This window comes from Zychaea mexicana (genome assembly GCF_025766255.1).
Source record: "Zychaea mexicana strain RSA 1403 chromosome Unknown BDB00scaffold_19, whole genome shotgun sequence".
Classification (NCBI taxonomy): domain Eukaryota; kingdom Fungi; phylum Mucoromycota; class Mucoromycetes; order Mucorales; family Lichtheimiaceae; genus Zychaea; species Zychaea mexicana.
Window position 1 is genome coordinate 135 of NW_026516682.1, and position 134,296 is coordinate 134,430.

General features: G+C 42.2%; 41 protein-coding genes and 2 non-coding genes across 43 annotated transcripts in view; 24 read left to right on the forward strand and 19 right to left on the reverse strand.

The window, feature by feature from the left end:
* The first annotated feature begins 656 nt into the window (after positions 1-656).
* Positions 657-4,656, forward strand: BDB00DRAFT_812531 (uncharacterized protein). The gene is made up of 5 exons (XM_053122695.1): positions 657-939; positions 1,117-1,240; positions 1,333-1,591; positions 1,726-2,486; positions 2,594-4,656. The coding sequence occupies exons 1-5, from the start codon at positions 769-771 to the stop codon at positions 4,516-4,518; spliced, it is 3,240 nt and encodes a 1,079-aa protein (XP_052981845.1). The 5' UTR covers positions 657-768; the 3' UTR covers positions 4,519-4,656.
* Positions 4,657-5,286: 630 nt separating this feature from the next.
* BDB00DRAFT_937426 (regulator of G protein signaling domain-containing protein) lies at positions 5,287-7,970 on the forward strand (the record flags this gene model as incomplete). Its single annotated transcript, XM_053129252.1, has 3 exons — positions 5,287-5,330; positions 5,769-5,832; positions 5,942-7,970. 3 exons carry the CDS (start codon positions 5,287-5,289, stop codon positions 7,805-7,807), a joined length of 1,974 nt encoding a protein of 657 aa, XP_052981846.1. The 3' UTR covers positions 7,808-7,970.
* On the reverse strand, positions 7,971-10,703 carry BDB00DRAFT_812537 (carboxyl transferase). The gene is made up of 6 exons (XM_053122696.1): positions 10,473-10,703; positions 10,244-10,357; positions 9,487-10,149; positions 8,980-9,368; positions 8,555-8,725; positions 7,971-8,398 (listed from the first exon to the last, which is right to left on the reverse strand). Exons 1-6 carry the CDS (start codon positions 10,665-10,667, stop codon positions 8,305-8,307), a joined length of 1,626 nt encoding a protein of 541 aa, XP_052981847.1. The 5' UTR covers positions 10,668-10,703; the 3' UTR covers positions 7,971-8,304.
* Positions 10,704-13,711: 3,008 nt separating this feature from the next.
* BDB00DRAFT_t33 lies at positions 13,712-13,784 on the reverse strand. Its single transcript has one exon. It is a non-coding gene; the product is annotated as a tRNA-Pro (tRNA).
* Positions 13,785-14,440: 656 nt separating this feature from the next.
* Positions 14,441-14,650, reverse strand: BDB00DRAFT_759924 (uncharacterized protein; the record flags this gene model as incomplete). Its single annotated transcript, XM_053119173.1, has 1 exon — positions 14,441-14,650. One exon carries the CDS (start codon positions 14,648-14,650, stop codon positions 14,441-14,443), a length of 210 nt encoding a protein of 69 aa, XP_052981848.1.
* A 4,186-nt stretch (positions 14,651-18,836) lies between these two features.
* Positions 18,837-21,610, forward strand: BDB00DRAFT_897254 (uncharacterized protein; the record flags this gene model as incomplete). Its single annotated transcript, XM_053128520.1, has 5 exons — positions 18,837-19,409; positions 19,476-20,093; positions 20,175-20,364; positions 20,457-20,631; positions 20,719-21,610. The coding sequence occupies 5 exons, from the start codon at positions 18,837-18,839 to the stop codon at positions 21,608-21,610; spliced, it is 2,448 nt and encodes an 815-aa protein (XP_052981849.1).
* Positions 21,611-25,587: 3,977 nt separating this feature from the next.
* Positions 25,588-26,409, reverse strand: BDB00DRAFT_812542 (uncharacterized protein). The gene has a single exon (XM_053122697.1). The coding sequence runs from the start codon at positions 26,342-26,344 to the stop codon at positions 25,967-25,969; it is 378 nt and encodes a 125-aa protein (XP_052981850.1). The 5' UTR covers positions 26,345-26,409; the 3' UTR covers positions 25,588-25,966.
* A 1,593-nt stretch (positions 26,410-28,002) lies between these two features.
* On the reverse strand, positions 28,003-28,806 carry BDB00DRAFT_206145 (uncharacterized protein). Its single transcript, XM_053116456.1, has 3 exons — positions 28,798-28,806; positions 28,488-28,736; positions 28,003-28,368 (listed from the first exon to the last, which is right to left on the reverse strand). Exons 2-3 carry the CDS (start codon positions 28,577-28,579, stop codon positions 28,146-28,148), a joined length of 315 nt encoding a protein of 104 aa, XP_052981851.1. The 5' UTR covers positions 28,580-28,736; positions 28,798-28,806; the 3' UTR covers positions 28,003-28,145.
* Positions 28,807-31,213: 2,407 nt separating this feature from the next.
* BDB00DRAFT_870136 (uncharacterized protein) lies at positions 31,214-31,842 on the forward strand (the record flags this gene model as incomplete). Its single annotated transcript, XM_053126670.1, has 2 exons — positions 31,214-31,454; positions 31,622-31,842. 2 exons carry the CDS (start codon positions 31,214-31,216, stop codon positions 31,840-31,842), a joined length of 462 nt encoding a protein of 153 aa, XP_052981852.1.
* Positions 31,843-32,541: 699 nt separating this feature from the next.
* Positions 32,542-33,234, forward strand: BDB00DRAFT_870137 (uncharacterized protein; the record flags this gene model as incomplete). The annotated part of the gene is made up of 3 exons (XM_053126671.1): positions 32,542-32,696; positions 32,762-32,891; positions 33,034-33,234. The coding sequence occupies 3 exons, from the start codon at positions 32,542-32,544 to the stop codon at positions 33,232-33,234; spliced, it is 486 nt and encodes a 161-aa protein (XP_052981853.1).
* Positions 33,235-36,320: 3,086 nt separating this feature from the next.
* BDB00DRAFT_786122 (uncharacterized protein) lies at positions 36,321-38,764 on the forward strand (the record flags this gene model as incomplete). The annotated part of the gene is made up of 5 exons (XM_053120583.1): positions 36,321-36,516; positions 36,610-37,577; positions 37,994-38,018; positions 38,269-38,456; positions 38,510-38,764. 5 exons carry the CDS (start codon positions 36,321-36,323, stop codon positions 38,762-38,764), a joined length of 1,632 nt encoding a protein of 543 aa, XP_052981854.1.
* Positions 38,765-41,782: 3,018 nt separating this feature from the next.
* Positions 41,783-42,702, forward strand: BDB00DRAFT_812559 (uncharacterized protein). The gene has a single exon (XM_053122698.1). It carries the CDS (start codon positions 41,807-41,809, stop codon positions 42,641-42,643), a length of 837 nt encoding a protein of 278 aa, XP_052981855.1. The 5' UTR covers positions 41,783-41,806; the 3' UTR covers positions 42,644-42,702.
* Positions 42,703-46,180: 3,478 nt separating this feature from the next.
* BDB00DRAFT_812563 (uncharacterized protein) lies at positions 46,181-47,529 on the forward strand. Its single transcript, XM_053122699.1, has 3 exons — positions 46,181-46,312; positions 46,416-46,428; positions 46,583-47,529. Exon 3 carries the CDS (start codon positions 46,627-46,629, stop codon positions 47,389-47,391), a length of 765 nt encoding a protein of 254 aa, XP_052981856.1. The 5' UTR covers positions 46,181-46,312; positions 46,416-46,428; positions 46,583-46,626; the 3' UTR covers positions 47,392-47,529.
* A 1,140-nt stretch (positions 47,530-48,669) lies between these two features.
* BDB00DRAFT_870143 (Aspartate/glutamate/uridylate kinase) lies at positions 48,670-51,404 on the forward strand (the record flags this gene model as incomplete). The annotated part of the gene is made up of 3 exons (XM_053126672.1): positions 48,670-48,834; positions 48,943-50,704; positions 50,794-51,404. 3 exons carry the CDS (start codon positions 48,670-48,672, stop codon positions 51,402-51,404), a joined length of 2,538 nt encoding a protein of 845 aa, XP_052981857.1.
* Positions 51,405-51,733: 329 nt separating this feature from the next.
* Positions 51,734-52,706, reverse strand: BDB00DRAFT_759808 (DTW domain-containing protein; the record flags this gene model as incomplete). Its single annotated transcript, XM_053119162.1, has 2 exons — positions 51,734-52,271; positions 52,366-52,706. 2 exons carry the CDS (start codon positions 52,704-52,706, stop codon positions 51,734-51,736), a joined length of 879 nt encoding a protein of 292 aa, XP_052981858.1.
* A 185-nt stretch (positions 52,707-52,891) lies between these two features.
* BDB00DRAFT_870145 (CybS-domain-containing protein) lies at positions 52,892-53,680 on the forward strand (the record flags this gene model as incomplete). The annotated part of the gene is made up of 3 exons (XM_053126673.1): positions 52,892-52,961; positions 53,060-53,179; positions 53,271-53,680. The coding sequence occupies 3 exons, from the start codon at positions 52,892-52,894 to the stop codon at positions 53,678-53,680; spliced, it is 600 nt and encodes a 199-aa protein (XP_052981859.1).
* A 369-nt stretch (positions 53,681-54,049) lies between these two features.
* Positions 54,050-55,659, reverse strand: BDB00DRAFT_759711 (uncharacterized protein; the record flags this gene model as incomplete). The annotated part of the gene is made up of 7 exons (XM_053119150.1): positions 54,050-54,305; positions 54,399-54,426; positions 54,504-54,759; positions 54,839-54,892; positions 54,983-55,077; positions 55,351-55,405; positions 55,504-55,659. The coding sequence occupies 7 exons, from the start codon at positions 55,657-55,659 to the stop codon at positions 54,050-54,052; spliced, it is 900 nt and encodes a 299-aa protein (XP_052981860.1).
* A 46-nt stretch (positions 55,660-55,705) lies between these two features.
* On the reverse strand, positions 55,706-59,217 carry BDB00DRAFT_812577 (uncharacterized protein). Its single transcript, XM_053122700.1, has 5 exons — positions 58,875-59,217; positions 58,640-58,766; positions 57,934-58,515; positions 57,657-57,833; positions 55,706-57,588 (listed from the first exon to the last, which is right to left on the reverse strand). The coding sequence occupies exons 1-5, from the start codon at positions 58,920-58,922 to the stop codon at positions 56,171-56,173; spliced, it is 2,352 nt and encodes a 783-aa protein (XP_052981861.1). The 5' UTR covers positions 58,923-59,217; the 3' UTR covers positions 55,706-56,170.
* Positions 59,218-63,266: 4,049 nt separating this feature from the next.
* On the forward strand, positions 63,267-65,215 carry BDB00DRAFT_812585 (S-adenosyl-L-methionine-dependent methyltransferase). Its single transcript, XM_053122701.1, has 9 exons — positions 63,267-63,500; positions 63,585-63,696; positions 63,822-63,860; positions 63,960-64,155; positions 64,266-64,333; positions 64,464-64,611; positions 64,722-64,774; positions 64,858-64,913; positions 64,968-65,215. Exons 1-9 carry the CDS (start codon positions 63,288-63,290, stop codon positions 65,052-65,054), a joined length of 972 nt encoding a protein of 323 aa, XP_052981862.1. The 5' UTR covers positions 63,267-63,287; the 3' UTR covers positions 65,055-65,215.
* A 951-nt stretch (positions 65,216-66,166) lies between these two features.
* Positions 66,167-68,428, forward strand: BDB00DRAFT_882323 (Six-hairpin glycosidase-like protein; the record flags this gene model as incomplete). Its single annotated transcript, XM_053128142.1, has 5 exons — positions 66,167-66,346; positions 66,421-66,779; positions 66,934-67,040; positions 67,132-68,181; positions 68,265-68,428. The coding sequence occupies 5 exons, from the start codon at positions 66,167-66,169 to the stop codon at positions 68,426-68,428; spliced, it is 1,860 nt and encodes a 619-aa protein (XP_052981863.1).
* Positions 68,429-68,631: 203 nt separating this feature from the next.
* Positions 68,632-68,997, reverse strand: BDB00DRAFT_759896 (uncharacterized protein; the record flags this gene model as incomplete). The annotated part of the gene is made up of 2 exons (XM_053119168.1): positions 68,632-68,831; positions 68,919-68,997. 2 exons carry the CDS (start codon positions 68,995-68,997, stop codon positions 68,632-68,634), a joined length of 279 nt encoding a protein of 92 aa, XP_052981864.1.
* A 6,632-nt stretch (positions 68,998-75,629) lies between these two features.
* Positions 75,630-75,882, forward strand: BDB00DRAFT_812610 (uncharacterized protein). Its single transcript, XM_053122702.1, has one exon. It carries the CDS (start codon positions 75,635-75,637, stop codon positions 75,854-75,856), a length of 222 nt encoding a protein of 73 aa, XP_052981865.1. The 5' UTR covers positions 75,630-75,634; the 3' UTR covers positions 75,857-75,882.
* A 764-nt stretch (positions 75,883-76,646) lies between these two features.
* On the forward strand, positions 76,647-79,087 carry BDB00DRAFT_897273 (uncharacterized protein; the record flags this gene model as incomplete). The annotated part of the gene is made up of 5 exons (XM_053128521.1): positions 76,647-77,084; positions 77,179-77,793; positions 77,900-78,089; positions 78,159-78,330; positions 78,382-79,087. The coding sequence occupies 5 exons, from the start codon at positions 76,647-76,649 to the stop codon at positions 79,085-79,087; spliced, it is 2,121 nt and encodes a 706-aa protein (XP_052981866.1).
* Positions 79,088-79,679: 592 nt separating this feature from the next.
* Positions 79,680-80,933, forward strand: BDB00DRAFT_812614 (uncharacterized protein). Its single transcript, XM_053122703.1, has 2 exons — positions 79,680-79,947; positions 80,044-80,933. The coding sequence occupies exons 1-2, from the start codon at positions 79,792-79,794 to the stop codon at positions 80,602-80,604; spliced, it is 717 nt and encodes a 238-aa protein (XP_052981867.1). The 5' UTR covers positions 79,680-79,791; the 3' UTR covers positions 80,605-80,933.
* Positions 80,934-83,322: 2,389 nt separating this feature from the next.
* On the forward strand, positions 83,323-83,966 carry BDB00DRAFT_206629 (uncharacterized protein). Its single transcript, XM_053116457.1, has one exon. It carries the CDS (start codon positions 83,568-83,570, stop codon positions 83,898-83,900), a length of 333 nt encoding a protein of 110 aa, XP_052981868.1. The 5' UTR covers positions 83,323-83,567; the 3' UTR covers positions 83,901-83,966.
* Positions 83,967-84,031: 65 nt separating this feature from the next.
* On the reverse strand, positions 84,032-85,264 carry BDB00DRAFT_786137 (S-adenosyl-L-methionine-dependent methyltransferase; the record flags this gene model as incomplete). Its single annotated transcript, XM_053120584.1, has 5 exons — positions 84,032-84,152; positions 84,251-84,654; positions 84,734-84,956; positions 85,050-85,108; positions 85,214-85,264. The coding sequence occupies 5 exons, from the start codon at positions 85,262-85,264 to the stop codon at positions 84,032-84,034; spliced, it is 858 nt and encodes a 285-aa protein (XP_052981869.1).
* A 1,120-nt stretch (positions 85,265-86,384) lies between these two features.
* On the forward strand, positions 86,385-87,832 carry BDB00DRAFT_206647 (FRG1-like family-domain-containing protein). The gene is made up of 5 exons (XM_053116458.1): positions 86,385-86,682; positions 86,774-86,838; positions 86,940-87,314; positions 87,396-87,540; positions 87,618-87,832. The coding sequence occupies exons 1-5, from the start codon at positions 86,621-86,623 to the stop codon at positions 87,763-87,765; spliced, it is 795 nt and encodes a 264-aa protein (XP_052981870.1). The 5' UTR covers positions 86,385-86,620; the 3' UTR covers positions 87,766-87,832.
* Position 87,833: 1 nt separating this feature from the next.
* BDB00DRAFT_206697 (FMN-dependent dehydrogenase) lies at positions 87,834-89,597 on the forward strand. The gene is made up of 5 exons (XM_053116459.1): positions 87,834-88,064; positions 88,178-88,329; positions 88,438-89,036; positions 89,106-89,267; positions 89,327-89,597. The coding sequence occupies exons 1-5, from the start codon at positions 87,931-87,933 to the stop codon at positions 89,462-89,464; spliced, it is 1,185 nt and encodes a 394-aa protein (XP_052981871.1). The 5' UTR covers positions 87,834-87,930; the 3' UTR covers positions 89,465-89,597.
* Positions 89,598-89,729: 132 nt separating this feature from the next.
* On the reverse strand, positions 89,730-91,294 carry BDB00DRAFT_927243 (uncharacterized protein; the record flags this gene model as incomplete). The annotated part of the gene is made up of 3 exons (XM_053128873.1): positions 91,012-91,294; positions 90,782-90,908; positions 89,730-90,684 (listed from the first exon to the last, which is right to left on the reverse strand). Exons 1-3 carry the CDS (start codon positions 91,250-91,252, stop codon positions 89,730-89,732), a joined length of 1,323 nt encoding a protein of 440 aa, XP_052981872.1. The 5' UTR covers positions 91,253-91,294.
* A 1,147-nt stretch (positions 91,295-92,441) lies between these two features.
* Positions 92,442-95,262, reverse strand: BDB00DRAFT_897280 (class III chitinase; the record flags this gene model as incomplete). Its single annotated transcript, XM_053128522.1, has 12 exons — positions 92,442-92,952; positions 93,037-93,094; positions 93,174-93,186; positions 93,272-93,274; positions 93,382-93,547; positions 93,639-93,869; positions 94,009-94,161; positions 94,249-94,283; positions 94,416-94,663; positions 94,799-94,962; positions 95,088-95,115; positions 95,182-95,262. 12 exons carry the CDS (start codon positions 95,260-95,262, stop codon positions 92,522-92,524), a joined length of 1,611 nt encoding a protein of 536 aa, XP_052981873.1. The 3' UTR covers positions 92,442-92,521.
* A 906-nt stretch (positions 95,263-96,168) lies between these two features.
* Positions 96,169-97,617, forward strand: BDB00DRAFT_870160 (Metallo-dependent phosphatase-like protein; the record flags this gene model as incomplete). The annotated part of the gene is made up of 3 exons (XM_053126674.1): positions 96,169-96,234; positions 96,345-96,553; positions 96,648-97,617. The coding sequence occupies 3 exons, from the start codon at positions 96,169-96,171 to the stop codon at positions 97,615-97,617; spliced, it is 1,245 nt and encodes a 414-aa protein (XP_052981874.1).
* Positions 97,618-98,532: 915 nt separating this feature from the next.
* BDB00DRAFT_206744 (uncharacterized protein) lies at positions 98,533-100,483 on the reverse strand. The gene is made up of 4 exons (XM_053116460.1): positions 100,303-100,483; positions 99,206-100,229; positions 98,855-99,090; positions 98,533-98,723 (listed from the first exon to the last, which is right to left on the reverse strand). The coding sequence occupies exons 1-4, from the start codon at positions 100,382-100,384 to the stop codon at positions 98,719-98,721; spliced, it is 1,347 nt and encodes a 448-aa protein (XP_052981875.1). The 5' UTR covers positions 100,385-100,483; the 3' UTR covers positions 98,533-98,718.
* Positions 100,484-102,688: 2,205 nt separating this feature from the next.
* On the reverse strand, positions 102,689-104,291 carry BDB00DRAFT_882327 (pectin lyase fold/virulence factor; the record flags this gene model as incomplete). Its single annotated transcript, XM_053128143.1, is given in 6 exon segments — positions 102,689-102,957; positions 103,077-103,174; positions 103,282-103,378; positions 103,391-103,544; positions 103,602-103,763; positions 103,881-104,291. The coding sequence occupies 6 exon segments, from the start codon at positions 104,289-104,291 to the stop codon at positions 102,689-102,691; spliced, it is 1,191 nt and encodes a 396-aa protein (XP_052981876.1).
* Positions 104,292-109,061: 4,770 nt separating this feature from the next.
* Positions 109,062-109,135, forward strand: BDB00DRAFT_t32. The gene has a single exon. It is a non-coding gene; the product is annotated as a tRNA-Val (tRNA).
* Positions 109,136-110,198: 1,063 nt separating this feature from the next.
* Positions 110,199-110,598, reverse strand: BDB00DRAFT_870163 (uncharacterized protein; the record flags this gene model as incomplete). The annotated part of the gene is made up of 2 exons (XM_053126675.1): positions 110,199-110,261; positions 110,353-110,598. The coding sequence occupies 2 exons, from the start codon at positions 110,596-110,598 to the stop codon at positions 110,199-110,201; spliced, it is 309 nt and encodes a 102-aa protein (XP_052981877.1).
* A 2,461-nt stretch (positions 110,599-113,059) lies between these two features.
* BDB00DRAFT_759764 (signal peptide peptidase-domain-containing protein) lies at positions 113,060-114,736 on the forward strand (the record flags this gene model as incomplete). The annotated part of the gene is made up of 3 exons (XM_053119158.1): positions 113,060-113,462; positions 113,598-113,963; positions 114,141-114,736. The coding sequence occupies 3 exons, from the start codon at positions 113,060-113,062 to the stop codon at positions 114,734-114,736; spliced, it is 1,365 nt and encodes a 454-aa protein (XP_052981878.1).
* Positions 114,737-115,264: 528 nt separating this feature from the next.
* On the reverse strand, positions 115,265-115,867 carry BDB00DRAFT_870165 (uncharacterized protein; the record flags this gene model as incomplete). The annotated part of the gene is made up of 1 exon (XM_053126676.1): positions 115,265-115,867. The coding sequence occupies one exon, from the start codon at positions 115,865-115,867 to the stop codon at positions 115,265-115,267; it is 603 nt and encodes a 200-aa protein (XP_052981879.1).
* Positions 115,868-119,102: 3,235 nt separating this feature from the next.
* Positions 119,103-121,726, forward strand: BDB00DRAFT_812645 (activator of Hsp90 ATPase). The gene is made up of 8 exons (XM_053122704.1): positions 119,103-119,295; positions 119,414-119,419; positions 119,520-119,710; positions 119,914-119,996; positions 120,214-120,334; positions 120,484-120,854; positions 121,095-121,146; positions 121,328-121,726. The coding sequence occupies exons 1-8, from the start codon at positions 119,267-119,269 to the stop codon at positions 121,495-121,497; spliced, it is 1,023 nt and encodes a 340-aa protein (XP_052981880.1). The 5' UTR covers positions 119,103-119,266; the 3' UTR covers positions 121,498-121,726.
* A 2,838-nt stretch (positions 121,727-124,564) lies between these two features.
* Positions 124,565-125,675, forward strand: BDB00DRAFT_759739 (uncharacterized protein; the record flags this gene model as incomplete). The annotated part of the gene is made up of 4 exons (XM_053119155.1): positions 124,565-124,655; positions 124,733-124,781; positions 124,857-124,902; positions 124,995-125,675. 4 exons carry the CDS (start codon positions 124,565-124,567, stop codon positions 125,673-125,675), a joined length of 867 nt encoding a protein of 288 aa, XP_052981881.1.
* A 2,172-nt stretch (positions 125,676-127,847) lies between these two features.
* BDB00DRAFT_207042 (uncharacterized protein) lies at positions 127,848-129,767 on the forward strand. Its single transcript, XM_053116461.1, has 2 exons — positions 127,848-128,943; positions 129,011-129,767. The coding sequence occupies exons 1-2, from the start codon at positions 128,185-128,187 to the stop codon at positions 129,443-129,445; spliced, it is 1,194 nt and encodes a 397-aa protein (XP_052981882.1). The 5' UTR covers positions 127,848-128,184; the 3' UTR covers positions 129,446-129,767.
* Positions 129,554-130,785, reverse strand: BDB00DRAFT_812660 (Dihydroorotase homodimeric type). The gene is made up of 4 exons (XM_053122705.1): positions 130,700-130,785; positions 130,126-130,581; positions 129,867-130,041; positions 129,554-129,757 (listed from the first exon to the last, which is right to left on the reverse strand). The coding sequence occupies exons 1-4, from the start codon at positions 130,704-130,706 to the stop codon at positions 129,685-129,687; spliced, it is 711 nt and encodes a 236-aa protein (XP_052981883.1). The 5' UTR covers positions 130,707-130,785; the 3' UTR covers positions 129,554-129,684.
* A 400-nt stretch (positions 130,786-131,185) lies between these two features.
* On the reverse strand, positions 131,186-133,544 carry BDB00DRAFT_207124 (uncharacterized protein). The gene is made up of 7 exons (XM_053116462.1): positions 132,755-133,544; positions 132,652-132,665; positions 132,412-132,569; positions 132,240-132,309; positions 131,847-132,154; positions 131,653-131,721; positions 131,186-131,551 (listed from the first exon to the last, which is right to left on the reverse strand). Exons 1-7 carry the CDS (start codon positions 133,063-133,065, stop codon positions 131,480-131,482), a joined length of 1,002 nt encoding a protein of 333 aa, XP_052981884.1. The 5' UTR covers positions 133,066-133,544; the 3' UTR covers positions 131,186-131,479.
* A 396-nt stretch (positions 133,545-133,940) lies between these two features.
* The window catches only part of BDB00DRAFT_759883 (uncharacterized protein), a gene marked incomplete at both ends in the record, with an annotated part of 3,241 nt that continues 2,885 nt past the window's right edge, over positions 133,941-134,296 (reverse strand). Inside the window, one exon of the mRNA XM_053119166.1 lies at positions 133,941-134,296. This exon is cut by the window's right edge and continues 996 nt beyond it. Coding sequence (XP_052981885.1) covers positions 133,941-134,296 — 356 coding nt within the window.

The window sequence follows — 134,296 nt, forward strand, 5'->3', positions numbered from 1 at the left end:
CCGTTGCTCTGGTTATAACAGTCTAAATTCCCCGTCAACGGCATCATTATCAACAGCTGGTACTACAACTAGCAACAATAACAACAACATCATGAATGCACAGCAAGAGCAACAAGAACAGCAACAAACAACGACAAGCAGTAATGAATTTACTCCCACCATTCGACCTATTCGTCAACCGCGTGGACCTGAACCGGATAAAAATTTCGCGGCACGCAAAGATCTTCCCCATCAAGGCAGACTTACTATCTGCGTTTGTCAGACTTTGGGCATCAAGATTTAAGTTATCCACTTTATAAATGTTATATCCAATGATGATGATGATGATAACCTCAACACATTTTGTACATACAAATTGTATACTACTATCGCTCCTTCTTTTCTCAAAAAAGTATGTACGATGTATAAAAATTTGTATAAACAACAACAACAACACCATCACCACCTCACTGAAATAAAATTGGAAAGTCATATATCGAGAGTTATCAATCAAGTGTATGTACATGTTTCCTCCTCAATGATGAATGATGATGTATTGATACAGCCTGGATTGGCTTTTAGCGCGCCATGTAAATGTGCACTGTGTATGCTGAACTTCCGCATGTGGCACATTGCCAAATTTGCAAACTTGGCAGGCGTTTAATTCAAGCGTGTCTCTTTTCTCTATTTTTACCCTTTCTAACCACACACACGCTCTCTCTCTCTCTCTTTTTTTTTCTTCTTACCCACAATCTTACTCTCCTTGACAGAAAACAACAACTCTCGATAATGTCGTCATCATCATCATCATCCTGGGAGTCTTATTTGACACCACAGGAAATAAATGCTTATGCACAATACTTTCGCGCAGCTAACCGTAGCCAGTCTGGCATCGTCACTGGTCCCGAGGCAGTACAGTTCTTTGCTACTTCTGGCGTACCTAATCAAATCTTGTCTGATGTAAGAAGAAAGTATAAAAAGGAAAAGACGACGACAGAATGGGGATGGTACGGGTCATTCCCTCCTCTCTCTCTCTCTCTCTCTCTCGTCTCTGAATGACTTGACTTTTTATTATATGTTTGTTTGCAAAAACTGATTTTCTATTACACTATAAAAACTTATTGAATATCGGGTTAGATTTGGGAGACGGCTGACCGTGACAATATAGGACACTTGACAGCCGAGACGTTTGCTGTGGCCTTGAAATTGATTGCCTGTGCTCAACATGGCAAAGAAGTGACCGAGCCCGTACTTGCTACGTGTAAGTAATAGATGATGATAAGAGAGGGAAGGAGGGGTAAGCGACAAAAGGACGGACGTGTGCTCACTCAAAATCTATTGGATTTTTTTTAGCGGTACCTTTGCCTCAATTTGAAGGATTTAAACTGGATAATAATAATGTTAATAATGCAACGACGGGTGGTGGTAGCAGTAGTGATTCTCCTGCTGGTCCAGCAGACGGACCGGGCATGAGATTAACACCCGCTGAACGCGAAAAATACATTTCTATCTTCCGTGTCCATCAGCCTACGGATGGTGTTCTGGACGCCACCAACGCCAAGAACATCTTTATGAAGTCAAAGCTACCCAATGAGACATTGGGGCAAATATGGTAGGTACACTGGTACACACGGTAATGATGATGTTTTGTGATGGTGCACAAGCAACTACGTTTTGTTATGTGTATGTGGGCTATTATAAGAAATAGACACAGACTAAAATTGTGTATGTATAAAAAATGTGTAGGTGCTTGGCAGACGTACGCCAAGCCGGTAATTTGAACCAAGCCGAGTTTGCTATTGCCATGCACTATATTGCCAAACTTATGGACGGTACACTGGCAACCTTACCGACACAACTGCCACCTTCTGTTTATGCAACTGCCAATGGTGACTCTAATGCTGGTGTTGTGCAACCTTCGCCCCGACCGCCCGTTCTCCACCATTCTCCTCAACCTCCTCCTGCTCAGGCAACAACACAACAACAACAACGATCACAAACAATTGATTCACTAGGCACCATGGCATTTTCGGCTGCGGGTGGAACAACGACAGCAGCAGCAATAGCACCAGAAACGACACGATGGAATGTGACACCGCAAGAAAAGGCACAATTCGATATCTTTTTCGACAAAATTGATGGTCAAGAGAGTGGGTACGTGCAAGGCGCAGAGGCCGTAGAGTTTTTCAAAAACTCGCGTTTGCCTGAAGGTGAATTGGCCCATATTTGGGATTTGGCCGATTCAAAGCAACAAGGACGATTGACACGTGATCAGTTTGCGGTGGCTATGCATTTGATTCATAAACGTTTACGAGGTGAAATGTTACCAACGTCGTTGCCACAGTCGTTGATGCCACCACCGACGAGCCCACATCCTCCTCCCCAACAACAACAACAACAACAACAACAACATGCTGGTATCAGTATGGCAGCTACTAGTAGTCCAGCTATGATGCATAACACTCCTTTGCAACAGCATCAACAAGTCCAATCACCAGCTATGACAGGTAAGGAGCTCTTGATATGCATATGACTTTGTTCAAAGGCAAGAGAAAGGTCGAAAAGAGAGAAACTCACAAATACCTCTTATAAAAAATGATATATATACAAGCAGGTGGCTCTAATATCTTTGATGATCAAGACCTATTGGGCGACTTTGGTAACAACGATGACCAATTCACGCAAGATACGAACCAGGTGAACCAACTACAAAACCAAATGGCCGCACTCAAGACGAGCACGGGCCAAATACATAAGCAACATCTCGACACCAAGCAAACATTAGAACAACTGGCCGAACAAAAGCGAACGTTGCAAGCCCTGTTTACACAAGTGCAAATGCAACACGAGGCAGAACTTAAAGAATTGAACGAACTTCAACAACAGCTAGAAAGTGAAAAGCCTGGGTTTGCGCAAGCACAACAAGAACATGATGCAGCACAGCAACAATTGACGGCCACACAAGCAGAAATTGCGCAGTTGCAACATACGTTAGAGACAAATCGTGCCGAGAGCGAACGACTTCGACAGAATGTGCACACGACTCAGGAGGAAACGCAACGACTGGTGAATGAGTTGAATGCATTACGGAATCAAGTCAAACAACAGAATATGATGTTGGATATCAATCGTCGACAGGTTACTGCGTCGGAACAAGATCGTGACCAAGCTAAGCGGGATTTGGCTGATTTTAAGGAAGAGCGTGGATTGCCCGAGGATTATCAAATTCCTGTGGAGCAAGACGAGGAACAAAACAAGGCGACAGAAGCAGTATCGAGTCCAGCAGCATCGTCCTTGGCTAGCAGCGGCAATAACAACACCAATTTCTTTGATGTATTCTCACCTAAATCGGAAGACGCTGCCGCAACAACAGCAGCAGCAGCTGTCAATTCTCCAGCAGCAGCAACACCGAATGATTTTGATGCCATTTTCGGTAACTTTGGTCAGTCATCATCGCCAGCAGCATCGGAAAAGAAACCTCAACAAGACAGTCCATTGAGTGTGTTCGATCCTGTTGGTTGGGCTACTCCACCGGAAAAGGCAACAGAATCATCCAACAATAACACGGCTAACACCAAATCCTCACGCCCTGCTCCACCCCCGCCACCTCCCCAAAGCAGACACCATCGCCAGACATCCGATATCAGCCATGCATCCACGACCTCAACAACAAAGAAACCGCGAGCTCCTCCACCGCCACCACCATCATCTGCTGCTGCTGCCGTACTAGCAAACAAGCCATCATCACCCGCGTCGAACCATGCACAGCAACAACCTAGCACCACAACGGTTCCTACAGACGACGACGCATTTGACGGTGCCTTTTCTAGTACTACCGCTACTGGTGGAAACCCTATGAATGAATCTCAAGTCGTGCAGAAAAAAGATGAATTCGACGATGCATTTGGCATTTTCGGCGATAACACCAGTAACAAGGAACAAGGAGCAGCAGCAGCGACAACAACAACAGGGGAACAAGAACAGAAAAACAATGTTTCTGGGAACGATTTGAATTGGGCATCCAGTTTTGGAGGTTTTGAATTCGGTGCGGAGACAACTACGACGACTGGTAGCAAGGGGAACAAAGCAGAAGAAGATGATTGGGACTCTATCTTTGGCGGCGGTTCAGCTGGCAAAGGAGCAGTAGCTAGTACACCTTTTGAAGCATCAGGAGCATCACCACTAGCCAATAACACTCGGACTATTGCTGCTGCGGATCAGGATGCATTTGTGGGGTTCGAGGATGCATTCAGTAGCAGTTTTGATACAACAGCAACCACGGCGCAAAAAAAGACAACACCATCTAAAGATGAAGGATCAGCAGGCAATAGCAGCAACGACAACAACAATAAAAGGGAGGAGGAACAGCAACAACCGGCAGCATCATTATCTCCACCAGGAGGTACTACTGGAAATAGTAATTTGGATGAGTTGATTAAGATGGGATTCGGACAAAAGGAAGCCAAGGAAGCATTAGAGCGATATGATCAAGATTTGGTTAAAGCAAGTAACTTCTTACTGGATCAATCGTCCAAATAATAACAGCAATAAAGCTTCGATATACACAATCTCTCCTCTCTCTTTCTTTTTCTGTCCACAAAACATATACTTGTAATAAGAACAATAATAATTAAAGGATATGTAGAAGCATGCATTCACGTTTTGCTTAATCCCCACCGCTTTTTGGTTAAATGAATCAGTATGTATTTGATAGCTTATATGCTATACCTACTGATAACTGATCACATAGAGCTACTCATATCACTACTTAAGCACCAAGTACGCATTGCACACATAGCCCCCGCTCCAAGAAAGTTTCTCCCCTTTTATTGGATTCGGTGCTTCGTCCCCCCTTCATGTACACATAGTCTCTTTTTCTTCTCTGTAGACTCTTCCTCCTCTCTCCCTCCTTGCTTTTCGCAGCGTAGCTACTAAATGATAATGGATAGTGTGTGTCGTATTTCCCACAAAAGAAAATAAGAGGACATTTGCGTCTTGGGATAAGGGGGGGGGGTGTTTTTCTAAAAAGTATGTGTATGCATGTATGGAAACAATTAAGGGCTTTTTTGATCGACCTTTTATTGTTTTGTGCTTCGTTTACGTATGTACAATAAATCATGATAATATTCTGAGAATGTGTATGGTTTATTACAACATGCAACCTTAAAGCTATTGTGTGTAGTGACTAGCAATCTTTTTTTTTCTATTAGGAAGAAAAAATATATCATCGCCATACTACTATGAATACTGCTACTGCTTACTATCCCTCCCCTCTCAGCAGGTATATCTCGCTTTGGGTTGTTTAGCATGACTATCTATCAGTTTGCTAGTGAAATTTTGCATGAATGTAGGTAAGATTGGTAAAATGTGTGTACGGTTCCTTTTGTCAAAGGCCCTGAAAATGTCTATTTTCTTTCTTTGTGTAGTAAGCGTGTGTATGTACACCTACAAGTCCTACATTGTACGAATAACACTTGAGCAACTCCAACCCCCTCCTAAACTTAATTTTTTGTGCGAATAGCCTCACGTCCTGTTGCTCCCTTTTCCCCATCTAGTATGGCTAAACCTTTTTTCTGTTGTTGTTGTTGTTGCTGCTATGATTTAAAAAGAGCAAAAAATACAAAAACTTTTTCTTTCTTTTCTTTTTTTCTTTTAAAAGAACAAAAATCAACTTAATACTACTACTACTATCGCTATCTACTACATAATAGTACATCCATTATACATATATACTCGCCCTCTCTTACACTACGTTCATACAAATAATCGATTACGATGATGGATTCAAGCATGTCGCAGCAGGCATATACGTCCATGATGAAGTTTACTATGGATGGTCGTCCTTATGTCAAGGTTAGTACTTTCTTAGCTAAAAATTAAGCTTGCATCAATGTTTGTCGAGTGTAAGGCCGAACAAACAAACTCACACAGGACATACAAAATGGGTTGGGGGCGGCATTAGGATATCCACGACTTATTTGGTGCCTTGATGGTCCAAATCCGGTTCGAAACTCATCGCTACTTGTTTCGAAACTACCAAAACGCCTTTTCATCCGAAGATGCCATCCAAGTACTGGGCAATTTGAAATTCTCACAAACTGTTCGCGTGCCTGACCCAAACAATCCTTCGCGGTTGTTGCGCACAACCACGACAACGACATTCAATATGGCGCGTGACATGGCCCGAGCCTTATGCCAACAATTTGCGTGGGCTCGACTGATGGAAAATGCTGTAGATCAACAAGTCCGTTCTTTTAAAGAACGTGGTCTCTGGCGATTGACTCATAAAGGTGTTGCGGCATTACAAGACTTTTGTGTCCGGACCGAAGCGGATATGCCTCTGGGTGCCATTCCGCCCACAGTAAATACCGACGCGTTCGATTTGATCGAGATTGGTCGGTCCAAGGATTACGATCAGATGCTGTTGACCCGACAGACGGTTTCCAGTGTGTTTCGAATCATGGTCCGCTCTTTGCCCTTGGAAGGAGTGGATCATCATCAGCAGCAGCATCATCATCAGCAAGAGGAGAACGCTTCAACCAAGGCTTCCAGCAAACAGAAGCAGCAACAGGAAGGTGATGTGTTATCGTCTTCTTCTTCTTCTTTTATTGAAGGAGGTGGATTGAAACGACGTGAATCAGTTGCATCCTCTACATCGTCCGTATCTTCCGCATCCACAAATCCATCCCATGGTGCTGGTGCACCATTTGCGATGTCGTCAAGAGCCTCTTCAGTGACCACAGGAACGACCATGAGCGAAAAGTCAAGACTACAGCTTTTGGATAATCGATTATTGAACACGGTAGCAAATATGAAGCGTCAACATCAAAGTCAGCAGCGCCGATCCTCTGCAAAGAGCAACAACAATGTGGTCGTCGGCTATCGAGCTATTTTCCCTACTCTGTTATGCTGTGATTGGATCACTGAGAACTGCACAGTAGCTAACCGCGACGAATCCGAAGAATTGGTGACGGAATTCTATCGTTTAGGATGGATCGAGCATCAAGACCACAAGCGCCAAAGCCATCATACCATCCAAGCCCACAAAAATGTGCTTGTTGTGGTGACGGCCAAAGGACGAGCGATAGCAGAAACGGAAGCAGCTGATCAAGACACGAGCAATGTTTATGCACGACGGCCCAAGAACAATCATCACAGCAGTCCTCGACCCAACAGCTCCGTTAATGTCGACCAACAAGAGGGACTGAACGGCCGTTTGAAACAAATATTAGACGACCCACAATTACGCTCGTTATTCAAGGACTTTTTGCGCAGCAACTTTTGTGAAGAAAACCTGGATTTCTGGATCGATTATGCGACGTTGCGCAGGAAATGCCGCAATCAAAGTCCAGCCATGCCGTCACAGAACCAAAAGGATTTGTTAGAAGACGCCTACAGTGTTTGGTCGACGTATCTGGCGCCCCATGCCTTGAGTGAGTTGAATGTGGATCATTTGTTGCGGCAAGAAATGGCTCGTTTGGTTAATGCCACGGTCACTATCGCGCAAGACCCTCAAAGCCAGCGCGTCATCATCTCGACCCACTCGACCTCCCAAAGTTTGCGCATGATGCTCAAGTGGTTCGATAAGGTCGAGGAACATATTCTTCGTCTGATGGCATCGGACTCGGTGCCAAAGTTTATACGGACTTCGGAATATCGTCAAATCATGGATGCCCGGGAGCCAGAACACACGTGTGGTGAAGAGCGGCGTGATTCGGCCATGTCGTCGTCGTCTTCAGTATCAGTAGCCAACAACAAGGCCCCATCAGAAAAGGAAGAAGTGTCACTTTTACCAGAGATACCGCACAGCAGTAGTATGCTTGTTTAGATGAACGCTCTTTTTTTTCTCTCTCTTGATCATCACTTGTTGTTACTGCTATTTCATTACATACTACTGCTATCACTACACTACTACAGCTAGACTGCTTCTAAACATTTTCTATCTCTCTCTCCCTAATTTTTATGAAAAAATCAAAAAAAAAAGTAGCTTCCCTCAATGTTACACATTGTTCCTTCTTTTCAAGGAAAAAGTAATAAACTGTTTTTACTACAAGAACAAAAAAAAAATCTCTTTCTGGTTCTCTTCTCCAAGAAACAAGGAAAGTGACTAATTCACACCCTAACTTTCTTTCCACAAAACTCCCTAATAGTGATTCTTGAATTATCTCTTTTTCTTTTTTCCCTCTCTCTCTAATCTGCACCCCACCCCCCTCTTCTCGCTCCTTCAATTCATATGATGAATGTATCCCAATAAACTTGATATCCAGTCGACCTCAGAACTGCCCGCTGCAAATCTCTCTTTTTTTCCACCGGAAATTTATTCCTTCATAAGGGGCCTGTGCCGTGTTTTTTCCAAGGGTTCTGCATTGACTTGGTTTTGAGTAGTTCCAGCTGCTCAATAAGTCTTGCACGTGTCGTTCTAATCACGATTATGCCATGTTTAGATTGTTAGTATGTGTGAGCTTTTCTCTCTCTCTCTCTTTTTCATTGATGAGATACATATTCTCATGCTTAGAAAAACTTGTTTTCCTTTGGGAGATATAATTCCACTAATTAGTAAAGAAACCTGGCTAACCTTGGTTCAATGATATCATCCAAATATCCTTGTCGAGCAGCCGCCAAAGGTGTTGTAAACTTTGCCTTGTATTCTGCTTCTAATGCATCCTTGCCGGGCTTGTTTCTAAATATGATCTCCACAGCACCTGTTGCTCCCATGACTGCAATTTCCGCCGTTGGCCAGGCAACACTGCAAATTGTGGAGAGTGGAAAGTGTTAAGTCTGTCTTTATGTTTGTTGCTTGTTTTCCCCTGCGATCGCGTCCCATCGTAGAAACTTAACTTTACATTACCACCCCACCCCTTCCCCACTAGCAACCCCCTTTTTACATGTATTACAAACATGTTTGAAAGAGGAAGGGAAGGAGAGATAGAGGAGGTGACGATAAAGAATGGTGCATATAGTGTACAATTCCCCTCTCCACGATCCACAGCTACAACTTACTTGTAATCACCACGCATGTTTTTGGAGCTCATGACAATGTAAGCACCACCATAGGCTTTTCGAGTAATGACGGTCAACTTTGGTACAGTAGCTTCACAATAAGCGTATACCAGTTTGGCGCCATGGCGAATAATGCCGCCGTGTTCCTGTGCCGTGCCGGGTAGGAATCCAGGCACATCGACAAATGAGACGAGGGGTATATTGAATGCATCACAGAACCGAATGAAGCGTGCTGCTTTGACAGATGCGTCCATATCGAGTGCGCCCGATGATATCAGTGGTTGGTTGGCGACCACGCCGACGGTTTGTCCTGCCATTCGACTAAATCCTACAAGGATATTGGGTGCATATTCAGGCCCAATCTCATAGAACGAATGTTGATCCATAACCTACAAACACCCCCCGAGAAAAAGATACATTCGTAAGTAGCTGCATAATCCTCTCTAATTCTCGCGCGCGCACATAAAAGACCCCTCCTTCTCTAAAGAGAAAGAAAGAAACACTTACGCGCTGTATTACTTCACGCATATCATAGGCCATGTTCGAATTTGCCGGGACAATCGTATCCAATGCTTCGTCTTGTCGATCCACCGGGTCTCCAAACAGACGAACAGGCGCTTGTTCACGGTTGGAAAGGGGTAAATAATCCACCAAATCGCGTACTCGTTGCAACGCTTCCATATCATTTGCATACGCATTATGAGCCACCCCACTTTTTGCTGTATGCGTTCTCGCACCACCCAAAGCTTCCTGAGTGACTTGTTCATTGGTCACGGCTTTCACCACATCAGGGCCAGTGACAAACATGTGGGATGTGTCTTTTACCATAAACACAAAGTCCGTCAGCGCAGGTGAATAAACGGCACCACCCGCACAAGGTCCCATGATGACGGATAACTGTGGAACCACGCCCGAAGCCAATACGTTCTTTTGAAAAATGTCAGCATAACCCGCCAACGAGTTGACACCTTCTTGGATCCGTGCACCGCCCGAGTCTTGTAGTCCAATCACAGGTGCACCCACAAGCATGGCTTGATCCATCACTTTGAGAATCTTGTTGGCGTTCGTTCGAGATAAACTGCCGCCGAACACGGTAAAGTCTTGGCTGTATACAAAAACGCGTCGGCCATGGATTGTGCCGTGTCCTGTCACTATACCGTCGCCAGCTATCTTTAAGAAGAAGAAAAAATAGGCCCAGAGACTGGTTAGGTTGTCCGTTCCTCGGTTGACTCAGTATTGTTGTTGTGTTTGTAATTAAAAGTACCTTTTTTGAATCCATGCCAAAGTCTGTGCATTCATGTTCGACAAATGCGTCATATTCTCGAAAGGAACCCGAGTCCAATAGTAAATCGAGTCTTTCGCGTGCTGATAATTTGCCCTATGAAAGGTATATAGCCAATCGCGCACAAGAAGAAGAGTAAGAAAAACAATAACAGGTCGGTTAGTTCTCAATGCATAAGAGGGCTCATGGTATGTGTAATGTATACACTTACCTTGTCATGTTGAGTTTTATGTTTTGATTCGCCACCACCGTTATACGCCTCTTGTCGTTTAGAAGCAATGGACGAATAGTAATAAAACTGAGCCTGGCGAAGAAAAAAGTCGCGGTGGTGTTGTCGCCGGTGACAAAAAGAGGAAGAAGAAGAGAGAAAGGCTCGCTGCCAGAGACGTGTTTTCGTTGATAACATGAAACACAAGTGTGTATTAAAAATGTGGGGTAGAAGGCGAATGTAATTACTCAAAAAGTCAGGTGGTGCAGTTCCTTAATAATGCTAACTCTCTGCAGACTCCGAGGAACACCTTATTCAATCGCGTCGATTTAGCTCGATCAAGACGAACCATTATTATGGACCGACCAGTATTCTAGCTTAGCCTACAATAAGCCGACCATCATTAGCCCAAAGTAGTCGCATTCACAGTTCCGTCTGATAGTAGTTTGTCATATGCTTCTTGAAAAAGTTATTGCACTTTTCTTAAACACAATTAGGGTTCTTTATGCATGCGTAATATAAATTTTAGAGAACCTCATTAATGACGAATACTCTTCTGTATATCTTAGAATGCTGCTAGCCGCTGTGAATATATAGTCCAATAAAACAGTACATTCCAACAATTCTATTACTTACACCAATAACAGATAGTATTGATGCCGGGATGTGTGTGTTGAAATTGATCGGTGCCCTTTTTGCAACATGTCAGCACTTTATCGTCTCCTCTTCCATCTGTTTGTTTTTTCGCGCTAGACCTTCTTGATTTATACAGCTTCCTTTGCCGTGCTTCGCATTGAAGTCATCGACAACGCGATCATCATCACCACTACCAGTACCAAGTCGAAATTATTGCTGATTCTACGCATCATCCACAGAACGACTAAAAACAATTTTATGCCTACGACAAGGATGATACAGATGATCAGCATGTCGAGTTTTACTATTATGCCGAAATACAACCTACAACAAGCGGAATTATTTCGGCAGCAGCAATGCCAATAACATCAGTAACAACTAACACTGTTAATATCGACAATACGTTTGAGGAGATTACGAACACTACAACTATGGTCCTGCTACGATTGATCTGACGTTGCTGGCCAAGCCCGTTTGGTAAAACCGCTTGTGGAAAATCTTGCCGGCCCCCATCAACTTGGGATACGCATTGGATCAGCGCAACTGAAATGGGTCTAATACAGGCAACCAAGCAGTGAGGGATCTTTCTGCCTTACCTTACACCATCACTTCTGAAAGAAGAAAAGGGCTCAAAACTCATGTGAATGTATATGCACGCAAAAAAAAAGCCTCGTTCATCAGATTCGGTAGTATGCGATCGTGCTTGGCAAACACAAAATTCTCAAAGAATCTTTGACCCATTAGTTGTCGGCGGCAACTTTTATGGCGATACACCTAGTGTCAGCAGCACACACACGGATACAGGTGCGCAGATTTACAAATGCCCAACACTGTCAGCCTTATTGTTTCAACGTTGACGACAGCAACAAGAATACCTCTTCGTGTCAGTACTAAAGAAACACCAGGGCAAGACGACCCTCATTGAAAAGTGATAGTATTACGACAGAATTCTCATCCATAGCAGAGAACATTCCACTTGGTAGTAATAAGTCTGCTTCAAAGCAATTGATATAGAGATGTGCAGTTCTTTATCCACGCTGTTTTTGCGACCTTGATATAATATACAGAACCTGCCTTGGTAATTGACGTGATGCATATTAAAGTGATATATATATGCTTACTACCGACTATACCGAAGGGACATCTTCGGTAGTAGCAACAACAACAACTACGGTGTCGGCAGTAGGTTTAAGAACTGCCATAGTCACTGCAACACGAACAATCATAGCAGCTGGAGAAACTATAGCCACAATTGGAATGCAGGAACAACGACGGAACGAGAGACGAGAACAGCGACAGAAATAACGACACAGCGCTAGACAACCACGAAGCACGTTAAGAAAACTGTTTATGTGACCCAAAATTCAGCGATTACTATTTCCAGTCGATAAAGCTCTCTCCCTTCGTTGAAAGATGGGGAGGATGATGATAATGGTTTAAAAATCATTAAAAAAGCATCGATAGTAAGGATGCTGGTTGTAGTAATACTGTTCGCATTGTACCTGCTCCTGGCCGTCATCGCAACAACCGCGGACAGCACTGACATCGTCATCAACCGCATCATCAACGTCGTTCCTCGTAATAAATTATCAAGACAGATCGTTGCCACAGAAAACGCATTCAATCTCGAAATTCATTTTCGCTAAGCTTGGTAATCATTTCGATACTTTTGTTCTGATTGTCAACAACAATTCTGCCGGAAAGTACATTCAAGAATGTAATTCCTGTGTTTGTGATTTTCTCTTTCACCCAAATACTTGGTATTCGTTTTCTTCGTGAGACAAAACACACACGCACTCGCGGGTGTATTCGTTTCCGTGCGTTACTATTTGTTCATTGGTCTTCATGCGCACATGACTAGGCAATTTCTCAGTGAAAGAAAACAAACGACACACTTCTTGACATGACCCGATGATCAACGGCAGTCCATCCCCCTATTTTTGTTCAAAAAAAAGGGAGAGAGAACGCAAAAGCTCGCAACAGATAAATAGACTCGCACAAAATCTCATAGCTGTCAAAACTGCTGTTCAGTTTATATCATAGAGCAGCCTGTTCCTGATTTTAAAGCACAGTGTACTTTACTAAAAATGCTTGGCTTTCTTAGTATTCCTCAGCTGGTGTTTTTGTACCTTTACATTGTGCTTTCCGATATACGCACGATCAACCGGATAAAAAAACGTTTACTGAGTTCAATCTATCAACTTTTTCACCGAATAGAAAGAAAAAACTTTTTTTTCCAAGGAACGAGAATCAAGACGGTGGTCTGCATCCTAAAAATTCAACAGGAGTTCTCTTTTCCTTCCACCGATTTATTTTTTTTAAAAAATAAAAAATGACGACCACGAACAACTATACCTTTTTCTGCAACTAAAAGAAGAGGCAATCGACAACGAAAAGAAAGAGAACGATTACTATAGAAACAACGGAAACGGATAAAAATCGACGACAGGTCCTGGCTCTTTCAACAATTTTTCTACGATAAAAAACAAAGAGGTAAAGACATTGGTGGACAGATGATGCACAAGCAAAAGTTGATTTCTTTTCTTTGTTAAAAAAAGACAATCGGTGCAAAACTGCTAAGACTTAAGTTGTCCTTGAAAAGGACGGGCCCGAACCGGGATTTGAACCCGGGACCTCACGCATCCGAAGCGTGAATGATAGCCACTACACCATCCGGGCATTTCTTTTGTTATATAATCGCGGAAATACAGAATGTTGTTGGCCGCATATCAAGTAAAAATTATTATTTTTAGTATTATTTATGCTCTTTGGACATAACCGTTCAGTGTCTGTACTATAGTAGTTTAATATGTATTATTAAACCTTAAAAAATGGGGAAGTGTACAGTTTAAATAGATATTTCTAATTTTAAGTAGTAGTTAATAGAATATTATATAATATTCAAATATTAGATCTTTTATTAGGTTGTATAGTAGTAGATATATAGATATACAAAACTCATAAAATAGTCAGCAGTACTTTATTAATGTAATTTAAAACTTTAAAAAATTGCATTGTTTTTTCTAAGTCTTATATAATATTAATTATTAATATCTACTACTAGTTGTTTTATAAATCTACCTGCCTGGTAAAAAATTATGTATATAGAAGCTAATAATGTCTAAGATACTATTAGCTCTAGTTAGAAATCTTATTTGCTGCATCATCATAGAAGATCAATACTGATTTATCAGGCCTATATTATTAAAAGTATGGAATAAATATTAAGAAAATTTACCTAGATTGTCCTTCAAAATATACAGTGATCTTGTAGTTAACCACTTGCTATTTTTGCTTGCTCTCTTGGTACCCACATTTATAAACTCTACTTTTTTTCAACCACACTGTTGTCTAAACACAAAGATTGTCTTGTCATCAAAAAAGATCGAGTACTTTTTAACTATATTCATTACTTCACTCGTGATCATGTCTTTGCAATTAGATATCACACCATTGCCTTGGTCATTGGTGAGATACATAAGATTGAGAAACTGTATGATCTGAGCCTGATTTTCTAGTGTAGTATACCAAAGTAAGAAATACATAAATTAGAGTTTCTACTTTTGTTGCCACCAATTTACAAAGCATGATTCCAGAATGAGCTAAGTCGTTATCACTTATTGCCTCCCCAACAGGATACATGTTGCATAAAAAAGGATTTTGATGTATCTATTTTTGATATTGCAATAATGGAATTGTTGCATCATTCAAGTTATAAATGTAAATGTCTTCCATTTCTTCTATTCTTTTACTCAGCCTGGCAATATTTTCTTTGGTGTATTTTCCGCAGTAAAATATACAAATTGCTTGTTCTCTAGTGATCATTACTATAGTGAAAAATAGAAAATCAAATAGAATGAGATGCGTCAGGGTAAAACGAAGTTGGAAAAAATTGGCTGGAAAGATATTAGGGTGTAGGTCGTATTACTATTACTGATGTAGTTAGACTTTATACCTCACAAACTATTGGCTAAAGTTTATTCGTGTAAGCAAAACTGTATACAGATAGCTATGACAGAATGAGGGCTAAAACATACTTCTTTTATGATATGAGAGAATTGGTGTAAAAAGAAAGAGAGAGAGAAATGGATATAGAACAACTATTACTATATATAAGATTATGGTTTAGCTATATGAGGGGCTATCCATTTTTCCATGAGAGAACGGAAATTGGCTTATACGCCTTTTTGGCTCCGTACATCATTACCTCCTCTGCAGTAATAGAGATACTGAGCAAATTTTTGCGGCTCCAGTATTGTAGGGTGTCAGAAATCTATTAATGCATCATTAGCTGCCACTACAGCAGCCTACACAAATGAGTAGCCATGGAGCCAACATAGAAACTAGTATAACTATACAATATTGGATTTAAAGATGGCGTCAGCTTAGTGCCTAAGGAACGAGAAGATGGCAGATGATGTTTTCAATATGGCGCAGTGTTTTTTTCACCTTCGCGTCTATTAACTTTCGTGATGGCGTCTACTTTTTTATTGATGGCGTCTATCTCTTTTAAGGATGGCGACTACTACTTTTAACGATGCGTCTATTAAGTTTCATGTTGGCGCCTATTTCTTTTCAAAATGGCGCTTACTGTTTATCTTGATGACGTTTACTACTTTTTAAGATGGCGTCCCTTTTATATAAGCATGACGGCCAAGGTCTTCTTATCCTAGTGTAGTGGTGGTGCTTACAGAAAAAGCTGCTGACAAAATGTATATCTCTAGCAGATGAAAGAACATTTATGGTATAATAGGGCTTTTAACGTTCTTCGCTTAGTTTGCTTGGTATATTGCAGCTTGCCGAAATTTAAAGGCGAGAAGAGAGGTATATATGATAGATTTGAAATACAAATATGAGAGTTACTTGTGCTCTTAGATGTAAGTAGCTAGTGGAGGAGGTTTTAATGCAGCTTCTAGAGCTGCTGGTTGGTCATCGTCGTTATAAGTGTTTTCAGGATGACTTAACTGGTCTATTTCCCTGAGGACATGAATTAGCACAGACCAGGCTTTTTTTCCAAATGCTATGGGATAGCTCGGTTTCAGAATGCGGGAGACTATTCATGATGCGATCTATCATCTAGTTGTTGATAGATAGCACTGGTATCGTGCCGAATGCTTCAGTGAGCTCCTTCAGTTTTAGTTGTAGCAGAGGGCAGCTAGCGAAATGCTCATGCTTTCTTGGCTTCGGTTACGCCACAGCAGCAATCTTAAAGTAGATATAATGGAAGCCAGTGCATACGCCACTTGACTAGGCGGTGGCGATCCTCAGAGTAAGCGGCCAGATGGAGGATGGGGTCAATTCTGCGTGTGAATAAACATTTGTGTAGTGAGATGATCTTGTTGTGAGGCCAATAAAGAAGATCGCCACGTCTTTTTGAGACAACTTTGTCGTCATTTGGGAGCCTAGGCGGACCAGATTGGGAATTGAACACAACCTTACAGATACATTGAATGAGAGCTTCGCTGTTAAACAATGTATCCTCATACACATACCTGTGACGAATAAACCTGATGAACACAAAAAAGCAACACTTCTTACTCCTTTGACCTATAATAATAAACACTTACATATGATCTTTGAGTAGCTAAGCTAGCTGTACCAGGGAGCTGTTCTCTGGTATCCTGGGTCAGTACGTGAGAATGGGAACGCAATCAACTTGTTGGATTACTAGATACTCTAGCACACTATTGCGTACTCCAGTGCGCCAAGCACTAACTTTCGACTATGAGCAGCGAAAGAACAAAGCTAAGATGACTTCATAGTACCTGCCATCGTAGTTTCAAGGGCGCCTCTACGTTTTTATGTGTGTGTGTGTGTGTGTTTTTCTGTTATTTCTCTCCTCCATCAATATCTACCAACCACACGACTAACCAATGATAGGATGCTGTCGCCTCATTGATGCGAGCGGCTACAGCTGCATAGTGTAATATATGTTCACTTTGACAGCATTGAACTTGACGCTCATGCAATGTTGTTGTCCGCCAGCAGCGTCAATATACTCTTACAGAAGAGTGAATACAAATACAACTCTGCTGCTGCTACTGCACATGAAAACAACTTGCACACTCGTGCCCTTACTCGAGCCGCTTATCGGATACGTAATTCTGCGTTTAATTATTTTTAAACGTTCACAATGTGTCAAATGCACTTGCTATTTCATACCAGAAACACGACCCTTTACGCTGTACCTGGTAACTGTTACTTTAATGTGCCATAGTTCGTCTTGGATTAATTGGACAAGTTGGCTGGGACCGTTTCTTTATAATTATTACTTCTTTAGCATTCAGCTTGTTTGTACTGAGAGTATAGTAGTTGATCTTTCTTAAGGGTTGTGAAGGTGGTGTTTTTTGAAAGAGGTGAGAAAGAAAGTTTGTTCATAAGGTTTTGGGCCTGAAATGGACCAATAAATGCAGAACAAGCCCGTGAGATTTGACGTACGTTCACACGTTGATGTCTATCAGCGCAAAGAGTTAGTTAATAGATTGAAGGAGTGTAGTAGTCATGCGGAGAAGCTGGAAAAAACAACAATTAGCGAGTCTACATCCGACTTATCCTTCTTGTTACGTCCGCATCTTAGACACTTTGCAGAAATAATATAACAGCGGCGGATACTATGAATGTATTTAGCAGAATATTGGTGGGCTTCCGCAGATTATTAGTAGTAGTAGTTTGGATCGTATACAAACATCACCGCAAATGGTGTCCAAACGTCATTTTCTCAATTGTCGTTATGGCTCACACAAATACCGCAGCTAGTACTAATAGCTCAAGAAATAGCCTCCCCAGCGGTGTGTAAGCTGTTATCAAGCATGAATGTTGGTTCTATCTTGTACTTATTTATATTTAACTGCCCTTCCATCAACGAGCTCAAAAAATTAGACGCAATTAAGAACAACGATGCGCTACATCGTAAAGTTTTCCCTCTTCGGCTGCTCATATAATTCCCGAAGACGAACGATGTCGTACCACACTTTCTTGTTAACAAGCATCTAAGAAGAGTCGTTGTTGTATCCAACGTGATCAATAACACAATTCTTTGATCCGTCATTAACGATTGCTTGTTAGTTCCCTCATAACCTCACTTTTTTTTTGTAAAGGACTTTCGCGTCCAGGTTTTATTTATACCTACGTCAGTAGAGAGCGGTGGTTATAAGAGTGACAAAGAATAAACGGAAGGGCAGAACCTGGGCGACCGATAGGAGCGATTTTTGCTCATAACCTCACTGTGGGGACATTTCTCATTAGAACACATCTTGGTTTTAGAGGGATTAGCTATGCTCAGGAAGAAGTTCGCATTTACATGGATGACCGTAGCTCACACAAGCTACTATCTGAGACATACCCGGATGTACCTTCTACACACGCATCATACATCACTTAATCCTATATGATAGACTTAAAAAATCATCCGTTCAATGCAAACGCTGTGGTAGTTGCCAGTGATAAGCCAATTCTTATAGATAGATAGTGAGAATTATGTTATCATAATAAACCAGTTCGAATTCCTTTCGGGTCTCGTTGACATACTTTGTCTCTTTTGGCTTATTGGATATTACAGTCGTATCAACTAAGCCTGTCGAATGCAAAATGTGGCAAATAAAGTTTCCGATAACAGGAATGTCCTTCAGGGGAATGTACACAACTTAGGCTGCTGATGTGGGCTCTTTTTTTTTTTTCCTTACTTGACTCTCCTTTTTTCTGTTTGCGTTGAAAGTTTCACCATGACCGAAAATGGCTCATAACAGCAACAGTTCTTGTTGCATTGTTGCATGCAGTATACTAGCATTGTTATGCACTTTTCTATTCTTGGCGGAAGCATCTCCTTCGTGGGACGACGGTGGCGACAGCAGCAGCAAAAAGTACAACAACAAGAAAAAGCACGAGTATAGCCACCGAAAGGACAAAGACAACAATGACTATCGCAGACACTACAACTATACCAATATAGACATCAAATACATTTATTACACCGAACCTGCTCAAACTCCAACCGCTATTTCTACCGAAAACTTTCCTGTCGTTACCGATATTGAGACCATTACCAGTGATCAGACTTTTACAGAAACTGTAACCGTTGGTCAAGCTACAGATTTTACTATAGTAGACGACGGAATTGACGAAATGGGTGACGAAATTGACGCAATCGATGACGAAATTGACGAAATTGACGGAACTTCTACAAGTCGAGCTGGTCTCGCTACAGATCATTGTAATTGGACCGGAGCGGATAACGTGACCCAGACGGTTCGTGATATTGTTTTGGCATTACAGCTATCAATACTGCTAGGTTTTGATAAAGAGTATGTAGGGAAAAAAGGTCATTCGTATATCCTCTAACGGCATTTCGATAAAACAATATGTAACAAATAGGTCCGGCACTTTAACGCGGTTATCTTTGGGAACTACGATACCTCGAGTGCACAAGAGATCTATGGTCCTTTGGGTATCCAAGGCAACTATGGCGGCAACGACTACACAGTCAATGTCCGCCACGCCTCGACCTGCGCCAGCCTGAGCACCAGCAGTGGCTTGATTGACTACAGTTATGGTTTGGTGGTTGGCGGCGTCATTAATGTCGTCAATACCAAAGTGCACGGTGCATCGTTTTTGGAAGAAGGTGGGACGACGGACCAAGTGACTCAATTAGATAATGGGTGTCCCAAAATGACGGGAACCACAGGTGGCGTCGACTTTGATGCATTGCGCACGGCCTATCGACTAGCAAGTCGAGAACTGGCTAGTTTCCCTCCGAATGTGGTTTTAGATGCAAATGACGGGTTGACGGTGGATACAGTGTCTGAATCAGCTGGCACGGCGAATTATAATGTCATGACGTTTGCCAGTTGTACCATCCTTAGCATGGATAATACTTGTAACCTTTATCCAGGTTCTATGTCGTCTCCTGACCATATGCTTTATGGCATAGGTAACTGGAATGGTCCTGCAAGTAGCGAGCAGTTTCCAACGGATAAAACTTTTGTTATTAATGTAAGCTTGTTTCCATTACTCTTCTCTCTCTCTTTTTTTTGAGCAATACTTTTGTTGACTATTTCTATTCCCTGTTTAAAGGTTCCTGTCAATGACGGAGACACGATCACGCTCAGAACCAATAATCCAACCCAGGGTGGTCTGTTAGCTTGCAACACTATTTGGAATTTCTATCCTGTTGACGCGAACGGAAACTATGATCCCAATGGATCATTCACACTTCGTCGAGAAACCGGGGGTGAATTACACGGCTTAATCCTTGCTCCTCTCGGTAAATATGATGGATTGGTCTCTCTCTCCTTTAACCTTTCCGTTGGTGCTATACATAATTAATTTCTGGATTTTTTAATATCTGAAATGAAGGTCACATCAAAGACAGCTCTACTGGATCGTTCGTTGGACAATTGATCGGGTTGGATTATGGATGGGAAGGTGGCAACGGTGTCGCTGTCAAGGACTATGCGGCGACCGGCTGTGGTGACCATTTTACTGGCTGCATACCAATTATTCCGAATAACGCTGATACATCAGAGTGCACGTAAGGAGGCCTTTCTTTTTTACTGACCGATAAGGAACCAGTACTCAGAGGTTTGATATCTCATTGTTGCTTTTACTACTTTAATAGCACAACCACTACCATTGACGTTATATCCACCATTCACGATACGGCAACAATGACCGAAACGAGCACTGAAACTGACTTTGCTACAGTATACACGGTGTCCTTCAGTGTAGTTACAGAAACAGATATAGTCCCCGTAACAGACACTACTACGTCGACGGATACGACCACAGAATTGACCACTACCACAGAAACACAAGGATCCATTGGCACGATAACAGAATTTGCTGGCACCCTAACAACAACAGAGTTATCAACGATCACTGAAGAGACGACTGAAACCGACATTAGTACGACGACACAAGAAACGACCGAGACCACGACAGACGTGAAGACAACCACAGATCATGACACGCTTATTTCCGTGGATTTGAGAACTACGACGGACATGGAGACAATCACAGATCGTGACACGACAACGACCACAGATCATGTCACGCTTATTTCAGTGGATTCGAAAACAACGACAGCTACAACCACTGTTTATACGGACGACGATGTCCTAAGAGCTACAGCTCCGGTGACTGAAGCACTCGTACGAGATTATGGTATTATTGATATTGTTGTGACGCAACAATATACAACAACCGAGTACTTGCCAGGAATGACTACTACGGAGCATGATCAAGAAACCGTCTATGTAACTGTTGGAGTGCCTGTACCCGATGGCGGCCGGTGGTTTGAAGATGATGACGATGATTATCATGGCGGTGGTGATAACGGATATTATCATCATCGTGGTCACCCTTATCGTGGCGGCACCAGCAAGAATGGGTGGAATAGGAAAAAAAAGCAGCATATTGGTGCAAAGAAGAACAAAGAATATGAAGGAAAAAAGAAAGAATGGTACCACAAACAAAAGTATAATCCGGGCTACAACGACTATTATAAATAATTTTATGACACACTCGATAATAATAAATACCCCCAGGCTTGTTTCATACAAGAACTCAAATCCGTAATATACAGCTGTACACGCTGGTGACATGCTCAAACACGTCCTCCAAGTATACATGCTTGTATTAGATGCAAGTCAACTCGATCATAGAGAAGATGCCTGGATCCACCGTAGCGTGTGTTGAAACGAACTAAGAGGTTGTCACACACTCATAGGAAAAATGAAGAATAGTGACAAGTTTTCTCGTTTCAAAGAGAGCCAACAAAGAATAATAGGTCTTTGTTAATCCGGCGCACCTGTTTGCATACCATCTTAGAAGAACCTGAGTATATTAGATCGATTAAACAAAAGATAACTCATCCATTGTCTGATCACATACAAAAATCTCAACTTGATGTCACTGACTCAACAGCTTCAGATCTGCACACATCAGCTACTACCGTTACAAATTGTATCTTCACTTTTGCAACATTATTTTTTTTACCGTCAACAAGGTCGACGTAATCCATTTTCCCCGAGGGTTTTTGTACAACAGAGATCTGTTCGTTTACTGTTCTTGTCGCATCAAGAATTGGCGATGCTTTTGAACGACTCTCGCGTACGTGATACGACTTACTTGGAGCGAGTGATGTTGTGTGGAGGTGGGCGTTTGAGTGCCAGAGCCATTGTCTGCCGTTCGTGATCAATAGCGGAAGAAGCCATGCAGTAGACAAACTGTAGACAAAGAGTATACTTTTTGAAGATGTTTGGTAATTCCAACCGAGAAGCAGTAATGCTTTTAATGCCACTTTGCAAAAATCTAATGTTGGATTAGTTTTAACTGTCAAATTATGCTGTATACGAGACGACATCGATTGTACTGACTCAATATAAAGTAAGTTCTGTTTTTTTTTTAATTTGTAGATGTTCTTGATACTTTTAGAGATATATTGACAATCTAGATTTTCTGGATGGCAGCTGGATGTTTTTCGGAGACAATTTTCCAGTAGTGTCAGCGCAAAGAGTTAGTTAATAGATTGAAAGAGTGTAGTTTTCTCAAGTTCTGCTCGATGGTTTATACGTGTAGTCGTGCAGAGAAGCTGGAAAAAGATAATAATAAGCAAGTCTACATCCAACTTATCCTTCTTGCTACGTCCGCATCTTAGACACTTTACGAAAATATCATAAAAGCGGTGGACACTATGAATGTACTTAGCAAAATATTGGTGGGCTTCCGCAGATTATTAGTAGTAGTAGTTTAGATCGTATACTATCATCACCGCAAATGGTATCCAAAACGTCATTTTCTCAATTGTCGTTATGGCTCACACAAATACCGCAGCTAGTTTTAATAGCTCAAGAAACAGCCTCCCCAGCGGTGTGTAAGCTGTTATCGAAATTGACTGCCCTTCCATTAACGAGCTCGAAAAATTAACCCAAGTAAGAGCAACGATGCGTGGATCGTAAAGTCTTTCCTCTTCAACTGCTCATATAATTTCCGATAATGAACGGTGTCATACCACACTCTTTGTTTGAAGAAGCATCTAATAAGTGTCGTTGTTGTATCCAACATGATCAATCACACATATTCTTTGATCCGTCAATAACGATTGCAGTTATTTCCCATAACCTCACTTGTGCGGACGTTCCCTCATCCAAACACCAATTGGTGTTACATGGATTAGCTATGCTCAGGAAGAAGTTGTCACTATATGTATAGATCATGTAATACATTAGCTACTTTCTGAGGCATTTACCTGTGTGTACCTTTTACTCACGCATCATATATTACTTGATTCTATAGGATGCGCTTATAACATCAATTCATCCGTTCAATGCGCACGCTGTGGTAGTTGCCAAGGAACAAGCCATTTCTTATGGATAGTAAGAACTTTGAGCTCATTGCGGGTCTCGTTGAAGTACTCTGTCTCTTTTAGTTTATGGGATATTAGATATTACAGTCGTATTTTTCAAATCTGTCGAAGGCAAAATGTGACAAAAATATGCCTTGCTAATTTCCGATAACAAGAGTGTTCCTTCAGGGGAATGTACACAATCACGGCTGCTGATGTGGGCTCTTTCTTTTTTCCTTTCTTTATCCTTCTCTTGACTCTTCTTTTTTCTGTTTGCATTACAGTTTCACCATCACCGAATATGGTTCACAACAGCAACAGTCCATGTTGGATTGTTGCATGCAACATACTAGTACTGTTATGCAGTTTTCTACTGCTGGCGGATGCATCTCCTTGGTGGGGTGATGACGATGGTGATAGCAGCAATAAAAACTACAATGACAAGAAAAAACCCGAGTACAAGCACCAAAAGGACCATGACAACAATGAATATCGCAATCACTACAACTATAACGATAAAGACATCAAATACATCTATTATACCGTACCTGCTCAAATTCCTACCGCTATTTCTACCGAAGACCTTCCTGTCGTTACCGATGTTAAGACCATTACCAGCGATCAGGTTTATACACAAACTGTAACCGCTGGCCACTTTACAACTTCTCATCCAGTAGTTGGAAGCGGCGGAAGTGGTGGAGCTGGCGGAACTTCTAGAAGACGAGCTGGTCTCGCTACAGATCAATGCGATTGGAGCGGAACGGGTAACGTGACCCAGACGGTTCGTGATATTGTTTTGGCATTACAGCTATCAATACTGCTAGGTTTTGATAAAAAGTATGTGGGGAAAAAAAGTCATTTATATATCCTCTAACGACATTTCAATAAAACAATTTGTAACACGTAGGTCCGGGACTTTAACGCGATTATCTTTGGCGACTACAATACTTCGAGTGCACAAGAAATCTATGGCCCTTTGGGTATCCAAGACAACTATAGCGGCAACGACTACACAGTAAATCTCCACCATGCCTCGAGCTGCGCCAGCCTGAGCGCCAGCAGTGGCTTGATTGACTACAATTATGGTTTAGTGGTTGGTGGCGTCACTAATGTCGTCAACACCAAAGTGCACGGTGCATCGTTTTTGGAAGAAGGTGGAACGACGGACCAAGTGGCTCAATTGGATAACGGGTGTCCCAAAATGACGGGAACCACAGGTGGCGTCGACTTTGATGCATTGCGCACGGCCTATCGACTAGCAAATCGAGAATTGGCTAGTTTCCCTCCGAATGTGGTTTTAGATGCAAATGACGGGTTGACGATGAATACAATGTCTGCATCAGCTGGCACGGCGAATTATGATGTCATGACGTTTGCCACTTGTAGCATCCTTAGCATGGATAATACTTGTAACCTTTATCCAGGTTCTATGTCGTCTCCTGACCATATGCTATATGGCATAGGTAACTGGAATGGTCCCGCAAGTGGCGAGCAATTCTCAACGGATAAAACTTTTGTTATCAATGTAAGCTTGTTTCCATTACTCTTCTCTCTCTCTCTTTTTTTGAACAATACTTTTGTTGACTATTTCTTTTTCCTATTTGAAGGTTCCTGTCAATGACGGAGACACGATCACGCTCAAGACCAATCACCCAACTCAAGGTGGTCTGTTAGCTTGCAACACTATTTGGAATTTCTACCCAGTTGACGCGAGCGGAAATTATGATCCTAATGGATCATTCACACTTCGTCGAGAAACTGGGGGTGAACTATACGGCTTAACCCTTGCTCCCCTTGGTAATTTTGATCGATTGGTGTCTCTCTCCCTTTGATCTTTCCTTTAATTCTGTTTGTTGCTGCTATACATATTTAATTTTGGGCATTATATTGTCTGAAATGAAGGTCACATCGAAGACAGCTCTACTGGATCATTCTCTGGACAATTGATCGGGTTGGATTATGCATGGGAAGGTAGCAACAGTGTAGCTGTCAAGGACTATGAGGCGACCGGCTGTGGTGACCATTTTACTGGCTGCATACCAATTATTCCGAATAACACTGATACATCAGAGTGCACGTAAGGAGGCCTTTCTTTTTTACTGACCGATAAGGAACCAGTACTCGGAGGTTTGAATTCTCATTGTTCCTTTTATTACTTAATAGCACAACCACTACCATTGACGTTATATCCACCATTCATGATATGGCAACAATGACCGAAACGAGCACTGAAACTGACTTTGCTACAGTATACACGGTGTCCTTTAGTGTGGTTTCAGAAACAGATGTAGTCTCCGTAACAGACACCACTACGTCGACGTATACGACCACAGAATTAACCACTACCACAGAAACACAAGGATCTATTGGCACGATAACAGAGTTCGCGGGCACCTCAACAACAACAGAGTTATCAACGATCACTGAAAAGACGACTGAAACCGACATTACTACGACGACACAAGAAACGACCGAGACCACGACAGACATGCAGACAGTCACAAATCATGATACGCTTATTTCAGTAGATTTGAGAACAACGATAGCCACAACCACTGTTTATACGAACGACGATGCCATAACAGCTACAGTTACGGTGACTCAAGCACTCGTACCAAGTTTCTCTGGAGACGATGATGGTAGAAATGATATTGTTGTGACGCAACACGATACAACGACCGAGTACTTGCCAGGAATGACTACTACGGAACATGATCACGAAACCGTTTACATACCTATTGGAGTGCCTGTACCCGATGGCGGCCGATGGTTTGAAGATGATGACGATAAGTATCAGGGCGGAGGTGGTAATGGATTCCATCATCGTCATCGTGGTCACCCTTACGGCGGCAGCACCGAAAAGAATGGATGGGATAAGAAAAAAGAGCAGCATTATCATGGTGCTAAGAAGAACAAAGGATATGAAGAGAAAAAGAAAGAATGGTACCACAAACAAAAGTATAATCCCGGCTACAACGATTATTATTAACAAGTTCGATGACAATAAATACCCCCGCTTGTTTATACAAGAATTCAAGTCCCTAATATACAGCTGTACACACTGGTAACATGCTCGGACACGTCCTTTAAGTATACATGCTTGTTTTAGATGCAAGTCAGCCTGATCACAGAAAGATATCGGGATCCACCGTCACGTGTGTTGAAACGAACCAAGAGGTTGTCACGCGCTAAAGAATAGTGACAAGTTTTCTCGTACCAAAAAGAATGAACATGAGAAATAAGTCTTTGTTGATCCGGCACACATTGATTGATTACACATGAAAATTTTGATATCACTGACTCAACAGCTTCAAATCTGCACACAGCTACTACCGTCACGAATCGTATATTCGCTTTGCAATTATTTCTTTTACCGTCAACGATGTCGACGTGTCTCAATCTCCTCGAGGGTTTAATACAACAGAGATCTATTCGTCTACTGTATTTAACGATAATATTGGCAATTCCGCCGTTAAAGCGATGTTTAAGCATCTTGTGCAACACCACATCGCGCGCAAGGTGTAACAAAAACAGCTGTAGTAACCAAGGGTGCCTGCACGTTTTCGCTTTTGTGGATAAAGCTCATACACAACACAGCGCAATCAGCCGTCACCCCGTCCAAAGAAAACAAAAACAAACACGCTTCACCTTTCTCGATTGTACGATGCTGCACCCGAGCTCTCTTGCCAGCTGCTCTTCGTCCTGTCTTTGGGTGCAGTAGATGAATGGGTTGGTATCATTGCTCTGTCAAAAAGGCAATGCGAACGGATAAATTTGAATAAAATGGAATCATCCAGCAGGTTTCCCCGGGAGTGGAGGGGGGGGTGGGGCGGGCGCCAAGGATGGACTGCGAACATTTAGAGTTTAGTTAAAAAAGATCTAGACTTTCTTCCGTCACGGAATGTTTCCCGATTGATCCCGCTCGTTTACGAGAGGCTTTACCGAACTTCCTCTACAATTTTAAAACTTGCAGGTTCTAAGCTCTTTCTCATTTTATATCTTTACGAAAATACAGGTGTGACTTTTTTCCCGGGTTCTTCGAATCCGTTATTTATAGGTTAGCCTGAAAGATGCTTTGCAGGCCGAGAACCCGGGTTCCTGCTCCGATGGTAATGGTTGGTTTTTTATTTTCAATCCACGCTACAAAAGGTACATGAAATACTTCTTGGCTTTCTTTTTGTTTTTATAAAAAGTCGACAAGAAAAAACGCGAATTGTAATAATTGAATATATCAAAGGGGGAGGATGCTCCAAAACCTCTCCCTGTTATGTATATGTCACTTTAAGAGAAGTGCGTGCGCACAGACCATGTTAATTGGGCTTCATATTGTCATGGACGTTACTCTCGATAAAAATATACATGGAAACAAGGGAAGAAGAAGAGGAAGGGTTAAAGGTGATATATGGGCTTCTTAATTGTTGTTGCTACGGTAGTAGATGAGATGGTGATGTGATAAATGATGATGATATCTAAATATGTGTATATGTGTGAAGATAAAGTATAGTACAAAAGAAAAGAGTAAAGAAAGCGCGCTGCGTATAATATATCGTTTGCTTTGCAGCTAGTAGTAGGTCCCGTGCCTACAGATGCATATTACTATAGCCAGAAGATATACACATGCTGCTAAAAGAAGAAGCTCCTGGCCACCCGGCTATACACTGTATGAATCAATCATATTCTGCGATGCGGTTATTGCACGGTTATTTTACTGGCATGATGGTGAAGAACTTGTGCTGGTGTTGTTGTGGAATTAGTAATGCTGAATTCGAACATGGTAGCGATAGCAGTGGTGATGTGCACAGTGATAATGGTGTAGCCATCGTCGGTGATAATGACCGTCGTTGTAATAGAGATGATGATGGTCCCTGACTGGAAAGTATCTCAGTGACGACTTCATTCAACAGGCGTTCTTGGGCAGCATAGCTACGTAATATAAACAAAAAATTACCACGCGTAAGAAAGAAAGATTAATGGATGATTTATGAGATATGTAACACAGAACCACACATATGCTTTTTTCTTGTTATTGTAACGTTACATACTGAGGCTGCGCACATAGTACACACAGAAGTTTAATGTGGAGAGACAGGGAGAAAGTCAGATAACCCAAGTGTCGAAAAAGAAGCGAAGCCATATTCCGTTAGCACATCCATCGTCCACTTTTATATTTAATGCAAGTAGTGTCTTCTGCATTCAACTATGCTAATGGGGAAATATTGAAACAACTTACACAATTGCTCGAGTTGTGCTTGTCTGTATGTCAGTTGGAAAAGATACGTCAGCTTATTAGGCTATGTATTATGTAAACATTGTTGGTAAAGCCCCCTCTTTTCTTCTCTTTCTTTCAGTTACCTGAGCCACAAAGGTAGCAATAAGTGGAGCTATCACAGCTGTTGTTGATGCTGATGCTACTGCTTGGTTTTGTCATGTGGTCTAGGTGTAAGCAAATATTTATATAGAGAGAGGCAAAGAAAGAGGGAGGGGCAAAGGAAATAAACAAATTTTTCTCGTATGAAAAGAAAAAAAGTTAACCGGGTTCGAAATATCGATTCTTTTTATAGGTTTTTTCTTCCATGTTGATTCCAGACCCTTTGTCACTCGTTCCCTTTTTCTTTCTCCTCTTTCCCCTCTCTATTTTTTTTTGCCGACGTCGCGCTGACACTTGACGTGCGTGTACATGGTACGGGTTACCCTCATCATCGCATCTTCGAGTTACTGTATTTGAAACAATCTGACATCGACGACGTCGTCTTTTTACTGTTTCGTGTATGTGTGCGACATGAGTAATATAAGACACGCACAGCCACGCGACCATCACTTTACTGCACATGGTACTCTACTACTTTCTCCTTGTCTGTTACAGATTCCTTGTATTTGAATACAATCTCTTACATTATTTTTTAACAAGATATTTGTTACAAGAAGTGCTGTGCGGCTTACACGTTTTAGCTGACTTTTAAAAAACAAAAAGGCAGGGACAATGGACCTTGCATTTGCATGCATAAATCAAAGAAGTGTAGAGAAATGGACCAAACGACAGAAAATAAAAGGATCGGTGCGGCTGAAGAGGGCAGTTACTGTCATCACAATTAATATAGAATTGCTTAATTACCTGCTTCTTTTATATGGTATGGACGATCCGGATATATACAAAAAAACCATTATGGTAAAAAAAACCCGGCCGGAGGAGCGATAAGCCTCGTGCCTGTGTATCAAATTATAGTGTTGCTGTTCTATTCCTTGACAAGACCAGCGGGTTTCATGATATGTATTTTTAGGCGCACGCGCTGTGCGGCTGCTGATTGTGTGCTTTAATTAGGCAAAAACGAAGTATATTCCACTAACGATAGCACCCGTTCTTTTCAATTAACCCATACTACTTCCTCAGCCTAATGTTTCATGGTGCTGGTGGTACGACCGCAACAATTTGTTCTTAAAATAATGGCGGCTTACTCGGTTACTGGTATTTGCAGCGTCGTACAAATGATGTATATGGTTTGCTTGAGAGAGCAAAAGAGGGAATAAGCATCACCATGAAGCCTGTATTTTCTACATCGCGGAGTCAGATTCTGGCCATCCTTTGTACGCCGCACGACGAAACAAAACTTTCTGAATTAACCAAAGGCAGCTTGACGAGACGATGGCACAACATGTCGAGACTGTTACCACTAAACTAAGAAGCTCAAGCAACAACTTTTGCATTTTGTTACGTGTGAGACGGGCCAGATTATAGTGGGTGCTCATCGCCTTGTAGTGCCCCAGGATGAGATACAAACTTGCTCATATATGAATCCTGTATGCTCTGTTGTTACTCACAACTCGCAGAGGCAAAAAGCACACACGCACTTTTAATTCTATACAGGCAAAAGGGTCGAACGCCGCCCCGCATTAACTTTCCGCGAGGCTGAGCAAGAAATCAAAGCTTATTAAAGAAACGCAGCAAGAACAGATTTTTCTGTGCTCAGCTCTACGAATCTTCTCGTTTGACAGTTACTCGGAAAATATTGAGTCCCGATTCTATTATCAGATGGGGAGGGTTATGTGCAGGTGCAAGCCAGGTCTTGCACAATTGTTTTCTTTGATAGCAAGTTAAATGCATGATAGACTTTAGTACTAAAAAAACATGGCATATATACAGACTTACGATGATGCTTGAGTGCCCCGGATTCTCGGGTTTTACCATTTGTACGCTCATGTGGTGGTGGCAACCAGTGTGCCTCGCCGGTACTTTCTTTGTGTCACTCTTTTCTAGGCGAAGCACATTCCTCTTGGTACATTAAAGTTTTCAGATAATGTTCCTTCTTTGCTGAGCCAATTGGTACTACACCATACAGCATTTGCCACTATACTACATAAACTGTGACAGCCTAAAGATGCAATGGACCACACTAGAAAAACGCCATATAGGATATCTAAAAGGGGCTCGAACATTCTTCTTCTGTGCGTTTATTATTATGTACTGATGCTATTCTAGCTCTTGTCGGCGCTGCAAGCTTGAGGAGTGATAATCAGCTTTGCGTTTTCTGATGTTTTTGCTTTGCGATACCTATAAGATCGTATCCGTTTTACAAGCGAAGAAATTCTTTTAAAGCCAAGATATTTTTGTGCCAAACGTTGGTAGTAAGTAAGAATCAGGTCGAAAAGATTCACTACAGCCTTAACTTAAAGGAATGGAAAACAGTTCATGTGCTGAGTATGCCATATTGGCCTCTATTCCACGAAATAGTACGATCTACATGAGCCGCTTCGTCTGATCGGTCTGTGTGCCATGAAAGGTCCCGTTGCCTTCTTGCACGCAATCCGGCATCATGGAGGGGCGTGCGCTTATCCGTCGACAGTGACGGAAGCCGACACTAGTACACAAACGCACTTGAAGCCGCCTTTTTTTAAAGCTGATGTTGAGCCCTTGAATTATGTGGGAGTCAAATATACCTCTTATTCGAGTGTTGTCGCAATCTCAGATAGTGCGGAAGCCAAATTCGCCTCGCACGAGTTTGTCAAGGCCATCAGTAAGTACATGCCTACAGTACTTCAACCCCATACAACTCATAGCACAATTATACAATCAGCATAAAATCCGTTATTAGTTTGTTGGGTCCGGTGAAATAGAATTCGACGGGGAATCCTCGCTCCTGATTGCGTCTGCGATGGAGATTTTATTAAACGGGACCTCCAGACGGTAACTGCAGAGCCCGCATTCATTCCACTTGGGTTGCGGCAACGGACGATGAGGGTTTGGACCTCAATCTGAGGAGCGACCTGGCCGACTTGGTTGATGCGGTACCGAATGCCCTTGAGACTGCCATCATGAACCGGAATCAATGGCTTAGGTGCGTGATCGCCGCTTGCCAAGGTACCCGTTCGCATTGTTCCTCGAAACGTGCTCATAGCAGCTAGAATACACCTCGCAAAGTCTATAGAGGATGTTCTCTGCTTCTTTTGCTAGCAAAGAAAAGTATATCGTAAGTATAATACAGTTCACGTGCAAAGTGGACTTTCGATAAAGCAATGGCTTGCATGTAGGTTATTTGCTAATGGTACGCTGAGCGTTCCTTCGACTGACTATTAGCAGCAGTGCATAGTCAAGTCGTTGGATTGCATTTGAAGGGTGCTTAATGATCATGTCAAGAAGCTGGCACATAGGTTCATCCAATGGTTTGCTCACTGACCTGGTAAGATTTGTTTCAGGCTCAACACTGCTGAGTTGCACAGAGAAACACGTACCTGCATAAGTCAGGTGTTACCGCTGTTCATTTTAGATCGGATACGTATTTCTCAATACCTAGTCATTAGAGTTAAATGTAAAGTCCTATTAGATGATGAGCATTTGCGCATATACTTGGATGTATCTATGAGTCCTACGTGTTGGAGAGACATGAAGCGAGCACAAATCACAGTCCCAGTCCAGTGCCTGCTGAGGAAAAAAGTGCCGACGCAGCCTATAAAAAACATGTACATGTCAAACTGAAACAGAATCTTAAATCGACCAGCTCGGCTAAAGGCTAGCCTTACCTTTGTCTTCCTTTTTCCGCCTTCCAAATCATCAGTCCCACTCCCACAGAGCTACCACCATAGCCACCATCAGCGTCGCCTAAAATGGAAGATGACTATCAAGGATATGTCTACTACCGCATGAGTATTACCGACCACGCTGCCTCTTCTAATAATAATGGTAGTGTGGTTACTCGTAACCACCCTGCTCTCAATACCAGCACCACGACTGCGGCCTCTCAAAAAGCAGCACCGAGACCGTCAATCTATGAGCTTTTGCTATCAGCTACAGAACGCTCAAAGCGCATGGAAAAAATGTTGGCAGCAAATTCAAAAAAGGGCTCGATTGCGATCTTGTGCTGAACACAAAGGCGTCAACAACTGACAAGCAGTTGGAATTATCGACATCGCCATCCACAGCCACCACAACAGTTACAGAACCATCAACGATGAAAGTATCAGCATTATCATTGCTGTCTGCTTCATTACAAAACTCTATTCGACGTCCGTCATACACGAGACAGCAACCAACAAAATCACCTGAAGAGAGAGAGAGTTTATGTCGCAATCAAGAAACCTCGTTTGGACGTTAATTAGAAAATCCAAGGGCGCCGTTATGGTGTTATAGTATCATCAGATGATCGACATCAGAAAGAACAGAAGGGCGTTACTGAGAAGCATCAAGGACGCCGTCATGGTGTTATGGTATCACCAGATTATCAACGCCAAGAAGAACAAGAAGAAGATTTGTTGCTCCAACAAGGACATCGCCTTCCACCAGGGTTCATCAAATCATAGTTGAAAAGAAAAAAAGATGACAGATGCGGTAACAAGTGCCGTCCTGTTATTGACCAAGACGACGTTTATTTCGCAAGCAGCTTACTACTTCTGCTGGGCAACTGAACCAGAGCAGTAGCAGAAATGACAGTCCAGCGCCAACCATTCCGGTCCATCAGTGCGAAAACAATTGGTTGGCACATTACGTGCTACGTAAAAATTGGAACCTGATGATCAATCAAGAAAGAAAAACAAGAGCCCACAGTTAACGAAGGATATTGCTACGCAGTACGAACCGGAACAGTTGGCGATCGAGGAGGAGAATTACAGCTACGATGGCCTTCAATAATGTGGTTGTAATGGCCCTTTTAGCTTTGCTTCTCCTATACGACATACATTGATGATGTGTAACAACTAGCAACCCCCAAAAAACATATCCTTGTTGTATAGCTTCAACATAAGCATTGCGTTTATAAAAATTAAAAAACCAACCTTGCGCAGACATGTCATTGTATGAGCATAAGTGTTGTCAATATGCTTCTTACATGTTGTACTATTATCTTTTATTCTCGTTTCTCTCTCTGTCTCACTGTGTGAAGTTACTACAAGTATACTCGTAGAGTTGTCCTTATAACGTCCTTTTTCCCATAGAAATTTATACGTACGAGGCGCGAGGGAGGTGATTAGACAGGGATCTACAACTCTGGAAGTATGGAGAGCACCTATAGTAAACATGCGCTGCCAAGTCGAGTTTCAGCACGCATTGTTGCATACAGTTTTTTTTTTGAAACGGGCGCAAGGACGACGATTGGTAGGCAGCAGCATTCGAAGAGTAACAACACACACTGTTCTAATCTCTAGGGATAATACTACTACTAATGATGCTTCTGTTGTACAGCAAAACGTATCATGCAAAATATAGCACAAAATACACGTGTTTTGTAGCCATGCGCTGTTGTGCTACGATCAGCAATATGAAAGGCGTTGGATAATCCACGCATCTTGCCTTCAAGAGTAGCTGACTCTCTTGGTGGTAATGAAATGTATCTTGGTATGCCGATTAATAAACGCTGGTTAGTCGCAGGCATATTCCTGACATTCTTTTTGTATTGTCTAAACAATAGGTAGTCTGAAAGCTGTTGTTGCTGGTTCGGCGCCTTTTGTCCCAGTAAATATGAGCAAAATACATAGTAATTGGTGTTGTTACTCTTTCCACGTCAATGTATTAGCATAGTAGGAGCTTGCTACAGACACTATTCATATAAGGAACTTACTCGATGTAGCCAATCGAACTCTCTATAAGACTTGGATGTATGAATGGCAGATATAGAAGTACAAAAGAGTGGGATGAAAAAGAAAGGTGGAGCTTGCGAGAAGACAGAGGGTGATCTCGAGAATGAGCTAATCTAATAGCGCTATATAATACCTAGTGATTTCATTTCTTCCAAGTAAAAAAAGAAAGGGTTCTTCTCCTTGGGATGCTTACAAAAGCGCGCGTTACACCCCAGCGATAGTGTTAACTTCTATGCGAGCCGCGTGGCAAAAGGCTCCTTTTGCATACTGGTAGTACATTGGAAAGACGATCATCATATAAGAGAGCAGGTCTTGTCGGAAGGGAATTCGTGAGGTGTTCTGGCAGGGTCGTAGCTAATCGCTGCTGTTGTTGTTGAAATTTATCAGTACTGCTAATGTCGCCAGCCGTGTTTGCACTCTGACTGATCTGCAATATCCACTTTGAAACCTCACAGGGGGTTACACAATACTACTATGAGGCTATACGTGCTGGCACCACAACAACTGTCGTCAGCAGCATCAACACCGACTTATGGATGCAGGTGAAACTTATTGATACACCCGTGGAGGGAATCGCCAAAAATATTTCTGCAGCCATGAACTGTTTAGCGAAGCACCTACAAGCAGTATCAGTGTTGCAGCAGGTACTATCGAAGAAAGTTATCGAAAAATGCTGAACGAACAGCGGAAGCGAGCCTTCCATAAACAACTTGTGATGTCTTGAAAGTACCTCAACAAGGACACCATAATTTTTCGACACTGCTTTTCATTGAACGATATCTTAAGCATAACCTCAGCATGTTGTGAGAATAATTGGCCTCTATGTCATTTGCTGGGAGCTCATTAGAATGCACTGTCAAAGACGAGAAGGATAGAAGGACAAGAAAAACCGAGAAAAAAAAAGATAATAAAGAAGCGATAGCAACGATAGCCATGTTTTGCCGCGTATCAAAAAAGACGATGCTGATAGCAACAACGACAATTATGGCGATGACAATGCAGCTTCGGAGGAGGAGTTGTGGGAAAGAATAAGCCAGATGGATGAGTAAAAATACTCTAATGTTTATTTTGTTTCTCATAATCACTGTCTTGAAATGAAAGACAAAGACAATAAACAAGCCACTACTGCTAATGCTCAGCTTGAGTGAAGAACATAGTATAATCTTTTTTACTATGATGAACCAAGGACACACAGCCAGCTCCTATTTTATCATAATTCGTATCGCTCAGTCACGAAGGACGCATACGTATTAAACAGGGGAGTGCCACGGAATGAGAGAGCTGTGTCTGTGTAACTACAAACGCGCCTTCTAATCATAGGACGTTTTGCACTACTCGGTTTGGCGTTGCGCACATACATAAAATGAATCAGTTCAATGCTTTTGTGACAGCAACAAAAGAAAAGGAGCTCTTTCCTGTTTACACTTTTTCTTTTTTTTTCTTTCTTGTTTCCCCCCTCCCATCTCAACGAAGTTCGTTTCTTTCACAGCAGCAACAAAATGCTTTCACGCACTAAAGTAAAGAACCACGAGTCTCAACAAAGGCGAGAAGAACAGCAGTACTACCATCAGTATGAGGAGGAGGAGGAGGAGGACGAGGACGACGACACGCAACTGCCGTATGACGACTATAGAGATGACGATGACGATGATAACGATAATGATAATGATACGCAGTCGGATGATAGCATGACGATGGAGAGAAATGGTGGTCCACAATCTATTCAGGATATGCTGCTGGCACTCATAGCTCGAACCAACACGATGGAAGAAACTTTATCAACGATCCTGACTTGTCAAAAACGTCAAGACACAATGCTCGAACTAGTACAGAAAACTCTTGGTATTCGCGTCGAAGCAGCCCCGGACACCATCAGTGACAATGCGAGTACGAGTACCATCATGCCTCCAAGGCGCCCATTTCCGACATCAAGGGCTTCGCCCAAGACAGGAATACTCAAGCGAAGGAGAATAGCATCTCCCACTTCAGCAGACATCACTGGTTCGGGATGTAAGGAACAACTGACGAGTTCAACAGCCGCAGTGATATCAGAAACAGCACCGCCAGTACTAACCCGGAAAGTATCAAAACCTATCATGCCAGCCGCAGAAGCTACTACAGGTGCTGCTGCTGTTGTTGCTAGCAGCAGCAACACGCGAAGGAAAAAGACTACGATTGCTACCGCGAAAAAGGCGCGTATGCAGCAACCGCCACCACCTAAAAACAGCGAAGGCATCCCATACGTGTTTATCAATCACCCACGTTGCGCGAGTGGACTATCACTGCGCAAGGCGTACATATACGACTTTTTCGCAGCCATTGAGAGCTTATCCGACGTCCCAGCAACTCGCGAAGAACTACTCAAATTTGTGCATGGGCTGGTCCAGGAGGCGGTGGACAAGATACGAAATGCTGCAACCGCCGAGCAGAAGATCCAACCATGGAGGTGTCAAGACAAAGATGTTCGAAGATCTGCAGTCCAAGATGTGGTTCAAAAAGGAATCAACCATGAGCCATCCATTCCGTTTGACAAGTGTGAAAAGAATTGGATCGCATACCAGTGGGTGTTGAAGGGCTGGCATAAATATGCAGAGCGCGAGAGAAAGAGCAGAGAGGCGGAATGGATTCAACAAGAACAATTTCTGGAAGAGGAAGAGGAACAGGAGGAGCAAAGAGTGATGAATCGTGATCAACAGCTTCAACAAGAGCAGTTGTTGCAGCAGCAACTAGGACAACTGGAGCAGGAGCTATCGAATGTTATAAAAAACAAGCATATCAGCAAGGGTACCTCTACTAAGGCGACGATAAGACAGGGTAATAATCAGCATGAGCAGCAAGATTTAGATATGCTTCCAACGACATCCGCAATATCAGATTCGCTGTCTGCCGGTGGCAAGGAAGATAGTACGGATCAAGAGGACCACAAGCAGCAGCAGCAGCGACGACAGCGACGAGCACCGATTGTGGTACCTGCTTCCGAGCCACTGCCTTCTGGAAACGGCGACGGCGATGACGACAACAAAAGCAACAGCAATGAGCTGGCCGTACCATCTGAAGACATGAGAGCACGGGTAGGGTTTATTTTGTTTCATATGTTTTTTTAAGAGATGGTGATGACGAAAAGAAAATAGTTCTTTACCTTTAAACTCATTTACGGGAACGGTTTTATTAAATATAGTGTCTCTAACTCTGCCCCTCCGACAAAACCGCATCCTCTTTTTGACCGAAACAAACGGTAATAGTGAAAGAAAAAAAGCTTGTTGGAAAATAACCGTAGCGATAACATGGAGCGACACTGTAATAACAGATGTGACCCCCTTCCATCTATCATTGACATATACTGAATACTTTCTTGTACAATGCTTATGATCTAAAGACGACACAATTCTTTTTACATTGCTATGTGCCTGGATAAAATACTGTTCATGCCCTTCTATTCTGGCGTGGTGTGCGCATGGGAAGTTTGTATTGTTCATTTGGCCGACAGGATGTTGTGACAATATGGATTCAAAGTAATACAGAACGTGTTACAGTGCACTATAGCCTGAAATGTGGGTTCTTTTCTTGCAGCTTTCTCTCTCTCTCTCTCTCACTCACTTTCTTTGTTCCTTACGGTTTACCTTTCATTACAATGCAAAACTACTACCGCCGGTACTCGTAACACCGCTCTGGAGGCAAACAGTCAGCAGCAACAGCAACAACAACAACAACAGCCTCAATAATCTCTCAAAGACATGATTACTTTACTGTCACTTAAAACAGGCCGCATCGAGCAAACCTTGATGAGCATCACAAATAGCCAACAAGAAATCGATGAAATTTTAGGTGTAAGCGAAGATATCAACAACAGCAGCAACAGCATGCCAATAGCAGTAGAAAACTGCCTCGGCAAAGATGACGACGGAAGTGCGGGAACAGCGATGGTCGAAGCAGCGACACCGGACATTTGCGTAAAACGACCTAAAACGCATAGTAGTTGAACCACCATTCAACAGGTAATCAGGAAAGCAATCTTGGCCGTCGCCGGCGACTCAACACCAGCAAGTTGAAGCTCATAATGGCTGTCATGGAAGATCAGGGAAAGCCAATCCACCGGGTCTTTGTGAACGATGGGATTCTGCGGCGACTTCAAATAAGAATAGTACGCGCTCGGGAAGCAGCAGCAGCAGCCGCTGCTAATGAGCCCTCATCGTCGTCATCATCATCAGAAGAAGGCAATAGTAGCCGTTGCAGTAGTGGTGATGAAACGGACAAATGAATTTTATCTGTACTAGCTTTTTCTCGTGTGCAGGGATTGAGCACATTTAAGTTGACACGCTTTTTGTGTAATAATACTGATAGAATGATGGAGAATGCTGCAGCTGATGTCAAAGAAGAAGAGCCCTAGAATGACCAGTCGAGTAGATATGCTGAGGGGAACTACGAGAGCGGGTTGTATGTACTACATATAGGGTCGCGGCATAGAATAAAGTGTAACCTTGAAACGCGCATGTCTTAACTGTTGAGTCAAACAAATGCAGTATGATTTGCATTACTGTGGGTCAATTTTTTTTTCTGTTTTACGACGTCTCATTTTGCAAGTAAACAGAGACTAACACAAACGAGCAATATCGACAAATTAGTGCCTCTCCCAAACACTATGACTAACACTACCACCACTAGCGCTACTGCTGCCTCTATCCTGTTGTATCTCCTGCTGTTCTTCCATCACATTCCAGCGCACGCAGCCTTTTCGCTGTACACTGGAGGATAAAAAGAATACTAGCTTAGCGGCTTCAACCGGTCGTAGCAGGTAATACAAAAGAGAACATATGTTACTGTATGCGGAGCTGTACGGGAGGGCTAGACAGATACTATAGCCTGTCACTATCAAAAAGTAAAGAAAAAGACGATGGTTCTTTTTTCAATATAGTTCTTTTGTTTAAATGCCAGTGTATGATGAAATAACCACTAACAAAGTGCTGGATAAATGGAACCTTAATTAAACAACATGGTAGGCATCCATGTAAACAAGCAGCACCGTTAATAAACTCGTTTTATTTACTTGTCTATATATAGTAGATCCCGCGTGGAATATGCTGATGACGACGACCACGACAGAAACCGGTCAATAAACGATGTGACTGTGGAGTAACATGACACTTGCATTACGCACAAATTATTGCTTCTAGTTGTAGATCGAAAGGGTAGCCTTGCTGCGAACAGCTTTCAATAGCGTGTGAAGATTTTTATGAGCTTTAACAGGTTTTATGCACGTATTGAATTTTTTCTTATACAGTAGCTGGCGCTTGATTTCTTTCAGATTGGCCGCTTCGAGTATCTGCTTGGCCGAAGGTCTTGAATACATGGCGCCTTGTAGGACTTTCAGCCTGGCGCTGCCGGTGCTTTATGCATGGCGCCCCATCACTTTCACTTTGACGTGAGCCGAATATAATAAACACCTTAAAACAACGCCAATTTATAAGCAACCAAGCGCCAAGCCCAAACTTTTACTTACCCTGCGTAGTACCAACTACATCCTGTAAGCTTGACATGTCAATGGATGTTTGGATTTATAAAATATCATGAGGAAATCCATTGTGCTGCTCTCATCTCCAGCAGCAAAATAGGGGATACAAATGTTTTATCAACCAACGACCTCGCTCTCATTTTGTCGACCATCTTCTGTAACAGGCGCATTCGGGTTTCTTCATCTTCACTTGTCTATGACTTACGGCAATAGCCGATGATGGTGCTGCCCGTTTTTTTCATCTCCTTTAGATGCTCTTGATACTTTGGTAAGTGCTGTTTTATGCTTTTCGCGACACCATTTATAAAAAAATTAAGCTTATGGGCTATTTCCTTCCACAATATCAGTAGTTACCTTACCATGTAATTTTGGGTCCAAGGTGTACAATACACGATGACGGACCTCCACTGGGCAAGAGGGGGTATGTCAAGGGATTGAAAAACAGCTTCCGTCGGTCCCTTTAATCATCTTTCTTTCCACCGCAGCTTGTAACAGATCAAGATTGCCCTTTGAGCACCATCGGGCAAAGAACAGTGAGCTTTTGTCGTTGAATATGGTAGTGTATTTTTATGCTGCTGCTTGGGTATCTGGCATGGTGAGTTTTTCGCGTCTGTAGGCGTCATTGTGCGGATGATCTTGCATGTAAACGTCGTTCAAGAAATCCTTGTATATTTCTGCTGACACTGTTATATAAGGTTAGAACTGTCATTATAATCATTTAAATCATTGCTACTTACTGAACATCGGATTAGAAAACTCTTGCTCTGCGGTACAACTTCGACCTCGGGTGGCATAGCGATGGTACCGGAATGGGTTGCAAAAACGTTTACGCTTGGAAATCACCACCGCATCTGCTGCCAACAAAGTTTACGGAAATGCCGCAGTACTTATTGTCAAAGAACGATGATTTATGGTTGGATGGTTGAATGGTTGAATGGTTGAATGGTATGTAGTTGCTGCTGTAGGTCGTCGTTATCGTACTCTGGTGAGGACAATGTCTTTGGGGTGGAGGAAGACAGAGACAGTGTTGGCGGCACCGATCGTTTGCTCGCTGCCGAAGATGTTGAACGGGAGGTCGAAGCAGACAATGTCAATGTTGATGAGACAGCCAGCATTGACGAACAAGGTGTGGATTTTCCATCTAGTTTAGACGCTTTTCAAGCCTTGCAACATTCTCTTCCGTATACTCTTCGTAATAAAACATGCAAAGTGCTTGTTCCTTCGTTACTTTCATTGTGTCAAAGCGAGTGTCGGCAAAAGCAGGTGAAAGGATTTCATGCAACGGGTCCAAGTGGTCGATTTTTTGTTGTCCGACCGGTCCACTTTTTTGTTGTCCGACCGGTCCACTTTTTTGTTGTCAGACCGGTCCACTTTTTTGTGTAACTGGTCCATTTTTTGGGTGTGCATCAAGCATGCCTCTGCATATAATATGATGGTTGGCGCTTGGTTTCTTTCATCCTGGCATAACACAAATTTTCCATTTCGCGCTGGGTAATTTCCAGATTGGCGCTGTATTTGTTATCAGCTTGAACGAAGGTGCTTAACACATGTGGCTCAAGTCAAAGTGAAAGTGACAGGAGTTATGTATAAAGCACGGCAGCGCCAAGCTGAAAATCACTGGGCGTCATGTATTTATTACCTTCGGCCAAGCTGATATTCAAACCAGCGCCAATCTGAAGAATACCAAGCACCAACCATTGGTTAAGGTTATAGGAATGACGTTGCAGGTGGTACAAAGCATCCAATCCATCAACAAAAACAATCCTCCTTTCTCTTTTACCCACTTTCCCAATGCCATCCAACAGCGCCAGCAGCAGTAGTAGCAGTAGCGCTGACTATGACAGCATAGCAGAAGAGTATCATGACGGTGACGACAATAAAAAGAAACAACAGTTGTCGGTCCCGGATATGCTGATGATGATTACACGAGGAACAGAAGCTATGGAACAGATCATGTCAGATATCATAAAGCATCAACAACGTCAGGACCATGCATTACAGCGAATACAACAGGCCTTCGGAATCAAACCTCTACCATCGACCAACGGTGGTAGTAAGAGAGACTACAATAACAGCAGCAACATAGGCAACACCCTCGTTAAAAAGAAGAGAAAGACGACGACGACGACGCTGCCAACATCCTTGGTCTCGCCGCAATCATCATCAACAACTTTAGTGCATCGCAAAACTTGTTTTCCACCGCATGTAAGACAACAACATAGCCTTCCAAAGCTCTTCATCAGAAGACCGTGGCATCCACATAGTCGCTGCATTTTTTTCTCTGATGTCTTAGCAGCCATTAATAGCTTGGCAGAAGCAGCAGCAGCATCGCCGCTGAGCAACAATGAACAGCAAGAATCAGGCCAAGATCTGTTAAAGTTTGTGTACAAAATTGCCGACAACGCAATACTCAGACTAGCCCGATGGGCAACGTTTGAAAGAGGAAAACTGTCATGGACTCATCAAGATGAAACACAACGTAATCGTGTCATGCTATGGTTCTTACAAACTGCCAAAGAACATCGACCTGTCAGCATCCCTCTTGAATTGTGCGAAGATAATTGGATTGCTCGCCACATTTTATATGGGCGATGGTATACTTTCGCGTACAGAAAAAAGTTGAATTGATAATGTAGCCATATAGCAAGTATATACTGTATGCAGTTATATGTAGTCAAATGTATCGGCTGACTTGAGTTTCATTGTATGAGATATCAAATTTCTACCGAAATAAACAAAAAAGCATACGACCTCTACTTACTGCTTCTGGTCCCTTTTTTAAATTTACCATTGCTGTTGTCGTTCTTTCTTCGCATGTGCTGTAAAGCTGCAGTACGAATCTTCGTAAGAGTGATTGTTTAAAAAAGTGCCACTCCATAACTGTGCACCATTTTCGTTTTTGTGTACGAATAACTCCAGAGCGGTGGTTCCAAGATGATGGTTACACATTGCACCGTCATGCTATACGTAGCACACATTTTGTTTTTTCATCAAACACACACTTTTCTCCAACGGGAGCAGTCCCCTCTATCCTTCCTTTTTCTTTGTTTCTACATCTATTTCTCATTTGAGTGGCAGCATCAGCGAACAAGAAGAAAAATGTCAAGCATTGCCGACAGCAACAAGAGCAGAAGCAGAAGCAGTAGTTTTAGTAGCGGCATATCGTCATTATTATCGTCAGCGTCCGCTTCGGACGAAGAAAAAGATAAATAAACTAATACGCCACATCATCCCATCGTTCCGAGAACTTATCAAGTCTTTTTTATGAAAAGCAACACGTATGGAAGACACGATAGCGAAAATGGAAGCATCCTTGCCCGATATTGTGGCCTTTGAGAAAGAACACGCCAAGATAATACAAAGTGTCAATAATTCTTGCGAAACAATACAAAGGAGGAGTTTCATTAAAGAAAACGACACGAGGTCTATGATGTTGCCCAATGCTGATTCTGGTGCCGTCATGTACGACAACGACGCAATGTACTTCTATGGATTTGTGCGAAAAGAAATCAAATCGCCCGATGGTACTTGTCTCCTTATTGGGAAAAACTCGCTTTTGGGTCAAAGTCAGAAGCGGGTTCAAACAACATCAAGCTGGAAACATGACAACGCAAGCTAGCAATAGCTTTGCTCAAGTAGCTGGTAGATTAACGTCAGCATTTTTATCGCTAGCATTCTCTTCCTCGAAGCATAATTTACCGGCCTGATAATCAGCCACAGAAACCATCATCGCTATGAAACGCCCACAGAATGTTTCTGTGGCTACTGCTGCATAATGTACGACCACGTCTATCTACGTCTAATTCTGGTGAAAATCCTCGACAGCCAACCCATATACTCATGTTCCTGCTCAATCATCATTATCATCATCGTCGTCGATGTCGACATATGGTATTACTTTCCTTAGTAATGGCGGCAAAGTATCGCAACAACAGCAGCAGCAGCAATATTAGTTAAAACAAAAGTGGCCTATCTGTTTTTAAAAAACCAAAATGCGCCAACGACCAATGCCATTACACGACGACGGATACACTTTATCGTCGTGTTCTTCTTCGTCTGATAGCAGTGACAGATAAGTTATGCTTTAGTCTTTTCTGTGTTGCATAACGTTCTATCAACAGTATGTGAGAACCTAACTACTATTACCTTGCATTTTATACTGAAGGACTGGAAGAAGTTGAAATGACGGACGCTCCACGCATAGTACATTACGATGAATTTACTGCTGCTGCTGCAGCAGCAACGGCAGCCGTAATTGATACAACAGCAAGAAGTTTACTTCCTCCTCGACCCTTTGTCAGTTTCACAAAAAGTAACAGTCACAAAAAGGAACAGTAGATCAGCAGCACATAGAGTGAATATGAGAGGTCGTAGCAGGTAATAATAAAGAAGGTACTGTAGTTTCTCCTTGTTAGTACACATAATCAGGAAGAGTTTGCTTCCTGGTAGCCTCTCTCTAACAATGCAGCATGAAGATACGTCTATTGGTGCGCGATTTCGTCTCGAGCCAAATGTTCCACTACAACACGGTTCGGAACGAAACTGCCTGCAACCCGATGATCTAATGACTTAGTGCCCCAAGTTGGTGTCCTTCATTTGCGATTACATTCTTTACAGTAGCCATGACACACTAGTGACTAAGGGATACCGCACAGTGACTGAACGACAACGAGAACTGGGAGTGTATTATATTGCTTCTGGAGAACATCGAGGCATCAATCAAATCCCTCGACGTGTGCTTAAAAAGCGCAACACGCTACGCCTGTTGAAAATCTCCAGATCACCGTTTCAGATTGGCCTTCAGCATTCGAACACAGAATGATGATGACAGCGACGACAATGCCTCAGCTACTTACATTGATCTTTGTTAAAATCCACTACACTGCAAGTTCGCTCGTAGCATTGCTCAATTGTTGTCCACCGATTAAAACACTGGTGATTGAAATAGCTGTCCATTCTTTCGAGCGATCAGCACTACAGTCGCAAACCAAAAACGCTTCGTGAATTCTGACTTTCCTGCTTTGCATACACGCTATATGAATACGGTGATCGCAATTTTTGTTCGATATGGGAACGGATGCCCCATCTGGAAAAGCTCATCATTAATCACAAAAGTTATCTGGCACTTGGTGACCCAAAATGCTACCGATACATGCGAAATATGAAGCATCTTGAAGTCGCCAATGCAAGCTTGGTTGGGCCAACCCAGTGGTGGTTTCAACTCGTCCGTTTCAGCAATTGGCTGAGCACAATTTGTCATAACTACTACGCACTGTGCGACTCATTGATGTAACAGATGTTACGTACGAACTGCTCTTTGCCATAGCTCACATCCAGACAATTGTATGCATTGACGTCAAAGCTTCTTACATGCTCTGCGGTGACGAGTTAATACTCCAATTATATCAACAAGTTGTGTGAAACGGAAACAAGCATTGAAGACCTTTGACTTTATCCTGTCTAACTGTTGCCTTATGCAGCTCTTGATGCGCTGGGCGATTTAAGACATATACACACGCTCGACATCAGTGAATCGACATAAATGGCAGCCAGTGCGAATCAGCACGGAAGGTGTTGCATCATTAACCAAAAAAGCATCTAGTTTTAATAGCGTTTCGTTCTCTTTGGTAGCTGTACGAGATCCACCGAGATCAATGAGGTGCTATTTCATTATGTACCAACTTATCAATCAAAAAGGCTCGCAGCAGTATCAGACCAGTACCTTCCCAAGAGCCACTTGATACAGTACACGAGACGATGACCGACTGAAATGAGCTCATCATTTCTGTGTAACTTGAAGGAGATATGATCTGTTACTGTATGTATGATGGAAGAATTTTTTTTCATGGTAATACGAGGTTCTGATTCTTAAATAATGGCATTAGGTGACATTCGAATTAGGTATGGAAGGATTGTTTCCCACAATTAGCGTCATCGGCTAGAACAATTGTTAGCTGCTGCTGTTCCTCTTCTTACTGGATATCATTGTTTATGTTATACTCATAATGCATTCTCTAGTACAAGAAGCACACTACTTAGTTTTGGCGCGGTTGAAAGGTTGATGCTACGGAACCGAATGTAAGGAATTCTTATTGGTTTTCCTTGGCAATGTGGCACATGAAAACAGAACGTCAGTCGACTACATGAGTAAATAAAAGTGAGAGTAAAGATGTTTATAAATTCTGTAGAAACCCATAATTACCTTGCTCCGGGCAATGAACTGGGTAAGCTGTTGTCATTCTTATCCTGCTACCCCCCGTGACTAATCTAGTTCTGCTGTAATTCGTTGGTGTATATGTACGTATTGAAAATACATTTTGGCGGTACATTTTGGGAACAGACCGCATCTGCTAAATATCCAGAGCAAAATGATACGTTGATACACAATATTTCCACATAGAATGCTGAGCACGGTAAGTGAGTTTGAAAAAAATCAAACATTGGTATAAAAGCTCATTCTTGATCCGTCTACTTCTTTAAACTTTTTTTTACCCAAAATTATGAATTCCGTCTATGCCCATATATATGGCGTTTCCATTCCGCCCATCCTCCTTGGATCAATTGCAGTAATCGGCTCTGTGGTCCAATGCATCCGAACGCAACAGTATCCAATGCGTTATACCTTTACATTTCTCGCTGGATCATTATGTCTTATCAACAAATCGTTATTTTTAACGCTTGTTAACGGAACAATCAACCTTTTTAAAGGAGCCTATGCGTACCAATGCACTTATTACCTCTATATTCCCTTCCTTTACTGTGTTTTTTTCGATGTTTGTCGAACAGCGATCATCAGCTCCGCCAGCCTTCAACAACAGCCGCAAAACGCCAATTCCGCAACAACGACAACTGATGACAAGATCAACACGGTTCCTACTTCTGGTCGCCGATTCCATCTTCGCAAGCTTCTCCCTACGTACTTTGCTTATTTCTTTACGATTATCTACGTGATTATTACCGCTGTGTGGGGTGGGATGTGGGCACACGACCTGAATACATTCGCGGCGCTCGAAAATCTCGAATATTTCTTATTGTTCGGCATTTGGGCCTATGTGTTGTGCGCCATCATACAGCTTTGGGTTGGATATCGACAACTACAACCCATGATCCGGTCACTATCGGTTTATCTCGTTGGAGTTCTGGTTCCCACCATTGTCCTCACCGTTATAGCATTAGTCAGAGGTTTCACTCCCCAACCATCCGCTTTAGCAGCCGACATTGCCCAACTGTGCTTGGTAGAAATCCTCGGTGGCCTTAATCTTTTGTATGCTTGTTTGTGGTGCTCGACTCGGTACTGGACCTTTGGATCAAGACATGACAACACGCTTATTCGGCAGCAGCAGCAGCCGATGGCTCATCACTACAACAACGCCTGATCACAGCAATGAGTAGATACAAGTTGTATTCTACATGAACTGTATTTACACATCAAAGATGGTTTCATACAAAACAGTATATGTATTTATATCTTTGTAAATTATAATTTAATAAACTTCGACACAGTGACAACCAAGCAGTACAAAACGTGTTGGAACATGCAATTGGCAAGCCATAGAATTGCGCCCGTTGGCTCGGTTTCTCGTTTGTAATACCGTGTCTCCAATAGCCTTCAGAACTGTACATGTATATGACTTAAATTGAGCGATCCAATGCTTACCGTGCACATCGATCGCAAACGCGATTCGACAGGCGCTCGTCAAAGTACGTCGAGCACGTCGAACAACCATTCAACACGCATATCTCTTGCCACATCTACAACACGCCTACTTGTTTGGGTTTTACCAAAGGGAAAGGCAACAATCTACTTTTCCTTGTTTTCAATTACCTGTAAACGCTCAGCTATATGTTATAAGAATAAAATAGAGTGTTAATGTACTGCGACAAGTGAGGGTATGTTTAAGACCGACACGGTCCAAGTATCATGCGCGATAGCTGTAGGAACTAGTAACTATAAGCGGTGACCGCTCGTGGCTGTATTTGAAAAGATATAGATCTCACTGCACAAATTGTGGATCTATTAGTAGTGTATGTAGGAAAGATACACGCTGTCACTCAGAGAGTCCAGACATCTAAAACGAGATAGATCAGCAATTACAGGCATCTCTTAGTATTATTTGAGCCAGGGCTGTTTTTACCATGCATGCTCCTGTCCTATACGAAATACGAACCGGTAAGTAATACTGCTGATACTCTTTTCACTGCCTGCAGGTACAGGGTGATGATGCTTATGAAGCTTAAATTATTTCCAGCGACGAAAGAAGAGGAACAAGGGTCATATAAATCAGCAGTTTATTTCTGGCATCGTGCATTAATGTACCTGGACTCGGTAATGCTATGGTGACACCAAAAATGAGATATGAAACCGCCCCACCCTTGGCCCCCCATTCACATTCAAGTGAGTCAATTTTACATGTGGATGAAAAAGCCACACGATTATCCGTTTTTGGAAACAATCCGATCTTTTCTTCTAACCGCCCCGCTTATTTTCCTTCCCTGTTGTCACCCTTCTCCCCTTGTCATTAATTCCAGCTTCTTTGCCGGTTTAATTTTCATTGAACAAACAACAAGGCGGTTTTAATTGTTTAGACGAAACCAGTGGCGGCATTCCCTCTCTTTTTTCTTATATAAGCATATATACACATAATAGAACAGCAATGTTGTCCTTTGCACGAAAGGTTTCGGCACCTGTTACCACCCGACTTACTGCTGCCAGAGCAACAAACACCCTGGCTACCAGATCCATTCTATCTACGACCCCTCGATATATCCAACAACGCCGTGCATACAGCAATGACTTGAGCACTGCCGCTGCTGAAAAGGTAAAAAAACACCTTAGTTCTTTGTGTGTGTGTGTTGTGGTGCCTTGTTGGACCTTGAATGTCAAAAAAAGACTTATATTCGTTTCATTCTTTTATTGGTATCATTAGGAGACAATTGTCAAACTGCTGTACAACATTGGCTCTCGCAAAGAAGTCGAGCAATACTTGCGCCACTTTTCGTCTGTCGAATCCCAAAAGTTTGCCGTCATCAAAGTCGGTGGTGCCGTCTTGACGGACGAGTTAGAAACGTTGGCCTCTGCCTTGACGTTTTTAAACCGTGTGGGTCTTTACCCTATTGTACTTCACGGTGCAGGTCCACAATTGAACCGATTGCTCGAAGATGCCGGTGTTGAGCCACAATACGATGAAGGTATCCGTATCACCGACCCACAAACACTCGAAATTGCCCGCAAGGTGTTCATGTCAGAAAACTTGAAGTTGGTCGATGCGTTGGAACGCCACGGTACACGCGCGCGTCCCATCCCTGGCGGTGTCTTTGTGGCTGAATATTTGGACAAGGCCAAGTATCAGTACGTTGGCAGAATCACATCGGTGAATAAGGACGCTATCGAATCGTCGATCCGCGCCGGTGCGTTGCCAATTTTGACCTCGCTTGCAGAGACGCCTGATGGCCAGATCTTGAACGTGAATGCCGATGTCGCCGCCGCCGAATTGGCTACGGTCTTGGAACCTCTCAAGATTGTGTTCTTGAACGAAAAGAACGGTCTTTACCACGGCGTGACGGGCAAAAAGATCGATACAATCAACCTGGATGAAGAATATGAAGATTTGATGAAGGAATCGTGGGTTCGTTATGGTACCAAGCTCAAGATCCGTGAGTGCAAGGAATTGTTGGATGGATTGCCACGCTCTTCGTCCGTCGCCATCATCTCGGCCGGCCATTTGCACAAGGAATTGTTTACTGATTCGGGTGCTGGTACGCTCATCCGCCGTGGCCACAAGTTGTTCAAGTTTGACAAACTCGACCAGGTCGATCCCGACAAGATCCGTCGCATCATGGAAGCCGAGGATGAGGTCGTCAAGACTGGCGAAGCGTCTGTTGCTAGCTACTTGCGCGACTTGCAAAAGAAGGACGTCACGCTTTACACCGATGAGCCTGGTCAGGTCTTGGCCATTGTTACCAAGGATCCTGAGAATCCTTCCCAGCCTGCCGTGCTGGAAAAGCTGTTGGCTAGCAAAACCGCTGTGCTTAACAATGTTCCCGAGAACTTGTGGAACACCATCCGCAAGGACTTTGATGTGTTGACCTGGCGTGTCGGTTCCAAGGCCGAGGACGGTAACTTGGATCGCTCGTGGCATTTCGAGCGTGCTGATGGCTCGCTCCGTAGCCCTCAAGATGGTAGCACCATGTTCTTCTACGGTATCCAGGATTCGGACAGCGTTAAACAGACTTTGGATGGCTTCAAGCATACCTCTTCCGCAAAAGCCCCTGCTGGCGCCCGATCTTTCTCAACTTTCGCTCAACAACGTCGTGGATTTGCTTCTTCATCGGCTTCTCGCAAGAATGTTGGTTTGATTGGTGCCCGTGGTTATACCGGTCGCGAATTGATCAACATTATCAACAACCATCCCGAACTCAACCTCACTCACGTCAGCTCGCGTGAATTGGAAGGCAAGCCTTTGGAAGGATACACCAAGTCCTCGTTGACCTACGTCAACTTGAAGCCCGAAGATCTCAAGGCTCAAGAGCAAGTCGATGCCTGGGTGCTGGCTCTGCCCAACGGTGTCTGTGCACCTTTTGTCAACCAGGTAGAAGCTGATGTCAAGGAAGGCAAGTCGTCCGACAAGGTACTTGTTGATTTGAGCGCCGACTACCGATTCGATAACACTTGGACTTATGGTCTTCCTGGTAAGCTATCATCATCGTCATCCTTGAAATGAAAAGCCAAACCTTTAAATAATCAAAAAAAAGACTCATCATTTTCTCTTCGACGTCAGAATTCAACCGTCAAAACTTGGGCGGTGCCACACGTATTTCTAACCCTGGCTGCTATGCCACTGGCGCCCAAATGTCACTTCGTCCATTGCTCCCCTTCTTCGACCAATACTCAGCACCGACCGTCTTTGGTGTGTCGGGGTACTCTGGTGCTGGCACCAAGCCCTCGCCCAAGAACGATCCCAAGGTGTTGCACGACAATCTCTTACCTTACGCCATGACCAACCATATCCACGAACGTGAAGTCTCGTACCAACTCGGCAAGCCCGTCAACTTTATCCCCCACGTTGCCTCGTTTTTCCAGGGCATCCAATTGACCGTCAATGTTCCGTTGAACAAGACCATGACCAGCAACGATGTCCGCAGCGTGTTTGAGGAATTCTATCAGGGCGAGAAGCTCGTTCATGTGTTGGAATCTGGTGAACCTTATGTTCGTGATAACTCTGGCAAGCATTTCGTCCGTGTTGGTGGATTCTCTGTCCATCCTGATGGCAAGCGTGTGGTTGTCGCCACTACCATTGATAACTTGTTGAAGGGTGCTGCTACTCAGGCCGTCCAGAACTTGAACTTGGCTTTGGGCTTTGATGAATATGCTGGTATTCCTCTCAACTAAAGAAAAATCCATCTGCCGTCACTAAACCTATTATTATACATGTACACCGCACCCACATCTTTTGTAACACCTTTCTGTTTCCCACTCCAAACAACAACCTTTGCATTTCTTCTTTCTGTATAGAAACCTTCAAAAAAAGTTCAGATTATTAAATCTTTGTATTACAACAAAACCAGAACATGCAATTAAGTGGACAATGAATATACAGTTGCAGGAGAAACAAAAGGTTCGGGGGCGAGAACAAGAGAGAAATCAGGGTGAACAGTTAGAATAGGTCAAGAAGAAGTGGCAAGTGGTGCGTGTAAGGACGGATGAAGCTGAATGATTTATTATGACTTTCCATCATATTGTATATAATCCGAACGATGCCGTTGAGTAAACTTTTTACTACCTTGCTGGCATCGATACTTGTCTTGGATCATATCATAAAAGAACCGATAATAGAACAACAGATTATCATACCGACCATCCTCATAACTGCCTTCAAAAGCTTCGGCAAACTCGCGGTATAAATAATAAATAGCCTCAATCGTCGCCAAATGATCATCGCTCTTCTGCTGGTACCGCCAAAAATGTGTTTTGCGCGGTGCAATCGTGACCTTTTGCATACGTTGTAGTTGTGGTGTTTCTCTGGCAATCTTGCTTGCTTGTTTCCAAGTACCGTCAATGACGGTGATACGATCGAATGAGTCGCGTGGTATTTCGTCAAGTCGTTTGGCATCCGGTCCAGGGAAGAGGAGCAGACTACGTTCGGGTTGTTGAAATTCTGGGATGTTTTGCCAGTTGTATATGTTTACGTCGTTTTTGGCAATCACGCCGGCGTGGATGGCAGTGGACTTGCCGTCGAGTTCTAGTTCATGTTTAATCCTGTTATAGTGATAATCCCCACCATTTGATGAATGAGTATTTTCTGTTTACAATGATAGCTCTCACACTCTTCTTTTTATGTCTGGACACGTACACATTTAAAGGTACAGGTAGCTTCAGCGACGGAATCTCGGACCGATCCATACCGACAACATTAAAGCATCGGTAACAAAAATATTTCACAGATTTGTTGCACTGTGAGCAGTTTGTTCGTCCTTGGACGGTGTCAAGTATACTGTCGTCGCTAATCTTTAAATCGTCAAATGGTGATACTGATTTAGGTCGTTTGGATTCTACTACTTGTTCATTATCGTTGCCGTTATTGCTGCTGTCTTTTTCGGGAAGCGATCGTTTTGTCTGTTTTGTGGTTGTTACGGATTCGGCACTGTCTGTTGTTGTTGGCTCTTGGTCTTTTGCTTTCTGGGCGTCACTCATTCTAAAAAAAGGGGTGGAGGTGGTATGTGCGGAGGTGTCGCAGCAAAAAAAAAGTTGTCAATGCAAGATTATACATGTGTGTGGTTGTCGGGAGGCTTAGAATATAGAAACTCCCAATCCGGGGTTGCCGGGAAAAGTGTGTGGGTCTTTATACGCATAAACATACACATATATACTCTATCATAATGTCACTACGATTATTGTCTCGCGCACCACGACTTTATCGACCACGAACAGCATTTGCCATCCGACCATGTAATTACACCAAACTTGATTCACATAATCAAACACCTGTCAAACCATTTAAACGGATTTCTTTTTTTCTGATTACGAAGTTTAATTCGAATTCATAGTGGCCACTGTAAATAATAACGCCTCCTCCCCTTCCTCTTCCACACCTGCTAGCGCTGGCGCTGGTACCGAAGCAGCAGCAGCTATCTCTAACCCGATACTCGGCACACCACCAAAAGAAGGTAAAAAAGAAAAACTCTCTCAATAATTTATAGTCTTCAAAGCTACTGTTATCATTAATTACTTGAAAACTTATGTATTCTTTTTGAAAAGAGCCAGCAGCAGATACGATTGTCAAAAAAGAAGAAGAGGGTGACAACAAAAACAAAAAAGAAGGGGTAGCAGCACCGAATGACAAAAACGGATATGAACATGGTGCCTATCTTTGGACATTAGAACGTGTAGGAGCCGTTGGTTTGATCCCACTCTTCACTACACAGGCTATCTATGGCGCCCACCCAATCTGTGATGGCTTATTAGGTGTCATCTTGCCTTTCCACTTGTACCTCGGCATGGAATCTTGTATCATCGACTATGTGCCGAAACGCGAGTATCCACGCATGCACCGGGCTGCCAATTGGGCATTGATGGGAACGACGGGTCTGGTGATGTGGGGTTGCTTTGAATTTAATACCAATGAGATCGGATTGACCGAACTAATCCAGCGATGCTGGACTGCTTAAAAATAAATTAGAATATATATAAAGATATACACCTCTTCATCATCTTCATCATATTTGTATTCTTCTTTAAAAATTAAAACTTATGCGTAAGTGCTTCTCATTATGGCATATGTTTTGATGATAGAATAGACACAACTAGCATAGACGCCGACGCAATATGACATGTGTAAAGCTATTACCGCTTTCAACGGTTCACCCCCTTTGTTCGTTCTCATTCATGATATGATAAGATGCTGAATTTGAAAAGAAGCAGATTAGCTTATCAAGAACACCAGCTGCTATATTGTCAACCATGGTAGTTAAAGAAGATAAGCGCTTGAAGAAGGTTGGTATCATTTATCAAGCTTACATACTATAGTCATCACATTGTTACTTTTTCTTGTGACGATACGACTGCTCATATCGCCAAGTCGTATAATCATTCACTATCGCTAATTCAGGTTTCTTTCCGTGTATAACGTCTTCAAACTCGGGTCGTGTTTGGGGGATCACACAGCTTGGTACTGCAGCCAAGGATGCGTCCTTTTCTGGTTGTACAAAGTATGCAATTGAATAACGATCGTGAGTTTGGTGTTCGGGATGAAAAACGACACGATGCAACGTCGATTTAAACAAGCCGTTGGTCCTTAAATGAAAGCAATTTAGTTATCGGTAGAGAAAATGACATACACCTCCTGCTGAAGATGTTGGACGGTAAGCCAACGCTAACATTTCGTACCAATATTCCATAACACCTCCAACATTGACTTGGTTAATAAAAATAGAAGATAAGTATCATTTCGTTCTCCAATAAGAGTTCCTCTTTCAATTGTTATATACAAACCCAAAATAGCATCTTTAACAATAGGCGCCGAGACCCATTCCGTTCGACTTGCTTGCACTTCCAGACCAGGGATATCTTTCTGGAACAAGAGCGTGATGCTACCATAGTCGGTATGGGCACCTGTACGCACCGGATCCTTGTACGTCGCTTCAGCTCCCTTTGGATATTTCAAGAAACGCAGTAGCTCGTTCGATAATGGGACATCATAGCGATGGCGAGCACTGAACCATCCAAGACCTCCTTCTTCTTCTGGAATCTTGTCATTGTAATGTCAGTAACAGAAAACATCTCTTGGATTGCACTTTTTGTTTTCGTTTCAAAACTATCATGTATACCTTGAGAGCAATGGCAAAAGCTTCCAGTATTTGCATTGCTGCAGCATGACATGTCTACGGATTTACAAACAGATATATAAGGTCGACTACGTTTTTTCATGGTGTGATCATCAGCACTGTGAAATGTATATATTGCTAACTTACTCTAGCAAACGTTTCGATTTCATCTTTGTTTTCCAGAAACATAGATGGCATCAAGTTCAAAGGATCGCCTTTTCGAAAAGGACGAAAATCATATGCTCTGTAGCATCGAAACAAAATAATAGGAGTGGTAGTCGGTTATCATATGGTCGAGCCAGAAGAAGCAAATACGCTACTAGAGTCAAACATTGTTTATAAGGGAGAATGCCTTATTACTCTTTATGATCTCCTTGTTTTTGATTTTCTGGATCCAATCTAGTGGCATAGAAAATATTATCATCTTAAACATTCTATGTATGGGAAAACATATATTTCGTTTACGGCGCATACATACCTCTGAACGTAGAGACCCCAATATCCGTGAAAGTTACTCTGGACCTTGTATTTGGACTTTTCTTCATACGAAAGATCATAGAAGCTTTTGCTCTGTCAATAAATTATAAACAAAAGAAAGATCAACAATGCATCCTTTGCTGCACAAGGCGCATGTAAAAGAAAACTGTTCTTTCCCCGCCCTCCCTTACAAGTTCAAAAGCACGATCCACTTGTTGCTTTGGTATGCCATGATTGACAACATAGAAAAAGCCAGTTGATTTGCATGCTTGGAAGATTTCTTGAGCAATCGTCTCTGATCGGTCAGAAAAATCTGTAAAGTCAATGGTAGGGATACTGTAAGTCATTTTTAGGAAAAAGAGAAAAGGTTAAAGATATGCGCATATTGGGTTACCACATGATTGCAAAGGTTTTTATCCAACTGATAAAGTCAGCAGGGCTCCTCACTCTCTCAGACACGGCAAATTGCGAGGTTTTCCCAATCATAATTATGTAAGCTGTAGTTGTACTACATAGTGGTATCTCGTCTAAAAGTAACACTGATAACGGTCTCTTAGATACATCTCTATCCAATATACTGTACAAGCTATCTTTTGCATAGAATATCGTTCGAAAGTAATTGATTTGCCCTGCTATATATTAATTTGTCAGGAGCATGTTCTTCGTGCGTGCGGATGGACAATAGCATCTTTTTGAATGACCCATTCATAACCGCACACTTATGATGCCGGTGTGTATAGATGGATTTAAACAAGTCTAGTTAGCGATAATATTAAAAGAAAGAGAAAAGGGAAGTAATACGTCTGTACAAGGCTATGTTATTAATGATCATGATAAGTATATTATAACATGGTTTTTTTATGGGAAGAACATCTCATCAAACGTTGGCTTTCTCTCTGGTTGCTGCCTTTGTTGTGGCTGTTGTGATGAAGAAGTGGATGATGGTACACCAAATATATCATCAAAATTGCTGCTGTTGTTGTTCTTGGAAGCTTCAGGTCCAGGTTGTTGCTGTTGTTGGGCAGGACTTGGACTGCCAAATAAGGAGTTGAGGTCGTCCTTGACAGAACTACTATTATTATTGCTGTGTCCAGTTGGTGTTGTAGAAGCTGTGGAAGATTCGCCTTCAAAAGCAGATAGATCAAATCCATATTTCGCTACTGACTTTGCTTGTGATGGTGAAAATGCCGGGTTGGGTTGTTGTTGTTGTAGCTGAGGAGAAGCGGCAAATGGTTGTCGAGGTGAGGCAGTAAAGGGTTGTGAGGGTTGCTGTCGAGGTGATGGTGATGCGAATGTTTGCTTGGGCGTTGAAGGTGTTCCTGCTGTTGCGTGGGATTGGATTGGTGTGGAGGAACCACCAGCAGTAGCAGCAGCAGAAGCAGAAGCGGAATTACCGGTGCTAGCGGGTGTTTGGAAGTTTTGTTCCATAGTGGATAGGTCAGGGAATTTGGCTTCAATAGCACTGATATCGACATTGGGCGTGCCAGCTCGTGCTTGTTGTTTGGCCACTGCATCTTCTTTGAGTCTATTGAGTGACACGGTAGGTGATGATGTAGCTGATTTACTGTTGCTCTCTTTAAACCCGGCAAAGGGATCAAACGTCCTGCGGGCAGGGCTGGCGGCAGAATGTGGGCTCGTTGTAGGAGATGTTTCTGGGACTTTTGCAAACAGCTCGTTAGCAGGTACACTGGATAACGTAAAAAAGTCATTTGAAGGTGCTGGGGAGGAAGCGGATGATGACTGTTGTTGTTGTTGTTGCTGGTCCGTTGATGTAGCTGTGTTTGAGTTGGAAGGTTGTTGTTGCTGTTGTTGCTGCTGTTGGAGTTCGTGCCGAGCTTTATCGCCACGTTGCTGGAAATGGTTGGCTTCTTGCTTGTACATTTGCAGTTCCTGTGTCAATCCTTCCTTCTTTTCCTTTGCCTGGGCCAGCTGACGCTCAGCCTCTAGCGCATTTTGTTTGAGGGATTCTAGCGTAGCCTTCTCTCGCTCCAGTGCTTGTTCGAGCTCACGAATGGCGTCGTTCTCATGATTGAGTTGCGTTCGCAGTTGATTGTTACGGTCAGTTTGTGCTAATGTTTCTGCCCGGACAGATGCCAAGTTGGCTTCAACGTCGGATCGTTGTGTTGCGATGGTACTGCCGGTTGCTACCGGTTGCTGTGGATGAGGTTGTTGCTGTGCTTGGCTCGCGTCTGATCCTAAATCCAATAAGTCGACAGCAGGTTGTTGAGGTGCAGCTGCAGCATTTGCGAATGCGGGTTGTTGTGTGAATACGTTATCTGAAATCATAGTGTTAGCTCTAATGGACTAGCCGACAAGACATATAATCACAGCCTTTTATATTTACCTGGAAGTGCGCTGGGGATTTGCCCGCCTGCTATCCTTCGGTTTATCAAGTGCATAGCCACTGCAAACTGTTGCACGTCCAATTGACCCGCTTGCTGTGTATCTGCTAAATCCCAAATTCGCGCCAGATCCGCTTCAGGCAACTTGGAATGTCTGAAAAAGACGACTGCATCCGCACCTATTGAGTCACGAGACCCACAATTAATATATCTAACAAGACCCTTTTCTCTTTTTATACACACACACAATCCATGTTCATCCCAAAAGTATTCATGTACCAGAAATATTGCCCGACTTGTTCGTATCCAACTTTTCAAAAAACCCTTTGTATTTCACAAACTCATCGGGCGAAATATCCTTCTCGCTTCGTCCGGGATGATGTGATTGTTGACCTGTGAATACGCCCGTAGCCTGTCGATGTAGTGTCGGTGACGACCGGTTCGCCATGACAGGGGATAGCATACGGCCCGATGCAGCGGCGGCATAAATGGGCGCTGGTAACGTAGGAGGCAATGGATGGCCCGTCATGACGCGCGATATGTAATGCATGGCAATGATAAACTCGGTTTGGTTGAGTGTACCCGATTTACGTGTGTCTGCCAACGCCCAGACTTGATGTAATGTTGCTGGTGGCAAGTTGGAATGTAGAAAGATATCTCGCGCCTTGTCTGCCTGCAAAATACCGTCTACTTGTCCCGACGACTGGAAAATGTTAATGTACTTGTTGCGTTCTTCGGGTAGAATTGCATCGTTGCCACTGTTGTTGGCTTGTAAGTTTGGGCTTGCCGGTGTAGGGCGGTTGGTGTTGAGTACAGGAGGTGGTGTTTGCACTGGCACGCCGTCAAGTTGAGGTAACGGTACTAAAGAAGATTGGAATTCATCTGTCAATATCTGGAAGCATCCCCCCAACCCCCCTCTTCCCTTCTCGCTCTCTCTAGTCCACGCCACGGATGAGCATACAAAAGAAAAAAAGCACCCTCCTACCTGATGTCTTCAATACAGGACTTGCTGGAATAATACCATGTTGTGCGCAAGCAATCAATTTGAGTGCAATACAGAACTCTTGGTCTGTCAGAAACCCTTTTTTGTCACCATCGGCAGCATCCCATATCTGCATTATATCATTTGTTCTTTTTGTTGTTAGCTAACCGCCGTTCTTTTGAACCCTTTGTTCGCTTCTTGTTCAGTTTTCGAAGCACAAGTTATATATATTACGTGCCTCATTTAGAATGTTGCTGGGAACGTTGGCCTTTTTGAAAAAAGCCATGGCTTCATCTTTGAGAAGTACACCTTTGGATTCAGTGTCGGCCGTTCGAAAGAATCCTACATAAGATGCCTTTTCCTGTGGGTCAAGTAACGTCTCCCACGAGCCTATATACACGAACAAGAATGAGAGATGCTCGTATTTTTTTTACGTTGGTTCGCCCGTCCAAATTGAAGCAATACCGGATGATGTGTTGGTACTGGCCATGCAATTATAAGGAGTCAATTCACGAATTGAAAAAGGTTGCTAAAAGAGTAACGAGGAGGAAGAGGGGGGTGTGTCTTGAAGAGAGAGGTGCGTGAGGTTGGTGATTATGTCGGAGTACACGTCGCACGTGGTTTTACTGGATTTTTAAGCAGTTCATGCAAAAAAAAAAGAAGCAGGGGACCCGCACGGCATCTGCCTTAGATTCCAGTAAAGTACTATGCGTGATATCACTGGACTTCAACGGTCATGTTGCTCTACATTCAAGCTTTTTGCTATATGGTATTGCTGCAAGAGGATGCACCTGGCCATTTGTCCTATGTAGCGGTGCCAAGACTATTTGGACCCATTGGTGTTCCACACGCAGAGAATGTAGAAAGTTCTTTTCAGTTCGCTGACCAGCCACACAAAATCGTTGCTAAGCAATGCGAAGTCTCTTTTATGTATCCATTTCCATCCCAGCAATCGACAATGAACTAGTAGTCAACGACGAAAGACCACTACACACCATCTTCATTCTTTCGTTCCTATATCCTTTGTAAATGCACGTGTTAAACTTCTCTTCACTTGTATTATCATCTACTCAATCAGAGCTTCCCAACCACTTGTGGCGTGTAGGTACGGCACACATATAGGATATAGACCCATATACTCAACTGCTATATGATTATACGAAACTTTCAATGACCAACATTTTCACAATGCCCAAACTTCTACTAACGTGACGTGAGGCGGTTTTAGAAGAGACCCGAGTTTGGGGAACAACCCAAACTGAGTTATACAGAATCCGTTAGGTTTGGCATTTGACGCACTCTTTTAGGTAGAAACGCGAAAGCGCGCACGCGGCTAAGTCAACTTATTAGAGATCATCTCGTCCACATGACTTAACTAGATTGGGAGTCAACTAACTCGAAAATTTCGCGACCAAAGAGAAGACATGTACTCAACAGAGCCAAACTTGAGCGCGAAAACAGCGCGCATGCTCTTGGCGTTTATGCATCGCAACAGCAGCAACAGGCAATGTTGTCAAGAAATAGCAATGCACCAATACCAAACGAGCCACCACCACCATCATCCTCGTCGACACGTTCACTAACAGAAGAAACACGAAACTCGATATGACTACTACTACCGTTATTATGACTATTGACGACGAGGAAGCTTACAACGAGCTCTTCTAGCAACAATGAAAAAGAATGTTCACGTTCAACACCAGGTACAATGGAAGGAACCATGTATGGTTACGGTGGCGAAGATTGTGACAAGATGCATTGGAGTTTGATTGTATATTTACCTACCAATACATTCTGAGTGATATTTATGTCTGCATTGAAGCTGGCGTTTTCCCGATCCTCGATCGATAGGTTCCTTAAAGCAGATGGAACACGCGAGTCTGCTACTTCCTTCGGAAAACGTTCGGACGATCAAAGCTGTCTGGTGTGACTTTTCAGACATGATGGCAATCAGCGCTGCATCATTATATTGCTATTGTTGTTCTATTGCGGCTGCTGCTGTTAATGATGCTGGCGATGGTGGGCAGTGATACTGCTCCGTCACTGCTGAAGAACATTGCTCTTTTTATATTTTTTCGGATTAATGGGTGTTTAACACCTTTTTAGAGATGCGTGATAATCTCGGTAATTCATATTGTATAATATATTACAGTTTGATTCGTAATGCATCATCAACAATAGCTCTGCCGTAGTCATAAATTCTCAACACCGTCAGCATGACCGCCAACCCATTATGATGCAGCTCCTTGCTGTTGTTGTTGTTGCCGCTGCTCTTATCTCCTCGCACTACTTCGAAATTATTGACAATATAGCGAACAGACTCCTCATTGTCATTATTATTAGTATTATGATGTGGGAGGAAATGAAAAAAAGAAACCAGAGAGGTTTAACGTACAAATGAGTTGGGATATTACACACACCTCTAACAATAGCAAAAGCTATCCCTACAGCTTAATATTTATTATCACATAAAGCCAACTATCGCTCTGGAGGTGAGCTGGTATGTCTTGTTTGTCGCTCAAAGTTTGGTGACTGAAGGGGGTTTTCTCTCCCAGCCACCATTAATGATGCTCTCGTAAAAAGTGGAATACTGATTAACCAATTGGAGCATCGAAGTATCAACTATAGCTGGATCTTCATTGCTTCTACAATATCAAGAAATCCTAACCTGCACTAACTTGCAACTAAACGCCGTTGCACCGAGCTTGTGGTAGAGTTGGTAATCGACTGAGTGTGTCCACACTACTATCATCTTTGGATCAAACTACTGTAAACGTATATATCCGATCGGGTTTCCCTTATCATCATCCCCTACATTTGATACTTTCGCTAGTGTTGATATCAAAGTAGCGTCAAGCAAATCAAAAATTTTAAAGTGGCTTCGTTAGATTGCATGAAGAATCTCAGTAGTATAGCTCCATGTAATATATTTATATACTCGAGACTTGGACGCTCACAAAAAAATTATATGGACGTCAACTCATTTCTGGATGTCTTTTAAAATACTGGCTTGCCGGATACGGATATTGGTGCAGTTTGATATAGTAGTACCGCCAGCGATCATTGAAAAACAAAAGAAGGGAAGGGGTAAACTGAAATGGCTTTTACTTGAAATGTAATAGATAAAAGTTAAGCACATTATTATTTTGACTCATCATTAGCAGCACAAAACAATTCGCTTCTAAAAACTTGGCAAGTTTGGCGCCGTTGAAAGCTATTGTAGATATACACACAACAGTAACATATATACATTTACATCAATTATCGTGCGAAGACTGATAGTGCTTTTTATTAATTTCGAAATGTCCAAATAAAAGAGGGCAGTTTACATTAACTCAATGCAACGTTTAGTAGTCGTTACTATGCAAATCTGTTAAAAAAGTAGCTAAAATTCTCCTTCGAGCATATCTCGTGCTGATCATAGCAGAAATTAAACTGTTTCGGATCTTCAACGTTGTCTAGCAAGCAACAATTAGATATTCATGAAGTTTCAAGTTAAGGTTTCTAATGGTAGTTGATACAAAACTACGTTACTGTACAGTTTAGATACCCAACGCAAATCAAGCGCATCACCTCTACTTCCTTTTTTCAGAGCTCCCACGAGTCTATGCGAGTTGATTAGGTTACGAGTCAGTTCTGTATCTTTTGATGTAGCAATAATATCACTTAATCCTCAGTTTACAGTTCTGGAATGTCGGGCGAGCCAAACGCAAGCACCGCGTAGTCGAAGCTTTGTAGTAGAGATTTGGCAGGAGATGATTCCGTAAGCTGAATTAACAGCACTACTCGAGCAGTTCGAGTGTCACTCTCTACTGATTACTTAGTAGCGCTGACAAACAGACCGCATTGCTCTGGTCGCAATAGTGAGCGGCGTATCAACGGGAGAGAATTATCCATGGGGCATGGGACATACTGTCTGTTCATATAAAAGCTACCTTAATAGCATTAGTGAAGAAGTTCAGTGATACTAATGATCGTACATTATCTACGTGATACTAATAAACGCGGATACCTTCCACTTATTTCAAATGTTAACCATGGCATACTTTTGACCATATTCGACAGTGTTGAAGCCGGAAAAAAGTCAACAGCGAAACCAGCTCTCAAGCCATCCCCAATAATACATGCCAATAATATGAAAGTAGCAGGAGTAAGCAACGAATGGACTCTATATAACCAATGAAGTGAGTTAGAAACTTCTTACCCGAACATAAGGCGTTGTTTGTAATGATTGCACTTTCGCTAGCCATTGTATTCTCGTTTGTGCATTCAATAACTGAAGTGACCGGTAGTACTGAGTGAAATGTACATACGTGCTTAAGTTGACCAAAGTTCCAAATAATGGTTGCTGTATAAATACAGGTACGCTGATGCCAATATCAGTTTGGCCCCTAAGAGTACAGTACCAACCCTGGTGTTCCTAATTGTGTTTGAGCAATCGGTAACATATGATACTTTGTACGTTTGAGATTGAATTAGTTGTTAACATGGCACGGCAACTATGGAACATATAAAAATGAAATCATGGTAGCGGGAGGAAGAGGTTTTTGTAAGTACAAATAAATGCAAAGAGTAACGGAGTTTTTATTTACCAAACTTGCCCCGGACTTTTCTGGTTGTCTCTCTTTTTCTTATAATAACTTTTGTTACCATGTTTGCTGCTACAACACGTCTTGTGCATCGATGCCCAGCATGGCGACGACGATCCTATGCAACAGCAGCACCCGGCGCGGCCAATTTTCAAGTTTTCAACCGTAACGTGAAACTCATGCAAAAGGATCGTGCAGCTTCGCAAGTTGAAACCAGTCGTACTGTTGATTATCTTAAAGACGAAGTCGCTGCTCGTGTAGCCGATCGATTAGCTGTAAGAAGCAACGATTCTCTCTCTCTCTCTCTCTTGTCTGCTTAAAAAAAATAACGTTTATACCACAAAACGAAACCATATTAGGATATCAAACGCGATTTCAAAACAGTTGTGGATCTTGGATCGGGTTGCGGACATATTGTTAAACACGTCGACAACGAAATGATGGGCAAGTTGATCATGTGTGATATGTCAGGTAAGGATCTTGTGTAAAAAAGATTGTGAAGCTTATAAATTTTTAGAGAGAGGGAAAATGCTGAACGAGAGTAAGCTAGGTTTAGGCTGAATCCTAGATGTGTATATTTTTTTTCTACAAATTAGAGCAAGCACTACGTCGCGACGCTGATAATTATGCTCCAGGTAAAAACCCATCATTTCGTTCGTGTGTATTATACTTTGGATGGGATGACAAAGATAGCAGTTTGGAATGCTAAAGAACAAGACTTGCTTGCAATATAGTGGAGGTAGAGAGACGCGTTGTCGATGAAGAGCATTTGCCTTTTGAAGAGGATTCTTTAGAAGCGGTAGTGAGCAGTTTGTCGATGCATTGGGTGAATGATCTACCAGGCGCACTGATCCAGGTCCGCAAAGCCTTAATACCCGACGGCGTATTTGTGGGTGCACTTTTTGGAGGCGATACATTGTTTGAATTGCGGTACGTATATGTTCCCCCCCCACTGTTCGACGGTTTAGTAGCAGTAGTACTAGTAGTAGCAGTATCAGAAAGTGGAAGCTAAATAGATTATCTACGTCCTTTTCTTTCAGAACCTCGTTACAGCTGGCTGAACTCGAACGAGAAAGCGGTGTCTCACCTCACGTATCCCCAATGACAGGTTCGTTTCAAGGACTTGACCCAGACACAGATAACCACATTTGACGTTGCATTGTTATAACAATCATATCAAAATATGATACGCAACTATATATCCGCTGTGTATACTGAATAATGACTATACTATCTAGATTCAAGCGATATTGCACGTCTACTTTCGCGTGCTGGATTCACACTTACTACAGTCGATGTGGATGAAATTGTTGTGGATTATCCATCTATGTTCGAACTGATGGAAGATTTGAAGGCCATGGGTGAAAACAATGCCGTTTTAAGCAGGTAAACAGAAAAAGATATGGGAGATATTTTGTGTTGGTTGGAAGTTAGAATATGTGAAGTGAAGTATGATCGCTCATCGTGTATTTTTTCTTTCCATATTGAATATATAGACGACCTATCATAAAGCGGGATACTTTAATGGCAGCTGCCTCAATCTATAAAGGTAAAATAGGAAAGAGAAAAGAAAAAGCGGCTATTGTTATCATTTACGAAATTAACTCTGTGTAAATCGACTGCTCGTTATAGAATTACATGGCAATCCAGACGGAACGGTGCCTGCTACTTTCCAGATCATATACATGGTAAGTTAGGGTTACTTTTCCACACACAAAATCTGATAAGATCTCTGTCTGTAGATTGGCTGGAAGCCATCACCAACGCAACCGTTGCCCAAGAAACGCGGTTCTGCAACACAATCACTCAAGGACGTTTTGGAGGATTAGTTTTTCCCATCTTCCCGGTCCTCTTTGTACATTACTTTCCTCTCCAACTCCCCCAAAAGAAAAGTTCCATATTATCATTATATAATAAATATACACAAACACCTCCAATAGATAAAAAAGAACTGATACACTTAGTCTATTTGCCTATTGTGACCCGAAGCAAAAAAAAAAAAAAAGAGAACAATGAGGGCTCTCTTCAAAGTCTGGAACATTTCTCTCTTTAATTAAGAAGGATCGGAAAATTTTTGTTCTATTATGTTGCTTCTTGGATAGTGAGCCATATCGTCAAACTGACACAAAAATGAGGGGGGTGTGGCCATCCGTTCACAGGGTAGCTTTGCTGTCGTCGCTGCATAAATGCTGCACGAATTTATACATTTATATTTTTCCAAAAAAGCGAGCAATGACCGAATACCAAAATGCAAACTTCGTTCTCGCTCTCAATGTATGCATATGTCTGCAATTCCAGGGAGAATTGAGAGACTTCTGCTGCCCCAATTACGCCCACAGGTTTAGCAGATACAGTCGTTGATCAATGAAAGAGAAAAAGTTCAAGAGAGGATATGTGGATCTCGATACAAGTGACATAGAAGGTGTCTCATGCAGCCGTCAATGGGCGTAAGATTGAAGAAAAACTACGAACGGTTCGAAAACATCCCGCCGTCCCCTTTTTGCTCTTTCTTTCTCTCTCTCTCTCTCCTTCCTATTTCCTTCCATCTGCTGGTTTTTTGTTTGTTTTATCATTTTCGTCAAACCAGCTTCAAACCAGTATCATTGGTCTCGGATAGTATTGAAAGAAACACTTAAATCTACCTTTCTTCCACACACACACACTTACACGACTACGAGACGTCGCAATATAAAGAAAGGAGAAACATACCTTTTACCACATTTACATCTACTGTTTGTTCAGCATTTTCTCTTATCAATTGTAATCACTGTTTCTTCTTTACGTACGTTGCTTATCTCCCAACTTATTTATATTCGATAAACCCCTCCCCCCCACATTTGATCTTATCTATTACTATACTACCTCTTGTTGATTATTTTTCAAATCCCCTTTTCTACTTAAAAACATATCTCCGGTACATATGTATCATGGTTATCTATGGATGTGCATTGCTGCTGGTGCCATCGCAGCTACTAGCACAACACTCATAGCACATGGCGCAACCAATAGCAGCAGCAGCAGCACCAACACCTGCAACTCGCCGATCTATTGCGAAGGCCCGTTACTACGTACAGTGCAGCTCGCTCGACTATTTCCAGACTCAAAAACATTCGTTGATATGGTAAGATAAAACGGAAGAAAGTGAAATAATTCTATTCTAGTATCAACTTATATAGGCGTATATATTTGTCATAGCCCACAAAAAAGCCTGTAAACGAAGTTCTTGATGCATTTGAAGCGATTGGCGGAGAAGAAGCGTCGCGTGGAGCGATTGCATCGTTCGTGATCCAAAATTTTGCTCAGCCCGGCGCCGAATTGGTTCGATATCATTCTGATGTCCAGGAGTATGACAACTCTACACCAGAACCAAGCTGGTTAGAAACTGTACAAGACCCCATCTACCGTGGATGGCTTTCAGTGCTCAATGACGCGTGGCTTAATCTTACTTTTCAATTCGATACGTCCAAATTATGTGACGGATGTGTGTCTAGTACACTGCCTGTAAAACGACCCTTTGTTATTCCAGGCGGAAGATTTCGTGAATTCTATTATTGGTATGTGTGAGCCCGAACTCAATTGATTCTCGGTGTGGTGGTGATTGATGGTTAGTAGTAGTAGTAGTAGTAGTAGTAGTGGTAGGAAAAAAAAGAGTGCAAGAGAAAGTGAGAAAACATTATGAAGATGTTGAAAGAATATGTCGTCATTTAGGGACACGTATTTTGTGATTCGAGGGTTATTATTGAGCGGTTTGGACGAACTGGCCAAGGGCATGATCGAGAACTTGCTGGACTTTGTGGATACCTATGGTTTCATGCGCAAGTATATACCCAGAGATTTCTTTGTTCTCGTTTACTTGAGGATAGGCCAAGTCAGAGTGTTGACCTTGTTTACTCAAAAAATAAACAGCCAATGGTGCACGGATCTACTACTTGAACCGATCACAGCCACCGTTATTGACAGAAATGATCAAAATATACTATGAGAAAACAGGCGATAAGGCGTTCTTGCAAAAGGCACTACCTGTACTCGACAAGGAATACAACTTTTGGCTTACCAATACGACAGTACAACTCGACAAGGACCATGTACTCAACCGATACTATGTACATAGCACGGCTCCACGACCCGAATCGTATGTTGAAGATCACGACGCCGTCTACTTATCAGACAAACCATTAAATGAAACCGAGCGCACCAAAGTGTACAGTAACTTGGCATCCGGAGCCGAGTCCGGATGGGACTATTCTTCGCGATGGACCAAGACCAAAAGCATTGAAAACAACGACCCATTGAGCATCCTACGCCATCTCAACGCACACAACATCATCCCCATCGACCTAAACGCAATGCTTTGGAACATGGAAATCACGTTATCAGAATGGCACCATGCTGCACCTCAAAAACAACAATACTACCAGCGTCAAGCCGAACGACGCTTAGAAGCCATGGATACATATTTATGGAACGCCAGCGAAAATGCGTTCTATGACTATAATATGACGAGTCAACAACAAAACGTAGAGTTCACGCCGGCTGGGATGGTTCCGTTCTGGTTAGGCAGTTTACCGGCACGAGCCAAGGCTGCTTTGCCCCGTGCATTTGATCATGTCATTGAAGCACTGCAAGCGAGTCAAGGCATATTGACTACATCGACGTATAATACAACCCTTCAATGGGATTGGCCAAATGGTTGGCCACCTTTGCAGTATATTACCATGCGTGCCATCTTGAATGCGGATGCATGGATTGGCAGTGATCATCACACAGGACAGTTTGTTCGATTGGCTCGGACCTTGGCTGAACGCAACGCAGCCTCGGCATTTTGCTCGTGGTACAAGACTGGTGGATCATTGCCTGGATTGCTGGACCGGGTTTCAGCGAATACGGACGATAATGGACACATGTTTGAAAAGTTTGATGTGCGAAACATGGGGCTTGCTGGTTCAGGTGGTGAATGTGAGTTCATATCCATAAATTTTGTGCGTGTAAACGTTTTAGCCCGAGCGATCTAGGCTGAACATCATCAACTCTTAATATAGATACTGTACAAGTTGGATTTGGATGGACGAACGGTGTTGCCTTATGGATCTTTAATACCTTTCCAGATTTTACGGCACCCAATTGCACCTCTACATTTACGTATCCCGTAGCAAAAGAAGAAGCGGCAGGACAACATCCACCGACCTCAACTTTGGCATCATAGAAGGCTTGTAGCATTTCAAGTGCACATAAAATTAAATATAAAGAAAGGCATGTATTAAAAAGTAGCAAAAAGAGGAGGATAGCGATGATGATATGATATGGTACAAAAAGATGAGATATGGGAACGGCAATCTTCGTTTGTCAATATTAGAAAAAAGGGAGATGGTTTGCTGCTGTGTTGTTGTGTGTTGTCGAGTCCAGGGATTATTTCTTGCCCTTCTTGCTGTTTTTCTTTGCTTCAGCGATCGAGGTCTCTGCCAGCTTCTTCATAACCGTAAGTTTGCCAACGGCATTAGCTTTCATGGACATTTCACGTTCAATGTTGTTGTTGATTTTGGCTGACAGCTTCTTTTCGAGGGTCTTTTGAGTGACGAGTGCTGTCTTTTTGGGTGCGATCGTTCGAGCTTAAAAAGTGCAGTAGATTTCAGTATAAAAGATCGTTGATTTTCATAACTGTTGAAATGGAATATAAAGTAAAAACAAACACACACCTCCTTTCTTCATTTGTTTGGCTTTTCTGGGCTGTTTCTTTTGACCGCCACCAGTCTTTTTTAATGATCCTTGTACCATGGTGCAACAGACGTAAATGCTAGATCGAATGGGAATAAAGAGGGAAAAAAAACTTATATGTCGCAGGCCTAATAAAAAGTTCAATGTCACTTGGCAGCAAAATTTAATGTCACGTGCTCAAATTGATATCGCTCTGCTTAGGAATCGCGATATTAATGTTGTCTGTTTTTAGAAGCAACATTAGAAATTTGAGATATGGCTCCCCGTTAATATCAAACTCTCCAAGGGAGTATATTAAAGAGTTGACTTGATTGGGGTTTGAAATAAAGTGAGCTTTGGCTCATATTTTACGATTGATCTCGAGGCGAACATCTCTGAAATCCGAAGCGTATCCTCTAGTAAAATGTTCTATACATTATCGCTCTTTTGCTCTCTTCTTTGTAATCTTTTGTGGAAAAGATGGTTGATTGACAGAGAAGGCAGAATAGCTCGTTTACACTGGTGAGAGCTTACTGCACGACACAAGAATAGCTTGCACCCATTAACAGGGTATCCGAAAAAGTGATATATTTAATGTCGTAGACTAGATTAAAGTCAAAGTCGCTTGGCAGCGAATTTACACTTGGGCCAAATCCTGGTCTGGAATTGAAACGGCCATCCAAGCGTTTAAGCGTGCTGTACACTAGATCTGTGTACCCAAGTACGACCATTTCAGATTATACTTGCACATAATCACCGCAAGTGACAAGTGATAACCCTGGATACGTATTGAAAGAGAGTGAAGACTCTTACAAAGACAGTCAATAGCGGTGCTGGTCGATGGTTGAAATACATAGGCAATAGCATCAAAAGACATTTCTGGGTAGTTGAAGTGGGAGCTATTGAACGTGTATTACCTGTGTAATTATGCATACACGAGAGGGCTGGAATGCAATACAAACACAACAAGGCAAATTGTAGCATTGCATTGAAAAACTTTGTCTATGAAATTAAATTTGGCTCTTGTTATTGCGATGGACACGTTATGGATGATGCTGTTGCTGCATTGTTGGCGAGGTATCATTATTATTGTTGTTTTCTCCTTTAGTAGTGGCGACAGGGCTATCGTCACTGGACATGGCAGCATGGTCCTCCAAAGACCAAGCATCCTCTTGAATAGGTGGTACACGTAAGGCTGAAATGACGCTATGGTACCGTATCGACTTCTGGCGGAGCACTGACATGGAAGATGGGTGCATGGAGATTGTTATAGGTGGATTTGCGGATGACAGTAGTAGGAGGGCGTTCGACTGATGAGGTTGCTGCAGAAGCTTGATGTAGTTGTGTAGCGTAATTGTATGCAGCTGCTGTACCGAAAGGATCGATGGCGGATGCTTGAGACAACCAGCTAGCATGTGGATTGGGTCGATATGGATCATATTGCTCCTGTTGTCCTGCCTGAACTCTAATGTTGTCATGGTTATCCGCAATGGCATGCGTCGGAGAAGAAGGTCCAAAAGCCAGGTTGCATAGTACTGTTGATCTTCAAATGTTGGGATCCACAGGCCATTCTTATTGTAGCGATCACTCAAACATGCCTGATTGAGAACCACCACGCAAATAATCCTGCTGGCTCTCCATACTGCATAAACGTGACAACGAGCGACCCACAGCTGTACCTGTCATGAGCGATACCAAAATACTGTGCTTTGAAGTCTATGGTTACTGTGAATGGCGTTGCGTATCACACGCCCACAGCTTTGAGGTCGTCCTCTGCTGCCGTCTTCTGTTCGACTCTGTTCAACCTCGTGCGCTCGGGTACTGACTTGACGCGATCGTCGTTTTTGACAAGGGCACACACAAGAATAATCGCGCCTGTAGCTGGGCCAGCAGTAACATCAGCAATCCGTTCACCTCATAAATTGGCTGCTGTTGTACAAATGCTTCTCAGCATCTTCACACTCGCCGGTACCTTATTAGTTTTTGATTTCCAGGATATCCAGTTCTACCGGATATTGATTAAAGGATCTTTTACTCAATAAATTGTCGACCGCAGGCTGCATCCGTTGAGGTATCATTAGGAATAACGAGCGCTCTATGCACGTAAACTGTACGATCCATACAAGCATAATGCTGCTGTGGTGCTTCAGCTTAACACACAGTTTGTCCAACGGTAAAATGAAAAAAAAAATACTCTTTTTATATCGCCGGTTCTTTGTTCCATTAAAGCGCACAGACCCGTCGCCGACAATTGTTGGATCAGAGCGGAGCACGGCAAGCGGAGCCGCATAGTGAAACAAACATATACGCACCATAAGAAAAAGACACTAGCATGACAGTCGTCAGACTACAACGATAATTATCATCAAGGCACTTCTTCACATTGCTGCAGTTCACTGGCTCCTTAGGGCAGTAGTGACAACAAAATTTCTAAGCTCCGTCATTTTGTTTATCGGGCTCATAAAAAAAAAGAATCGACTGCGCGTTTTGCCCTTTATTCTTTTCTTTAGTCTTCATATTCATCTTTGTACATTTGCAGTGTTTCTTTCATTATCACTTTTTACCTTTCTTTTTTTTTTCATCCCGCTCGAGTGTCCCTGTGGGTGTGCATAGTTGAAGGGAGCTAGTCGTGCACGACTGGCTCTTGCTCATCTTTTGTACATTTGCAAAGTTCTTTGTTTCATCTTGGTTTTTTATCTTCCTCAAAAACTGAAAGCGAGAGTGTGTGCAAAGAGGTACGTATATGTTCGCCGCTGACAGACCTTTGTGCTATTTCTTTTATTTGTAGGAACTGTGGAGGAGTAGGTTCTGTCGGGAACTGAGGCTTGCGGAAAACAAGGGAGGGCAACCTCCCTTGTGGGTACGTATATGTTCGCCGCTGACAGACCTTTGTGCTATCATATTTCTTTTATTTGTAGGAACTGTGGAGGAGTAGGTTCTGTCGGGAACTGAGGCTTGTGGACAAGAAAGGGAGAGGTGTAGGTTCCGACGGGAACTGAGGCTTGCGGAAAACAAGGGAGGGCAACCTCCCTTGTGGGTACGTATATGTTCGCCGCTGACAGACCTTTGTGCTATCATATTTCTTTTATTTGTAGGAACTGTGGAGGAGTAGGTTCTGTCGAGAACTGAGGCTTGTGGACAAGAAAGGGAGAGGTGTAGGTTCTGCCGGGAACTGAGGCTTGCGGGGAACAAGGGAGGGCAACCTCCCTTGGGGAACGAAGGATTCATAAAAGTCGGTCGACTTGTCAAGCAACATCAAATAAACTTGGTTTCTTATTGTACTTTCTTAAATAATGTAATTGTAACTATTGGGCAGATCGAGTGACGATTGTAATAAACGCGATCTTTTTTTATATCTTCCTACTGCCATTGCGCTTAGTACTTGTTGGTGCTTTCTCTGGAGCAGTTATGTAGTTGCAAATGAGCCTTTTGTGCTTGAGTCGTCGAGAAAACCATAGGCTGTGCATTCGCATGTGTGCTCTCAAAAACAATACAGCTGGTTTACCATCACGACTATACCAACAATGACTGCAAATTGCTGGTGGCAAAATAAAAAACCGTATCGCAAAGCAAACAGACCATCCTCATATTCACATATACACGAACCAGATCGCCAACCCAAACTAAATGATGTTTGCCTTGATTTCTTTGCAGTATAAAAGGCCCAGTATATAAGCTCATTAGGGAAATTACATCATCCAACTTGTTGGGTCTTGCCACCAATCTCTCATGCTAGTGTCTCTCAACTTTACTGATACTGATACACGTATACTAGTAATACTCATAGATAGATTGAATATGGAATGTACCATCACTGCTTAAGATTATACCAAGTTATCCCGTCAAGTTATTGATGTTTAGATCTGTCCTGTTTGTATATGCGTAGTAGTGTCTTCACATAGTAGAATATTCTGTAGCTGACACTGTTTTCATGCTATGTGCACATGCCAGTGGCGTTGCCAATCTTAATGTGAACTGCTCAAATTTCATATTGGTACTGTCGCTTATTTTTTAAAGACCGTGTGCTTTTTTAATGATCATTACAGGCCCAGTAGCATTGCAATAATAAACGTTTTAAGGTGTTACTGTTGTCACATTTGTAAAAAGCCGTATGAGAAAGGGGGAATAACAATTTGGGGAAAGGAGCTTCTAGAATGTAACTGTACTTTATTGCCTAGTAACAAGTTCCCGAGACGCGGAATTTGAGTCTTTTACTCTGCAGAAGCTGCTTGTATCATTGCTCCGAATAAATCATTATAAAATACGCTATTCAAAGTGTATCATGCATTCCCTTTTTCAAATCTTTGTAATAATTATCGTTCATACTGCTGCTAGATGTTACAAAATTCATTTACAGCACTTTCAACAACTTCAATTACTTTCTTCATTCTACTATGCAGCTTCGCTTTGGTAGCAGTAGTTGATGCTGGTTCCTCATGGAAGCATTGGAAAAATTCATATGGCAGCGGCAAGAACAGGAACAACAACAAGAATGAGTATGCCAAAGAGTATGATCATGGCCATGATGACGATCACATCAAGTTTCATTATTATACGGAGCCGGTACAAGCACCCACAACCTCACCTGAAGTTCCGGTCGTGACGGAAATGGTGATTATAGACACGACGTACACTGAATACCTTACTGCTGGTGTCGCTATTCCGTACGCCGGCATCCCTCCTCCAGCTGGCGTCAGTTCTAGCCCAGTAAATCAACGTCTATATAAAGCATTGGATCAATGCTCCTGGGACGGGCGTGACAACGTTACTCAAACGGTTTGTATATTACGGACAAAGGCACAGCGAGAAAGAAAAGCGCTAAGCTCATAAGATGTTATGATGCCTCAGGTTCGATATTTTAACGGCGTAGTATTTGGCGACTACGATACACAAACACCACAACTTATCAACGGACCCTTGGCTGTAAACGGTGATTTCACGGGTGGCGATTTTACAGTTAATTCGCACCAAGCCTACACCTGCAGTGATTTGAACACAGATTCGCTCTACAGTTATGGCCTGGTAGTCGATGGTACAACAACTGTGAATAATGCCAGGGTACATGGTGCCGTGTTTTTAAATGGTGGCGGCTCAGTAGACAATGTGAATACGGTGGACATAGGCTGCCCTTTAATTGAGGGTAGTACGGAAAACTTTGACTTTTATGCCATGCGACGAGCTTATCTTTTGGCCAGCGAGGAACTTGCAAGTATGCCTCCCAATACCGTACTTACTGATCGCAAGACTTTATTGATTGACAACTCTGCTGCTGCTGCAGAAGGGACTGAAAATTATCACGTACTTGCATTCAATACTTGCACCGCTGTCGATGGTGCATGTGAGATATGGCCAACTCAAATGTCGTATCCCGGAAATATGCTTTTTGGCGTTGGAACTTGGAATGGTTTAGCCAATGGACGAGTGTTTCCACTTGACAAGACCTACGCTTTCAATGTAAGCTGACTATATAAAGCACCACTTCTGGTACAAGTCTCACTAGGACCTATACTAAACATACCCTATTCCGCATATTTTTTTCCACACAACAGATACCTGTAGATGATGGTGCTACTATCACTATTTCAACAAACCGTCCACATGCAGCTGGATTAAATGCTTGTCGCACTATTTACAATTTTTACCCAGTCGATGCTGATGGCAATTACAAACCCGATGGCTCGTTTACTTTACGAAGAGAAACAGGAGGTGAATTCCAAGGCCTGATTCTCGCTCCACTTGGTAAGTAACTAAAGAAGATCGCTCATTACTTTAATAGCGAATGTTAACTTTCTCAATTGTTTCCACTTCCACCTATTATTATCCGTGTTTAAATAAACAGGCCACATTGAGGACGGCCCCACAGGAGCTTTTGCCGGTCAAGTTGTTGGCCAGTATTATGGACAAAATGGCAGCAATAGCGGTTCCCTTCGAGATTTCAGTCAAACTGGCTGTGATGAGCACTTTACCGGTTGCTTGCCATTAATTGCTGTTGATGTCATCGACCCGGATGAAGGTATCACTATTGACAGCAGTGATTCAGGTGAAGAAACTTTGTCCAGGTGAGTCATCTAATCTTAAATTTAACATTAAATATATAATAACATCTCCTACCACTGCTCCTCAATTTTTTCAAAGCACTCCAACCGAAGGGCCAAACATGGCGACGGTTACGCTCACCGAAACAGGCGTAATCACCACTACCGTCGAAGTGACTTTAACCCCGTTGACAGTCGATCAAGTTACTCCATCTCACATTACAGAAACAGAACTTACTACTCGGGTTCTGACGGAAACCGACATATCAGTCACAGTTATAACGGAGACGCAAGGATCCTTGGGCACCATTACAAGCTATTCAGATACAACCACGACTACTACCACTGATGTGGAGATTACCACAACTACTGAAGTTTCGACGAATTTGTCCGAGGCAACAGTTACAGAGATATATGATCGATTGATTCCCACTACAACAACCGAGACGGAGACAATAGTAGTAGAAAGTGGTACTACTGTCGCGGAAATCGGTGGCAATAGTGTTCCATCAGAGACAAGGGAGGGAATAATCGCTACCAATGTAGTCACGCTTACCCGTGTCGAAATCTCCACCGAGACATTAACGCCTACTGAAGCCCATACAGTTACCGTACATGAACAATCTGCTTTACAAAACAGTGCCAAGACTGTTACCATAATCGAAGCACAGCCAACAACCATAATGCAAGGCACCGAAACTGTTTACATACCTTTCCAAGTGCCTGCTGGTTGGAAAGGTAATCTTGTTACTGAAAATGACCGTCATGACGAACGATATCATAAGGGAGAAAGAGGTGGTCGACGCCAACATTATCATGGAAAGAAACACTGGGAGAAGAGTGGTGGTGATGATGGAAAATGGTTGTATGAGAAGCAGCACCACAACCATAAAAATTACCACTAGGGATGATGTTCTGCTACTGCATTCTCCTAAAAATTAAAATTATCAAATTAAGTAGCTAACATGTGGTGTTCACTCCTCTTGATTGTTCGAATCGGCATCGTCCGCACGAAAGTGGTGTTTAATAGTTAACACTTTCACGCATGACACCGAAAGCTTTTTTATACAAAAAGTAGATCGCGTCATTTTTGTAGGGGTGAAGGGACTGTCGCGTCTAAAAATTCCCAAGTGTAAGCTACTTAATTGTCAATTACAAAGTAATTTGCAACTTCCGGTATTAGAAGAAGCAAGGTTCGATTTCCAATCGTAATCTTTGTTGCATAATTCAACGATTAATCTTCCATGCGAATAAAAAATTAATTCAATAAAGATGTCTTTACACTTACCGAGGAGGAGAATTTGACTGGATAACTTCGTTTTGCGTACGGGGGTGTCGACTGCACTGACTCTTACCGACGCGCATCCGTCTCTTACCGCCTTTTACTGTTAAACTCAAAGTTGCGGTCACATAGAATGTTACTCATTAGCAAAAGGACACAGTAGCTAATAAATCGACGGATGTATATGATGTTGCTTCTAATGTACAAACTATACGCTTAACATAGTCTTAGGAGCCTTGAAGAATGTAAGTATTTTCCATGCGCAACATGCACAGTGGATTATAATATACAAGTCCCCGAAGCTAGGAATGCTGTACTTTCCATAGAAAGATTAAAATATATAAAGAGATAACAAAAAGAAGCTTTTGAAGCCGATATTTCTCCTATCTATATCATTATCATTCTTCGTTCGCATGACCCGTAACTACCGTCATTCGAAACTATGTTGCGCAGTTGCTGCCATCAGTAGCGCCTATCTTCTAGTGTTATCCAGTAACCAACTTGTCGGTGTTGAAGCATCTCATTACAACAACAACGAGAAGAAAAATAAATATTATCTTGATGATTACTACGACGCCTATGATTACGATAAGGACAAAGACGATGACAGAAAGCATCTAAACGATCATATTGCCTACCACTATTACACAGTACCTGTAGAAACACCTACGTCAGTTGAAGTCCCTCCTTCAGTTGAAACTGCTTGGGTGACCACCAACATCGACGCGACCTATACGCAGACAATCACCGTTCCCGGGCGAAACGAAGCTCCTGGTAACGATACGGAACAACGGCTCAACAAAGCCCTGGATCAGTGCACATGGGATGGGTCCGATAATATTACGCGGACGGTACGTGAAAAGAAGATTTCTTATCATGTCTCCTTCGCTCATTCAACACCAGTAAAAGAGCTCAAGTAAAATACTTATACGATTTTATGTATAGATTCGATACTTTAACGTCATCGTATTCGGTGACTACAACGCACAAAATGCGCAAGAAATCTGGGGTCCTCTAGGCGTTGACGGCAACTTGTTGGGCACCGACTTTGATTTGAACACCCATTACCCCAGTAGCGTTTGCTCTGATCTGGATACCAACCCACTCCGCAATTATGGTCTTGTTGTGCATGGCGCAGTAGACATTACCAACGACGCTTTAGTACACGGTGCAGGTTTTCTGGATGGCGGCGGCACGACAGATCACGTTAGTGTAGTCGAACCAGGCTGTCCACTCAATGAAGGAACCACCGGACAGTTCGATTTTGGCGCCATGCACAATGCATATCTTGTGGCAAGCGAAGAATTAGCAAGCTTTCCGCCAAATATGGTGCTTGACCCATCCGATCAGCTAACGATCGACGAAAGCAACTCTGTCGCAGCAGGAACTGAGAATTACTATGTTATGGCGCTCGACACATGTACTGTCTTTGATGGCAGCTGTGCAGACTTGTGGCCAGATCGAATGTCGTATCCAGACCGTATACTTTTGGGCAGTGGGAACTGGAACGGTCTCGCTAACGGAAGAGTGTTTCCGACGGACAAAACTATCGTCCTCAATGTAATAAGCTGTTTTGTTTTAAATTTAATGCACCGTCTTGCATCTTTTGCTCTAACTACTAATAACATCCATTCTGGCGGCGCTTTTTTTATGATGTATTCATTAGATCCCTGTGGATAACGGTGCTACCATTTACGTCAGAACACGCCGTCCACATGCGGGCGGATTCAACGCTTGCCGTACCATCTTTAACTTTTATCCTGTGGATAGCGATGGCAATTATGAACCAAATGGCTCATTTACACTCCATCGAGAGAACGATGGCGAACTGCAGGGAATGATCCTTGCTCCACTTGGTAAGTAAGAGGAGTGGCATAGAAATGGTACGACTCACTGAACACTAATACTGAAAACATTATTCATAGGTCATATCGAAGACGCCCCCACAGGAACATTTGCTGGACAAGTGATTGGACTAGACTACTACTGGCAAGATGGAAACAGCGGTCTTATCAGAGACTTTAGCGCAACAGGATGTGATATTAATTACACCGGATGCCTGCCGCTTGTTCCAAACGAAGAAGTGATTGAAATTTGGTGAGTCATCAGAGCCCTATGGCTTTCTCTTGTCTATGCACATGACACCAGCAATAGACCAAGTAATCAAGTTAAAATAACCCCTATCATTGCCCTCAGCACTACAACATTAGTGACATCAACGATCGACACAGCAACAACAACCGAAACAACAACCGAAACTGAAGTAGGCACGACCACAACTACAGCAGCAACAACGGAGACGCAAACGGAGACATCGATCACAACGACTACAGAAACGCAAGGATCGATTGGAACCATCACAGTGCTCACAAACACAGATACGACAACAACCACCAACCTTGTTGTATCCACGGAAACGGGTGTGACTACAACGACTGAAACTGTGGGTAATGAAGGAGGAGTGACAACAATCACTGAAACGAGTGAGCATACTACGACAACGACACAGACAATTCCAGGCGAAGAACCATCCGTAGACGATAGAGATTTCACTCGAACAACGGTGACCACCGTGCAGACCGCAACAGTATCTATACCACTCACCACCATCCATGATCTTTCCACGGTGACGACAACCGAACAGCATACCGTTACAGAGAACGGCGGTAGAGAGACTGTGTACATACCCATCAAAGTGCCAGTGTGGGAAGATGACTACGACAAAAATGACCATGGCGGAGGCAGTCATCATTACGGCAAAGAAAAAGATCGTCATTGGCACAAGAGTGGCTGGAAAAAGCACAGTGACAAGGGCGGCGAGAAGAAATGGTCTCACAAGAAGGACTATGATTAAATAGATATTTGGATAATGTGTAAAACTTTCTCTCTTAGTAGCTTATACAAACGTTCTTTATAGCACCAAATAAATAGAAGGACTTTGCTTAATGACTAAAACCGAGAGGCACATTGTTCTATGGCTTTACGTGATCAATCTAAATCATTAAAAAGAGTTTTAATGTCAAAGTATAATGGCACACAAGCGAAGCTAAACAAATCGCAGGGCTCAGCGATAGCCCTATTTGAATAAGTTATGGCGCTAAGCAATTTTTCACATTGTTCTAACGAAAATAATAAGCATTAGAGAAAAATCAAAACTTACATTCTCCTGTGTGTTTAAACATGGCAAGTCAGACTTTAGAAATCAGTAAAGCAAAATCATCACTGAATGAGCAAGGACGATTCGTTGCCAATAGCGTATCAACAGCAGACCTTGCATCATATATACATACTGACAACAATACGGGTGGATGTTTGATTACTGTTCCTTTTTCAAAAAGCAGCAAAAAACACCATAAAACTATCAGACAACAACCGCCATTAAAGAACGGTCATTATTAACTTGTTGACAACAAACGCCATCATACATATGTTGCTTACAAAACTAATTTTCTATAAATATTCAGGACTTTTAACTAGTTCTTTATTTTTCCCATACACACTTTCTATCGCTTCTCCGAAGCTACTTTAGCATCTCGTTCAAGACTAAGTATAACTGCTATGCCGATTTGGACTGAAAGTGACAGACGAATAGTTCTGAAAGCTAAGCGCGATCATCCTCGTTGGAGCTGGGACGCTATTGCAAAACTCGTTCAGGATGACATTCACTCTGGGTCAGCATGTCAACAGATGTGGAAGAGGCATGCCAAAGACAGGGTAAATACCTAAGCAGAGTGAGCCGAAAAAAAAAGGGAAGGGCACGGTGATCAGTAAACTTTTTCTTAATAACAATTGTAATATTACTTTGAATAGCCTCCTCCAACGCCATTGGGACTAGCAGAGCGTCGAGCGATAGCCAAGATGCGAGAAAGCGATCCACCTACCCCTTGGGAAGACGTTGCCGAAAAGGTCCAATTTTCAGTAAAGATCTGCCAAGTGTTCTACAAGTACCATGTAACCGATAAAGAGATTGAACGAGGCCGCCAAGAAGCCCAAAGCACGGCCATTCGTCAAGCAAAAGCGGAAGCAAAGGCAGCAGAAGCCAAAGCGGCTAAAGAAATGGAAGAAGCAAAAAAGAGATCATCTGTGGTATTATCGTACCCGGTGGTTAAATCGAAGGGTCCGACGAAAATAACAGCAGCAAGTCGAGCATATCAAAGATGGACCGATGACGAAGAAAAGCAGTTGCTCAAACATGTCCATGAATTTACTGCTGCTACTGTTGCAAAAAACTTGAAAAAGAAGAAGCAACAGCAACAGGATAATACCGATTGGGAAGAAATTGGCAAAAAGCTCAAACGGAGCGAAGGCGCATGTGAAGCCAAGTATAAGCAGTTGACTCTAAAATATAAAAAGAATGAAATACGGGGCTGAGCATTTATATATCAATCTCTTTGCTTTTGATCTATGTACAGATATCATGCGTAATGAAGAAACGGTCCACTCTATATTATTCTATATACAAAAGAGATGAGATAAAGCAGACTTACTGTAGTATTAAATAAATAAGTGGAAAAGTTCGCATGACACTTTCACAGTCTTTGAGCTATTATCAAAATAGCGAAGAATGCTCCAAGTTCTTGTGGTTGTTTTGGTACGGAGAAAACAAAAATACTCTCTATAATCTATGACAGAAAGGAAGCGGATAGTGGTCTTCATTTAAAATGGCAGCACGTTCTTTGTTGGATGATACATCTTTCGACAGGGCTTTATGCAGACTTGTGTAAGAATGGAATACGTCGTAGCCAAGGGAAAAGAGGCTTTTATTTGCTAATGTGATATTCTGCTATACGTGCTACAGGTGCACGCATGGTCCATGTTCACCTGAGGACCTTCTACGAAACTGCTGATAGCAGTTATAGCATGATCACAATACGTGCTACCGTCACGCGGTTGATGAAGATAGTAACAGAGTGTACCGTTGCCAATAAAGGATAATGCGTATGTAGCTCATTGTATAACCATAGTACAAAGGCACCATATAACTGTGAAGATATGGATCGCACACATTAATAATAGAGAGCAGTTAGCAAGTAGTACATGGATTCCTGCATGGGCTTTTTCCCATTAAATGCTAGTTTACTATAGTGAGAGCACCGCCTGGAAGCACACTACCTTATGTTCTTGTTAACTGCATCACTCGCAATTTAAACAATGGAGTCGTCGCTGGTATGTGTGTCCAGAAAGCACCAACCGTGCACTCTTTTCTTTCTCTGTCACACTACTGATACGCATATTACAGGTCGTTGTACTATTAAAGAAATTCCAATGAGCCATCTGATGATTATTTATTTATCATAGTTGACATCATGCTTCACCATCGCCACGTTTTTTAAGAACAGTTATAGCTGTAACATTTAATTTATGTCTCCACATCGCCTCTCAGTGCACGTAGTTTTGCAATAGCATTACGCTCTCCAGAAAAAGAGTCGAGGAATGTTTTTGTGCTGTTTTGTAAAGCAATTCAGTGGGACCGAGGTGCCCAGAATAAAAATAAGGTCACTTTCTCGGTACATACTAACATACTTTCTCTTTCCCTCTCTATCTCCCCATGCCATCTCATGGGATTGTCACCCCACTGGTATCATAAGTTATAGAGAAAAAGCATTACTTACATACCATACTGTTTGTCTAGCGAGGTTCATGTTTTCATATAATGCATACTATCATTACTGGTACTCAAAGTTCCTTGCTAACCATGCCATTACACCCAAGAACAAGCAGAACTAACATAGTAATGACCTATCAATTGTGTACATTGGACCTAGCGGGTATATCCATGTCAACGATTCATGTTGCTACGGGATTTATGAGGTTAAACAACAATTGCCGAGTTATAATAGATGAAAGGTAGGACAAGAAACCATCCATCGTTCCTGTGCATAAGAAGAATTGAGCTGCCGAAAGGCCCTTCTTTTTCTCTCTCTCCCCCACCCCCTCCTCCTTGGCTTCCTTTTTTTTTCACAACACGTGTTCTCTCTCTTTCTTTCTGTTTTTTTTATTCCTTTTGAAGAAGAGGGAAGAGAGAGAGAAACTAGTGTCTACCCACAACATTCCTTCCTTTTCTAATTCTTTGTTAAAGCACAGTTGATTTACTCCTTTTCTTTGCTTTGCCCAATTGCAATTCTAACGCACTGGTGTGAATATTTCCCGTTTGGTTTTTATGTCAAGACAATGGCAAGCACAACAGCAACAACAACAATAGCGGTAGAACGACAGCAGCAGCATTCACCATTAGTAGTAATACCCTCGGGATCGCCCAGCAACAACAATAACAAGAACAACATTCCAGTCCTTCCCAATGAATTGCTCCTACAAGTGATCAACTTTACACATACGACGGATCGCGTGGTTTATCTATTTGTCTCACGGTTCACGTACAGTCTGGTCAGCCCGTCAGTGTATCGAAAAGCTGTGTTTCCAGACAACACATCCATGACAGACATTATCCAGTTTTGCCACAAGTACGGTCAATCGCTCGAGACGATCAAACTGCCTCAGGGACGATACTACTCGGATATCTTTTTCTCGCTCTTGTTCAACAAACTGTGCCCTCGCTTGACATTTTTGCAATCAAGCATGACACCCAAACAAGTCCAGCGGTATCGTAAACCAACCATGACGTTCATGTTGACACATATTCCCACATCATTGTCAGCCGATTTGTACACTAATTTCATTCATCATAATACCCATCAACATCATCATCAGCAACAACAACAACAACAACAACAACAGCCTCTTCATCATCATCAGAACAACGGCGACAATCACCAACATCACCATCATCATATCAATCACAATGACGAAGAAGAATTTAATGACAACGACAATGACTTTGATATGAGCGACGAGATATTACCACTGGATTGCTGTTCGTCGTGCTTGATATTCCCAACGAACAACACTATGGATGGGGAGGAAGGAGAGCATGATGGTCACCAAGTGGACCGATCCACCATGATGCACATTTCACATTATTTTCATCATCCAGGTGCCTTACGAAACGGTATATTACCGACGTATGGAGACGAGTTATTATCATTGACATTGAATCGGTACGATGTATTGACGGCGTCAGTTGCCAAGATGATTATTGCGAAATGTCCTCGGCTGAGGTACTTGGTTGCACCGGTGGTCAAGGCCGAAGGATTATGGATGATGCTGCGTTGGTGCGATACGTTGACGACGGTCATTGTGGGTCTGCAGGCGGATGAAGATCATGACGATCATGTGTTTTTCAATGATACTGAAAATGAAAAGGCTGTGGCGACTATTGCACACTATAAGCGAGTGTGGTGCGTGCACGCACATGTTGAATTTGCTGCTCATCACGCATGGCACATTGGCATTATTCCCAGAAAGTGATAACAATAAGCTTGCTGTCAGCTTTACTTTGGCTTGCTACTCGTAGATCTGCCCCCCCCCCCTTCCCTCCTTCTTTTTACCCCTCACGATTCCCCATACAACATACTTTTTTTAGCACTGAAAACATACAAACCCGTAGCCCCCTGAACCATTTCCAAAAAAAAAATATTACACTCTTGAATGATGTATATTTGCTTTTTCCTTTTTACCCCACCTCTTTTGCCACTTGTTTTATGAGCATTTTCGTGGTTTGTTTTTTATTTTGTTTATTTATGATCATTCCTTCACTTTTCCTTAGATGAATCAAAAATAATCGTTTGGTTTTACACATTTATTAACCAGAAAAAGCAAATGTTTTGGTCGATGTGACATTATGTTGTATGAAGGAGTACTTAGTACTCCTAGAACGTTTATCGACTAGATGTTAATAAGCCTATTGTTTCTCAACGAGATAGGCGATTCCAGTAGCTTTAATCACTCCATCCTTGATAGCAGACGCTTCTTGCGCAATGATGGCTTCCACAATAGCTTCTCCCATAGGCGTATCTTGCAAACTATGACAAGTAATTCCACAACAGCCATGAGTATCTTGAACCCATCCAAACACATAGCACATACGATTATTTTGAATACACAATTAAAAAAAACTTACCCGAGGAAAACGAAAGCACTCTGCAAGAATGGATTACGCGCAGCCTTGACAACAGACTCATTGCCATTACCAAATGCTTTGGCAAAGGACGAAATCATAGCTTCGTGGCTCGACATTTGCTTCCCTTGAAGACCGTGTTTGAAAAGCTTCTTGGCGCTGTCTTTATTGAAAATTAAAGCCCAGCGCTCCAAAGGCGAACCAGACGTTGGATCGATCATTTGGTCCCATTTAGCTAGGTAAGTCTCGCTCTTGATGGGTGGTCGCGAAATGTGGTTTCCGATTTTCAACAAGTCGAGACGGTTGAAGAAAAACCGGGCAGTAGGTTCGTCAATCGCTTCCGGATTGAATTCTTCAGCAACAACAATGCCACCTTTTTTAAGGAAACGATGAGCTTGTACGACAGTCTATATAAGATGTGTGTGAGAGAAAATAGCAGGGCGACAGAGCGTATCCAAAGCCCTCCTCAACAATTTCCACACGTACCTCATCCAAAGGTTCGCAGTGATGGAGTGACTTTGTAAACAGAATCACATCAAAATGCTCACGATATTGCTCAAGATCCATTTCCAAGATCGTCGTGGCAAGGTATTTGACAGCTGCATTATGGTTCGCACAGACCTGGATATCCTCTTCGGAGGGGTCAATGGCTGTAATGTCAATACGGTCCTTGAGTTGATCCTTCAACAAGGCTGAGAAATGGCCCGGTCTACCATCGATCATAAAAGACAATTGCTATACCAATTAGTACTGATAATATAGGTTGCATTACATTTTATAAAGTTCTGCTTTTTGGCTTTACCCGCAACCAACTTCAAGAGCTTTGATCTGGTTGGTATAACCACGCGATTCCAATAGGCCCTATTATTATTGTTATCACCACAGAATAGACAAGAAATGAAAAAAAAAGATGGATTAATTGAAAGATACAACACGACGACGGCTGATGAGTGGTATCATATTTACTGTGCAATAAGCGAGGAAAGGCTTGTGCTGGATGTATCTGATTGAGTTCATGATTGTTATTTTTTTGACCCTTCCCATTTATGTCCATTTATATGTGAATTCGCGCATTGACCTGCACGCCTTGGCTACTGCAATGGATTTATCCGAGATCCCTTGCATGACCGAAACTTTCAGGTGCTCAACACAAAAGTAGGTGCCGTTTGCCATCATTCAGTTTACTGTTACTGCTGTCCATAACAGAAATAATTTCTCGCGTGATCAAAAATTTTTACACATGATCTGGAAAATTTTTCCCAACTGCTGGTAAAGGTCTGTGATTTCTACGAGACGCTAAGCTTTAGGTACTACTGCCCTTTGGATGTGTTGATATTACATTATCAGATTTTGTCCACAGTATCAGAATGAGAGAAACAAGTCGTACAAGACTAGGTCATCTTACATTGTGAGCCGTAGCTTCATTTCTGCTGCCATCGTGTGAGTACTACACTGTTGAACAACAAAATTACCCAACACTCTACTGCTTATATATCAATGCTACTTTTACAATGATTCGTTCTCTGTATATCAAAGAGAAGGTATAATATTAGCAGCTTATGAAGCACGATAAATCGTACGTAGAATATACAAGTAGAATGGGCCAGACAGAGAGTCGTTTAGCGCAATAGGATGGTAAATTGATTTAGCCGACTATGTGGTAGTTCAACCTCGATGGTTAACACTTTGTAGGAAGAGTTAATGCCGTCGGCACAAAGAAGCAATCGCAGTAGTAAAAGCATATGAACCCCTATACACTTGACGCTACCACATAGCATTTTGCCACATGGTTTTTAAAATTTGCTCTGTCAGCACAAGGATCCCAAACTTATCAACAATGCTTTGAAAGAGCAAGTGTGCGCAAACGAAATGGGTCAGCTAAAGCATCGAGTACAGCAATGATAATCAATATCTAACTTATACAGTAGGTGTGTTATAGATAACCGTTGCTATTGCTATGCTGATTGAACTTGACAACAAACTTCTTCTTTAACGTATAGATACACCATCGATTACAGTGAGTACGTTTGAATTGTTAGCATGTCATTACTGTCAAGAGTACATTTCGTGCTTTTGTATGTCCATCAAAAGAATCATTTTTTCTTCTCAGGCAACTTGTGATATCTATCAAACAAAACGTAGATTTGGGTTGTTTAACTCATTATAACATTGACGTTATTCCTATCAGACAACACAAAGTTAAACTTCATGTAAAGCTATCGCTTGATGAAAAACAAAACACACTTCTGACTAGCAATATCTAATTACATCATCATCTGCCCCAAAATGGTGGCAAGTGAAATTTTGCATAACGACTGCACGATAACTCCCTTTTTTTTTACTCTTTCAGATAATCGATTTTGACACCACACCATGGCTGATGCACCAAAGAAAAGCAAAGGCAAACTCATATTCAAGGGTGATAAAGAACACAAGTAACATTAAAATTCCAGAAACACAAACACTAATATTAGGTAATAGCTAAAGATGAATGCCTTAATCTAATTATTGCCATTCTAAATCTAGAAAGAAAAAGAGAAAGCGACCTGAAGCGAAAGATCAAGGTCACGAAGGTGGCGGCTCGGACGAAGGTAACTTATCTTTCATTACACACTTTTTGATCAGCACGGATGCTATGCGATTATACTAGCCTCGAATAAAAGAGTATTGAATTATTTAAAATATAATGTAGGCTGGGTACGTGCCGATGAACTCGATGATCTCGTTGGACCACTCTTTATTACACACCCAAGCGATCCACCCATTTGTTTTACTGTTGACGATGACGATCGACTCTTGGCTTATCCGATACCAGAACAAAGTCAAACCGAACCACTTATTGTCAACCAAGTATTTGTGGGTGCGCGACTGATAGGAACATCCAATACGTTCACGTTTAAATCCAGTAATGGCAAATACTTGAGCAGCGACAAATTTGGTGTGGTGTCGGCAGATCGTGAAGCTATCAGTGGATTGGAGGAATGGGAACCTACCCTCACAGAAGCTGGCTTTGCGTTCAAGAATACACATGGCAAATTTTTGATGGCGGATGAAATTGCTGGAGGAGGTTAGCATCCAATGTATATCGAGAGAGAGAGAGAGACAGGGAGAGCAATAAGGTGGGCTAAAAAAAGAAATGGTTTACTAGGCTTTAAAATTCGAGCGGATTCCGAGGATGTGGGATTCTGCGAAACGTTCCGTATCTATTGTCAGGCACGATTCAAACTCAAGGCAAAGCGCGACAAGAAGAAATCGAAAAAAGAGGGTTCCTCTACCAACGAGTTGGAGAATGTGTAAGCTGCTGTGCTATATAAAGATATATATCGAATGCATGCGTACACAAAGCTAACACAAATTTTCACATCATTAGTAAACGATATCAATCCTGGGGAGGTGGCCGTCTACACATGTCACGCGAGGATAAACGAAAACTGAAAGAGGCCCGAGAAGAAGGACGTGTTGCCGAAGCTATGCTGGATCGTAGAGCCAAGGTCAAATCTGATCGATACTGTAAATAAAAGATTTGTGGAACGAAAACGAAAGGATTGAACAAAAACCTTAAAGTTTACCGGGCAATTTCTGGTGTGTAAAGAAAAAAGGGCCATTTTTCCCTTCATCCGAAAAGGCCCTCTTTTTGCTTTTCTACTTCTTTCTTTTCTTCAAAACCCTTTTTTTTTGTGTGAATGGCTAAACTGGCGTGCTTGGATGATTATGAGACGTTGGCCCGCCAGAAGATGGCAGGTGGCGAATTTGGATTTTACTGCACTGGCGCCGAAAACGAAGTGACCTTACGTCGTAACCGTGAGGCATACGATCGGTGCGTACAATTTGATACTACACCACGTTACATATCGTCCTTGGCCACGCCAAGTGCATGAAATAGAAATCCTAACGCATAACATCATCATCATCCTATGACTGCATCCAAAGTCTGCTTATTCGACCCAAAGTCTTGATCGATGTATCCAAAGTGAACACGTCCGTTACAATTCAAGGCCACACACTCGCGTCCCCCATATGCGTAGCTCCAACGTCCTTGCATGGCATGGCCCATCATGAGGGCGAAAAGGCTACTGCTAGAGGTACCTTTTTTTTTTCTTGGCCTGGAACTGGGCTGTGGCAACTAAAAGTTTGACTGACAAAGTGCATGACTAACGCGTGTGAATATATAATCTGTGTCATATTTATAGCATGCGCATCGCTCAACACTTGCTACTGCATTTCGAGTTACAGCAACTATTCCATGGAGGAAGCTGCTGCTGCTTCTGCTAGCGTCGATGAGGACGCCCTTCGATGGTTTCAGTTGTATGTGGAACAGGACCGCAAGCTGACTGAACAGCTCGTGCGTAAGTGCGAAAAGGCGGGTTATAAAGCACTCGTGCTTACGGTGGATCGACCTGTGCTCGGCCGTCGACTTCAGGAAGTCAGGTATATTACAGCAATCGTGTTGTTTCAATACAATGGATTATACTCTTCCAGGAGATATCCTGTTACTGAATGTACTTGTGGGCAATATATACACCGCGTTCGTAGATCGGGATTCAAGTTGCCCAAGCATCTGAGATTTGGAAACTTTGAAGATCGGGAGCATGATGGATATTTCGGATATGATGTGGATGCTTCACTCAACTGGGACGATGTAGCATGGCTGAAAAATTTTACCAAGCTGCCCATCATTATCAAGGGTATCATGCGTGCAGATGATGCAGCGTTAGCAGTACGCCATGGTGTCGCCGGTATCATTGTTTCCAACCATGGTGGTCGACAACTCGACACATGTCCTGCTACAGCATGTATACACCAATGTCTCTCTCTCTTTTTCGCCCGACACATATGACTAACAACCTGCTTTATATAGATTGAGGCACTACCAGAAGTTGTTAAAGCATGCCGAAATACCAATGTAGACGTGTATGTGGATGGAGGTATCCGCAGAGGAAGCGATGTCTTTAAAGCACTAGCATTGGGCGCGAAAGCTGTATTCTTAGGAAGACCGATTATCTATGGATTAGTGCATCAGGTAAACATGAGTAGCAATCATTTTCAGAAGAGTCCGCTAACATCACTTTTAATTCATAGGGTGAGGAAGGAGTGAAGCAAGTTTTGACGCGTATCCAAAAGGATTTTGAAGCCACCATGGCCCTGTCTGGCAAGTATTTCCCCCCTCTTCTATATTTCTCTTTCGGCCTGCCACTAAAACCATTTTTCGCTCCATGATAGGCTGCACAAGCATAGATCAGATTGATTTGGACAAGGTGATTCCAGCAGAAGAGATGTCATTTTCGCGTATATTAGCTAGAATGTAATAACAATAAACAAGTAATTTTTTTACAAAAAGCAAGAAGAAGCAATTATAAGAACCAGGAGATGAACGAGTTCTAGAGTGAGAGGAAAAGGGGAATTATGAATCGGATTTACAGGTAAGATGGAGAAGGGAGGGAGATTTCTTTTTTTTTCTCTGGTAGTGTATGCCCCCCTGTTTTTAGCGTACACTGCGATCATCTGTCTTGCACCATGCACCGTCTGCTCTCTGCACAAACCCAGCAATGAAATTGGCAATATCTAAATAGCACCCCTCTTCTTCGCCATTACCATAAAGTCGGCGAGCTTTCACCAGGGATTGTAAGATTAATACCGATTTTGGATCACCCGAAGCAACGACAGTGGAACCACACGAATCCCAAGAAAGTTGTTGTTGTTGTTGTTGTTCTGAATGAACATAACGCGCATCATAGTGGGAGGTAGGAGGACGCGTGGGTCGACCTTGGACAATAAACGTACACAAGGTGGCTAAGAATTGTAACCGTACGAGCTTTTTGTTGTTGTATTGCTTTTCAAATCGTTCCATGAGATACTGGATCGCTAATGCAGACGCAAGCAGCTGTCCTCCGCCGAGAAACCAGTCCAGACGATGCGCTTGTTTTGTACAAGGAATCAATCGAGCTGCCAAGGTAACTAGGTCTTGTAGTCGGACCTGGGTTGCATTCTGACGCATATACATGCCAAGCAGCGACTGCTGGCTTTTGATCAATACTTTGAGCGCAGAATGGAACGTGTTGGTGCCGTCCATGCGTCCGCCAAATCTGGGGTCCGCTGCTATCATATCAAACAACAAACTTTCGTGATCCATGGTTGTTGTTGTTGTTGTTGACAATCGTCGTTGTCTTTCATTGCTGCTGTGATCTTCTTCTTCTTCTTCATCATCGACGTTTAATAATGATGCCACATCAACAAACGTCGTTGCTAGATAAGCAAGGCCTTGCGTGACAACATCGGGCATGTCGTATTCGAGCCCGAATGCCATATGCACGATTGGTTGCAGCTGGGACCCAATTGAACTAGATAGCGGGCTGTCGAAGAAATACTGTTGTACGACTTGATCCATGCCGTATTCTTCAATTTTACGTTGGAAAAAAGTTAGATACGGACGATAATATCTATGTATACAGTAGATGTGAAGACCGTCAATAATAATGTTTTTTTTGCAAATAGTAACCAAAAAAAAAGTTCATTGTTTTGTTGTTGGTTCCTTACTTTGGATCCCCTAAATGTTCCAGCCACGAATCGTCCGTAAGGACACGTTGTTCAATCGACGTTTGTAACAATGGCACAAGATCAGGATACACCTTGTAGTATCCATTAATAAGTTGAGCTTGATTGGCTATCAATGAAAGGTGATGTGAGTTTGTTGACATCTTTTGTCTCTATCTCTCTCTCTCTCTCTCTCTCTCTCCAAAACACTTGTATAGAAGAAAAGCACTTACCACCCAATTCATGGAGTGCAACAAGTACACGCGCCAAAAGATTCGGATGATCACGGTGTTCCATGTGATAAACAGTATGGTGATCCTGGATAAGCTGATGGAGCAAGGAACGTGGGATCGCTAGTGTGGTTTCATCTTTTGTGTTTTGCTGTTGTTGTTGTTTGTCTTCGTAGATGGTGGCGGTGGTAGGAGCAGGCCAACCACAAAAGGCAGTAGCAACCGATTGGGCAGTGCTTGACATGATGTGGTTAGAAGTAAGAAAGAAGAACAAAGGGTGGGGTTGAGAAAAGGATGGGTTAAATATAATGGTTCTGGGGGAAGGGCATAATAATTTATCATATTGTTTTGATGTGGAAGGGGTTGAGGTAAAAGATTCATACATATCATCGGGAGGGGTGGGGGAGAAAGGGCTGATGATAATGCTGATCCCTTGCTCCCCACAGCTACTTCTCATAGATAGGGACAGGGCTAGTAAATGATAAGCATGATAACCTATGCGTGGTGATAATAAAAAGATTCTTTCCTCGGCGAATTAATCTTCCAGTATGCTATAATAGTGTATGGGTTATTTCTTTCTTCTGTTTACTCTTCTGTCTCTGTTAGTGCATGACACAGCTTTTAGTGGATATGAAATTCGTAACACATGCAGTGCGTCTTTCTAGACGCCTGTTTTAGTTTGCTGTTGAGTTTTATGTATATGTGCGTAAATGTTTAATAAGCTACTTTGTTTGGTTCCTATTGCTGCTATTTGGGCTCTCCAGCCAACTGAAATTGTAAGATGGATGGATGGCGTACTATCTGCTGCGGTTTCGAATGACACACACACCCTTGTTTTATAACAAACCCTGCCCCTTCTTTTCTTTGATTTCTGATGCATCTGCACACCACGCAGAAAAACTCACAATGCACGGCATTTGTTGAGATCTGTACTTCTTTTTTGAGTTATTGGAAGAAAATTTTTTTCCATGTGCGTTTATCCCTTCCATCGATTGGCCAGTGTTCGGGATCTACAGGTGTGGAGTTTTATGCTAAAGATTCGTAAACAAAACATTTGTATCCGCAGTATGCACAATCACAACAGCGATCCTACTAGTAGCGGGAATGATGGTGCATTTGAGAATATAAATAGAAATGGTGACCTATTTTAATAGTTTGAACGATGGATGATAATACATACACTGTTTCTTTTTATGTTTCTTTCTTCATATGGCATACAATGTTAACACAAAGCACTGCATCGCTGTATGTGTAAATATGAATGAGAGAAAAAGAGCGAGATCCTATTCGAAATACTGAAAGGAAAAAAAAGAGTAGTGATGTAACAGAGTATAATAAGGGGCTTAGTTTCCTGACTTTCACTGCTGCTAAATATAATTACTGAAAAGAATAGTTGGAAAAAAAAAAAAGAAAAAATGATGGGTGTAATGATGGCGACGAGAAGGCGTTTTCTTTTGAAGGTTTGCGAAGGGGGGGGTGGAAATGCCGCCTTGAAGCTTAAAAGAAACGTATCTTAACACGACCCTGATGGCGACCACACGCCTGCAGGACCACTGGGTACATCACCGTATGACCACCACTTGGCTGTCCATACTTGACCTTGATGGATCGCCTTGCTTCCACCAACATAAGTCTTTGATTGAGACCAGGGCTCGATGCTGTCACAGTTCTTATCCTGATGAGGAATGGTGTTGGAGGCGTCTCCTCCTACTGGATTGACGTTTTGAAAAACGGTTGTTGTAACCACAATTGCTGCTGTTGGCACTTGGTTAGTAGCAGTCGGTGGTGGTGGTGACTTTATAGTGATTGTTTCCAATGCTGGAGTTGAGGAGGCCTTTCCTGACGACCGACTGCTGCTGCTGCTACCATTGGCAGAAGATGACGGTGGACCATGGTCACTATTAACTGCTGCGGCGATACTGTTGTTGTCTTCACAGGCGCTTACTAAATCGTAGAGTATATGTACGCTTTAGTGATCGTTCGGAAATATATTAAAGTCCTTCAAGTTGCATAGCATGATAATTTTACCTGGAGCCCATTCACCCATTGGATTAGCAGTTGGCTCGGAACCTGCCGACCATTTTGCCTTCATTATAGGAGATTTTTTTCATAGACAGAATGAGTGGAGTTGACTAGATAAATTCCCTTTGTTACTCATACTTTACCTCCCAGATGTAACTACACAATATTAGAGTTATTGTGATTAGAAACATTGTGAGATACTTGTACTGGAAATTTACAGATTAATAGGCGGTTCACTTACCCTCTAAAAGATCAAGAATAAAAGGTAGAGAGAAATTTTGTTAGTATCGCAGAAACATGTGTATATCTATCGCTCTGTTGATTGAAATTTGAGTAAAAAGGATAACTTACTTGTGTGAAACGCGATTGCCCGTCGTGTATGTTCGACCTGAATCAGACCAAGCAGGCGCATCGCAAGGAGGATAGGCGAATGCTGAAGGGTCACACGAGGCACCCTCTTTGAGAATATCCTTGATATTTTGATCCAATCGGTTGTTTCCATAAGCCTGTGAAGTATCTACATGTATTTGTTGTTGTATTTAGCACAAATATGTGTATATAAAGATAACACATGCAGATATACCAGAGGGCAAATCAAGATGAATTACCCCAGAACATAACACCACCAAAGCTTGGGAACGAGCTGCGGGTCTCTGTGGTAATTTTCTGTAAAGTGTCCAGTGACACATAGCCGCTGCCTGCAGCCGTGCTACTGGCAGGTGCACCAATGTATACCTTTACATCGGGATTGGGAGACACGTGTCGGGCCCAATAGTCCCACATGCCAAAGTTCCAATTCCTTGCCTGACCATATGTCTGTAATCCACATGGATTGTTATCTAAGCCCACGGGTTAGTGGTGACAAATAAGGGTTCAATTACAGGGTTCAGTCATGTAAAAACAAAAAAAGGGCCCATTCTCTCTCATGTGTGATATATCACATGGATTCAAGAAAAGATGGAAAGAGGAGAAGCTTACAAAACTGGACGTATACAGCATCCACAGGAAATTGGTCAAGCGTGGTCTGCAAGTTGGCATCTGGGTACACACATTGTGGAGCAGCTGTCACGTAGTATTTTTTATCGGCTGCATCAAAGTATGACTTTAGCTTTTGTAGAAACGCAGGATAATCTAAAAGGAAAAAAGCAGGGTATACACAATGAAATATGAGATGAAATGACCACATATGATATTCTTGTATTTCCTTTTCTCACTCACGAGCAGCTCCTCCGTTTTCAATATCGAGATCGATGCTGTTGTCGTAGCAAATGATGTTTTGTTTGTTTGTTTCGTTTTGTTGTGTGAGAGAAAAGAAAAAGAAACAAAAGAGATTCTCCCCCTACCACCCCCTTCCTTCATATGACACCATCATTCATCCCACTGACCCGTCCAGAATAGCATTTCCAAAAGGTCGTGTGTTGGAGGATCCGCCTAAAAGGTCATTCCAAAGGGTATCGGCAAAGCCTATGGCCTGTTCATCTGATTGAAACCCTGCACCGGCGGTGGCTCCTCCCAAGGACAATGTGAGCGCCTTGCCTTTTGATTGGCAGTACTTGATATCATCTTGGATGCCAGCTGTGCAGTTGGCCAAATCAGTGCCGGGAAATGTGGCGTTATCATAGCGATTGCATTCCTACGAAGATCCACACAGTAAAAGTGTTGTATGAGGGGCGGTGTTATTTTAATCATTATTATTTTTTGGTGCGAATATGTATAATGGAAAATGTAGAAGGCGACGACATGAACAGCAGTTGTGCGATTTCCTTACATCAGCCAAATTGATCGTAGGTTTGCCGCCCTTACTAAAAAAGTTCGTCAAGAATGCAATCGGAAACATATCAGTCGCGCCTTCATCGCAGTAAAACCGTAATGGTTTTTGCCATCCGTCACGGTCATTAGGATATGCTGCACCGTATGAGTTTTGGCCCCAATCTATAATGACAAAAAAAAAGTCAAGACGAACGTGCTTGAGTTTATTATTACATAGAAGAAGAAATTTGTACTAGTAGTATACTTGATGCTGTGCCTGAAGAAAGAAAGGAGGGGGGCCAACTTACATGTAACGAGATTATCATTGCATGCATTCTACGCATACGGTGGCAAATGTTAGTTATTGATCTCATTATTCATAGCACGCATGTTATACATTACATCGAATGCAAGGGCTGTGGTTGCAGTCCATGCTGCTATCATGGATAGTAAAGTCAAGAGTTGCAGAGCTCGATGGGTCATTGTTGCCAGTAAAAAAGGAACCTGTGCAAGTTGTTGAAGAAGAAGAAGAAAAGAGTCGAAAGAAGGGAAAGATAGAGAGAGAAAAAGATGACGAGAGATGGCACTAGTAAGTCGCGCACCCTTTTATAAATTCTCAGGGCAACAAGACCATTGTTCACACTCAAAGAAAGAGAAAGAGAGAGACGTGACCTCATCATCGTCATCTCAACCAGATTAAAGTTGTGTTTGTGAACGGGTCCGACCAACGGCATCGAATAGCATCAAACGGCATCATAAGGCATAAACGGCATGAAACGGCATTTTGTATCTGTGGGATGTCTAGCCACTAGAACTCTACACTTGTTTCAATAACGCACCATTGGCGCGCGCTAGTACTTGTGTGTGCCTGCTTTTATATTCGGGAAATATCTTCTTTATGAAATTTTCGAATCAACGGTCTTATTAGTAGCAACGCAATTGTTGGCATGGCTGTTTACTGCTTATCAGGGACAGTTGATCATGCATGTATGCAACATAAGAATGTGATTGTGCGTTTTGATAAGCAAAAATTCTTTGGACTGGAGTTACATGCAATATAATTGACATCGACGTTGCACAAAGCACTAGTTAGGCAATATTCCCACCTTTCTCTATGACCCTCTGCCACATCCAGCGGCTTCTTTGAGAGCCTATTGCTGTTTGCTTGGGGGCTGACTGCTGCTGCCCTACATTAAACCGACCTCCCTCCCTCCCCAACCTCCTTTCTCTTTTTTTTCTCTGTTCTGTTCATTGTTGCTTTGTTTTTTTAGTTAATGTTTCGACCCTTAATACACATCATTGAACGGTTTTCACCGACACGATCCTCCCGAGCATTCATAAACTGTCTGCGGATGGTTTGGATTCTCGCATTATTACATGGCGAATATTATGTCTTTTGGAAAGCAGCTCGGCGATGTGCCCCCTGGCCAAGTACCACCGACAACGCTGCCATCGGTAACGCTGCATCAGGGAGCGTAAGTTTGTTTTTTTGTTTGTTTTATGCCATCAAAAACCTAAAAACGAAACAATGAGATTCTGTGTACTGATACCAACACAATAACCAGGCACTCGATCGTATGCTCCTTATTGGCGATCCTCAATTGACAGACGCGTATTCCTATGACCGTCCAGGAATAGTGCTTCGTATATCCGAATTTTATAGCGATCTCTATATGCATCGCAACTACCGACATTTGAACCGTCAATTGAATCCACAAGCGCAGTTATTCATGGGTGATCTCATGGACGGTGGCCGAGAATGGAATGATGTCGGGTGAGTCCTCTTTCTATAATTACAAAGATAAAAGAGGGAAAAGCAAAAAGCGACCGGTCAATCGTAATGTTTTTAAACTTTTGATGCACAAAAGATACCAAAAGCAAGTAACACGCTTCAGACGCTTATTTCACTCTACAAAACCACAATTCTTCATGGCCGGTAACCACGATATCGGTTTCGGCAATGGGATCAAGAAGAATATACTCGAACGCTTCGAAAACGAATTCGGACCGACATCCTACACGTTCAACATTTCAGAATACTCGATCGTGGTATTAGACACCGTATCACTCAGTGCTACCAACGATGACCTACCTAGCAAACAAAGCGCTTTGGATCTATTGGACCGCCATTTACCACCACATCCTCGCATCCTGTTTACACATGTACCGTTGTATCGACCACCCACCGCTTCATGTGGACCGGATCGACAACAGTATAAAAAAGGCATCCGCCAGGGCCGTGGATACCAGTACCAAAATCTAGTCGGCGAACGCTTGTCGCAACAGATCCTTGAACGCGTCAATCCTGTCGCTGTATTTTCGGGCGACGATCATGATTATTGTGTCGTCAATCATCGATATAACAGTCAACAGTTTACTGAAACATTGGAAATGACGATACCGACTTTTAGTATGGCACAAGGCTTGAAATACCCAGGCGTAGTTTTGCTCGATTTAACCCCAACGAAGCACCAAAAAGCGGACAGCACACAACAACAAGAAGAAGGAGGAGGAGGAGAACCAGGACAGGATTATTTTGCTACAAAGCTATGCTGGTTACCAGATCAAATTGCCATCTTTATTGGTTATGCGTGTTTACTGGTTGTATCCGTCTCGGGGTTGGCTTTGATGCATCTTTCAAGATGGTTGAGATTACGGAAACAGCGCGGATTTGGCAAAAGTTATGATGAAGATGCTACGCCTACATTGCCAGCACCTTCTGTCATGGCTCCACGACCCTCACCCATTAGAAGAACATTGTCCATGTTGGCCAAGGATATATCCGATGTGGCCTCCGTGGGTGTTCTGACATACCTTGCATGTATAATGCTATTGTAAAATTTCCATCTTCCTCTACCCCTTTTCTCTCCTCTATTGACATGCACACTCTCTATCTCTCTCTCTTTTTTTTTACACGTCTAGCATATTGTGTATAAATAGTAATCCTTTTCACGTTCCCATGTTTTCTTCTGGAAAACGGAAATATCAAAATCATTCCCACAACACTTTTTCAAAGTTTAAATTGACAATCACGTCAACGGTTTTGTTATTTGCTTTTTTTTATTATTATTATTATCATTAAGATTGTGGTTTTTGAATGCTGTTTTAACTTGATTGTTGGATGAATGGATGCGGAAAAATCGTTTGGACGAGAGTGTGTGTGGTGTTTTTTTTTCTCTCTTTTACGCTTGCAATTCTCCCAACACCGTCAAGATGTATCTCGCTAATTTCGGTCGTTGTATTGCCAAAGAAGTTAATTCGCTTTGATATTGCATAAAAAACGTATGATGATGTCGATCCCGTGCCAAATTCCGTAACAAAAGAGCCGCTGTTAGTGGCACACCCGATACCTCTGAATCATCCACTGGGATCTTATCAATGGAAAATTGTTGCTGTTGTTGTCGCTTCTTGGTCGATTGCTTGGTGATTTTGCCACCGTTAGTAGTTAGATGTGTCTTTAGGTGCTGGATAGCCGAGTTTTTGTCTTTGAATCCACTTCGCTTGCAGTTGAGCCATCGGCATTTGTATCCATCGTCATCCACCACGGGTTTTTCGTTTTCTTTTTGATCCGCAGCAACTGCAGTATTTTCCGTGCTATCAATGTCCATTTTGTCGCTGTCGTTTTTCTTGTCGTTTTCGATATTGTGGTTTTCTGTTCTAGAAGATGCTGTTGACTGGAGAGGTTCTGCGGCTCTTGGTGATTGTGCTTGTGCAGGTGTAGGGACAGATGCTTGAGCTGACGATTGCAAAGGAGTTGATGCTGATGTTTGCTCCGGCTCCTGAGCTTGGGTTGGTGGTTGTGCTGCTTCTGAAGCCTGTGCAGTTGTTGGTGATGATGCTTGAGATTGAGGTTGTTGAGCTGGTGGCTGCGCTGGTGTTGCTGAGGCTCCTGGTACCAAATGCATTACCAAAAGATGCTTGTGTAGGTCTTGTTCGTTTTCAAACTGTTGTCCACAATCAACCCATTTACATTTTAATTCTAAATAAACAAAAGTGTAAGTTAATTTACACTCCTAGAGGGAAAGCTAAATTCTAATTCAAAGTAGGGCAATACTTCAAAATGCACTATACTTACCATCCGCTGGTCTTGGAGGAGCATATTTGACATTCTGCAGCGTCAGGCTATCCAATTGTCCGCTAGCAACAGCATTTTCGACTTCTTTGGGTTGTGGGAATGCAATCTTGAGTACTGTATAGAATTCCTTCAATCCTAGCGGCTTCTCGTTACCAAACAAGCTCATATACAGTCCAAAGACTTCCTTCAGTTCTATCTTGTCCTCAAGACCCGCCTTGGCTAATTTCTCTTTAAGCCTAATAGTTTCATCGAAAATAAAAAAAAATTGTAAAACAGTTAGTATCCACAACTAAATTTCCCCATTCCTGTTTTTGTATGATCAGCAATTTAAGCTAAACTATATAACTTTACCATCCCAGACACCGATAAGGCTCATCCAAATGTGCATAATTTGTCAAATCCGGAATCGTCGGTGGTCGGTTTTTCTTCTTTGTGTTGCCACTACCCCCACTTTCAGCACCACCAATGTGGCCAGCATGTGTTTGAGGAATACCATGAACGGTTGCCATCAATGACGAGGATCTGGGCGCCAAAACAGACTTGTACGACAAGTAACCGGTCAACAACCCAATGAGATTACCGGGGTAATGCTTGACCAGCACCGTCGCAAAGTTACCATTTAAACTAGAGCATTGATAGAAATACTCCAGCGTCGCAGCAGCCATTTCTTCGTCATCCACAAGTAATAACTGTGCCATGCGTTGGATGATTTCAGGATTGCCTGTGCCCAACACACGTTCATTGACTTCTGTCACACCCACACGTGTTAAGGACCGGATGGCGCCCAAGATCAGGGCTCGGTCGTTGGTGGATAGCAGGAAAATCATGGTCACAATGTATGGATCAGCTGGGCCATTGACAATCACCTGAGGCGCGATATTCTCCAAAATATCCAAGCAATGGCGACTCAATTCAGCAAACGGCGAGTCTGGAGGTAATGCAATCCCCATCATTAGCATTTGACGTAGTCGTGGTTGATGTGCGATGCGTCGTACGTTGGCTTCCAGGAATGAAAAGTTTCGTAGAATGTGAAAAACTTGGAGTACACGTTCGAGCATTTCTTGGTTCCGTTTGCTGGAAAACATACTAGGACTGATTCGAAGATACTGTTGTTCTTGTTGTTGTTCGGGTATTATGTTGTTGTTGTTCTTGTTGTTGACTTTGTATTCGAGTGCGGGTTCAACGTGTTCTCTGTAAAATGGTTCGGCAAAGTCAACAAGGATGTCGAGTAATATCGGCATGTAATCGAGTGTGAGCGCGTCGAAATTGAACGAGATTTTGACAAGTGTGTTGAATGCCCAATCGATTTCGTTTGGTAGGCTGGATTTAAGTGCGAGTATTAATCGTGCGCGAAACTCTTCATCCACAAAGATTGCTGTATATCCATCATGTATATAATAGGTTAGCAAAGTGTCCCTTCGTCGTTTATATCTTTTCCAGAAACTTACGTGGCGGGTAAAACATAGCAGGACTTTGCATTGCTGGAGGAGGAAATTGCGGCATGAATCCCGAAGGTGGCGGTTGTCGCATATTTTGATAATGCGAATTTGGTGGTGGCGGTGCTAATGGCTGTTGTTGTTGTTGCTGCTGTGGATGTTGCTGCTGTGCTTGGTAATTGAATGCTAATAATATTATAGACACAAATACACGCGTTTTAGTTTTAATCCTGTCTCGTGGATAATCCCATTAACGATCGTTTCAGCCTTCGTTCCTCTCTTTCTCTTTTCCCAAGTTTCCTGATTACCAGTAGCAGTTTGTCTTGCAGTGTCGCGAGGTTTAATTGCAGAAGCGACTGGCATAGGTGATCCGGCTTTGCTATGTGTAGTTCCCTGTCGTGGTTCGATTGGCTCTTTGGGTGGATTCCATGGTCGTTTCCAATAGTGTTCTTCCTCCCAACCAAGCTATTTAAAAATTAAGTTGAAATGATAAATGTCCAAGGTGAGAATAGTTACCCGTTTCTTTCGCTTACCAAATTTTTAATATAGACGGCCTTCAGGATATATGCACTGTTTGTACACGTTGGAGGGAAATCAAATGGGTCACCCACTTGCTTCCAGCCACGGTTTTGGGTTACCTATCATTATTGTGCGGCGTAGAGTAAATCGCCAGACAATGAAATAAGTAAATGCTTTTCCTTTCGTTCTTCCGTTTTTTTAAAAAGATTCAATCGGTGCGTTTTATGGCTCTTATTGTTCTTGCTTCCCCAAGTGTTGTAATTACTTTTTCATAACCTCCAGCCTCCATGACGGTTTTATAGATCCGCAGCAGATCTAGTTTTTTTCCACCTAAAATCGGTTCTGGCTGAAAAGGCGTCCTGATTGTATATTAATCACGTCATTGAAAAACGTCTGTTAGTTTAATCGCCTTTACGTTCTTTGTTCTCAAATTTCTACAATCGAAAACGGAGGAGGTTTTTAGAAAAAAGAAAACACATTCGGCAATAACATACCCTTTTCTTTCGTGAAAGTCGCGTAATTGACTCATAAACTGCTCATAATCGGGCGTGCGCTCAATGGCTTCCACTGGTTGTGACATTTTTCTGTTGCCTTAACAAGGGAAGAAAAATAAAGGTCCACACGAAAGCATGTAAAGAAAAAAAGACCGCAGGGCGGTCGCTGATATACGTTTTGGAGAAAAATGGCCGCCAGTTGACACTCGGACATTTCATTGGCCGATGTGATCGAACAAAATGCAAAAGGCAGAGTTGTGAACAAAAAGTAAACATGTCTACAATTCCTGCGTTTCATATACTTTTTTTCACGTGCTGATTGTTCTGTTGCATTTGCGTAAGCTTATACCATAAGAGCGCTATTAAAAGGTTTACTGAAAGGATCAGCACTGTCGACTCTTCGAGGTCTTGTGTTCTTGATCGAATCATAAAAGCTTAATGTAAAGCTCGTTATGAGGCAACAAGTGCTAATGCTTATTATACTATTACTTTGCGCCAAATACCTTATTTTACATACATAATGCTCTATATTCTATGCTGATTTGCGTCTCGAGCTCTGTATATATGTATTGGATATGATGACATCGTCTAACAGTGCGCATATCTGTTTCATTTATCAATCATCAATCACCCTTTTCTGTTGCTCTTTACTTATAACGATAACTCTTTTACGGGTGACTATCTCATCCTGCTAAATGGTTCTCCGAGCGAACAATATAGGAGCAAAACAACCAAAAACAGCTGATGTGTTGGTTTTGCTTTTTCATCTCTTTTAGGGCTCTCTTCTTAAACGAATTCCCTTGAAATCATGTACCATCACTGTACTCTGTACGTCGTATCTAACTTCATCATACGCATGGAAGTAGTTTAATTCAAGGAAGAAAAGCGCGATGACACAGCGATTGATTGATGTCACAACCTTCGCGTCGTAAAAAAACGACAGTTGTTGTTTTCTGCCGTCTATGTCACTAGCAGTCGTTTCAAGACAACATTTCTGCTGTGGTATATTGTAATTGTTTGCTAGCTAGATGTCTGTTGCTGATAACTATAGTTGATTATTTCCTGCCAATAATCCTCAGGCTATATCAGGCATAAAACCTGGTAAATATCAAGCATAAACGAGCAAGTTCGATCGGTTTAAGGGTCCTCACGGGTCAGCAAAGATTGTAGCTGAAAAACGTGTTTCATTTCATTGTGGATAAACAGTATGATCGCGCGAGGCAGAATTTTAAGTATGAGCTGTGCTCTGACTCGTTGTTTAGTGAGGGAACTTGAGAGTCTAGACTGTGTGTGGTATGTGGTGACGACGCTGTAGTTCCATCTCACATTTATACACCATTCCTCGATAATAAAAAAAAGTGATGCTTCTTTATTGGACAGGTCAACTACAATTGGTACTGAGGACAATAAGGAATGTCCTCCGCTCCCGTAACATGTTCGCAAACATTCTCTATGGTATTGCTAGCGGGCTCGATGTCAATATTTGTGAGTGTGATATCTGAGCATGGAGTATTGATTGAGCAGTTCATCTTGACAATAGGATTGCCAGCCTCACTTGCGGATCCGAATATATTATCAAAGGTAATGTTCCGGATCGTGAGTGATGCGTCATCTGACCCGACACAAAAGTCCATTTGATTGACATCGCAGTAGTCTATTGTTGATTGTTTTATGCACACATATATAAACAAATTGATTGTTAATATAGCTTCGTTACAATAGTGTTCATTCTATCTTTTTAGACCGTAATAAATGAAAAAAAAAATATTTTACGAGTAGTAATTATGATTGGATTTGCAGTATTCGTCACCTCCATGTTTGTGAATGTAACGTTCTCAACTATCCCCTTGCCGCCTGCCCAGGTCTTTATTCTATATCATCCAGAATGAGGTAAAGACATGACATTCAGTATATTATATTGAACTGAGACCACAAGTTCTCTAGCAATATAGTGATGATGCTCCTTATATATTATTACCTTGCTCCGTTTGAACAATCACGACATGTAACGTTCCGGACAACAATATCCGTAACAGCATCGATCTGTCCGTCACGTGCGTACTGACCGAGCGAGCCTACAGACAAACCGTTTGATCCAGTGCAGTCCACATTTTCAATAAGAGTGTTTGTAGTGTTGTATTTGAATGAAACACAATCATCATGGTTCGCAATAACCGGATCCTTGATAACAACACCGGTGCTTGCTAAAATATCCCAGCCATCCGAATTGGCCTCAGGGAACTACATCACATATGTCAGCCCGTTTTGTACCTTGTCAATGTTTGTCCATGTACTTACTGAAGAGTTGGACTGAGACCAGATGTTCATATTGGTGAAAACTGCACCATTGGCATTTCTAACGACAATGTGCCAGAAAGGTGATTGAATAACCCAAATATCCGATACATGAAGATTATTGACATTGTCAAACGTCATGGTCACCGGCCGAGGGTCTTTAGCCTGCATTTAGAACATTTCAGTCTGTGTGATACGAAAGCTTTCCACCACTTTCTGCATGAAAAATCGAGCTTGCTTTTTTTTCACAGATCTACCACCACATCTGAGAAAATATTATACCTTAATATCCCACCAGGCTTGACCTTGACCGTTTACAGTACCACCTCCGTCGACACGGATATCATCGCCGCCAATAACAAACCACGTACCGGCACTCTGGAAATTGAGTAGAAAGATGTTCTCTTGCCACCAAGTTATGTTACTATCGTCAAAAGTCACATTGCCTTGGATTGAGATATGCACGTCATTCAGTCCACTAATGTTCATGGGTTGATGCACCATGTAGTTAAAGTTCTTGTTGAACACGACGCGGGAGTGCTGACTGCATTTTTTGAAAGTCGACATGATTGCATCGGAAGTGTCCCCGTCTTTGTGTGGAATCATACATGTTCTTCTCCTGCCACCGTTGCCGCCGTGGCCGTTGTCGTTGTCATCGCGTGCTAGGGCAGTAGCTGCTAGCACTACTGCCATGAAGAGGAATATACATTGGCCTACTCGTACTGCCTTCATTATAAGTGATGGAATAAGAACCGCTGTTCAGCGAGAGCGTGTGTAAAATATGAAGAGCTGTGTGAGAGAGAACAGCAAAGAAACTTGGTCTACTACAGCAGTACACGGCAGCTCGTTCTATATATACTTGAGACAACCTTCATTTATTTCCATATACTCTTTCAACTGCTCTCACACACAACGCATACTTTTTCTCTCATGGGAAGTCTATACAAAAAATATTCCATTTTATTCCTTTAATCCGATGAACAATTAAAATGAAGGGAAATTTTAGTTGGTGTAACGTTACTTTGTTTAATGCTGATAAAGCAGCAACAGAAATCCATTGTCTCGTTTTGCTGATTTCTCAATGTTATGATCTTCCTACTTTTATTTGTTTTTCGTTCGTGCGAAAAAAAAAAATTATGGCAACAGCTGAGGCTGATCTCTTGTTCATAACAAGTGTAGAGTATAATATCACATGCATGTCATACTCAGTCAGGCAAAGTTGGAGACAAAGAGGATGGAAAAGTTGTAAGATGTATTTTCTACCCTTACTGCTATTCTACTAACGCTTTAGTTACCTATTAGCAACCACGCCTTGCGATCGTACATGTTGTTGTTTAAGATGAAAATTATACACCAGCGCTTAAAGTAAACGTCTCGTGCTACTTAGTACATAAGTGTAGAATGTAGCATTAGCGTGGTGCTTCTGTTTTGTATCCTCGCAACATATTATTTAAGCTTGATGGGCCCCACAATTCAAGTGTTGCTTCTACTGTATGTATATTTTTATAGAACAAAAAGAAAAAGACAGATATTGTGATGCCAACGTATCACTGCGTATGATACCTGATGTGCAAGAGCAAACTTATAGCAGCAGCCTATAGATGCTTCATACCACCATTCCTATTCAATAAACCAATTAATCACTAGCTGTTATGTTTGTAGCAGCGATCGCCCGTCTTCCCTGCTTACGTATAAACAAATAAAGTGCTGTCTGTTTCCAGCAGGTAATATACAAATGTTGATAGTACTGGTAGTATGTAGATATGACACCAAAGAGTCAGTTTATGATGGCCATATTATAGTGGTAGGTTTCTTTTCATTATACCCATGACATTTAGACTACTCAGAAAAGTGGGCTTCATTTCACCCTGAATATTAGAAGAGCTATCTGCAGCACTGCTTACTAGTATGCTAGTCTGCACAAGACGGCGATACACATAAAACGGTGGATATAATCTGGCTGAATCATTCGGTTAGTTAATAAATTCTGCATTGGTGTATATCATGCATCATCATAACCAAAATGAGATATATGCAGCAGCGATGTCATACACAATCTCTAACAGATAAATACCGCTTTGCAAAAAGACATTACGCCTTCTGATAAGTATAGCCATTTTTGATCATAGATACATTTCACTTTATATGGAGCGCCTTTCCCATACTTTCTGAACAACACTCCGAACCTTGACTATCGGTGAAGTCGAACCAAAGTGCGCAGTAATTATACAGCCAACAGTAATAGCACCATCACCATCACACTCTACAATACTCCGATTCCTACAGTCACTAGTATCAAGTATCCCACCTCAACCGGTATTGGCCTCTAAGCATATCGCACCTTCATCCGACCGGTCCTAGAAGATAATCGCCTAGGAGTTACTACTTTGACAGCTAAACATCAAGGGTAACTGTAGAAAAGCTCAAATTGATTACGCCAAAATGGCCCTCAACTGCAACGGAGCAACGATATACCCAACGCTACTCCTCATGGTTTTAGTCAATCTCTTGTCAATGAATATTTGCCTTCGCACTCTATAGCTTAAGTTTGACACCCGACAACTTTCTTAGTGTTTACACCAGCGCAAATAACAGAGTTGACATTTCTTTTGCTGGGCATGCTACAAAGAAAACCATCAACAATTAATAATGGAGAAAGTTAACTACTTTTAATCCATTGCTCCAACTCTATCGACAACTATGTGCTAGCAGCATTTTGCCCGATAATCCTGTCAAACAAGCTACTGAGCAACAATGAGACGACGATTACGCCGAATTATGCCTCAAAGAAGCTTTATTTGATGCTTTCTGAATATATAAATAATTGACCCAATCCAATACTTGCCGGCCAGCCGGCCTCGACTCGTAATCGCCATCGACTGATTGAATGGCGGATGCACTAGATATCTTCGTACCCGCTGTGTGAGTGCCCTGCCATTGCCCTGCTGCCAACTGGAAGCACTACACTATAGCCCCCTTATGAGCAAGGTACTGGAGTCTCCCAAGTCTGCGATCGGCCACCCTCTGACGTCCTCACAAGAAAAAGAGTTACATAATTCAACAAATCATGAGCACACTCCCTCAATTGAAAAGTAGGGTTCCTCAGGTAAATGATCCGAAGTCTGGACAGCACAACATATCGTCCTACTGGACACTGCGTGCAATCGACCATCTATACTACTCAGTTCTCTGTTATACGTAAAGAGAAACGAGATGGTTCTGCTTCAATTTTTTCATAGAGCTGACCCATCAAAATCCGATCTTACCTGACTTTTGTCTCGTTTCCTTGATTTTTCATGCGGATCTTTAGTAGTTCGAGCAAGTGATCGAGTTTTTCATGTCAGAATTGAAGCTGTTTGCTCTTATAGCCTTTATAAGGTCTCAAGGATAACGATTGTATCGCTGGCATCTATTCAATTGGTAACAACAAGTAATACCTTATTTGTCAGTTTGTAAAAGGAACGCCGCCAGACACGTCTCCAAAAGGAAAATTACATCATATCTTACAAGTCAGCAGTGCAGTATTCTAGGCTATTACACTGCTACGGGCCTACGGCCTATGCGATTTTCGCTTTTGGTGCTCTTCTCTAAGGGTTTATGTCGACTCATTATAAGTAGCATAATCAACTATACTGATTAAGTTGCATTAAAAACTGCGAGCCAAAGACACACTTAAACCGTCTTTCTAGCAACTCATGCATCATGCACAATACATTAAATAAATGATCCAGCAATCTTTTATCTGACAAGCTCTCACATGCCCTTATTACACCAATAGTTAGAACACAATCTATACCATAGTATCGCTGGAGAACCGGTAAAAGGAGGCAAGATGTTCATGAGATCTTGAACAGTCAAATTGTACAATATGGAAGAGAGAGTCTCATTTATTATACTTATTAGTTATTACTAGATATAAAAGAGCAAAAAAAAAGTAAAAGCAGTAAACAGAAGGAAGGACACATCGTTCCAATGTTCCCTCTACAGTTTACGACTGCCTATTACTTGAATTTTTTAGATTCTAATATGTATGCATCAGCTTATATACCACAAGTAATTAAGTTAACTGTTCATTGAAGAAGTAACATCAACAGATTTGAGAGCTGATACAGTGCCTGCAGAAATCACGCACTAGATTTGATTCAAACAGTAGTAAGAACATTGTTATTTAATTGGTGGTAATAACAAGTGAGGCCTACCTGTCTGCTTTTACACACCCTTTGTTTGTCTTTATGAAATTTTATCTTCTAGTGATGATGAATGTTTAAGCACCTAGGTAGTAGCTATACAAAGAGAAAAAGGCACCAAAAAGCTAATAATGATGTTTTAGCATAGGAGGTCTCCTTGTACTTGAAGTAAAGCAAAAGGATAGTTTAACTGTACCAATTGATGAGGAATATACTACATAATACAGAGTAAGTTCAATAGCCTTCTTTACTACTATTTACTATATCATTATATAACTATTTTAAGATGTATTTTTCTTTTTATAGTCAGATGATATATATAAAAGTCATTGAGAGTAGATAATAGAGTACTAATAACTATACAAAAAAATGTACTTTAATGAAATTTCACAAAAAATCTCTATAATAAACCTTTTCTTATTTTATAATAGAAAAAAAATTACTATATAATAAAGATTTCTTCAGAGACTTATAAAAAAAATTGTGGCATAACCCAAAAAAGATACCGTACCCTAGCTTCTCTAGGGTTTACACCTTTTAGTGGTGAGAGCAACTCTTCTCACTGAACTGCCACACTATTGCCACTGTTGCTGTGCTATGTGCCACTGCTGCTTATATATATGGTATATAGACTGCTACTAGAACATAACTATTGTTAGATCTGTTGTAGGTTCTTCACAATATTTTGAAAGACGCCTCGCCCGCAAGCTATCGTTTTATGCTAGACCAGGTTTCTTCGGTAGATACTGAAAATATACAGGGAGATATAACAGAAAAGACGGGAATAGAGAGAGAAAGATAAATAGGCTTAGAGGTAAGTGTATATAATAGAAAGGCTTGGTATTCAATTGTTGTTTATTCCAGGCCATCAATTAATGCCTTTTTATATCTGAAAAACGCTAATAATAAAATACTACTTAATGTAATCAAGACAGAATCAGCGATAATGTATGTATGGAGAGACAACAAAATAAAGCCAAATAAAGATAAATATGAACAAGAAAAGAAGTGTTAAGCAAACCATCACTGCCAAAGGAAATATTGAAGGGTAATATATTAAATTAATGGGAATGATGGCAGCAGGGATGCATGGGGAGTGGATGGGATCATTTATTAAACAAGGGATGATCGGTGAACCCATCCATCCTCGGCAAAACCAACAGGCTGAACTATTTTGCCGGGCGACCCGGATTCCTAGGGCGGAATTTCCGTCTTTTCGACGTCACTTGTGGGGCCAATGCAACATAATTTTCTACCACAACACTATTAACAAGTTGATTTCTTGGTGTAGTTGGTTATCACGTCTGTCTAACACACAGACGGTCGGCGGTTCGAGTCCGCCAGAAATCACAGTTACTCCTGGTAACAGGAGTGTAAGCTTTTGCTTTTTTAAAGCTATTTTGCTCTTGTCGAATCCTTGTCGTATTTTTTTATACATAGGAACCACTGAGAAGTACAAATGCAAAGGTACTCATAGAGAAAGTAGGTTATTTATTAAGATAACAGCTCATTTAATAAAGACGACGCCTTTTTATATTTTTCTGTGAAGCTAAAATAAATATATAAAATCACTGCAGATAAAATGTTGATGGTCGATATGACCATATAATAGAGATATAATAGACTGTGAATTCTTAGCAAAAAGTATACAGCGTATTCCGTCAAGACAGCAGTTATGCGCAGCAACACAAGATGAAAGAAGAATGCGGTTACTAAAATGACTGAGCGTTATGTTATGACATCCTTTTAGTAGCAAGCATCGCAAAACCAGTGGGTAATAAGAAAGAGGAGCTTTATTCCGATTGTCGACCTCTGGTATTTATACGTTTTGATCATATCACAAGAACCAATAAAAAGTACAACTTGAATATAACAATTTCAATTATAAAAATAGAGGAACAGTAAGGATAGCTACAATACGGTTGCCAAGGAGTTGACGGGATTGGTGCCATGGTAGCTACTAAAGTTGGTACGATAACTTCTTGAGGTACAAAAAGACTAAAAAGTAGCACGGGCGCTACACGCTACTATTCTTCTGTGATTCTTATTTGTTCTTCTTTGTTGCTCGGCCCAAAACAAGTTGTACTTCTATACATAAGTTCAAAAAGAAACGGGCTCCGTTATTCGCTGACGCGAAACGACGAGGAGCTACCATTACCATGATTTTTGAGGTATAGTAGTAGCAGGCAAGGATCGACGACGATGAGCCACTCAATTGAATATTTCTGACACAAAACACCACATAAACTTTTGCGTTGAATTTGAGAGGCTCAGTCCTTAGAACATATAATTCCAAGCCCGTATTTTTCAAGAATAAAAGCAGTTTTTTCTTTTGTTAGTTACAACTCTTCTCTTTTTCTAATACCTGGTTCAATGATTTATATTACTCGCAGCAAAAAAAGTATCTAGCCATTTAATCTAAAATCTTGGCTGTAATCAAAAGGTGGTCTTTGACAGAAGGAGTTTCCAGTACGCCCTAGCTTGTAATAGTAAGATCTTCACGTCAGCGCAGTACAATGCAAAACGGATGTCAGTGGAGGACGGCATTCATTTTAGACATATTTGACTGAGCCCAAGTCATACGAGGGAATTGTGTGGACCAGCTTGTTCATAGGAGTGTCGCGTATACCTTGTACGACATCTTGGGCATCCAGTGATCGATTTTTCTTTTCCTTTATTTGACAGCAAAATCGAGGGAGTCCGTGTGGCATAGCAATGCTTGTTTTGCGCAGCTCTGGAGGAGGCGCTTCATTCGACAGAGCCTGCGGTATCAAGCCAGATAAGTTTAATGTTTTGGCAACGAGTCTCAGCATTGTAAATATCTTTGAATGGTTATGTTAGAACTCGTAGATCAATGTTTACACCATTGCGACAAAGTGTCGACGGTTCCTTCGGAATAGAGCGACCATTTCGCCTAGTGAAATGCCACCTTTTATTTAATTATAAAAGCTTGATAACTTGTGCGAATGATGGCGGAATTCTACTTTTAATAATTACTGTAGTGACAGTTTTCAAGCCTATGTCCTTAGTCTAGGCCTCTGCGAACCGTGATTATGTTTTTACTGTAAGGTCGTTTATCTCATTTCACCTTTGACAATAGCTTACAACGTTCAGCAGTAAGCAGCTGCTATGGGAGACTTTCGCTTGCCAATCACATTAAGCAGCTTGTTCAGGTAACTAGACGGTTTTTTCTCAGCGTTTTACAATTGAGTGTGGTTCTTTAAAGGCAATATTTTTTTTAGTGTCGTCCTTGACTAGTCATTAATGTGCAATGTCACGCAGTACAGGCACAGTTTACTGTTTGCTATGTAAAAGGGTAAAAACAGAGAGACAGAAAAAACTGAATGGAAAGGATCAACGGAAGGAATGATTAACACGGAAAGCAATCAAAGATGATATGTGAGACATAGTGTTCCGCATTGGTAGAATATGATGCCGGTGCGAACACTAATATACGGTCAATTGAGTGCACAGAAGCATTGTGAATGGGCTGTATTTAACATAAATTACTTATTCCATAAATCACAGACGGTTCATTATAGTGTCTTGGCGGCTATTTTTGTAAAAGCTAAGGTGCATTTAAAAAAGGCTCCAAATCAACAAACATATCATGAGATTTGGCAGAGTGTTCTGCAGCTGTACACAAAGTCTGTGCCATGGCACCGACACAACTATGAGACTACGATGATACTACTCTTATACTGGTAAGATCAAATTTGGAGCACACATAAAGGTACATTACACTATATGCTGTCCGAGTATCTGATTAATCGTGAACAGAAATATAGACTAAGGGTCTACCTTTGAGTTAGATGCGGACTGAAATTTTACCCGATCCACCTATAATCTGCCGGTTCGTACGTTCAAATAAGATATACTTTTCTCTGGTTTATATTCAGTCTGTTCAATAAAAAGCCAAAGTAAAATGTACCATGATACACAGTTAAATACAATTTAGAACTGTGCCGTACTTATATGAGGAAAGCAAAAACTTAAATATAGGCATATTTTTCTTATTAATGGGTAGTAGAGGATAAGGGGCACCATTCCTATACTAGATGGAAAAATGTTGAAAAGGGATACCTTTGTCTTATGGTTGAAAAGCAAAGTGATCACATATGCAGTGTTTTCTTTGTGCTGTTATTCAATAATGGAAACGATGACGTCTGGTAATTAGTAGTACGTTCCGTTTTGCTATTGTACGACGAGATCGAACAGGCCACCTTCTTATAATGTTGACGATTGAAGTTTTTACTCAATATAAAGTATTTTGTCTTTACGCTCACATGCCGTGGTACCAGTATAAATGATTTGTGCAGCTGGATCATACTTACACCTGCGTTGGATGTTGCTAGTCTTATTACAAAGACCACGACGGACCTATTAAGTTTCTTAATCCAACACGGTACCCACCCGTATTTACTATCCTTGCTGCCATTATAGTTATGGGTGGCAGTGAAGAGATGTGAACTGCTACTGAAACTCTCGCATAGTCTCAAACAGGAGTGCGAACTGCACAGAGAAAAAGCTTCAACGATATCTTTTCTATATAATAAATTCTGACTGTATCATCTCGATTACCACTAACTTATTCTATGGTAAAGAAAAACACCAGAACTACGTAACAATGACAACAACCAAGATTGAAATAGTTAATAAGAGAAATAAGCTAATAATCAAGATGGCAAGATCAATGGTGTTGTCAATTGCAGACCAAAAATCATGCAGTGCGACAACAACGAACCACAGCTGTCAATTTCACACGGACGTACACTCACGCGCTGTAAGGTTACACGACCAATGTCCCCCGTCTGTAACAACAGCGAGTCAAACAAAAGCAAAATTCGAGTTCTTGTTCTATCACTACTTTACTTTGATAGTGATAGCTGGTAGAGAAAAAAGGGGTGTGAACACGACAAAGAGAGTGGTTTATCTGTAAGGCTATACTATACCAGAAGAAAAAGAAACTCAAAGCAACTTAAAAGATGCCCAAACACGTGGGCCAATCACATACCGTGGCTGTAGGTTCTAAATGCAGCATTAAGGGGGAGGGGGGAGGGAAGATGCTTTATTAATCCAACGGCGTCGTCAACCTTTTTTTATTTCCAACGCCCTGCTCTTCCGCGCAATCCATTCTGCCCCACCAAACCCATTATTTTTTCTTCCTCTCTCTCTTTCCATCCCTGAGACACAATGGACAGCAGCGAAGAAGGACAACAACTACAGCAACAAAAAGAGATTGGGCTTTATCTTGCCTATGGCGCACTCATGACCATGGCCTTTGTGCCAATCTATAGCGGATCAATCGCTTCACTGAGCGGGATGAAACGACCGGCCAACGCATCGAAACGCAAAAAGACGGATTCGCCACTCGAAGATTCTGAAGATGAAGACGAAAGCATTACTGAAAGCTTATCGTCTAGCGACGCGTGGATGTTCCCTGTCATGGGCTCGATCGTCTTGTTTTCCCTCTACATGCTGTTCAGGTACCTTGATCCCCAGGTCTTGAACTACCTAATCACCGGCTACTTTTCACTCATGGGCTGCGCCGCAGTGGCAAAGACCGGTCTGATGGTAACCAAAAAGGTGATCCCAGTCAAGATGCTCAAGTCGTGGGTCAGTAAATATCGAGTAACGTTGAGTCGGGAAGGAAAGCGTAAGTTATCAACTCTCTTGAGTGAGTGGAGGAGAGGAGTGAGGTTGAAAAACCCTCTTGGGGGAGGATGCTGTTGCTGGTTACATATACTTTTCTTGTTGTTATTGATACATCTGACCCGACCTCATATATTGTTCTTGTTAATCCGTTGAATAGGTTTATCACACGTCAGCTTTACCGTGATCCACTTTATTCTTTTGGGCGCATCTATTTTGTTGACCGTATATTACGGCATGACCAAAAACTGGATCGCATCCAATGTATTTGGCTTGTCCTTCTCTATCAACGCCATTCAACTGTTGTCTCTCGACTCGTTCAAGACCGGCATGATTCTTTTGAGCGGATTGTTCTTTTACGATATTTTCTGGGTCTTTGGCACCGAGGTCATGGTTAGCGTCGCCAAGAACTTTGACGCACCCATCAAAGTGATCTGGCCCCGCGATATTATTGGCTATCTCTTGAGTGCTGATAAGTCTGGATTTGGTTTTGCGATGCTTGGTCTGGGTGACATTGTTATTCCTGGTACGTATTGAAAGCAAGGAAACGGTGGTGGGGGAGGAGGGAGAGAGGGTGCTAAGAAGATATAAGCGGCTGGAGACTCTGTGTCGCTTACCAAGTGTATGTGTATGCAGGGAAGTTAAAAGATGGAATGGTCTGATGGTGTGTGTCTAACCCGCAGATATCTACGCTATGTATTAGGTATTTTTGTCGCTTTATGCTTGCGATTCGATCGCCACATGTCGTGGGAGCGCGAACCGAAGGGTGAATTCCGTTCCACCTTGTTCAGCAAGCCATACTTTACCGCTTGTAGTTTTGCTTATATTCTCGGATTGGCCACCACTATGGTGGTCATGCACGTATTCCACGCCGCTCAACCTGCACTGTTGTATCTTTCTCCTGCTTGTATCTTGTCCGTCCTGATCACTGCAGCCGCCCGTGGTGAGCTCAAGGAACTGTTTGCATATACCACCGAAGAGGAAAGCGAAGAAGAGAAGAAAGAAGAGAAGAAAGAAGAGAATGGCAAAAAGAAGAACAAGAAGACCAAGAAGGACAAAGAAAAGGAAAGCAAGGCGGAAGAAAAAGCCGTCGAAAAGGAAAGCAAGGCGGAAGAAAAAGCCGTTGAAAAGGAAACCAAGAAAGAAGCTGATGAAGGAGTGTCACAGGTTGCTACAGAGGAGCATAAAGCAGACGGTGATGACGAAGAGGAGGATGACTATGTCGAAGTAGACAAGTCAGAATCCCCTAAAAGTGGAAAGAAGAAGAAAGGTGGCAAGGGTAGTCGCAAGAAGAAATAAGCAAATCGACCGTTCGTGTTTTCTAGAAGTAGAGAAGAAATAATTTGGCATTGTCTATTTGGACGCACATATCATTTATTCTTTGTTTGCTAATAGCCCAAGTTTAGTCATTGGGACTTTTGTTTATTGACTGGCAATAGCTGGTGCGTTTTACATACAAATCCTTTTCAAAGAGACAAATCATAGGCTAACCGTTAAAATGTGACAACAGTACGATAGTAGACGGCACTAGAGCTAGCAGAGCTATGCACATTATCAGATACATCAGCTTATATTTCACATATATTGTGAAGAATTCATGGTCCTTTGCCTTTTTGTGAATTCCCTCACGTGTGTTTGCTGGCTGGTGGACCGGTTGTTCTTCTACTAAGCACCAACAGCACTGTTTCACTGTTTGGTGGCTCTTTGCGCTTAATACCATACAATTACTTTTAACAGCCATGGTGCTAATCCTGGCTATTGGACAATTACCAGTGTATGGGCAGGGGAAGAAATGGATAGCCACTCTTTTATGATGCCCTTTCTTTTTTAATCATCCATTTTAAATAATAGTTGCTCATCTACAAGATCATCATTGGCAAAAGGTGTTTGGATGTATTCTGACAGATGTACCATACTACTACTACTACTATCGGGCGTTCTAACGTGATCAAGCATTTGGGTAGGCCACGGGATCGGAGACTCCTCTATTGGCATGCTTCCGACGGTAAAATCATTGCTCCGTGGTGGTAGTTTTATTCTTGTGCTGCTATTGACAGGACATGTGGCAGGTAGTAATAAAAGCACCGGAGCAGGCTGTGGTGTAACCTGAGCATTGGATGGTGACGACGTAGGTATATCTAATGGCACAGTACGGTTTCTCTCCATATTCTCGTAATGTCTAGACGGCGACGATGACGACCGTTGCCTTGCTACTGCTGCTGCGCGACGTCGCTTTAAGTCTTCAGTCGTATATTCGTCAACCAACATCATAAACTCTTTGTCGGGTGCATGTAAAAGTAGTTTTTGCTGTTGCTGTTGCTGTTGCTGTTGGTAGTTGGATGTTATTGTTTTGCTTGTTGTTGGCGCATGAATGCTAGAAATAAAGTTGCTGCTGTTCTTGTTGCTATTGGAAGTAGCACTATCGGTCATCGATTAATGTAAAAGAAAGAAAGAGAAACAAATAGTTTGCTTTTTTCTTTTCAAGAACTACTAAATAGATGTATTTATATGCTTAACGATGATGATGACTACATTCAACCCTCCCCATAACGATGGGTGACTCGAAGAACCGGGTGACTCATCATACAATTCATCTTTTATGGTTATGAATGACTTTTACATGGGCAAAAGATGTGACCGGCGATCAGGATGTAAACCTGTTGGGCATTTTTTCTCTTAAATCATCCTCGGAAAAACTATCTAATGAGCTGAACAACAGCAGCATCGGCAGTAGCACTTGTTCATGAGGACTTGTGGATCGTGTGATAGTATGAGCAACTCCCGCGGAATATATACCAAGGCCCGCGGCACAGTTACATGTAGTAGATCTTGGTTGTCATCCTATCAGACCCGTTTTCTCGCTTTCCCATGCGTAACTAGATGGGACCTAATCAAGCGCTCACTCTATAGTGGACCAAAGTATAGAAAAAGTTCTTGTTTCGTTCGTAACTGGATATCCGTATCGGTACGCATACACTGTTTATTTTTATGTAAGCGAGATTACTATGTATATTTGTTGCGACTAATATGTACGCGTTAAAAGCCATGTTTGTCGAAAGTGTCAGCTCACACACTTTGCTAGTTAAAAGAACAACGGTACTGCTTCTCATTTCGTTTGTAGCTAACTACTGCTTCTTTTTTCTCGTTGAGGTTATAGTATTCGTATGACTTATATATTATACCCAATCAACCGCACATTGACGTGCATTATTAGGCACCTTTTTCTAACTAAACTTGCTTGTTCAACCTATCCTACAGAGAGCAACAGTAGATTTGACGTTGTTTATCTAGATATCACAGTCTGGATGATGCCTTATAAAAAAGGGGGGGAGGGCTTAAGGGTTACTCAACATATGCTAAAGTTGAAATTAGCGAGAAGTAAAGGAATAGACAGATTTAACAAGTAATCGTGTATTTACATGCAAGCCACACCACACGCACACAGAAAGAGAGAGAATAGGTCATGACAACAGCCGGTAATCTGTCAATTAAGAAAAAACTCTTGACAATCGCTCTTTTAGCACGATCGATCGTCTTTTTTTTTCTTCAAAAAAAAAAAAAAAGGCAAGTGCAGTTTGTCTCGGGGTGCCTAATACGAGTGTCAAGCATCTGTTCTTTTTTTTTTCAGTTTGCACAACGACATTTTTTCCCTTAAGGAAAAAGCTGTGATAGATCTTCAAGATGCATACAGTAAATGATGTATCGATACTCCTGAGTTTCTTTATTCCTCTGAGAAAAAAGCCTTCATCGGTAAGCGAAGGCTGCGACTCGCATCTTTTATTGAAAGGGATAGTATCAAGGCAGGAGGACTGTGAGGAGGAAGAGGAGAAGAGAAACTGAGAAGAAAGGGAGGGGATTGTTTCACCCTCACCGGGAGAATGGCTAGCTATCTTCAATCGTTTAGTACATACTGGCACCACGGGAAGCAATTCAGCCTCACACACACACCGGCAAACTGAAATGAATTACAATGAGAGAGAAAGGGTCTTGAGGATCACCGCTCGCCCCGCTGGGCTCTTGCTTAACGGGTAAAACAACAATAAGGATGATGATGATGATGATGTGTGTGTGTGAATGGGGAAAGACTGCCTCTTCTTCCTCCCCCCGGCCTCTTTTCATGGGATATTGAAAGGGGTCATCAGTATGATGTGTACTGCTGCGCGTGTAAATAAACGAGGGAAGAAACCGGGGGAACGGAGGAGGATCGGCATGACAGCCGTGAATGTGGTACAAATCAGTAATAGGTGAACAGTAATAACCGTGCGGGGGTGGGGTGCGGGAGGAGGTAGGAGCGTTTTAATATTTTCCTTTACCCCCCCCCCAAGCATCTCATAAATTGAGACAGACGATAATCAACATTGTCGAATGGATATAAAAACTGGTCGCTGCTGCATTCGATCGCCAATAAGCCAATGAAAAGAGACATGCATACATTACTTGCTATTATTATATGCAGGCATTTACATGAGTGTCATGCAACAATAGTAAAACTTATGCTCTGTACAGGTTACATGAGTACATTTACAAAGCTCCCCCTCCCCCATACATATCTCTCATAATCAACACCAAATCTCATGCGACAAGAAAGGGGATTAATAATGCTTATCACACGAGGGATATAGGAAGAAGAAAAAAACGCATTTTTACTTTTCTTGTGGGAGAGGGGGAATGACGCGTGATGTATATTAAAAAACGCGAAGATGGTTGGGTACTTATTACTATTACTACTTTATACAAGTTCGCACATCTAAAATGCCATGCACGAAGATGGTAAAGATGTTAATTTCAGATGCTATGTTACCATCTCTTGCTGGATCCTGTAACCACATGCTTGCATATTACACACTTTAAGAGAAGGGGAGCAGCATACATTATCATCAAGAGTATGCGTTACGGAAAGCCCATTTACTCTCAAAGGGAGAGTTACATAGGCACAAAAAAGAATAATTGGTGTCAATCATGCAACGTGAATCCCAACGACGCAAAAGGTTCCATTCTTTAGCGTCTATCATACTCTTATCACGACTTGTCCCTCTCTGTTTTTGTGTTTCTGTAATGCAGATCACTACTCCTACGATGTATATATACATATACTGGCTACTAACTACTAATAACTACTGTTGCATGCTTTACTAAAAGTGCTCATTCTTTAGCACAACTCATCCCATGCAGTGGGGGAGGAAGGGAGGGTCAAGCCTCACTTCCTAAAAGTGTACAAATTGGTGGGGTGAACGGGTGTGGATGGAAGGGTGGGGGAGGGGAAGGATTGTGACAGACATGGAGAACGGAGAAGGGACCACATCACCTGGTACAGTATTATCTTTTTGTCTTATCATCTTCATCCTCCCCCCCACCCTCACCACCCTTCCAAGCAATCGATTTTAAACAAAGAGACGCTTCTTAGTTTAAGCAGCATGAAAAAAATGCTCATAGTCGTGGTTGCGGCGACAACTACGCTGTCAAGAAATAGATGGATAAACACTTTTGATAGTTTGATATGAGATACCTACCGTATCTGTCCAATGCTCCTCCCTTGAGTGTTGGAGGCAGAGACACAGAGGGAGTTGACGAGCAAAGCAATACTAATAAGAAAACACTAGATTGTGGCTAGTTGGCAATAGCATATACTTTTACCTGTTGCTACTTTGACAGAAAACGCTAGAATCTTCCGCGCCTATAGTATTCAAGTCACGGCGCTAAGACCTAATGGCGGAGAGAGAGAGTGTGTGTGTGTGTGTGTGAGAACGTATATGTAAAGCAACTTCTTTATTCTTACACTTTTGCCTTTTTCTTTTATATCTCCACACGAAGAAACGCGTCCATTTCGTAATGTCCAACTGGAAAAACGTCAACAACTGGTTCGTTCATGGGGCTTAATCACCTTTGTTAAGTTTGACCGTACGCGCATGCTTCAACTTTAATTTTCACTGATCCGTCTTTGTGTCTTTTTTTGTGTGTTCAATGTTTTAATGTTAGGCATTGGTTAGTTTATTAATAAAAACATTCAAACGATTGAGCGTCCATGAACCAAATGGACCAAACAATTCTAATCGTTCTGGTGATTTGCAACATAATAAAATAGGGTCAGCAAGAATTGTCTCAACTGGACTCAAAAGTACTTTGAAGAACAACTCGTTGGCTTGGAGGCAGAGAAGAATGAAAGTAAAGTCAAGGTCACCAAGGTGGACGAGTGTACTGGTGACGTAGAGCTTTCGAACCGTAAGGGCAAGATTATCACTATCTATGACGTCCAATTGAAGCTTAGCTGGGAAGGTAAGAAAAACAAGAGTGGGGGTTTGGTTGGGGGAGGGGAGAGGAGGAGAGAGAGAGAGACAGAGAAAAGGGGAGAGAAAGAGAGGGGAGCATTGGGTGATCGATGTGGTAGCAGTAGTAGCTATGTAGAAGAAAAAGAATGTGCGGTTCTCCTTAACTCATAGACACACACACTCAACTCAATCGAACCTTTCTGTATGCAGGGACAACGGCAGACGGGACAGATGCCACTGGCAAAGTCTTGGTTCCCGAGGTCGCCCACGACACCGAGGCAGATGAATATGTGGTTCGTATATCATGCAGTCTTCTCTTTTTACTTTTTTTCTCTTTAAGGAGACCACCATACACATACATACACAAGCTTGGAGTTCGTGGATATGCGGTACTGTGCGTGTGCATGTGTGTGTGTGTGTCTATGAGCTTTACTTTAATGTGTGAACGTGTCTCTATAAAGATGAATGGGGGATGAGAGCAGGGAAATAATACTCTATCTCTCTATTTAGTTTGAAATTTCTGTCGACGACGATAACAATGACAAGCAGCCTCTCCGCGAAGTGATCAGAAAAGCATTGACGCCATCACTTGTTAAGAAATTCGAGGCATTCTCTGGGGATCTCATCAAAAGTAAATAAATCTGGTTTTTGGGATTTCGGGGGAGGGGAGGGGAGGGAAAGGGCGTGTGTGTAGATCCAAGTTTTCTATAGTGTGAGCTGATCGATCGAAATAATTTTTACTTTAAATAATTAATTGGCAAAAATATTTTATTTTTTTAGAGCATGGCTCAGATGTTCATATCGAAAAGGATCAATTGGGTGCAGCAGCAGCAGCAGCAGCAGCTAATAATGCATCTGAAACTGTCACCAAGACCCGTACATCGATCAACAACAGTAGCAGTAGTCAAAAGCCAGCAACAGCAGCAGCAACAGGCGGTGCTAGCGCAAAGGGTTCGTCATCCACCAAAGTCAACACGACAACACTTGAAGAGGTCGTTGAATTTCAAACTTCTGCACATGAACTTTACGAAACATTGCTCGACACACCGCGAGTCTCGATCTGGACACGCGGTCCTGCCAAGATCTCCAAGGAGAAGGGAAGCAAGTTTGAATTGTTTAACGGCAATGTGAGGGGTGAGCTCCTGGAGACGGTAAGTGAATTGGGTTTTTGTGATGGTATTTGGTGAAGCGAGTGGCAAATAAGGTAGAGAGAGAGAGAGAGAGAGAGAGAGAGACATCTATGTAGGAACGGTATAGGAAAAATATATACTCTATAATGGATGAGCGTAAAGTTTGGGAAAAGAAAAGAAAGAATAGGTGGGCCCCCGCCCCTCAAACATTGGGAATATTGATGGTTTGTTTGCGGGATGCATTATTATTATGATTATTAGGAACCGGATAAAAAGATTGTACAATCTTGGCGGTTGCAATCATGGCCCGAAGGTAAGCGATGTTGTTTGTTGGTGCATCGAGTGGGGTTAAAAGCTGTAGTAGTAGTAGTAGTAGTACATGATGCGTTCTTGGACGCATATCGAATATATGTATATACGCTTCTTTGCCCCTGCTACTACTTATAATTTTGTATGTTAAATGTCAAATTCCTTTCTTTCCCCCCTCTTTCTAGGTCACTATTCAACGGTAACCATGACGCTGGATCAAAAAAGCGATTGCGTTCAGTTGCATGTGAAGCAAACCGGTGTGCCGATCGGCGAGGAGGAACTGACGCAGCGGAACTGGACAGGCTATTACTGGCGGTCGATCAAGCAAGCTTTCGGCATGGGTGCAGTATTTTAGATCTGTGATCACGATTACTATTATTATTTTAGAGACCAGAAAACATAACAATAAAGAGGAAAGACGCAAGTTAATACAAACAAGACATGAGAGTTCATTGCTTATTTGTTGGGAGTGTCAAACAATGTACACAAATACGCAGCGTCAGTTGTTGATTGCTTAATTTACTTTTATATCTTGATTTTTGCGTGTATGTGATGTGCAATGTGTGTGTGTGTGTGTGTGTGTGTATGTATGTCTGTTTATGATGTGGTTTGAGTGGGCGGTCTATACAGTTCATCCATCTCTCTCTGCCTCTCCTTGAAATCATAGAAACTCCTCCACAAACACCACACCGCACACCCCTTGAACGACGTGGACGAAAATGGCAACTGTACGAGCCTTCTTTGGTGTGTCGGCCGATCCCGGTTTTACGTGTGCGTGTGCGCGTGTGTGGTGTAGTAGTAGTAGTAGTAGTAGGCTGCATAGTGTATAAACATTATTATGTAGTCTATGAAATGTATGCCAGGAGAACACAAGCTTATACATTATACTTTGGCAGGCTATTTAGCGTAGCACACAACTAGCCGGGGAAGCGAAACATCAATTCACAGTTCGGATGGGGTCACTTTTTTTCTTTTTGAAACTTTGCAGTCTAGAATCATCACCCAGAAAAAATAAATAAAAGAGATAGACAATTACATATACGCAAAAAGTGAGTTTGAATCATGTTAATCACATTGGAGACTGTTTTCTGCACAATAGGAGTTGAAGGGTGGTGTCGGAGGTTTGGGGGAAGAGGAGGAGGAACAACTAGGGGGGATGGGTTCGTATGTTATAGAACGGTTACGTACTCTCAGAAGGGGGGGATAGCAATAAGTAATCGTAATTTGGGAAGCGGGATTGTTTCTGAGCGAAAGGTGAGTAATGGTCAACAGCAGCTATGATATACAGCGTAATTTGATACATATGCAAGACTTTTCATTGGGCCAGCTATGTATATATGTACACATGTACGCACGGAAGCTATATACACATAGATACAGCACCACCAACCATAAAAACGGATAAAAGAGGTCACCTTTATAGATGCAGTTGATTCTGAAAGGAACCTGCTTCAAAAAAGCACACCACGCCTACAAACAGAAACGCATCATCAAAGCACCAACCAAGTGCAATGATGACCAAATCAAGAGAAAGCATCATAGCGAGAGACACGTAAATAAAAATGTGGTTCGTGCACTCTCCCTTATTTGGCATCATGTATGGCGTACGCAATAAATAATAGCCAGCATCATTATTATTATAATCATTATCGGCGGCATCGTCATGTATCACGTAGTTATTAAAAAGCCAGCAAAAGCATCCGAGAACATGTGTAATGCACACACATACATTCAGAATGTAGATGTGTCATGTCTGAGTAGATGACAGGGCATGTAGAAGTAGTAGTATGTGTAGAAGAAGCGGATGACGATGATGATAACCCCCCCCCACCTCCCCGGAACCCCAATTTTCCTTCAATTCCACTATTGTTTGTGCGCAAGCGCATGCAGCTTAAAAAGAGAGACCGAGAGAGAGAGAGAGATGGGATGATGTTATACAAGGGAGCTGAATCCCAAACACACGAAAAGATTATGAACGGAGAGGAGAGAGAGAGAGAGAGAGAGAGAGAGGAGAGAAACGAAGTAAGTATAAACGGACTGTGTCAAAGTTAACCAAGCAACTGCTCTATTAACTTATACTACGTAATCCCCCCCCTTTTTTTTTTTTTTGATCCCGTCCGCGTCTCTCTCTCTCTCTCTCTTAACCACGCATCATTATTGGGCGTTTGGAGCTGTCAAAGGTGCAATGTACGTAAAAGGAAAAGAAGGGTCTACGCACAAGCTGGACCACATACGTAATTGATAGTCGGAGAGCGAGGTAGAATAAGGCAACTGTATTTTTTCTTTTTCGTATGCCGGTCTCTTGCATGTCAAGGCAAATAAACAGCAGTGTGTGTGTGTGTGTCTTATCGTTATTATTATGGGAGTTTTTCACCAACCGCATAATAAAATGATTTGCACGCACATATAGCAGCAGCAGCAGCTGCTTATTATTACACCCAACTCACATATGGGCTGCATATTGGAGACATAATATGTATTAGCCACGATCATCCTACGATCCATAATGCATCGTTTCGATCGCGCTTTACTCTTCAAACCAAACCAACTCCCCCACTCTTTTTTTTTTTAATAACTCCCTCTCTCACACTCTTACTCTCAACCTCCCCCCTCCTCCTCCTCCTCCCCTTCATACACACTTTTCATCCTCTCTCTCCCCCCCACACACACACACTTTTTTTTTCTCTCCTCCCCACCCCCTCCCTTTAGGAAAATAAGAGTGTCATTCACCTCACGTTGTTGTTGTAGGGTGTCGACAATGACATCCTCGTCTTCCCTTTCCATCATCCCCTTTATTCTCTTTCTCTTCTTTCAACCCCCCCCGAATAAACTCCACACTTACACACACATCCCCCCAATCCCCACCCCTTCTTTTCTTCTCTCCAAAAGAAAAAAACCTTTTGAATTTCAACAAGCCATTATAAATAAGCTCATGAACGGGATCGTTCATCTTTTTTTTTTTCCTCTCTCTCTCTCTCGCTCGCTCTCCCCCTTCTTTGTTCAGTTGTGCTGAAAAAAGAATAAATCCCCAAGCGCGTCTTCTTCGCGTAAAAGAGAACCTTTTTTTTCTTTCTCGAAGCCCTTATATTCTTGTAATTTTTTGTTTTTCCCTTTTTTTTCTTCTTCTTTTTCTCTACACCTTGTACAAGTTATTCGAACCATTTCTTCTTTGTACCATCAGAAAGCAAAACTCCGCCTATTGTTCAACAACAACAACAACCAAAACCCAAAAAAAAAAAACCAAATACAGCAACAACAACAATCAACAAACTAAAAAAAAACAAACAAACTATAACATAGTAGGTATGATCCTTGACAACTGATCACCATGACAACTCAATTACCATGAGACAACTCAATTACCAAATATACCGTTTCCTCGGCAACCGTAACTAATACCTGTTTGTTGCCATAGTAGCAAAATGGATATTCTCGAATTGATCCACGTCGAAACACAAAACAACCCCGCCAAGCAGCACCGTTGCACTGTCGCCAACTGCAACAAGGCGTTCGGTACGTTCTTTTTTTCATTGAATGCGTGAAGAGTGGAAATGATGTATCTAATTTACGGGGTTTACAAACAACAATAGGTCGTCGTTCGGACCTTGCCCGCCATCTCCGAATTCACACGAATGAAAGGTTAGTTTTTTCTTGTCTCCACACTCACTTTTTTATCGAGCAATGCATTTACTTTTGTAAATTTTCCTTTTACAGACCATATGCGTGTGACGAGAATGGATGTGGGAAGAGCTTTATCCAGGTATGTATCTCTACTGTCCCCTGAAAAAAGAAAACGCCCTTTTTTTTAATTTTTCGCAATTTTTTTTTCTCTTTTCGGGGGGGATCTAATAGCGCTCTGCACTCAAAGTGCACATGCGAACCCACTCAGGCGAACGACCGCATGTATGCGAATATGCGGATTGCGGAAAAAGCTTTAGCGACAGCAGCTCGCTTGCACGTCATCGCCGAATTCACACTGGCCGACGACCGTACAAATGTCGACACGAAGGTTGCAACAAGAGCTTTGCTCGCAAGACGGTCTTGACAAAGCATCAAAAGATGGCACATGGCACTACAGTCAAACGCACAACGTTGCAATGGAAGCCGTTTGAGGTGCCATCATCACCTACTTGGAGTAATCGACGTGGTAGCAGCAGTAGCAGCAGCAGCAGCAGCAATAGTAGCGTAGTGAGTGATGTTGCGTCTTCGTCTGCAACATCGCCTGTTCCGTCGCTTGCTTCGCCCACGCAGTCGGAATGGCGTTCCTTGCCTCCGCTCATGACTCCACCACCTACTTTGATCCAATTGCCCCCATTGCTCCCAACGACAACTACTTGTCAACCACAGCAGCAACAACAACAGCAACAGCACTATCAGCACTACCCGTATCATCCCTACTATCATCATCATCATCATCCATCTGCATTCGTTGCAGCACCTATTTCTCCACAAACACCTACTTCGACAACCACTAGTCCTTCTTCTTATTCGTGTACGCGCCGAACTTCCTCCTTCTTTGATATCATTTCTTAACGATCTCGCCCAATTTAAACACATCTCTTCCTTTTTTTCTTATATATACCCCTACTACTCTCGTTCTATGTCTATTCTTCTGCTTCTTCTTTTGTTTTCTGCATCCACAACACAACAAAACTCACCTTTTCTACTTTTTTTTCTTCAAAACATCCCTCATTATGACTACTACATAACTCTGCGCAGAGTTTCCTAACTCCTCCTCATCCCCGTTCCTCATTTATTACTTTATACTTTTTTCCCTATGACCCTTTTTTTTTAATTTTTTTAATGGTGGCTCTTTCTCTTATGTTTATTATATATATTATATGTTATTTGTCTCTCATACTACTACTACTACATTCACACCACACTCTCTCTTACTTACTCCAGCAAACAAGCGCATTATTATCATCATCACCTCTTTGATTATCAAAAATCATTATTCTCATTTTTCACAATCAACAAAAATAATGTTTTTTTTTCTTAACACATCTCTCTCTCTCTCTCTCTCTCTCTCTCTCTCTCCCGCGTCAACTTTTTTCTTTTCTCTTTCTCTCTCTCTCTCTCCAAGCAACGACGAAACTGCTACTCTCTCTCTATTTTTATTATCATTATCATTTTAAACCCTTCGATACGTATATAAATGTTGTAGTTTGAAAATAAAATGATGTTCTCTTATTTCTAATTGTCCCGTAATTCACTTTTTTAAAGCAAAACTAATCATGATCATGTGTATATGTATATGTTACAGCACGATAATGCTTTTTGCCATACAATCGTCAATCAAGGGCTTTTTTTTATGATTGTAACACCAATCAACAATGAAGAAGAGTTTCTAAACAATAGGAAAATGCACGGACCACAGCAGCTCAAATTGAAATTATTTACATCCCATCATCATCATCCTTATCGTTCAGAGCCCAAAATTATTTCCTTTTTCATCGTTGAACCTTCCGAAGCACAACAGCAGCAGCAGCACCAACATGACATCACAAAAACTTCCATTAATTTATTTATATATTTCGATTTATTATCGAGTCCCCTCCCTCCCCTTTTTTGCCCTGCGTCTATTTTGCTTGCTTAACTACCTAACTGGGGTTCTTGGCTTGGCCTGGCTTGGCGATGGAAAACAACAACAATAACAAACCACGAGAGAGAGAGAGAGAGAGAGTGTGTGTGTAATATATGCAAGCACGTTGAATATTAGGATCTCGACTAATTATAGCGGCATCATCATCACACCACTTGTACCATGTTGTTCAAACGAGACACAACAACACAACACACACACGTTGTACACACCACGATCGTGTCATCGGAAACATCGGAAGACTTATCCGAGGTCGTTTGACAATGCTCCTTTTGAGAAAACATATCAAGTAAAAAGTAGTAGTAGAGAGGTCCCCCCACCCTTTCACATGAATCGTCGTGCTTCTTTCTACTTACCAAGAAGCTTTTTCTTCTTCTTCAAGTGGGAGCCTATTACCCACATATACAACACAGGCGCACACACACACGTTTTTTTCTCCCAAATTGAAGCCAACACAGGGAAAAACGCCGTTCATCGTCATGAATCAGTACTCTCTATAAAACGACGTGTAACCAATAGCGAACAAGTTTTTTTGTTTCCTCCCATTTAGCCCAAGGTATCAACTGAATCTCTCTCCAAAAAGAAAAACCTGAAAGATTATGAAACTGATAGCTCTCAGTGTTAGTCAGTTCGATGAAATATTGAATTGTTGAGTAGACAAAAGACTCACTCTACTACACGATATATTATAGGAAAATCATAATACAATGCAGCATGACACCCCAATTTGCCAAATCAATTGACTTTAACCCGAGCCCCCGGGATAAAAGAGAGAGATGCCAATAAATTACTTTTGCTATATATCTCGCGTTGGTGACCATACAAGACAAAACAAACAAACAAACAACAAGGGCCAGATCGCCACACAACAGCCTACTGCTGATGGGCAAAGAAAGACAACGCATGTAAATAAGAAGAGACTGTCTTTCTCAGTCTCTCTCCCAAGTGCATGTACATACTACTGGAAAAAGCGCGTGTGTGCCTGCCCACGGGAGGGGGGAGGGAGAGGGGAAAGTAGCATGTATAATATGGTGTGTGTACTTTTGGAAGGGTACTCACATATAAAATAGTGCAAGAGAAAAGAAATTAAGGAGCTCTTCTTACATCCTTTACATGCCGTTGCAATATATACGCTTTTTACAATGAAAATATGCTTCCCATAGAGTACATATATATACACATTAACATTCTCCCCCCCCCCACCCCGGTTCACACTAACTAAGTGAATCCTCGAGAGTTCCCTGTTCTTCTTCTTCTTCTTCTTCCTTTCAGTTGTTACAAGTCCTCGATCGACAAACACCTGTCAAGCAAGAAAAAGAGACCTCTACTTTTTTCCTTCCAACCAACAAAAAGGAAGAAGAAAAAAGGGCCATGCCAGTATGACTATGGAGCAGCGTCGAGACTTGGCGAAACTTGCTTCTCAACTTGACTCTGAACATGACCGACAACAGTACACTAAAGTTATTACCATGGCCGAAAAACTACAGTCTCGTATTCAAGAACTTCAGAGGCTTGGACCACCGCCATCTTCTTTATCATCATCATCGTCATCGTCGTCATCGTCATCTAATGCTACTGCTGACAATAGTAAGTGAACAAAAGAGGATCCCCACACCCTGTGCAATTCATTACTTATACGACATTCAATCACTAACTACGGGTCAATGGGCAGCAACAGCAACAGCAACAGCAACAGCAGCAGCAGCAGCAGCAGCAGCGGTGGTAGCTACCACACCACCTGAAGCAACAAATGACACAAACAATAAAAAGCCGCTGGACCGGTATTATCGACTACTTGAACGTTCCCAATCTATCCAAAAAGAGCTTAATAGGATATCGACAGAATACTCTCTTCCAAAGCAACAACAACAACAACAACAACAACCATCACAACTACACCCACCTCCTTCTTTTCCTCCTCCCTCTGTCCCTCCCCCACAGCCCCCAGCCAAACCATTCCTACTCGACGTTCGACTACCATCCACCCCTCCACCGACACCCAAGAAGGACAACGAACAAGAGGATGATGACGATCCTATTATTACTCCGCCTGCTTCACCGCGCATGAAACAACAAGTCCGGTTCCATCATGATTACGAAAACAAAGAAGGAAAAAGACAACAAGAACCACCGCTTCCACCACTCCCACCACCACCTGCACGGAAGGAGCTACCACCGATTACTCATGTTCAAAAGGTATTTTTGGCGCATTAACGTCCCCGCAACTACACATAGACTCAACCCTTTTTTTTTTTTTCATAAGAAAATTAACGGGCTACGGGGATTCCTGACGCGGACGTACCAACTCAGTAACGACCTGGTCATGTCACGGGCCCACATCACGCCTTTACGACTCTTTACCGCAACGGAAGTCATGACCGGCAAACCCAAGGCTGTGCTCAAGATTGTCATTACCGGGCATCATGACTATGGCTTTTCCTTTTATTGGCCAAGTAGTAGTAGTAGTAGTAGTAGTAGTAATAGTAGCGGAACAACAGTGGCGACAATGAAACCGAATCGTGCGCACGACGTGGCAAGATTTGCGCTCGTCCCTGACGCATTGGTGCAAGATGCTTTGGATGGTTGGATACAGCAGCAAGGTGGAGTGCTCCCTCCACTCTATCAGGCTACTCACATTCTTCGAGAAAGTATCAAGATCTACGTTGTGTATAATCGCTATCATTTTAATAATCTGTAAATAACCTCCTCCTCCACCCAACCAACCCCAATATTGCATTTTCATCTTCCAAAGACACACACAAACAAACAAACATAATCATCCATTAAAAGTTTCAGCAGTTCTGCTTACTACTACTACTACTACTACTACTACTACTATGACAAAAGCATTTTGCTAAAAGGCACAGCCCTTTATCTCATTTATTATTCCTTCATAAACCCTCCTCTGGCACTACCCTTCAAGTTAACAATTCGTTCTTACTCGGAAACATTATAGATGTATTCCATGCAAGAGTTGTCCTTTGCGCGATAACTCAATCGTCGGGCATGACTATTTTTAAAGAGAGTATGCGTGTTAATTGACGTCGTCTTTTTCCCTTTTTCACGAACCCCACGCCAAACCACGATGACGCAATAGAAAATTTCATAAAATAACTAACCCATCAGCAAGATCATAAGTCCAGGCATGGACGGTAAGCTTTTGACCGTTCTTCCATGCATTTTGCACAATCGAGGTATGACACAAGTTTTCGGCCGAGTTGATTGCGTTCAATTCCACCAACTTGCGGAAACGTGCAGTGTCGTCCTTGATTTCCTCCAGCTCTTTGCTGTGCACTAGATAGACACGTCAATGTATGTGAGTGAAAGAACAGATGCTTTTTTTTGCCCTATCTATATATATATATAAAAGAAGCTTACAGCGGTAGACATCCTTGATGTTACGAAGCCAGTTATCGATCAAACCAAACTGACCGTGGCCCGAAGCAGCAGCGACACCACCACAGTTATAATGGCCACACACAATGATGTGTTGGACCTTGAGCACCTCCACAGCATACTGAACCACCGACAAGGAGTTGATATCGGCGTTGGGGACCACGTTGGCAATGTTACGATGAACAAAGATTTCACCCGGGCCAAGTTGCAGGATCTGTTCAGCGGGCACACGTGAGTCGGAGCAACCGATCCACAGGATCTTGGGTTCTTGCTTCAGGTTAATATTCTTGAAAAACTCGGGCTGTTGTTCTTTCACCGTCTTGGCCCACTGACGGTTGGCTTCAAGCAACTTTTCGAGATTCTCATCGGTTGGATCGAATTTGTTGGGAGTGGCGCGAATGGGCGACAGTGACGAGGAGCCTTGCAATGGTGTAGGTCCTATGAGTTATTTTTATATTCAGTTTTCTTCTTTTTAATTGACCCTTTATGCACACACACACACACACACACACAAGTCTAAGCAACCCTCTCTAGATTCATCAACAAACAAAATTACCAGACATGATGTTTAATAGATCGCGTTTCAGAAAGATAAGAAAAAGTCAAAACGGTGTTCCGTCCCACCGACCACAAGATATTTAAAATGAAAAAAAAAGTGCGGAGTTTCCGTCACAGAAGCTCCCCAAAAGCTTAATGAACCGAATATGAGATAAGGGAGCCCCAGACTTCCAAGCAAGATGATCAGTGGTCGCGTCCCCACTCACCATTACGACAGTGCTACACGTTTACTGAGGACGTTTCACAGTAAAGATGACATGACTTTTTTTTTTTTTTCCAATCTGATAGCATTAGTTTGAGATGGGTATGCAGCTAATATATTTCAAGAATTGTGACAAACGGCGGGTAAATTTGTCTCAGTGTGTCCCAGCATTCCCGCCTAAACGTCATCGGAGGAACTTGTCTGTCCCCAAAACCGTGCCCCTGGCCCAACGTTGCACGAAAACCATGCACACGTTTATAATGCGTCCCCACCCACCCGACCCCCATGACACTATCTTTTAAATGATTGATAGATTCGTTATCATCTTTAGATCATCTTTTTGGGCCTTTGTTTTTAAGATGGATTAGGTTGATAGAAAAATTTCTCTTTATTCCTATTAATAACAGCAAGAGGAAAAGAAAAAAAAAGTGGTAGCAGCAGTAGTTGGAAGATCTTCAAACTTGTTGAAAGCGCACAAAATTGTTTGCAAGAGAGAGAGAGAGAGAAGGTACGAGCGGGGTGGGGGGCCGGGTCCACACCTGACGCTACTTGGTATACTACTTCTGTTTGAATGTTTTAAGCTAGCAAGGGGGCAGTTTCTTGACCAGAGGTCGTTGTACGCCTACCGAGCATCTTGTATATGTAAGGCTAGAATACATATTAAGCAGCAGCAATGCGTCAGCAATTTATATGCATTTATTGAAAGTGAACAACAACATGTCAACTCTATTTTTTCTTTGTGTTTTTACCTTGACGGGCCAAATGGTACTCAAAATGGCAGCTGCCAATGCTGGCCAACGGATGACATCGAAATGTTGCTACATATTTATAGATAATGTATGACAAGGTTAAACATTCAAGTGAGGGTTTTTTGTTGAGTTTGCTAATAATTATAGTAGTAGTAGTAGTAGTAGTAGTACGCATTCCAGAGAATGCCACGTACCTCATCAAAGACTGCCCATAAACTAACTGCAATCACCCATGCCGAAGTCACATCACCACGATCATGCTTGTACTGTACATAGCCCAGCGCAGTAGCTGTCAAAAAGATCAAAGCCAGGTAGACGAGAATGACATGCAGCACGTCAGGTGGTACAATTTGGCCGAGATCGTTTCTGCGGACTCTGGTAAATGCGATAAATGCGCTCAGGACCGCCAAGAACACCGTAAACCCATGCCACAACGAAAATGGCGCATGGACAAACAGTTTTTCCATCCATCCATCGGCCGGATGTTCGTTTGCCAAATTGTCTGGGGCATAAAAAGTACCATTAGAATATCAAAAAAGGGCGAGATTAAAACAGTTACACACAGACAGAGAGACGTATATACTTACAGAAGATGACAGAAACGGAAAAGACAAGAAACAGACTAATGATAAACGCAAGAATGGTATGATTGTTCTCCTAGTTTTTTTTTTCAACGATGATGATTGTTATTCAAGTGTCGATCGTCTCATTGATGAAAAGTGTTGGTCGAAAAAAAACAACTGGTATATCACTATTTACCAAAAGACTAAACCACATGGAGTTGAGCAGGGCAGAGACAATAAACATCCATCCAACACCATCAATCACAGCGCCGTGAGCACTTTCTGTCCACTGATAGGCGACAAAGCCAAGAAGCAAAAGATGGATCGCCGACCATACAAGAAAGAACCATCGAGCTAAAATATCATTTTACACAATTGATGGTCAGCTCTTTCCCACATGCATCCCGTGTACTTGTCTTTGTAACAGCAGTATTACCAGGGCTAAAGTACCTATTAGGAAAAAGAAAGAAAGAAGAGACACATTAACGGCTTTTTGGTCAAGTGAGAGAACGAGAGAGAATAATAACAACGGTGCTTACGTTTGATAATCGTCAAGAAGATCAGCAATCTTATCTTTACTGAAAAGCGTGTAACCAGTCATGGCTACAAAGAAAATGAAGACAATGACATTCGCCGTTTTGTGGACTGTATCTTTCAATGCCATTATATTGGGTGGTTTTTCTGTAAAAGTAGTTGGAAGAGGAAAAAAAGGTAAAAAGAGAAAAAGATGCCGTTGTTGTTGAGTTTTTTTTTTACTTTGATGATCTGTGCTCTGTGTGATAGTAAGAAAATGAGATATGAGGCAATGATGACGACCTCTTTCTTTTTTGGCTAATACATTATGTACCATATAAATTCATGCAAAACAAATGATACCTGTTCATGATGATGATGATAACACCCTCCGTAAATAATCGTAGCTCAAAATGGATAAGCAACAACCTTGCTAGTAGCAAGTTTTTCTTTCTCTCTCTGAAATGTTCTTTTCTTGTAGCTAGTTTATTGACTAATTTTAAATAAAAAGAGCGAGGAGGAGTACTATCTCCTATTCACGTATTATCAAAACATAGCTTCTTTCTTCTTGATAAACGACTTTGAATAACAAAAGAAGAAGAAAAACGATGTTTTGCAAAATAGTCCTCAACTAATGTTACCTTGTTCAAACTTAGTTATGAGACAATGTGTATATGCTAACTTGTCGTCGACCTGTCGGTAAATGTATAGAGAGCCACCGGAAGAAGAACCCGCTCCCGCGAGTGAGTGTTATCTTCAGTTAGAAAGGATATAGTAGGATGGAGAAATAAGTTCTCGCATAGAAAGAGAATAACATATACTAGCCCAGAAACGATATAAACTGCTAGATTGAGGCTTTATTATTCGTGCTGTCATGCCATCTTTTTCTAAATATATGAAATGTTGACCCGGTAGTCATGCACTTTTTTATATTATATCATAATCGTTATTTAATCAAATTGCTGCTTTCTCTTTAGCCCGTCCACTATAATGACCGACAGATATAAAAGGTAGCAGCAAATAGTAGCTTGTTTTGAAACATAGAAAGTTAATGATAAATTTACAGTACTGTAGTTACTAATGTGGTTTTATCTCATACGTTGATAGACATATAAAAGTAGATATACAATTTCGTTGATACATAATTAGTGCAGTTCCATCATAAGAAAGGTAGGGTTGATACTATGTGCATGTGTCGCCCAAACAAGGGGTTTATGAGCTATCCGAATCTCTGCGCTCTTCACGTACAGGTACAGCAGCTGGATGCACTGGGGTTTCCTCCGCTGCTCCTGGTCTCGCTCGGAAATAGTCGCCAAAGCTACGACGCGAAGCACGATTACCGACGTCCTCCGGCCGCTTGAGTGCAACATCCAATCGTCGAAACACTTCATCGTCCACATAATACGACTTGAACACCAATTCGAGCAGCTGCATACGATCCTCAACGGATGCCAATCGACGACCTTCTTCAGAGTGAAATATCTGACTGGAAGCTGTTGCGGCAGCAGCACCGTTTGTAGAGGCCGGAGACATGACACCGGTTGCTGTTGCCATCCGTTGCTCGCTAG

Bases quoted from the DNA above. Each gene is read 5' to 3' on its own strand.
- BDB00DRAFT_812614 (XM_053122703.1), top strand. From the start codon at position 79,792: ATGCCGATTTGGACTGAAAGTGACAGACGAATAGTTCTGAAAGCTAAG. The intron at 79,948-80,043 runs GTAAATACCTAA...TACTTTGAATAG, and splicing joins AGAGGCATGCCAAAGACAGG to CCTCCTCCAACGCCATTGGG.
- BDB00DRAFT_206145 (XM_053116456.1), bottom strand. From the start codon at position 28,579: ATGGCTTCGCTTCTTTTTCGACACTTGGGTTATCTGACTTTCTCCCTG. The intron at 28,369-28,487 runs GTATGTAACGTT...TATATTACGTAG, and splicing joins GTACTATGTGCGCAGCCTCA to CTATGCTGCCCAAGAACGCC.
- BDB00DRAFT_812563 (XM_053122699.1), top strand. From the start codon at position 46,627: ATGCGTTATACCTTTACATTTCTCGCTGGATCATTATGTCTTATCAAC.
- BDB00DRAFT_812577 (XM_053122700.1), bottom strand. From the start codon at position 58,922: ATGGCTTTTTTCAAAAAGGCCAACGTTCCCAGCAACATTCTAAATGAG. The intron at 58,767-58,874 runs GCACGTAATATA...GATATAATGCAG, and splicing joins CCAGCAACATTCTAAATGAG to ATATGGGATGCTGCCGATGG. The intron at 58,516-58,639 runs GTAGGAGGGTGC...AATCTTCTTTAG, and splicing joins TCCTGTATTGAAGACATCAG to TACCGTTACCTCAACTTGAC.
- BDB00DRAFT_812542 (XM_053122697.1), bottom strand. From the start codon at position 26,344: ATGATAATGCTGCTCTTTTTTCTTATCCCATCCATTCTTTTCGGTGCT.
- BDB00DRAFT_206744 (XM_053116460.1), bottom strand. From the start codon at position 100,384: ATGCGACAACCGCCACCTTCGGGATTCATGCCGCAATTTCCTCCTCCA. The intron at 100,230-100,302 runs GTAAGTTTCTGG...ATGGATATACAG, and splicing joins TGCTATGTTTTACCCGCCAC to CAATCTTTGTGGATGAAGAG. The intron at 99,091-99,205 runs GTAAAGTTATAT...TGAAACTATTAG, and splicing joins CCTTATCGGTGTCTGGGATG to GCTTAAAGAGAAATTAGCCA.
- BDB00DRAFT_812531 (XM_053122695.1), top strand. From the start codon at position 769: ATGTCGTCATCATCATCATCATCCTGGGAGTCTTATTTGACACCACAG. The intron at 940-1,116 runs GTAAGAAGAAAG...ATATCGGGTTAG, and splicing joins CTAATCAAATCTTGTCTGAT to ATTTGGGAGACGGCTGACCG. The intron at 2,487-2,593 runs GTAAGGAGCTCT...ATATACAAGCAG, and splicing joins CCAATCACCAGCTATGACAG to GTGGCTCTAATATCTTTGAT.
- BDB00DRAFT_207124 (XM_053116462.1), bottom strand. From the start codon at position 133,065: ATGGTACATAATGTATTAGCCAAAAAAGAAAGAGGTCGTCATCATTGC. The intron at 132,155-132,239 runs GTAAGTATATAC...TTTATGCCCCAG, and splicing joins TTCCGTTTCTGTCATCTTCT to ACAATTTGGCAAACGAACAT. The intron at 131,552-131,652 runs GTAAAAACACAA...TATGTATTCTAG, and splicing joins GTACCATTTGGCCCGTCAAG to CCTTACATATACAAGATGCT.
- BDB00DRAFT_207042 (XM_053116461.1), top strand. From the start codon at position 128,185: ATGACCGACAACAGTACACTAAAGTTATTACCATGGCCGAAAAACTAC. The intron at 128,944-129,010 runs GTATTTTTGGCG...TTTTTTCATAAG, and splicing joins CGATTACTCATGTTCAAAAG to AAAATTAACGGGCTACGGGG.
- BDB00DRAFT_812645 (XM_053122704.1), top strand. From the start codon at position 119,267: ATGTCCAACTGGAAAAACGTCAACAACTG. The intron at 119,997-120,213 runs GTTCGTATATCA...CTCTCTATTTAG, and splicing joins CCGAGGCAGATGAATATGTG to TTTGAAATTTCTGTCGACGA. The intron at 120,855-121,094 runs GTAAGTGAATTG...TATGATTATTAG, and splicing joins GGGGTGAGCTCCTGGAGACG to GAACCGGATAAAAAGATTGT.
- BDB00DRAFT_206697 (XM_053116459.1), top strand. From the start codon at position 87,931: ATGGCTAAACTGGCGTGCTTGGATGATTATGAGACGTTGGCCCGCCAG. The intron at 88,330-88,437 runs GTACCTTTTTTT...TCATATTTATAG, and splicing joins CGAAAAGGCTACTGCTAGAG to CATGCGCATCGCTCAACACT. The intron at 89,037-89,105 runs GCATGTATACAC...TGCTTTATATAG, and splicing joins TCGACACATGTCCTGCTACA to ATTGAGGCACTACCAGAAGT.
- BDB00DRAFT_812559 (XM_053122698.1), top strand. From the start codon at position 41,807: ATGCCATCCAACAGCGCCAGCAGCAGTAGTAGCAGTAGCGCTGACTAT.
- BDB00DRAFT_812585 (XM_053122701.1), top strand. From the start codon at position 63,288: ATGTTTGCTGCTACAACACGTCTTGTGCATCGATGCCCAGCATGGCGA. The intron at 63,861-63,959 runs GTAAAAACCCAT...CTTGCAATATAG, and splicing joins CGCTGATAATTATGCTCCAG to TGGAGGTAGAGAGACGCGTT. The intron at 64,156-64,265 runs GTACGTATATGT...CTTTTCTTTCAG, and splicing joins GATACATTGTTTGAATTGCG to AACCTCGTTACAGCTGGCTG.
- BDB00DRAFT_812610 (XM_053122702.1), top strand. From the start codon at position 75,635: ATGCAAGGCACCGAAACTGTTTACATACCTTTCCAAGTGCCTGCTGGT.
- BDB00DRAFT_812537 (XM_053122696.1), bottom strand. From the start codon at position 10,667: ATGTTATCAACGAAAACACGTCTCTGGCAGCGAGCCTTTCTCTCTTCT. The intron at 10,358-10,472 runs GTAAGTGTATAC...TACCTTTCATAG, and splicing joins ATAAAACTCAACATGACAAG to GGCAAATTATCAGCACGCGA. The intron at 8,399-8,554 runs GTTAGCCAGGTT...AATCGTGATTAG, and splicing joins GATGATATCATTGAACCAAG to AACGACACGTGCAAGACTTA.
- BDB00DRAFT_812660 (XM_053122705.1), bottom strand. The intron at 130,042-130,125 runs GTAAGCTTCTTT...GTGTCTATCTAG, and splicing joins CATCAAGGATGTCTACCGCT to TGCACAGCAAAGAGCTGGAG. The intron at 129,758-129,866 runs GTTAGTTATTTT...CTTTAAAAATAG, and splicing joins ACTTATGATCTTGCTGATGG to TCATGCCCGACGATTGAGTT.
- BDB00DRAFT_206629 (XM_053116457.1), top strand. From the start codon at position 83,568: ATGGCACATTGGCATTATTCCCAGAAAGTGATAACAATAAGCTTGCTG.
- BDB00DRAFT_206647 (XM_053116458.1), top strand. From the start codon at position 86,621: ATGGCTGATGCACCAAAGAAAAGCAAAGGCAAACTCATATTCAAGGGT. The intron at 87,315-87,395 runs GTTAGCATCCAA...ATGGTTTACTAG, and splicing joins GGATGAAATTGCTGGAGGAG to GCTTTAAAATTCGAGCGGAT. The intron at 87,541-87,617 runs GTAAGCTGCTGT...TCACATCATTAG, and splicing joins ACCAACGAGTTGGAGAATGT to TAAACGATATCAATCCTGGG.